This window comes from Pelmatolapia mariae, linkage group LG7 (assembly GCF_036321145.2).
Source record: "Pelmatolapia mariae isolate MD_Pm_ZW linkage group LG7, Pm_UMD_F_2, whole genome shotgun sequence".
NCBI classification, from domain to species: domain Eukaryota; kingdom Metazoa; phylum Chordata; class Actinopteri; order Cichliformes; family Cichlidae; genus Pelmatolapia; species Pelmatolapia mariae.
Genome location: NC_086233.1, coordinates 60,384,556 through 60,528,734, shown reverse-complemented (window position 1 = coordinate 60,528,734; position 144,179 = coordinate 60,384,556). Strand labels below are relative to the sequence as shown.

The 144,179-nt window shown below is 40.6% G+C and overlaps 7 protein-coding genes and 1 long non-coding RNA gene across 15 annotated transcripts in view; 1 reads left to right on the top strand and 7 right to left on the bottom strand.

The window, feature by feature from the left end:
* mtss1la (MTSS I-BAR domain containing 2a) overlaps positions 1-13,701 on the bottom strand; it is a 23,862-nt gene extending 10,161 nt beyond the window's left edge. For all 3 annotated transcript variants that reach the window (XM_063480065.1, XM_063480066.1, XM_063480068.1), the window contains exons 1-3: positions 13,104-13,701; positions 9,647-9,708; positions 9,469-9,542 (exon numbers count right to left, since the gene is read on the bottom strand). In XM_063480065.1, coding sequence (XP_063336135.1) covers positions 9,469-9,542; positions 9,647-9,708; positions 13,104-13,172 — 205 coding nt within the window. In that variant the 5' untranslated portion in view covers positions 13,173-13,701. The remainder of the gene's footprint in view (positions 1-9,468; positions 9,543-9,646; positions 9,709-13,103) is intronic.
* Positions 13,702-22,568: 8,867 nt separating this feature from the next.
* Positions 22,569-31,827, bottom strand: mapk12a (mitogen-activated protein kinase 12a). Its single transcript, XM_063480064.1, has 12 exons — positions 31,605-31,827; positions 29,394-29,523; positions 29,230-29,288; positions 29,010-29,121; positions 28,899-28,928; positions 28,715-28,762; positions 28,407-28,521; positions 25,043-25,114; positions 24,844-24,923; positions 24,560-24,638; positions 24,296-24,469; positions 22,569-24,153 (listed from the first exon to the last, which is right to left on the bottom strand). Exons 1-12 carry the CDS (start codon positions 31,721-31,723, stop codon positions 24,074-24,076), a joined length of 1,098 nt encoding a protein of 365 aa, XP_063336134.1. The 5' UTR covers positions 31,724-31,827; the 3' UTR covers positions 22,569-24,073.
* A 629-nt stretch (positions 31,828-32,456) lies between these two features.
* On the bottom strand, positions 32,457-38,801 carry selenoo1 (selenoprotein O1). Its single transcript, XM_063480060.1, has 9 exons — positions 38,143-38,801; positions 37,696-37,899; positions 37,431-37,608; positions 37,071-37,201; positions 36,632-36,909; positions 36,290-36,458; positions 34,438-34,623; positions 34,058-34,214; positions 32,457-33,856 (listed from the first exon to the last, which is right to left on the bottom strand). The coding sequence occupies exons 1-9, from the start codon at positions 38,694-38,696 to the stop codon at positions 33,635-33,637; spliced, it is 2,079 nt and encodes a 692-aa protein (XP_063336130.1). The 5' UTR covers positions 38,697-38,801; the 3' UTR covers positions 32,457-33,634.
* A 1,999-nt stretch (positions 38,802-40,800) lies between these two features.
* Positions 40,801-46,421, bottom strand: trabd (TraB domain containing). The gene is made up of 10 exons (XM_063480063.2): positions 46,363-46,421; positions 45,773-45,813; positions 45,463-45,517; positions 44,810-44,976; positions 44,309-44,449; positions 43,813-43,923; positions 43,574-43,713; positions 42,483-42,655; positions 41,102-41,198; positions 40,801-40,987 (listed from the first exon to the last, which is right to left on the bottom strand). The coding sequence occupies exons 2-10, from the start codon at positions 45,794-45,796 to the stop codon at positions 40,816-40,818; spliced, it is 1,080 nt and encodes a 359-aa protein (XP_063336133.1). The 5' UTR covers positions 45,797-45,813; positions 46,363-46,421; the 3' UTR covers positions 40,801-40,815.
* A 77-nt stretch (positions 46,422-46,498) lies between these two features.
* On the bottom strand, positions 46,499-54,528 carry panx2 (pannexin 2). Of its 2 annotated transcripts, none has more exons than XM_063480061.1 (6): positions 54,445-54,528; positions 51,727-52,377; positions 49,454-50,568; positions 49,042-49,177; positions 48,620-48,805; positions 46,499-48,393 (listed from the first exon to the last, which is right to left on the bottom strand). In XM_063480061.1, exons 2-6 carry the CDS (start codon positions 51,953-51,955, stop codon positions 48,077-48,079), a joined length of 1,983 nt encoding a protein of 660 aa, XP_063336131.1. In that variant the 5' UTR covers positions 51,956-52,377; positions 54,445-54,528; the 3' UTR covers positions 46,499-48,076. The 2 variants fall into 2 exon arrangements, with proteins under 2 accessions (XP_063336131.1, XP_063336132.1); XM_063480062.1 differs by having other exon boundaries at positions 51,727-52,274; positions 54,445-54,514.
* Positions 54,529-55,619: 1,091 nt separating this feature from the next.
* On the bottom strand, positions 55,620-61,306 carry mlc1 (modulator of VRAC current 1). 4 transcript variants are annotated; one of them, XM_063481223.1, is made up of 12 exons: positions 60,996-61,306; positions 60,343-60,663; positions 58,948-59,037; positions 58,729-58,782; positions 58,514-58,615; positions 58,272-58,373; positions 58,072-58,143; positions 57,866-57,982; positions 57,686-57,742; positions 57,262-57,384; positions 56,916-57,086; positions 55,620-56,706 (listed from the first exon to the last, which is right to left on the bottom strand). In XM_063481223.1, exons 2-12 carry the CDS (start codon positions 60,598-60,600, stop codon positions 56,629-56,631), a joined length of 1,224 nt encoding a protein of 407 aa, XP_063337293.1. In that variant the 5' UTR covers positions 60,601-60,663; positions 60,996-61,306; the 3' UTR covers positions 55,620-56,628. The 4 variants fall into 4 exon arrangements, with proteins under 4 accessions (XP_063337293.1, XP_063337295.1, XP_063337292.1 ...); XM_063481225.2 differs by having other exon boundaries at positions 56,925-57,086; XM_063481222.2 differs by having other exon boundaries at positions 55,621-56,709.
* Positions 61,307-67,309: 6,003 nt separating this feature from the next.
* Positions 67,310-143,470, bottom strand: btbd11b (BTB (POZ) domain containing 11b). 2 transcript variants are annotated; one of them, XM_063480057.1, is made up of 17 exons: positions 142,418-143,470; positions 98,777-98,935; positions 89,632-89,836; positions 78,803-78,955; positions 78,389-78,554; positions 77,569-77,658; positions 75,475-75,576; positions 73,703-73,796; positions 73,249-73,384; positions 71,974-72,194; positions 71,695-71,873; positions 70,120-70,225; positions 69,707-69,809; positions 69,155-69,236; positions 68,961-69,029; positions 68,724-68,837; positions 67,310-68,611 (listed from the first exon to the last, which is right to left on the bottom strand). In XM_063480057.1, the coding sequence occupies exons 1-17, from the start codon at positions 143,268-143,270 to the stop codon at positions 68,402-68,404; spliced, it is 3,042 nt and encodes a 1,013-aa protein (XP_063336127.1). In that variant the 5' UTR covers positions 143,271-143,470; the 3' UTR covers positions 67,310-68,401. The 2 variants fall into 2 exon arrangements, with proteins under 2 accessions (XP_063336127.1, XP_063336128.1); XM_063480058.1 differs by lacking the exon at positions 75,475-75,576 and having other exon boundaries at positions 67,312-68,611.
* LOC134631583 (uncharacterized) lies at positions 83,984-84,723 on the top strand. Its single transcript, XR_010094415.1, has 3 exons — positions 83,984-84,104; positions 84,201-84,291; positions 84,458-84,723. It is a non-coding gene; the product is annotated as an uncharacterized LOC134631583 (long non-coding RNA).
* Positions 143,471-144,179: the final 709 nt, after the last annotated feature.

Sequence of the window (144,179 nt, the reverse complement as noted above, 5' to 3'; positions counted from 1 at the left end):
TGTGTTTGTGAATGATTGCTGGAGCGTATGTGCGGAGGTTTGTTTGTGTGAACGTATGGACAGGTGGTGTATTTTACCAACCCCCACACCCTTTCCGAAGTTCTCACCCCTTTCATCCTGGAGGAAAAAGGAGGGAACCATGTAAGGGGATATCCCTCTATTCTTCCCTGTCTGCTCTGCCTTTCCTGTTCTCTCTGTTTCCTAAACACCATTCATGCAGGGCAGGCAGAGTTAGGGAGAAACCAGCTCTAACCTTCACTACAAAGCCTGAAGGAAAGAGAAAATGAAACACACGACTAATATAACTGGCCTAAAATGAGACTCTGTGTAAGAAATGCTCCAGATTGTTGTCCAGTGAGATCTGTGCTCTTTTCCAGATATCACATAAAGAAACTAGGTTACTGTCTCCTGCTGATAACATGTCAAACTGTCAGACAAAGACCAGCTCACTCCAACATTTGGCTGTCAACTTCACTAACTGCTGTACTAGTTCAAAGAAACTCAGCAACAGATCTGGGCCCTGTATGCATTGCTCCTCTGAGTGAGAGGAGAGGTGAAAGGTCATCCAGCTGTAACACACAGAGGTATTCAACATCAGCAGGAAGTGATTTAGAAAAGACATGTGGAATCTATACGCTTTGCTCTTGATATAAGCAGAAAGTGGGGTGTCCAACCTATGTAGAGGATTCAGTCAGGTAAGGAACTCTGTTTACACCAGTTCATGATAACCTACGAGAAACTCAGACATGCACGTGGTACACACACGCACTGATTTTGCCTTTCTCCTGCTAAAGCCATTACAGAAAGCACCCACAGCTGCATATGACTTCCCAGATGGAAGAAGACTGGGCGATAGATGAAGGAGGCACAAGAGAGTAATGTGGGCCCTGGTATCTCTAAAACAGACCGTCCCAATGTCACTATCAGCTGGAGTGAACTTCCAGCCCCCCACTCCTGTCCCATTCACACCTGCCAATTTCCCTCCTGCTCCCCACCTCTTCCCTCCTGTCTCCTCCCCTCCTTCTTCCCTTCCCAAAAGGGGATCAGCTGACAGCTACATCCTGGGGAGGTTCAGGGCTTCCTGACCATGTCCAAGAGCCGTGCTGGCCTCTGGCCTTGACCGGATGGATAGTGACATGGTGATTCACTCCCGTAGCCCCCCTACAAAAGCTCACAGGCATGTGACAAATATATACAAACTTAAGCCTGACTCGAAAGACAATTATTATGCAACACTTAGACTTCTGTCCTTCTTTCTATTTTCCTCCACAGCCGAATACCTCTATGTGTTGTTTCATCCTTTTTCTTCCCCTGTTCATTTTGAGATTTGTGACATTTAAACTTCACTAAACTACCCCCACAGTCCAGATTCAGCATTTTCAACATGTGGTCCATAACAGTTTATGTAGCGAGAAAAAAAGACCTTCAGTGAAACTGATTCATCCACCCTCAAAATAATATTTCAACAAAAATGCTGACTTTAAATAATTTGATTACATGTTACAATACTTGATTTGCATATTGTTTATATCACACATATTTGATGATTATTTGAATGTATAAAACTTTTATTTTATATATTTCAGTTTGAATTAAACTTAAAAACATTGCTTCATGTTTATGTGGGCAAAGAATGATGTTTTGTCATTTCATGATATAATGTGGCAGCAGAGTAAAACAAAGCAAGAACTTCCACTCTCTTTCAACTCTTCAGTCTGATTCATTCAACCTTTCCTGTTAAGAAATCCAACAGCCACCTCACTCATTTAAAAAAACTAAAAAGTCAACCAGCACAAAAATGATGATTACCAAACTAAACCACTGTTTTAATTTTTAAGTCATATCATGATTCTTTGATATAGATATATCAATACTTGATGTTCTATCAACATGATAGCTGATTTGTGCAAGAACTGGAAAAGTGATTATTGAGCAGACCCCTGTGGCTTTAGGATCTGGGCCGACCTCATAGCAGACAGCCACACGTGCATGAATGAAGCAAAACACAGACCACTACGGGGGAAAACTGTTATGCAACAGAACCATATATCTTACAGCTTGGAGCAAACAACTGGGAGTAACTGAACAGTGGACAAATCTGTGGTTCATTACAGAAGCGCTGCCGTGTGTGCATCTGAAGCTCACGGCGCCTGGTTTAATATACAGGCTGAGCATAAACATAAACTGCCTCGAGATCTGCTACGTATGTTGAAAGAAACATGGAGCTGTTGGTGGGAAGGTCATGCCCCCATTGGTGGCTTTAAGCGCTGGTATCTGAGGCCAGCACAGAGTAGTCTAAGCATTTACTGAGTGGTTCCATCCAGAGCTCTGGTTCTGATTAACTCCCCTGATTCCTTGGGGAAGGAGGAGCATTTTAATAGGCCTGCTTTATAGAGAGTTCTCCTGCCAGGAGTCGGGAGCCAGAGGCTAAACTGCCACAGGCCTAACTCCATGATGTCTTCAACATGGGAGCTAAACTTAAATATCTCTCTTATTCACCATCTAAACCCTGGCGTTCAGCTCAGATTTCATTAGTGCTCAGACAAGCGAGCCTGAATGTCATTCTGCTGGAATTAAGGCTGGATACGTTGACGCCGGCTTTCAAGCTGAACGCAGCTCACTTCTTCTCCATCTTGATTTCTGCCTTTTGTGTCAATAAAACACGTTTGTGTGGAATTTTTTCTAGACTCTCAAACAGCCACTGCCAAGGCAAGGAAATTCCATCATCCATGAGACAACTGTTATTCTTTGCATTGGCACCTTGGCCACTGTGCTGGCTGTGCCTCTCAGAGACAGTTAAGCCTCCTGCTTTTACCCTCCCTCACCCCTTTTAAGTGAGGCAGAGTGTGAACTGGCAGGGACACAGAGAAGGCCACTGATGGATGAAAGGCAGTGTGGGGTGAGACGGGAGGAGGTTGAAAGAGGGCACACACGGCGGAGGTGCCGGGCGGGTTTGGCCTGTCAGAAGGCAACGGAAGTGCTATAGTGTGGCAGGTGCAACAGGCCCTGACAGGACAACATCGTCCACAATAAGCCGAGAAATTAAAAAATGTAATGTTTGCATTACTGTCAAATATTTTTGTAATTTGTATAGTCATCTCCACTAGAACACTATAATATATATATATATATATATATATATATATATATAGATAGATAGATAGATAGATAGATAGATAGATAGATAGATAGATAGATAGATAGATATATCTTTGAAGAAGAAAATGAGGAGGACCTGCTTTGATTTTGACAGCTTCACTTGTCTTCTTTAGTTGGTAGTTGAGCAAACATGAAACTGAGATTTCTGAAATCATAACCTGATTAAACATCAAACATTCACATCGTCAAGAGATTACTTCAAAGCACAGCTTGAGCTCTTTTGGTGCAGCACAGTAGGAGCTGTCTGTATTATAAATAAAGCAGCATCTATTGCATATGCTGGTGAGGGAGCCATAAGTTGTGAAGGAGGTAAGAGTGGCAGATAAAACAGCTGTATCTGTATGGATTATGAAATGAGAGTAGCGTACTGTACGCCTGCAGCAAGAAAGCTACAGATCTGTGTAATTTATGTTGCTTAAATATTGGATGATAGATACACATGCAGTATCTGTTTTCCCCAAACCTCTCTCATTTAAAATGTGAGTTTATTCAAGAATAAAGATGGTATTTGTCCACTGTATTCACAGTTAGAAGAGGGAAAAAACATAACAGCAAGTCCTGGGTACAGATCCAAATGTTTTAGGATTAACACAGTGTGTTCTATGTCTGTAGCAAAAGTCAAAACGTCATTCCAAGCCTTTGTGTCACTTCCTTATACGTGGAATGCTTTTTATTAGTACAATACAACTAAAAGGCAGAGGAAACAGCCCCGGGATCAATTGTTTTAGTCTCTCACACACAGTCGAGCGCACACTCATCCCATTGTTGCCTGTCCAGACAGCACGCACAGCAAGTTTCACCTCTCAGACAGACCCCAGTGTTTCCTGATGTGGCGTAAACATGTTCTGGTGTGCATTAGAACAAGACTTTAAAGAGGAGGAGGAGGAAGTGATATTCCTCTGCTGGAGGAGCTTCCTGTTCAGGGGCATAAATGTTTCTAAAAATAATCACCACCCCTTGTCCAGATGCGCTTTTCATTAGAGATGGAAAAAAGGACACAGGGAGAGAAAACAAGAAAAAGTACAGCAAAGGGAAGCAATCCACAAATGGCTGTCTTTGTCTAATGCCAGACAGGGATGTTTAAAGCTGAAGAAGATAGATGTGATGTCCCTTTATGCAAGAACAAATAAGCCATGATAGCCAAAGTTTGACAAATTTACTAAGCAGCACTCTTTCAACAAATCTGCAGCGATTCAATCAGACGACTCAAGCGCTCCTGTTTTACAGACTCAGCAATTTTCTTTATCTTAGCTCACCCGAGTCTGTCCGGTCTTTTGCCCCACCTATGTAAATGCTACTCTGCTCATTTGCAAACAGTCCTGCAAACAATGCAGACAATACTGCTGGTCCTTCTGCTGCTGCTACGTCCATCTGAGTCTCTGAGCCTGAAGTTATCTTGAGCAGCAGTTTATTATATTAGCCACTCTGCTCTGCACCGATCATCAGAACCTACGTGTCAAATATAAAAGCTTGAATAGAATAACAGTTTAGCATAACAGTAAATAAGATATCCATCTAAATCATTGGGGTTCATTATGTTAGCCTTGTGAACGTCTTGATCTGGTGTAAACGTGTTCACAACACATCACCCAGTAATTTTTGGACACTTCAATCTTGGCCGATGTGTTTAATGGACCAATAATAGCGATCATGTGATCTGATCTGTCATTCTGCATTTTCATTTCTTTGAAATTGTATTCCTTTTAATCTCCTCTCTTGCATTCCTCCAGCAGCCTCTCTCATGCATTTTCCCGCTCCTCTCCAGCTCCCTTTCAAAGCGGAGCTCATGTTCAGGATGTAGCCGAACAGAGTGTTCCCCTCGTGTTTGTCTTCTTAGTTCGGTATTCGACCTCAGAATTAAAGCTACGCTGAACCCAAAGATTTGTTTTCTCTCTTGTTTTTATTTCCCCTTTTCATCTGTTTCTCACATTATTGCTGCACCCACTTCACCCTTTACTCTGTGGATGTAGTTATTACAATAGCTGGAAAACATTCATCTGCAGGATGACCGCATTGAGTTTAAGCCCATAAACTCCGTAGTGACTCATGAAGAACTCTGCTGGAAATTGTCTGACAAACAAGGTAGGAAGCTGAGGGGGAAATGAGAGGCTCTTGTCGATACTTAGTGTGACCTTGTGGTTGAAGGTCGTGAAATAACCAAAGAGCCTTGCATACAATTAGCAGAATGCAACAACAGTTTGTAATTTACCAGCTACTGTATTTATCTATGTGAATAACTGAACATGTAGGTCCAATCTAAATCACTTGAAATCTATAAGCTAATTAACTGTGAGCTGCAGATTCTAACCTCTTGGTTCTGGTACACAGAATGCAGAACAGGCTTGTCTCAGGCTTGTACATGGAATGCAAATGTTGATGCATGTCAGCTTTGGTCTGATGGGTGCACTTATTATTTGACATGTCTGCAAAAATAGCTGCACTGCTGGGATAGCACGGAATACATTAATCCCCTGATCTCGCTCTGCGCTAGGCCACGGCCACATCTCGTCCATGCCAGGCTGTCCAGATGGCGGGTAGGGATATCCGTCCCATCTGCCAACCCAGAGAAGTACAGCGGCCAAGCAGATTAGTGCTTCGCTGACACACTGATCTACTAGCATACCTCCACAGAGTATGGACTGAGTGAGTAAGAAAGAAAAGACACAGAGCCAAACAGAGAGGACTTGCAGTGACCGACAGAAACATTATTTCCATGGGTGTACGTGTAATGGAGTATGGACGGTGCTAGCTTTGATAATCACACGTAGAAGGAGAAATGTTCATCCGTGCTTAATAAAAACATGCAGTGTATGGTTGTCTGGCCGGTGATCCCACAGTGTAAATTTTTAAAGCTGGGGGTGGCTGATCAGGAAGAGAAGAGAAGGCAGTCTGTGTCTGTGTGTTATAGAGTGGGGCTAAGAGGATTAGCTAAACGCCTCTGCCTAGCCTGGATACCCAGAGCTGTGGAAATCCCACTCCAATCACAACCCCCACCCAGGTCAACTAACCCCCGACTACATCCAACTCACTTTCTGCAAAACATGGAGACTGTGTCATACTTTCATGGACCATTACCCATGTCTCTTTGACGTCTATCAAACTCAACTACGATCAAAAACTGGAAAAAAAACAACTTTTGTTTAAAGAACACATCATGCATCCAAGCAACAACTAAATAAGTAACACAGTCTCCAATTTTCTCAACTCGAGTCTGATCCTTTTAAATGTCCTCACATAACATTTTAATATGAACGACAAAAAAGGTCCAGACGACACACCAAAATCCATTAGACTGGCCAATCCAACAATAAAAGAATCCAAAGAGCTACACGGCCTTAGGTTAAGCTGCACAAAAGCTTGGTGTTGAAACGTATATCCTTAAAAAACCAAAATTCTCCACATATACCATCTAATATAGACTTTGTGGCTTGAAGACCTTTATTGAACTCAGATGCAAGCTATGAGTTCACTGAGACAGACGTGCCTTCAGACATAGATCCATCAGCACAGCTTAGAGAAACAGTGCTGTTAGACACAGTGCCAGAACGCCTGGAAGCCAACTCCTCCAGCTGCTTCATAGAAAACAGATGCTAATACCATGACAGCTACCATAAACTCTAAAAATGGACAACACAAGCAAGAAGTCTGAACATGGACACACACCGAAGTAGTGTGGCAGACACCGATTCAAACAGAGAGCTGAGTAAGGTTAGTTGAGCAAAGTCAAAATACAATTATGATTAAAAAGATACCCTTTGAGAAAAGTGCAGAAGAACAGTTAAGACAAGAATTCATAAAATTCATTTCAGTCACTGTCCTCTCTCCCTGGGACTATCAGGGAGCTATCAGTGAGGAGAAATGCTGCTTTTCTTGGCAGGGAAGTGTTTACAGTCTGAAGAGAGAGTATGGAAGTAAGAGGGGCGAATGGGTGAGTGTGTCAAAGTTAGATTAAAGGAGGTAAAAGAGGAACGCGATGAAACCTCCAGCTGTGCCAGCAGCTGCAGCTCGTCCCCAAACACAAGCGTAGCTCGGAGTGACAGCGATTGGGGCCAGCAGTTCATAGGCAAGGGCCTGCCCCCTATAGTGCAAATCAGCCCTATAAGGCTGTGCAGACGCCGAGACAAACATCATCACTGCAGGCAGGCAGACACACACACACACAAGAAGGATACAGACAGAAAAAGAATGAAGAGAAACAGCAAGAGAAACAGAAATAAAAGCTTACTATATACTGACCATCTAATCTCTGAATTCTTTTTATCTTTATGGTCCTAAATAAGTTTGAGTTAGCAAGAGTACAACCATGTGGAAAACAGAGAACATCTGGATGCCAGTATAGTTTAAATAAATTGACAATGCAGCTGCTAGAGAGGCAAAGTTGCCTAAATAGGTTTAAAGGTTACCCCTGTGCACTGAGAGCTAGCGCCAGTAAATATCGACATTACTCCTACCTAATTAATTACTGGGTTTGGTTTGGAGCACGCAAAGACTAACACAGCTCACACAGGAGAAACAGAAATGAGATGGCATGCTTGCTAAAAGCACATAAAAGCTGCACAAGATGTTTTAGTTTTCTTTCTTTAGATGTTTTTTTTACAATGACTGCTATTTGTAAAACCAGTTGTCCCACAGCAGAGCTTTGAGCTAAATGCTAACACTACCAAAGAACATGCGTGCAATGACAAAAAAGCATTGCTGCTACAGCAGGTTTGATAATTATGTCCACTATGTGCAAAATGTGTTACTGGCTATCACTTAGTAAGTAACTGTATTAGCTACAGGCCTGATGGGAATTGCAGGTTTAGCCATGTAGCGCTGTACCACTTGGTTAAATGCCCACAGATCTGTCACAGATATTTCATTACGGAAAAGAATCAAAAGATTATTGAAAAGTAAAGAAACAGTGACCATTGTTGTTACTCCCTTGATTATATTGACGACAGCATGTAAGGGAAAAGAGCAGTGTTTTATAGGTCATGATAATTTGTCAAATGGAAGAATAATCCTGTCAATCAATCAACACTGAGCACCAATGAAAATGATTAAAGTAGAATAATACTAATATAAGACTTTAGATTTTAGTAAGAAAAAAACATTATCTTATACGTTTCTGTCTAATCCAAGTACACTGATTCCCCTTTAATTGCTAGTCTCTCATCACCCATGCAGTCTGTGTCCTGAGAAGGATGGCACTAATCCCAAACTTAATGTGCCTGGGAGAGAAGCAGAAGCAGAAGTGGGCGTATGAGTGACACACTTACAGATTTTATACAGCTATCTGCAAACTCTCGTTGCCCTTCTCTCTCTTCTCATCTCTCTCCGGAATATCAATCATTTTGCTATTTTCCCTTTTTACAGCAATTTTCCTTTGAAGTCTTGCCCTTTATTCCTACCATGGCCTACCCCCCTTTATTGTAGCAGGCTGCCAGCTGCTCGAAGCCAGCAGGCTGACCCCAGTCTACTTTGCATCATCTTACAGAGCTCATGTGCACTCACACCAGGAATCATTTAAAGTAGCCTTTAGTATTGTAATAGCGATAAACTGTTGCTGTAAAGTGCAAGGAAGTAAAACTGGCAATAATAAGTGAACACTGAGGCTGCTCTGTTATTTTTCCCAGAGGTAAGTGGTCAATAAGGGGCGGTGCCAGTGCAAATAGTTTGAAAAACATCTTGGAATGTGGCCTGTAAGGTCAGGTGACCAGCTACCAGCTGTCACTCTTTGAATACAGTGCATCAGTGTGTGCTTATGTGTGTGTGCGTGTATGTTTCTGCATCTATGTGATTGAGTGTGTCGAGAGCCTCGTCGGGGTTTGCAGGGTTTTTCTGACCTACATACTGCTCTCGACGATCAACTCCAAAGAAATCTGTGTTAATCAGCGGCCTCTCCAGCCAGCCAGTCTGCTGCCACTAGCGCAGTGACAAAGCAGATCAGCAGACCTCATTAAGACCAAAGAAACAATAAGCTTAGATTTTCATTTCTCTGAGCCTCCACCACCCAACCTCGCTCACAGCTGGCCCCACTCGGGCCATCTTAGTGAACAGAATGGTGCCGTGAGAGACAATACACTTACTTAAGGATGTGAAAAATCTAAGTCTGTTTATTTTGTTTATGTAACCTTTACGACTTAGAAAGGGAAAAACATACCAACTGCCTGTCTACCAACACTCTTAGCTTCTACTTTTTAACAACTCCCTACTAAAACAACAAACGTATTTGTTCAACAAAGCTGATCGTTATCATGACACTATTTTTCCACCAGTTCATACAGAGGCTCGACTCCACACCATGTGAGGCTAAATTTCCCTTACCTCTAGAATTGGTCGCCATGTCCGCCACCTTCTGAAAGGCATCTAAAAAGGCCACTGCTGCCAGAATTGTGGTCCTGTAAGTACATTGGTTCATTGCACTCTCACTGCACAGAGTCTGTAAACACTGCACAAGAATTTTCCTCACTGAGGTTTACTGTTCACAGGAACTGCTTCTCACCTGAGTTGAGAGTGTAGCTTTGTGGCCTTGGCACTGAAGTCTTCCCACACAGGGTAAGAGCTCTGATAAGAGAAAGGAAAAGTGTTAAACCAAATAAATATCCCACCAAGGATATTCAGGTCCTTGGTGCTTCAACAAAAACAACAGGCACACCGGATTCACAGAAACAGCTGGATAAAAATTTCAGTGTTAGATTTAGTCACACAAAATGCATTTTCTCATTAATTTTGGTGGAAAATACCAGGTTGAAATCCAAATAAGGAAAATAAATGTATATACCCTACCCCCCAAAAACATTTGCTTTATTCTGGGAAAAATCAGTCAATCACATAACGCCTGACAGACCCGGTTTTATTTTTACTAACTAGTAATTAATTTACACTGAGATCACTGAGCAGATCACTCTCGACTTGTTCAAAGCTGTTTTTCTTTTTTTCCCTTATTTTTTTTTCTTATTCCATTATCCCCTTTGGTGTGTGTGTATATCAGTTATGTATATATATATATATATATATATATATATAGTGCTAATAATAATTAGTGAAGTAAAAAAGAAAAACAGAAAAAAGAAGAAGAAGAAAGCTACGGAGAGGCTGGCTTCTTACCCTAGGATTAGAAAAAGGGTGTTGTATAAGTCCATGCTCTGACTTGTCTTTAGAAAGGCCAGTGTGATTTTTGCTGTGCACACTTGCAGTGTATTATATTTACAGTGTATAATACTAGGGCAGATTGTGAAATCACAGTGATGTTTAAAATTGGCATACAACATTTTTTTTTATGCTTTGTCTTTATTATTATCGATTCCCTTGTTTTGCCCTGAAAAAAATGAATTTCATGATAAAACAAAAACTTGAACTTGCAGCTCTTTGTCTCAGTGTATTTGAATATTTAACTTGTTTAAAACTTGTTTGATACAACGGGTAAACATTGGCCACCTACACTGATAAATCTCTTTTGCAAAGAGGTAGATAATTTGTCCCAGGTGACAAAAGAACTACATACTTTTCGATTTGTATATAGATATTTGCATGTCTGGTGTGCAGGCACGTGCCGTGTACAAGGCCTAATATCATTACTATTTATGCACGCAAGCCAGGTAGTAAGACTTTCCTTTGAAAAACCTGGATTAGATTTAGCCCAGGATCGTCACATGCTGCCGTGAGCTATAAGAGCCGACCATTAGAGTGGGACCTTGAGCCCTGGAGTAAGAAGAGGAAGGGCACAACCTCTATGTGACTCTTTGATGGAGAGGAGCTAAAAGGGGTTACACATCTTGATTATATATAGCTAGCATGCAATCACAAAAGAGTCTTGTGCTGCATCACTTATAACCTCCATTCTGGCAATGACATGATTTAACTCCCAGGTTACCTTAGATAAAGTCTTTGCCTTGGAAAGTGATTTAGGAGCCATTCCCTCTTTTTAAAAAAATTGTTTTTCATGAACCTCCCGGCTTGGCTGTTCCCACTTGACTTCAACAGGTGTCTAATTAGCCTGTGGGCTCTGTGGCTCTGAGGGGCTGGAGGGATGTGCTGCCAAGACAGCTGAGGGTAGAGGGCAAAGAATTGGGTAAAGAGGGCTATGTGCAGTGCAGCTGGGAGGGGGGCACACTTTTTTTTCTTTAAAGTTCATTTACACCCAACAACATCCAGGGATGAAAAGGATGGATAAAAGAGAGAAGCAAGCAGAGAAAGTCTCTTCCTCCCACAGCTCGTCATTCAGGTTAAAAGCATTATCCTTGGACCTGGTAGGAAGTGTTGCTCAAGGACATTTGGTTACTTTTTCACACAAAGAGGCTTGAAATCACTTTCCCTATCACTCTCATCAGATCAAATCTAATTCCTGATGTAATTCTTGACTCCGGATCTAATCTTGCAGAACATTTTTTTCTCATTTCATCCTGTACCTACTGTTCTGACACCTCCCACGCTTTCAGTTCTTTTCCTGTTGCCTCATCAGACAGTTACATAACCAACAGGTGCAGCTATTATCCACACATTTTCTCTATGCAGTACAATATAGCACACAGGAGGCTGTGGAAGTGCTCAATGCACTACATCTATGTCATGCAGCTACATTCTAACATTATTCAGAGTTAGGTTAGGAAAGCAGTGCCATTGGATCGCTCCCTGGGGGTAAAGCTGGTTCGATTGGCTTGCATGGCACAACCAGCCGGCAGGAATGAGGTCAGATGTCTGTCTCGGGCAGTGGACATCGATACTGTGCTGACTAAGGGATTCAGCCTCATTCATCTGTGCTGCTTATCAATACACAGACTGCCTCTTTCTGTGAGCCCCTGTCGCTCTCTGGCCCCGGCGTGATTGCAACACAAAAAGGAAATTTATGAAACCAAACCAGCACTGCCAATAGAGCTGATTTCACTGGAACCTGACTAATGAGAGGTCCATAAATAGTCTGTCCTAAGGCGCCATGATCCTGTGCGCTAGTAATCAATAAGAAATCTGCTGGACTGAAAGAAGTGCTTGACGCTTGACTTATTCGCTGTTGTAACCACTTTGCTGCATCATGGGTTTCCCGGACAATGAGAAGACTGGGTGCTGCCTCCAGGCCCAATGAATGCGTTCACACTTTCCATCTGTTGTCATGAACAGCAGACCACCCTGGTTCAACTTCCTTCACTTGACCCCTCCCCCAACATACACAAATACACACACTGACATGTAATCAATACACACACAATAACATACGTGTGATTCTGGCTTAAGAAATTGTTTTTAACTAAAAGACAGAGAGCACTTGCTTCGTACAAATACAGCGCAAGGTCACACAGTTCAATTGTTAAAAGATTAAATGTACATTTAATACCAAGTTGAAAAAATTTAGATATTTCAGTCCAAATAACAGGAAGCATGATGAATAGCATTTCAAGTCTATTTCTGCTCAGAAGCTGAGGTTATGGAGCTCTCATTTTCTTCCAGAGCATCCTCTTAGAGCTGACACTTAATTCAGAAATCACTTGAGGCTGGGATAGAGAAGGAACAGTTGTTTAGGGTTAAATGGCACCCATCATATGTGTAGTATGACTTTTATTAACTGTGTAGTATAACTTCTTCTTTAGTCCTGATAGTTTTACTGTAACACAAAAAAGAGGAATGAAAGCTGGAATTTTTTTTTACTTTGATTATGATCTAACCCGTGGACCATACACCCACAAATAGTGGTTTTGTGTTAAAAGACAAATGTTGTTCTGCAAATGTTTCCATGCAAGTACACTGGCACACTTGCTAAAGTGTGAGCACTGTTTGACCTGCAGTACATTATAACGACAACACAAAGGGAAACACGTTTCATCTCCCAGTTTGTCCTACAGTGGTGTTTCAAGTGGGGGAGGACCCGGTGAAAGAGACAAAGGCAGTAAAAAAATTGCATCTGATCAGCCACTGTGCAATCACAAAGGTCACATAATTCCCTATCTACTTTAAATTATGTGTGATACCTTCATGTCGTTCACAATGGCCTGGAATAATCCACCCAGCGCTCCACACTCCTTTTCCACCGACTCCATGGTGTCAAAAACAAACAAAAAAAGCTCGCGGAAAGACAAGTATCAGACAAAATATTCCACTGTTGCTGCTTTAAACATCGGACGTGTAGACCTTTGTTTTCTTCATCCGTCCTTCGAGGTGCTGCCCTACAACAACGTAGCCTGCAGCGAGGAGGATGCGAGGACGCACAGCCCACAGCCAGCAGCGGAGCGCACAGACAAAAAGAAATGTGCTGCTCGGTGTCACCGGGTGCTCCTGCTCGCTCTGCCGCCGGTACTCGCCTTTCGGTGGCACAGGAGGGATGGAGCAGGGGCGCTCTCTTCTGCCAGGTTGGACTACAACTATGCAACGTGGAGGGCACATGCACGGTGGCTTCTCATGATCACCGTTTAAACACAAACAACGGAGAGAGCGCTACTCTAGGGAAGAGGGCAAGAGGAGGTGGAGGCGAGCAGGAGGAGGGGGTACGACCGGATCAGTCGCAACAGACGCGGGGACGCGCTCCGTTGTTAATAGCGGAGCAGATGTCTTGGAGCTGGAGGATCCCGTAATAAGATCCATGGGAATGGAAAGGGGGCTGGTCAAGTGCGTTTTTTCTGTCTTAATAGGAGGAGGGGACAAGGAGGAACACCCATTCCTCCTTCCACCCCCCACGCAAACAAAAGTGAAGCCCTGCCTTCTCAGCGAACAATTGCCAAACACGCAAAGCAGGATTTCCTCGGGTTTCAATGTGTATTCACACACGTGTCTGTTCATGATCGTTGAGCCACTCTCAGTAGGTCTTAGCCGTTTCAGGAAACAGTAACATGTGGGCCATTATCGCCTCATTAAGCATTAGCATTTAGAATCAACATAACAAATGCTAATTCAAGCCACAGTTATTTTTGACTTTACATGTTTTCTTTGCGGGTCCATGAGAAGACTGCTGGCTGGAGCACATCAACTTTTGCTTACCAGAGCAACTCAGTGCTATTATAGTTGACTAAAACTAGAGGAAAGGTGTGAAAACACGTTTTAGACTGGACTGTAATAAAAACAAAATATAGACTTTAGCTTAAAAAAGTTGCAAAGATATGACAATTGCCCCTCCACGACGCAAAGCTCTTGTTCCAGCACATCCCAAAGGTGCTTTATTGGTTTGAGATCTGGTGACTGTGGATGCCATTTCAGCACAGTGAACTCACTGTCATATTCCAGAAACCAGTTTGATCTTATCTTTGTGACGTGGCATGCGATCCTGTTGGAAGAAGCCATCAGAAGATTTGTACACTGTGGTTATAAAGGGATGGGCAGGATCAGCAGCAATGCTCAGGTAGGTTACTAAAGGGCCCAGACTGTGCCAAGAGAATATTACAGCATTACACTATTACACGACCACCAGGCTGAACCGATCCTGTCTACTGATACAAACTAGAATGGACACCATGCCATACCATACCAGCTTTATTTATAGAACACATTAAAACAACAATAATGGACCAAAGTGTTGCACAGAAGAATAAATAAAAGACAAAATAAATACGGTGCATATGATGCATAATGAGGCACAGAATAAACATAAAATACAAATGAAATAAATAAAAGACATAAAACAAGAGAAGAGCATTAGCCATACAATAAAAAATACAATAAAGATCTAAATAAATACAATACAATAGTAAACATTGCACAAAGGACAGGGAGGAGAAATGGGTTTTAGTAAGATTTAGAAAAAGATTGAGAAGGTCCATGATTTCATGTTGTGTACAGCAAATTCTCTTTTGACCAGAAAACATTTCACTTCATTGTTCTTAGCTGACACGGATGGTAAGGTGTGGTCAAATGCTGCTGTAGCCCATCTGCTTCAAGGTTGTGCAATTAGAGATGCTTTCTGCATACCTTTGTTGAGTTACTGTTTCCTTCCTAGCTGGAAGCAGCCTGGCCATTCTCCTTTGATCTCTGACATCAGCAAGGCATTTTAACCCAGATAACTGCAGCTCACTACATATTTTCTCTTTGGGATGATTCTCTGTAACCCCCAGAGATGGTTATATGGAAAAATCCAAGTAGAACATCATTTTCTGATGTACTCGGATCAGCCTGTCTTGCACCAACAACTATGAACCATCACTTCACCTTTCCTCTCCATTCTCATGCTCAGTCTGAACTTCAGCTGGTCATCATGTCTAAATGCCAAAATGCATTGATTTGCTGATGGGCTGAGTGGATCAGATGCTCTAAGGTACTACTGATTTTGTACACAAGGCAGGATTTTCTCGCAGGTTTAAATAAGCAAGCTTATACTTTGTATTAAGCTGAGCTGACCAAGATATAGGACTCAAAATTCACAACGATGACATGGTCATTTTATTTTGTGTTAAAATGGATTAAAATCCAACAAGAAATATTGAGACAATACCTCTATATTTAACTGAGCTCCTGAGACCTTTACAAACCAACATTGGGGCATGAGTTTGATACTCAGGAGATAACTTGTTTTTTCAACATCATTACCAGCTTGTAGACACAAAATAGAAAATGTTACCTCATGAATGTTCAGGGACTAGTTATTATTTGGTTAGGCAGATATTTGGCTACATACAACCTGACAGTCAGAGACAGGTCATGTGAAAAAGAAAGTATAAACATGGCATGCAATCTTGTGAACAGCTAAGTTTACTAAGTGTTGTAGTCGTTTGTAGAACCACCTTTAACAGCAATGACTTGAAGTAATTGTTTTCTGTAAAACTCTATGACCATATTAGTCTCACAAATCATTGTGGAGGACTTCTGGCCTTCTCTTCTTTACGGTGCTGATTCAGTTTGTTGATGTTTGCATTAGCAGTCCATTACATGACAGCACTCTTAGGGTTCAGTCACATTATTTCAGGTGTACTGAGGTCTGGACTTTGACTGTGCCATTGTCACATCTTGACTCTTCTCTTTTTCAGTCATTCTGTTGAAAATTTGATGGCGTGCTTGAGATCACTGTCCAGTTGGATAATTTGGGCCATGCTTTAGCTGTCGGATTGATGACCTCGTTGTTGACTCACTGACTGCAAGGTGCCCAGGTCCTGTGGTTGTAAAACAAACCCAAATCATCATACATCCACGACTTGATATTTTGTATGAAGTATTTGTGGTGACATGTTATATATATTTTTTTGCAAAACATGGCGCTGTGCATTATGGCCAAAAATCTCCACTTTGGCAGTGTCTGTTCAAAGGACATTCTTCCAGAAGTCTTGTGGTTTTTCAAATGCAGCTTTGCAAACCTAAGCCGTGCTGCTATGTTCTTTGTAGAAAGAAAAGGCTTTGTCTTAGCAACAATTCCAGAACCCATTCTTGTTCAATCTTTTTTAAATTTTGCTGTCATGAACTTTAACATTTAACATGCAAGCTGAGGCCTGTACAGCTCTTGGTTATTTTGCCTTTTCTCTGAGCATTGCATGGTCTGATCTTTGGATGAATTTGCTCTGACATTCACTCCCCTGAATGCTCCAGACTAGCAAATGGTCAAAACTTTTGCTCATATTGAGGTGGTCACAGTGCTGATCAGCTTCTCAAGTACACTTGATTAGCAGCATCTGGCTGCTATTTAGCTTCTTTTTATTACTATGGAAGCATTAAGGGTGTACTTATTTTTCCACAGTACTGCATAGAGTTGTGTGAAAACTTTGTTTTTCAGATGGCTGTATGTCACTGGTCTTCTATGAAGTGACAATGAGGGACTGGGGTCACCCCACATGATTCGTGCTAAACATCCTGTCAATCTATAACGCTGCACATGTGCCACACACACAACTTCCTCTCTCGTTTGTCTATTGTTGTTATTCATTTTTAAACAGAGGAGATCCACTCCACCTTACTGTCAAACATGGCCACGTCAAGCCAAAAACTGCAGCCCATGTCAGCAGACAGTCTGACCCTGGAGAGGAAAATTTAGACTTTGCCAATATAATGTGAGCAGCTTATTTTGATCAGTTGTGCCTCTTTTTTTTAACCACTGCCACTCCCTTGAGGTCATGTCAGTAAAGTTTGGTTACAAAGCAATTACATGATCACTGTTGTGTCTTGTAATAATATCCTCAATACTTGTTATACAGTAGGAAAACATGTGGGTATTTATAGAGCAACCAGATACTCCGCATTATGTCATAAGAGCAGAGAGCCAAGTCATAAACATGAATGTAGGAACAGAAAGAAACCAATGGTAACAAAAAGAAAACAAAGTCATACTGTCTTTTTATTAACTTGCGGTGACTAGATTTAAAAACTATGTCTGGTTTGGTATCTCCTGCCCACGTGGACAGACATGAGGCAGAGAGACTGGGGTTGTAGCCCAGTCCCAGGGCTCTCACCACAGCACTCGCTGGCATCTCCCAGAAAACAGCCATAAAACAGAAAATATCCTCAACACAGATGCTGACATTCCTCACCACTACCATCAGTCCCCCATTTGGAAAAAAGGAGGGTTGTTTTGTTCTCTGCCATACCACCGGTGCATGTGTTTTGGAGAGAGTTTCCTTTATTCAGCATGGATGGGTTTTAGTAAGGAAAAAATGTGAAGTTTTAGCTCTTCCAGTAAGGACATACAACTGAAAGCAATCATCAGCTCTAAGCGCATCAAGCTGGGCAGATTGAGAAGATTTTGATGGTTAATATAACAAAGTTTAAGGGATTTGACTTCTGTGGTTACATTTTTATCCACTACTGTCAATAACGCCCGTTTATTTTTCAACCTTCACATTCATACGAGAGACAAACAATTTGCCTTTTTTACATCAGAGGAAACAGTATAGAAGCCATCTGGCATTAAAACAAGTACTTACAATATGTCGTTATACTGGGTTTTATATTATGAAACCCACTTATATAAGCTTAAGAAGTAAGAACTTTGACTGTTTTTATTTTCTGCCTCTGGATATTTCACGTTCCATCAAACACTCACCCTGTCACAGATGCAGCTCCCTTAAAATCACAGGTCATGTGATATACTGTGACCTCTCACACCTGAGCTTTTATCCAAATTGTTGTCTTGACCCCTAAAAAAGTGATTGTTAAGGTCACTTCTGACTCCTCGTGTACACTTGGCCATAAAATCTATCTGGTTTTACTATCCAAAGTTGACTTCTGTTAAACTTACATAGACGTAGCCCTTATTTTGAATGTTATAGCATCCTCACCTTCAGGGCATCATAAGCATATAAATGCACACACATACAAACGTGAACAAGGATTCTGGTTTTCCTTAAGATATGATAAACTTTATTGATTCCACAAACTGAGCATATGGATCGACAGAAGAGTGGAACATGTTCTGGGAATTCCTGTGGGCCTTTTGATTCCTTTTTTTTTCCCACCGTGAAAACTTGTCACCATAGGAATCCATTTTAACAGAATGACTTCAAGCTGGAGCGAGGAAACTACAAACTTTTAACAACTGCCTTTCAAGCCTGCAGGGGGGATGGCAAGAGTTTGATAGTGAAAAGAACAGTGGATTTTAGAGGCTTGCTTAAACTCAGTCTGTTACATTGTATATTTCTAATAAAAGTGAAACATATCGCATGAAAGTGAATGACAAGCACTAAATGAAACAATGTAGCAGATAAGAAAATGTTTTGAATATAACTTCATTTTCAGTATATGATTACAACGTAATACTGTCAGCTGTTGTGTTGCTGTGATTACTGTAAAGTGTAGCGCACGTCCTCAGCTGTACTCTGAATTCAAAAACAGCTTTGTCACAATTCCTGTACTCCTTGCACCACACAGGTTCAGGAATGCTGTTATTTTTAGAATTTTAATGTTTACCCTAACAGAGACCAATGGCCAGACATAATTAATGAATATGGCAATCTTAAGAGCAGCAGCTAAGGCTTATACATAAACTGGAAACCACATTACACGTCCACAACAATCAAAGTCTAAAGAAGAAATAACTGAATTATGGCGCTTCTAAGTGAATAATTTTAGTTTCAACATCGACATTTCCCTTTACAGTCTTTACACTTGCTAAAGTAAATCATTGTACTATGGTACTACAGCTGTACTACCTCTGTTAATTTGAACACCCGCATTTACATCATTTAACTGTATTCACAAAGAACAGTACATTACAATTTACATTCCATTTCCTGTATTTTTACAGCTATTTGTTTCAGTGCCTGACTTTCACCTTTTAGAAACTATCATATTATTTATTGTATATAATTGAGAGAGTTGTTAAAGTGAGGCAGTTTAGTTAAGTGCATAGACAGTGCTCACAAAGAACTTGTTGACAGAAAATCTAATCCAGGAGACAAGCAAAAGCTTCCTAACAGCATCCACTGCAGAAACACTTGTACCTTTAATTACATAACATCACAACTCCTGTCAATAAGATAGAGACGGTTCTATATTTACTTGTTACACATATTGCAAGTCTCAAAAGCAAGCTGTGGTCAACACATTGTCCTCTATTTAAAACTACAATGATTCCTCCTACTCAGTGGCTGACTCCCATCAGTTTTAAACGTGACACACCACAGCCCATACGTCAACACATCACATATGGAAACTGAGTTATCCTCGGAGAGAGAATGCAATCTGTTGCAGACGCTCTTAACATTGTGTATATTCCACAGAAGTCTTCAAACAAGCTGTGGATGGCTAATGAATGAGCTAATGTAAACTAAAGTGCCCTTTCCCTCAGGCCCTCTGTATCTCTTGCAGTCTTTTTCTTCATCTCCTCTTCCTTGACTTTCATCCAGAGTGGCCTATCTTTCTTTTCTAATTTCACATCTCTTTACTCTTCCCTTTGTTCCAATCCTTTCCTCTTCCCTATGTCCTTTTTCAACCCACCCACATCCTGGTGGGTTCAGTGAGTTGGAGTATCTCCCCAAAGTATTAACAGTGGTTCCATGTGAGCCTCTGGAATTTCCTTTATACTGTGTGCAGCAGGTCCTGCTCTCCTCCTGAAGGATCCCATGGACTTGTTTGCTTCTGTATACATCTTACAATGATCAGGGCAACATTAATGAAAAGGGAAAGATTGGAGAAGGTCTGAGACGATGTGAGTGACATAGTTAGACAAAAAACTCTGATGTCGGCCAATTGTGTGGCTCACTATTATCAGGGTTCAGTGAGCTTGACCTCCACTCATAAACACTGAGATGTGGACACACACAGAAACACTGGGATATATACACAAACGAAATAACACTGAAGCTAGAAAGTTATAAACACGAGTATTAATTTGCTAAAGCAAACAAACAGGAAACATATTAACGTGCAAAGTTTCGGAAATAATTGCAGATAATTTCCTCCCCCTTTCAAATTTGGAAAAAAATATTGCATCCACTTCAATATGAGCAAGCTTACTAAAAAATTCACCTGTTTCTTGCCGGTAGTTGCAGGGATATGCGCTAAATATATTCATACTGTCATAAAGAATATTTGAATTTTCACAATGTCCTTGATGCACTCAGCCATTTATAAGAAAATACATGCATAAGAAAATGTTTTATTGCTTCTCTCTTTATGTCAGTGAATAGCCACAGCCACACAGATCCAAAATGACACATGGAACCAAGAAAATAGCTGCATGGTGAACATCATGTACACAAATACCCTGCTATTTAAAAATAAAATTTCGGTGTAAAAGCCCTCAAACAGACAATGACAAGGACATTCAGCAAGCTGGCAGACTTTCGCTTCAGCTCCTGGTAAAACGCCAATCAATTTATCGCTGCTGAGCCCTTGAATCTGTTTATTTTATCTCCAGCAAGGACATGACAACTCAGATTATCTGGAGAATAAACACTGTCACTGATGGTATTCTGTCACTGTGGTTCATTTCAATAAAACCTGATGAACTTGGATGGCTATAAAGAACTGATTTCATTCTCGTGGTGACAGCACTGGTTCTTATTTATTAAATCTTTAGCTGTCTGAGTTTCTGCTCCAAGACAAATGATACAAACTGTAGAATTCCTACACTCAAAGGACAATTTTTCACGCAGACAAACTAAAATGAACCCTAGGGATGCATGAACTACAAAGTACCCCAGCAAAGACAATGTTAATCCTCTCACCATGCTGAGATTCATGGTGATGTACCTCCCCCAGACGCATGAAATAAACAGAGTTATAATTTATGACATTCCCCTTCAAGAAAGGAGAGTGACCTGGGTCAGATCAGTGTTTGGGCATTGCTGTCATTCCACACATGCTCCCTCTTGAGTCACTGGCACTCTGACGTGAATAAATGAGTGTGTGAGATGTGCATCCAACTGTGCATGCCGTTTGTATCCATCTGTACGCGTGCACACATATGAACTCTATACACATGCGTCTTTGGAAATATGGTGCTGAAATCCAGCACGCTGAAAATAAACTACAGGATTAACAAACAAGAGAGGTAATCTATCCATGTGCTGCTGTGTTGGAGAGTACTCTCCCCTCTGCTTTCCTGTCTGCAGCGGGAACAGAACTCTGTGACTTCTCTGTGAACTATTCAGCATCACCCCAACCTCGTGTGTGAGGACACAACATCCAGGGTTTGGTTTGGAGAAGCTCAGGCCCAGGAAGGAAGCTTGTCCTCTGGAGAGTCACCCTTTGGAGTCAAGGATCTGGAGTTCACTAGCCTGTTAAATTCAACACTATCCAGCAGAAGGTTGAGGAATGAGCAGAATCTAAAGGCAAAGATGCATTCTGCAAGAATGTTAAAACATTTGTTTCTTGAGCTCATGAATCATATTCAGTACAACGTTGTTAGTGTTAACTAAAGTACAATAAATCACTGTAATACTACCATGACAACTTATCTTTGACCGTTTTGATCATTAAAAATAAAATAACAAGTCTGGCCTCCGAGAATAAAAGGCTAAAAACAGTTTGCTCTCATGCTCACTATGACAATGTTAACATGCTGATGTTTGCCAGATGGACTATTTAGTTTATCAGTGTTGAGCATAATAACATTTACTTATTGCCATTAAACATGGTGTATGTAGGCTGATGGAAATGCCAACAGTTTTCAACTATTTGTCCAAAAATCAAAAGTTTGACCTGTTGGTAGAGCTAATGGGAAAAAAAAGAAAAGAACTTACTCTTTTGTAAAACTATTTCAGTCTAGACCTACAAGGTGGCTCAACCCACGTCACAGTTTTTAGTACAGCCTTGTTGTTGCTTGTTTACATGCTGCCCCCTAGTGTTAAATTGTATGTTTGTTAAGGACATGGATATGTTGCTTTTAGAAGTATATACCGAACTCGTAACAACAGAAGTGGAATCCAGCCTTATATTGATTATTTCTTCCATTTTGTTCATTATAAGTTGTTTTCATTGTTTGGCCTAAAAGTGAAGATACTAAGGTCAAATGTAACTTAAGGTTCTGTACATGATGAACCGTTTAAACAGAACATCTGCTCGGGAAAAAAACAACAAAAAAAAGACATTTTTAAAGAGAACCTTTAATATAAAAACTGCACAAGTGTCGCTGGAAACGTTTGTTCACATATAACTAGAGAAGGTGTGTTTTGCAACCTTTACAAAGTTGAAACAATCAGAAACCTTTGGTTTTGAAATTAAAACGTGAATGTTTGTGCATACCCTGCTGAGGGATTTCACATGAACCACAGTGCACATACACACATACACACCCACACGCACACACTTCAAGACAAGTTGCAAATAATGCGGAAGTTGCAAAATAGCATATTAACATAAATTACAAGCATTTGTTAATAATCGTACTTTTAAATACAATACAATTAACTCAACAACCTCCTATTAACAATGATTTTCTTCAAAGATTCTTAATGAATTTCAGTATTTCTATTTCTAAAATACTAAAGTTCTTCATTAAAGGTGGGAATACTTAAATTGTACCAGGTGATAGATAGTCATGGATTCAGTAGAACTATTAGAAAACAAATATCTGTACCCCTTTGACAGAAATTTAACTGAAACTGAAATTGGGACAGTTCTATGTGTAGTTTTTACTTTTCAGGTTCTGTGATTGAAGCACAAATCCAAAATAAATTAACAAATGCAACATTAAAATGCCAAGTCTCTGCTTTAAGTCACGATGAGTTTGTGAATGGCTTTGCATCAGTAGTGAACGTGTTTTTTGGGAGATAGAGAGACGTGAATCCTTCCACAGCCAAAGCTCTGGTTGGAGAGACACACAAAATAGATGGACAAGCAAATGGTCACATGTGACCTTTTAGATTAAGGTAAAGTTTTCTGTCAGTACAAGGAATAAAATGATAAAAGAGATACTAAAGGTGGTTGATTTGCCAAAGTCAAAGGTTAGGTAACACAGGTGAATAAATCTTTGTGATGACTGGAAAATCATTTGCACTTCAAAGCTCCACTTCATGGCAATACTCTCAAGGAAGCATGTGGACATGTTTCCTTGTCAGTGTTCAAAGTATTTCTCTAGGCTGTCCTTGATTTGATAATCCTGCTGAGCTCTATTCCTCTTACTGAATATTAGACTAAAGGCAGGAGGACCCATGACAATTAACAGCTTATAGGGCAGGGCTGTAGCCAAGGAGAGCACCAACAGGGATGACACAAGTGTCGACTGATGTTTATAGGTTAATGGCTTCATTAACTTCTCCACAGATGTTTAATATTCATGCATATCTGTCCAAAGAATTCTGAACCTATAAACTTTGGGTAAGATGTACTCAAATCTTGCACACAGTCCTTTAACGTGTTACTATAAAGCCACTTGATTTGCAGCTGAGACTTTGTATTCTAATGAAACATTTATTATTTTAGAACAAATAAAGTGTCTACTTAACTGTCATGAAAAATCCCACAGCAGCTTGCACTTATGAGAACAGGGCCAGTTTACATTCATTAAGTTGAGTTTTCATAGTTGAGATTGTCATTAAAAAAATGTGTTTGTTTGTTCTGGTTCCAGGTTGCAGCGTCAGCTCTGTGCATGTTACAGTGAGGTTTCCTTGGAAGGTTCCTTGGTTTCCAGCACAACAGGCTTGAAAGACAAGATCTCTGTGAAGGTGTGACCTAAAGAAAGCAGCACAGCAGGATATTAAACAATAGCACGTAGCTTACACTTTCCACCTCCTTTTGCCTCTGTCCATCTGAAATTAGATATCCATTAGTCCATCAGCCCCCCCAACCGCCTCCCACGCCCCTTCAATCTTACGTTTCCACTGGTCCAAAGTCAGCTCTGCATTGTCTAGTGAGTGATCATATGGCTGTGCTTCCGTCTCCTCGTCTGGGTCTCTAAACTCAGTGAAGTAAGGCAGCGTGAGAGCTTCTGCAGCAGTTACCCGTTTTTCTGGATCTAGCAATAACATTCGCTCCAGCACTGACACGGCTGAGTGAGAATGATGACAACAGAAAATCCATTTGGAGTTTGTTTACCAAAATGAAAACACATCAAATTAAAGGCCTGAGTATGTAATACCTTGTGGATTACTTGTGGAAAACACCTTCTGAAAGTCTTTCTTTTCCACTTTTCCAAGGCTTTTGAGGTAGCATTTTGCCTAAGAAGAGACAGAGAGGACAACGAATAGGCATAAAATATGATAATTCCATTTTAGGTATTTGTTTATTAATTTAATACTGTACCAATAAAGTCCAACAAAGCACTCAAATCTGCCTCCAGTTCCTAAAATGTCATTGTTTCAAGCACAACTGAGCACCACAACAATCTTTAGGACCACAAAGTTACACATTTTTGGAACTCACATCCTCAGAGTCTAGTTTTGATATAAATTCCTGTGACGGTGTTCCTATGAGCTTCATGATCTCAGTCAGCTGATCTAGGTCTGAAGAAGAGGTGTTAAGGCTCAAATAAGAATAAAAAAGTACAATAAAAAAGATATTAGGTTAGACAAAAGCAACATCTTTGTTTTATAACTTGTGGGTCAACAAGGTGAAAGGATACGGTCACTGCCTTTAAAAAGAGGTTTTCCTTGCAGCATCTCCGCCATGATGCAGCCCACTGACCAAATGTCCACTGAGAAAGAAGAAATAAAAAGCAGAGTTGATAAAACACCACACATTCTAAAACAAAGTGTTACAACAGCCCCACCTAGTGGATAATAACTAAGACAACACCGGGCTCAACAGTAAAACTCACAAGATAATTTTCATTTTAAAAAGATATTCTTAGTAGTTTTGACCACTTTCTTACCTCACCTTACTGACATCTTCTTTTCATACAATAACTTTAGCATATTTTAATTCATTCTTCTCAATTTAATTTAATTTTATTTATTGTGTGAATTCATAACAACAGTCACCTCAAGACACTTTAAATTTTAAGATAAAGATGCTACAACATTAGAGGGAAAACCACCACAATCAGACGATCCCCTGAGAGCGAGCACTTAGCAACAGTGGGACAGACATCTGCTGTGACGTTTAGGATGTGGGGAAAATCGTCCAAGTTACAGGCCCTTCAAAAATATAGATTAATATCAGGCACTGTTTAAGTGCCTTATTTTCCAGCATTTTTAATCCCTAATAATTTAAGTAGTAAATAAAAATTAATTCTTCAGGACTGGACACATTTAAACTCTGTGACAAAACAGCAAAAACATTCCAAACTAAAAAAAACCCTACAAATTAAAGCCAAAATCTTTATTTTGTTCACTAAGATTTATTCTATAGCCAGCTGAGCATCAATTATCACAGGATATATCACATTTTTGCAAATTGTAATGTGTAAGTGTTTAACTTGGATGTTTAGTCTGCTTTCTGATAATTAACCACAGAAAACTTAAATAGTTCTACTTTCTGTAAACATTCATGGCTTATGTCGTGATATGAAAGTACTTGTACTCTTTTTGGATCCTTCTGTGTTTGTTTGAGAACCCCAACATCTATTTCTCAAATACATCACTATATCCATCCGCTGTCATAGACAGCAATCACAAAGGGACCAGTGTTAACTGCTAATACTGCTCATGTTGTCGCAGTTATATTGCTATTCTTGACGACCGTCTCGACAACTTGAACATTTTCAGCTGGGCCTCATGAGAGCTCTGGAGAATAGCTCTCATTTCTGCAGGACTGTCTTACTGGATCCTTAAACCTTGCCCTTTTCTTTTTTGTTATGAACATCATTGGGTCAAACACTGAACTGAGAGGAGATGTGCTGTGCTCAAAGGGTTGCCGTAGGGTCAGGATGTGATTGCTGTTGTAAACGTTAGTTATAAACTGGGTCTGGCTGCAAGTTTTTAATCATTGCTCCAAGTCTGTCACATAATTCACATTCAACAGCAGGCCATCTTGTGACACTTGTCATTTGTGAAAGTAACAGATCACAAAGCTTGCTGAGATGTTGACTCTTTATTACGGGTGCAACGATACTCGTATCGATATTGAACCTTTCGATACAGTGCTTTCGGTTCGGTACGCATGTGTATCGAACAATAAATTTTTTAAAATTTATTTTATCAACTTTTCTTCTGACGATGCTGTCTGTGTTGAGAGCTCAGCGGATCTGCGTTCGACTACTCCGCCTAGGCTGCACTGTCGAGCGCAGATCCACTGAGCGCAGCGCAAGCTAGCAAGACAGAAGCTAAGCTCGTTGCAACATGGCAAATTGAGCCTCCCCCACCCTCATTCAGATCTGGCCTTTGGAACTATTTTGGTCTTCATGTGAAGTATGACCCTGATGGTAAGCGCATCATGGACAAAAGTAAAACAGTATGTCGGATGTGCCACGCAATGCTCAATTACATGGGTGGGAACTACTGCGTTAGCGCAGTTTGCTCGTTAACGTGTTGACGCCGTCCAGCCCCACGGACGGGGCGATCCGCGGTAGCTCGTTAACGGAGATTTGCCGTGTTGTGGCATTAATGTCATTTCAGATTAACGCTGGCAGCACTAGTGGGAACACAACGAATATGACTGCACATTTACGCCGACATCATCCTAGTGCAAAGACAAGTGGAAGCAGACAAAAACAACAAGCACGCATGCTACAAACTTTACCCGAGTCATTTAGACAGCCGTTAGCACATGATTCTCCTTATGGGGACCTGATATGTTTAATATGCTGCTGAGAGTATACCCCAGAAGAAGCGTATAGTATAGCTTTTATTTTGGAAAGAGCCATTTCTCTGTAATAAACTCTCTTTTCCAAAGATGAGGGATTTCTCCATGAGATATTTATGTTTTTATTACTTTGTCGTTTCAGCAACATTAAATTTAAAAACTGTACTTTTGAGTTAAAATATATATTTATAATTTTAATAAATGACAAATTAAAAAAGCATGAACATTTTTTGTATCGAAAAAATATCGAACCGTGACACCAAAGTATCGAACCGAACCGAACCGTGAATTTTGTGTATCGTTGCACCCCTACTCTTTATATTATATTCCCATCTGGACTAAGCTTTACACTCTCATGATGATCAGACAGAAAAGTCCTTTTTTCACAAGATTTTGATGTATGGAGACTGGGCGTGTTGCTTATGACCAATTGCAGATAGTTGCACAGTTGCAAAACACACATTTTAGAATATTGCATACATGAATAGTGCTTGTTTGGTCAGTGTAATATTGGTTTAATTTCCCTAAAAAGTATATAAAATAAAAAATTGGTAAGTATGAAAAAAAAGATTACATTAAAAAAATATTTTGAGGCAGAAGGAATCACAGGTCAGAAGATGAGCCTGGCATCAGAATGGAGGCATAAAGGAGACCTTAACTTGATTTGACCACCCACCTATCCCATATGGTCCCTGAAAATTTACCCAAAATTGGCTTTGTGAAGTTTCACCTAACAAATTAGCAGAAAACAGATCAAACATTTAGGGTACAAAGACTCGGTGTTCTCTATGTCCTGCCAATTGAATTGTTGCACTTTTTCCTTTGAACATTTAATGGGACTATCTTCTGTCAGGGAGTTAAAAGAGCTCAAAAAATACTGGAAAAATAAGAGAACATAAAAAGCCCCACATTTCAACACACCCCACGTACTCTGAAAAGAAGGGATTCATTGATTTTTAATGGAATGGCCCAGCAGCAAAAATCCCACACTTTAGGGTTAATTTAACATTAAAGCTAGACAAACTCTTTGCCATGTTTTCCCTACAGCTAATATTCTCCACCTACAAGCATCGGGCACTGTTCAAAGGAACATCTAGGAAATGGAGTTAAGCACACAGTGAGTAGAACAACCACTTTGTGCTATTAATGATTTGGTGCTAATGGGGAGCGCTGAACTTGACACACAGATAGAAAGATCACACTAAGAGTGCTTTTTTTCCGCCCCTGAATGAGCTCTACATTACCCGTCTGAGTGTAGTGCATCCAGTTCAGGATCACCTCTGGGGCTCTGTACCAGCGAGTTACTACGTACCCCGTCATCTCACTGTCTGCCTGCCTGGCTAAGCCAAAGTCCAAGATCTGCAAACAAACATTAAAGTAAAATTAACATTAAAGTCTTAGTAGGGACTTAATATAAAAATATACAAACGTCAATGAAATTCTGTCTCGTGCAGTTATCAGTGTTATTACAGAACTCAGTTTTGACAGTGCACGCAAATAAAACAAAAACTGAGACATGATTGTTTTTTTATCAGGGTGTGTTCGTGTGTACCTTGAGCTCGCAGTCTTGGTTGATAGCGAGATTTCCTGGTTTGAGGTCCTGCAAATGTTGACATGAAAAGACAAGCAACGCCGCACCATAGTAGGAAGAGAAACACCAACAACCATTTATCTTAATACTTTTCACATATTTCACATATACGTATGGTGAAAAATACATATTAAAGAGAGCCTACCCTGTGAATGATACCAGCAGAATGGATATACTGTAATAAAGGAATGCAACGAGCTGAATATTTTAACATAGTAATAATGGATTGGCAGCTGATCAAAGCAGAGCTCCTTACCTTGAGCCCTTTAAGCATCTGATAAACCAAATATTGAATTTTTTCTTCTGAGAGCTTCTGCATCTTCATCAGCTTCCCCAGATCTGTCCCCATGAAGGGCATCACCAGATAACTTGGAAAATAACAAAAAATCATATTTAAAACTTTACAAATGCCCTTGAGGATTTGCACAGAACACTTATCTCCATGCTTCTGTCAGAGTGGCAGAAAAGGTACTTACAAATCACGAAATCTGTCCAGAGAGAGGTCAGCTGTAAACACATCTAACAGGCCAATCACCTGCATCAGGAGGAAATGCCATCAAATCAAAGTTTCATATGAGGCATGTGTCTATAAAGAAATTAGTTTGCTCATTTTAACAAGTTTGGACTTTTTTATGCTCACATTTTCATGTTTCATGTGTTTGAGAAGCCTCAGCTCCCTGTAGGCCCGTTTTGCAAAGATGTCAGACTGAAACGGTCTGTAGAGCTTCTTGATTGCCACCTTTGCTCCTGTTCTTGAGTCTACTGCAGAGCTGAAGGAGATATGAACACAATATTGTGAAAGGTTTCGAGACAACTCACATTTTTTGAATACTTTGCTAGGAAAATTGGAAACAGATGATTTATTGAAACGTACAAACATAAATGAAAATATGAGAATGTGTGAAATTCTAACAAGCATAAAAGTCAGTATTTTGTATGACCACTTTTATTCTTCAACACAGCCTAAAGTTTCTTAGGCAAGCTTTCTTTTCATTTCTTTAAGCTTCAGGAATAGTTCTGCTTCTTCAAGGACATTCAAAACTCTTCTTTGTTGGTTCTTTGTCAAGATGATCCCTCACGGCTTCAATAATGTTAAGGATCAGACCCTGCAGAGGACAATCCATGACTGATAGTTTTCCATTGTCTGTTGGGTGTTTTTCTATCCAGGTATACTTTTACTACATTAGCAGTGTTTTTGGACTCACTGACATGCTGAAAAATGAAGCCACTGGCAATCCGATGCTTTCCAGACGCTTTTCCATGGTGGATCAAAAATCATTTTTGCATTGACATGAGATGACAGAGTATCCACTGTGTTTTACAGTTGGTTGTAGACACTTACTGTTGTATTTGTCTTTCAACCTCCTTCTTATATATCGAAGATTTAAACCAAAACTTTAAACATTCTTATTCATCGCTCCGTAGGACCTGTTACCACTGATTTTCAGTGTAGTTTGACATACCTTGGCCTTTCTCCCTGTTTTCTTTCCTTAAGAATGACTTCCTGACAGCCATCCTTTCACTGAGACCATTTCTGATGAGGCTTCAGCAAGTATTAATGGATTAACTGAAGTGCCAGATGCATCTCTCGCGTCCTGTGTCAGGGATTTGCTGGATTTTTTCGAGTTTCTTAAGGACATGACTTTCAGATACTGCTCATGTGTTATAGACAGTTTTTTAAGCTGGCCACTTATTCTTGTCCAGTTTGTTTATTTTTAAAGCAAACACTGTTCACCAAACCAACATGGGCCAAGTTTCTATCTAATAGCTTTTTGGGAATTACCTTGTTGGTGCAAAAATATTTATTTCATTCTTGTTATATTTGGGATTTTACTTAGATTCAGCTAAATAGAAACAGAAATAGAAACAAATTATTTGTTTTTGTGATGGGCCACTAGTATCAAAGCACCTAAAGATAGTGTCTAAAACCAGTTCTTGGTTAAGTTGTTTGTTACACAACAGTGGTTAATCACTCGACATTGGTGCCTCCTTTTATGCTTGAATGATTCATAGGTCAACATTCCTCTGAAAATGGTCAGATTCAAGGAATAGACTTACAATTAGTGAAAAAGCAGCCAATTAATTTTGAAAGACCTTCAGAAAGCCTGGATAACTGATGCCAGAGAGCATTTAAAAACATTAAAGAAAGTCTGGTTTCTTGGAAGCAAAGATATCAAGATATCTGCACAGCAATATACATATGCCATGGCGTGAGACAAATTTTAAAAATAGCCCATTATTATTTCCTGTATGAGGAAATCTAGACAAGGAACATTCCTGGTTAGGCTGTGTAACTGAAAAGTTGTTTCCTTATCTCCGGTTGAGGAATTGTGTTTTTTAGTCCAAATCTGTGTTTACAGGCAAACACCTACTTGCTCTGACGTGGCTCGGCAGTGATCTCTGGCTGGAACGGAGTTGTTCATGTGTTATTAAGTTGTATTCAGTCGGTCAGTGTCCGCCCAAGACGTTAATCATTGATAACAAAGGGTCCGCATGCTGCGAGACGCACAAAGGTGCCTGAAAAGCAGCTTTTTACTATCGTGCTTTTCTTAGACTTGGCTCAGCTTTGCCATTTCACACGCAAATGTGCTGCTCATAATCAAGCTCTGTTGCTGTCAGGGTGATTATGTAGAACGCAAGTAGTGTTGCTGCAAGTGTCTCCATCATATCAGGAAGTGAAGCAGCATGTGTTCAGCGGACCGCAGATACTTTTTCTTTTGTTTGACTGTGGCACAGTGCAGCCGTCAGTATGGCACCATCTGTTCCGTCGCTCTCTTTGTTTCACCGCTCCACATCAACCAGCAGTTCTGTCGGCTAATAGTTTCTTCCAATTTCTTAAGGTTTCACTTACCATACCGTCCCGTACGCTCCGGTCCCCACCTGCTTCAGATCCCGGTACCGCTCCGGTACTTCCCATGATGTTTTGTTAATTTCCAGGCGGTGATAGCCCGGTCTGATTCGCGTATTCATCTTATCTATTATAAACTCGATAGGCAGTACAGCACAAGCCCCTTTTTAAACTTGTTTTGGCTCTTCCGGCGTTACGATCTCATTGTCCCAGATCCCACCTATGCGCTCACCCGCGATCATTGCGCAGCTGTACTCAGGGCGCACCCTGAGGTCGCTAAAAGCCACTCCCGAGTCCTGCTGTAGTAGGCCTACAATTAAAGGTGAAGAAGAGAAGGCAACGTGAGAGAAACGAGCACATACCAAAGAAAGAAGCGCTTTAAGTGCGTAAAACCTGTTTAGCAACCTAAGGATATGATTTCATTTTATAAATACACAAACGAGTGACAAATTAAAGAAAAAACTACAACCTCGACAGAAAACTAAATAAAAATTGTTCAGAGTAAACATCTTCATGATGAGGTATTTCTGTTTAAATAGGGGTAGACAATGCCTCAACTGATAGGACAGATGGAGTCACTCAATGGTTTAACGAGTAAGAAATTGGCGTGAAACGTGCTTTGGCTTTCGCAATTCGGTTGTCTTTGTAACTTGCGTGTTTGGAACACAATTACTGTAGTCTACATTCAATTGTGCTATTTAGGAGTAGCCTACAAAGAGCAAATGTTTCAGGCCTGTTGGAACAGGAACATTACTCAAGCCTGGAGGCACCAGCTGTGCTTTTAGAAATCCTTGAATGTGTCACCCAGGTAACAGAACAAGGAAACAAGCCTATCAAAAAACCAAACTGGAAATGTTACATGGTCACGTGTTCTCTGTGACATTTATACAGGAGGACATTTATTATTTGAGAGATTAAGAAACAGTGACAACATTAAAATGTTACACAGACATGGACGTGGAGTTTCCTTCTGTAACTGAACTGCAGGTATGCCACAAAGTAAAATAAAAAAACAAAGACTCTTGAGCACTCAGTTTACTGATTCGGTTAGAAGAGCTCAAACGGACATTTCACATAATGCATATTCACCAAAAAGGCGCAACATGTGATGAGTAGTGCTGCTGGGTATGCAGTACAGTTAATACAAATCTATGAATGGCTGTGACTCTCTTTTACTCTTTGCACAAAAAAAGTTTTTTTGTGGCACATTCTACAAATAACTTCCTCTTTCTGTGTAGCCACAACCTGAAAAAAGTAAATCGCAACATCCTGTTCTCGTTTGTCCTTCACTAAACTTAGTTACTAGACAACAAAAAAAAAGTAAATTACATCCGTGGCTCTATGAATGTCTTGACAGCTGCAAAAGAAAATGCTTTCTAATATAGGAAAACATACTGTGCGTGCTTATCTGCTTTATACTGTGCGTGTTTGTTGGCTGCGGCATCCTAATCATGTACAGTAACACAGTTTTAGCCACAGATATAAAATCATCATAACACATTCACTCTCTCACACACATATTTTTGGTATATGTCGAGGTGACACCTCACAGTTTGTCAGAGCCAGACAGGCCACTGTAAGACTTGTTGCCTGACTCATCATTAATAGCTTATTAAACACAAAACAGACAGGAAAAAGAAATCTGACCCGAGTTTCTGTAAATATACTGCTTAAACTGCACAATATCATATATAAATTTTATATAAAATCTCATCCACTTATTTAAGGATGACTCAAATGTTAAACAAGGATACAAAAAACTGATATTACAGCTTTAAAACGTATATATTGCTAAATTTTATATAGAATTTGTATTTTTTGTGGAAACAAACTCAACACGCTGTCTGTCTGTTTTGTGCCATCCAGCTTGCCTGTGAGGTGCTGTGCCTCATGCCGACTTTCCTGAAACTGCCTGCTAAAATAACAAAGTTGTCCAGTAGCTGTAGAGTTATAAAAATGTGAAAAAAATATTTTTCAACACTTTGAAACTCTCTTGTTATTTTAGGCAGGAGAGATTACAGTCAAGGAAGTTACTACGAAGATCATGTGACACAGATTTCATTGGCCCAAGCTGGGGGCTTGCTGTCATAAGGCACAGGATTTCTGGGCATAGAGGTAGTTGCTTCTTGCTGTTGCTCCTCTCCTTCATCCCTTTCTCCTTCTGCACTGGTCCCACCTCCACTGACCCACGCAGGGAGCTCCAGACCTGGCTGTGAAGAGAAAGGCTTCTCCAGAACCTTGAGGACACGCTGGACCTGCAGCAAAGAGCAGAAGTGAAACCGGGTCACCACACTGAAAATGAAAAACTTAAAAGGGAATTAAGGGTAAATGAAGTACAGTCTGATCTCCAGTGAATGCTTCTGGGGAAGTTGTCCGTATTTCTCTACCAAAATGTACAGCAGACAAACGTAGTTATGTTTCTATCTAGTAAAAATTAGAATCGACTAGAACCTGACCTCAGAGAAGTCCCCATTCTCAGCAGCCTCTATGGCATTCTGGGCAATGTAGTTTCTGAGTATCACGCGAGGGTTGGTGCTGTCCATCACCCTCACTCTCTCCTCTTGCACAGCCTGCACATCACTCTGGCCTTCCAGCTCACGAGCCAGACGTTTCCTGTGGCAGTGATAACACAAAACATTCCCTCAGAGAACTGCAGCAAAGGAACAATAATCACCTCGACACACATTTCCTCTTTTTTCTGTCTGTTTGCACATTTTAAAAAAAACCCCAAAAAGCTAATCCGGTCTATGCAGTTCCTCCTCTGCTCTCATTTTCCATGCTTTTCTTTCTCGTCCCTTGCTAATAAAACTTATTCATTTTTTTGCCCCTGTCTCACCTATACTGAGTGATCCAGGATGTCCAATCCTCTGCCTGTTTGGTTTTCAGCTCCTCCTGGGTGGTCTCCATCAGATCCTTTAGTTTGCTGAGTCGCTCTAACTGCCTCGCAATTGTTGCTCTGTCTGAGATCATCTGGAACAGTGTTGGGTTGCTCTGAGCCATAGAAAGCAGCATTGCCAGTTCACTGTGGATACAAAACATCACTGCTATAATTCTTATAGGCCAATAAATAAATACGTTGGAAAAGAAAACACAGAAATAGTGCAGGCAATCTAAGAGTTTAGAGAGAAAGTAAGGTACTGAGATAAAGAGTCCAGTGACTGTTTGCATCCATAGAAAGACTGGGTTACGCAAAACTCACTCCAAAGTCCATCTTTATATCTAGATTAGTCAGGGATCCACTTTCCACATAATTTGGGGCATCATAAAAGGCAGAATTAAATATTTTCTTTATAATTGTTTCACTTGCTAAATAATGAGCTCAGCTATTTCTGTCTGTATTTGAGCTCCAGATTCTTTCCATCGAATGTTCTCTCCAGTCTGCAGACACTCGTTGCCATTCAGGAAAAATGCATCACAGGTACCATTACCCTTCTAAAATAATTTGATAAGAATTGGGTTTCAGAAATTTTAATCAAATTTAATACTTTCGAATCCCATTTTAACAGAAAAATATCAGATTACAGGTTCCCATAAAAAACCAAACAAATAATAAAAAAAAACCCAACACTTCAAATAAGCATTTAGGACCATCTTGAAAGCTATGCTGGGTAGGCAGCAGAAGGATAATAAAATTATGGCACAACAGCTGCTAACAAAGGCAAACAAGGTCAGTGATGGCAGTAATTTATTGTCCATGTTGAATTTGTTGAAGCATTTGTCTACTTCTAGGAAAATGGACATGTGATATGGGTGTGAAGGATCCGGGAAGGGCATATGGTTTCTGATAACATCCAACAGACAGCAAATATGGGTATCATTTCCAAAAGTCTCAGTTCCTGAGATCCCAAACAAAAAAAGAAAAGAAAAAACAGTCCCACTGGGTGCAAACCAAAACAAGGTCCGAAGTGCTTCCAAAAACTATGTTAAAGTGTTACAGTATCCCTGCTTGCCTGTTTATTTACTGCGATTCTTACTGCTTTCCTCTTGATACTGGACAGATTTTAGAGTTAAAAATGCTAGATGGATAGGCATGTGACCTAAAATGAGTGATAATTTTACTTTGTTTTCAGTGGTTAGTATTATCGCCTCACAGGAAAAAGATTCTGTGACTGCATACCGGCTACTTTGGCTTCCTTCCACGGTACAAAGAGGTGCAGTTAGGTGAACTAGTGACTCCAAACTGGCTGTACGTAAGAATATGAGGATGAATAGTTGACTGTCACTCTGTGTTAGCCCTGAGATAGACTGCCAACCTGCTCAGGTGCACTCTGCCTCTCGTCATATTACATAGTCTAGAACGACTCCTTTGACCCTTAAATGGATAACCAATTTTAAAAAATGAATGAATGGATTGACCAATGGGTGAATAAATGGAAATAATATCAATGTTTGCATAATTTTCTGCTGCCTTCAAGTCACCAAAAATGTCAACAGATGCTGCTTTAAGAAACCTCAGACTGATAAACTGTAAAAGACATGATGTATATGAAGCCTCACTAGTGACACCCAGAGGCTGCAGTATGAACTACACTGAATAAAAAGCAAAACATTTGACATTATCACCACAGGCACGGTCATTATTTTTATTCTGATAGTTTTAAGTAAAAATATTAATAAGTGAATTTGGCCATGATGCGTAACACTCTGGGCTTGTGTGTGTGTAGCGGTATAACTATTAGCTAGCTCACCGTGGATCCATCGTGGGCTTGTTAGCAGCCTTGAGCTCCTCTAGGGAGGCGCACTGCTCAATCAAGAGGTCTGTGGCTTTCTTGACAGAGTCCTCTTCTCCCTCACTATTTTCCTCAGTGGGACAAGAAATCAAACTCAAGCTACGGAAAGTGTTGGTGAAGTCAGCACCTGCAGAAGAGAGGCAGAAAAATGTTATTACAATGTTGCATCCATCATTAAATATTTTTCCTGTTTCATATGCAGTGCCGTATGCACGCATTCTTAGACTCTCAGTCTGTCACTAGATTAAATGTTTCGTCACATCAAACTCTCTTTCTAAGCAGTACACAAAATAGTCCCACCTGTGTTGTGCATTGTCTGAAGCAGTTTGGTGATCAGGATCTCGTCCTCAGGGTCCTCCTTCTTCAGCAAACCCAGCTTCTTCCTCATGTTCTCCAAGTAGAAACGGTTATAAAGATCCAGGTACTCCTCCAGTACAGCCTCAGCCCGGTCTGGTGGCAACTCTGGAGCAAGAGCCTCTGCTAGCTTTACGAGGTTCCACCTACAGATAGCTGGCTGGGCTTGGTAGGAGTATCGTCCAGAGTTGTCCGAGGCATTACAAATAAAATCTGGATCAAATCTGAGAGAAATAAGAAGCGCGCAAACCTAATGTGTTATAATTAATGTATTATAATTATGGTTTCACTCCGACTCCGTGACTCTAACCTAATGAGTATGATGGTAACATGTGTGACAGGAATATTTTAAAATGCATACAGTTAAACACTCCAAGTGTCTGACCTGTCCATGAAGCCGTATGGACCATAGTCCAGCGTGAGTCCCAGGATGCTCATGTTGTCCGTGTTCAGGACACCATGGCAGAATCCCACGCACTGCCACTGAGCCACAAGTCGAGCTGTACGAAGCACCACCTACATACAGGAAGAGATGACAGAAATCCCATCAGGTCTCTAAAATCTGAGAACAGCCCTGAGCATATTACATCATAACTTCTTTCTATGGATCAGATAAAAAATGTTATCAAAGTTATTCCAGGAATACAGTGCTAAGAAAATCTTGAATACATAACAATTTTTGATTTGCTGCAACATTTCACTGTCTCTACACGCTGACAGGTGAGAGTGTAACTCATGCTCTGACCTCTCGAAAGAAAGCTACGTTCCTCTCCACCCGATCTGGGTAGTTCTGTTGGATCTCAGGGTAGAACATCTCAATGACATAATCCATCATCTGACCTCGGATCTCATCGCGCCCATAACTGGGACCCTGGCGACCTGTGAACTCATCGGCGGGCTTAAAGATCTCAAAAGATCCAAACCTGCTCAGGCCGTGAACACAAACAAATCCCATTTAAACACAAATAGAAACTCAATATGAGTAAGTAGGTCAGGTAATGTGCACCCACCTGATGAAGGTAGGAGCAATGCGGAGGACCACAGAACATCTTTCGCGGCGAGCGTGCCCGTTGTAGTACACATCACGTATGACCCTGCTGTCAGAAGTGACTACAGAGCCTGCTCTGGTGGTGGGCACGCCCAGGAAGAACATCGCCTCGCTGCACAGGAACTCTCTTATACTGGAACGCAGGACCTTACGGCCATCAGCTTGTCTGTGGAAGAGAAAAGGACTTTTTTCAATACTCAGAAAAAAGGTGTATCTGATTGTCAAATATTGCCTTTCTTCAATCACATATGCTCTATTAAAACAGAGAATCAAAGTATTTTTCATGTTTTAATCTCTCTGGTGGAGTTATTAAAATGGAATAAGCCACATTTATTCTTAACCTAATAAATAAATTAAACATAATCTTGCAAAGCCCACTCAAACTGATAATGAAAGCAACACCTTGTACCTGGAGTAGGGGGTCAGCCCAGCTCCTTTCACCTGAATCTCCCACCGACCACTCGGGTTTTCTCGGAGAAGTTCGGGATCTTGGCCAGACGGAACCTTCACCTCTCCCAGGTAACAGGCCGCCCCATCGCCCAGCTGTCCGGCGAATTGTCCGAACTGATGTCCGCAGTAGCAGTGAGCGGCGGGTTCAGATCCTGGCATGACTTTGGATCCGCTGAGATATTCTGGCCCGAGAGGATCGTTCACGACCTCCTCTCCGTCCAGCCCCAGCAGTGCCAGAGTTTGGTGGGACACGGCCACGAACCGAGGCTTGGTCAGCGGTTGTGGTGTCACCCGGGAGAAACACGCTCCTTTCACCTGCCGCACCCCCTGCTCCTCGGATGGATCCAGGGGAAGTTTCTTGAGGGCGACGTTGTCAAATTCGAGCCGCTCCAGCGAAGAACGACTCATGGCCAGACCCATGTCGTCCATCCCGGCAGAGGAGACGAGTCTTAAGGCGGACACACCGGAAAGAAAGACGCGTGACGGTACCAGCCTAGGTCCTAAATAAGCCATCCAAACCAGGCCATCTGTCTGCGTCTATCCGCTGGCGCAGTTAAAAAGTATTCACTAATCACGCTTTCATAATCCTGCAAGCTACAGCGGATGTTTGTGAGATACGGTGTAACGACAGTATTCGTCCGATCGGAAACAAACAGAAAATACGGAACTGCATTGACCGAATAGAGTTATTTAGGTTTAAAATATTTTTTCTCATAAATTATCAAAATAAATTAAATTAAAAAAAAATCATTTGGATAAAATTAAAACGACAGGACTACAACAGTTTGAGACAAATATATTTTTCCTTTACTTAAAATGTTTATAAATTCCATTTCTAAATCTCACTGTTTGGTGTGTTTATGTGTTTACATCAATGACAGTACAACAGGCTGAGGAAGAAAATCTTACAAGAAATACAAGGATTCCTACAGGAAATGGAAGACACACAGAGGAGATGCTGCAGAGGTTGGACTTTATATGAATTATCCAAAATATGGAAAGCTTGCAAGTTGTCCAGTTATGATTTCAAGTTCAAGTTAATCTTTCATATTAGTTTATTGGGATTATAAAAGGAAATTAACTTGTCTAACTTTACCTTGAAATTAATGTCTGTACAGTTTAGACTACTCGATTATTATTAATGGGACATCTCGTATGTCATATTTCAAGGGAAGGTCATGTAGCCAGTGATTACAAACTCAGTAAGAAGCTCTACAAGGGATACAGCTCAGTGTTGGGCAATGTAAGACTCAAAGGCAGCAGTGATAACAGAATAAGGCTTTATCTCCCAAATCTGACCAGCTCAGTTTCCTTCATAGAAGATAAAAAACAACAGTCATTAAAAACATGATGGTTCATTTGAGAGAAAGAAACATGTTTTGTAATTTTCAGCATTTCGGTCCATTAATTTATCTCAGACTGTGAAATAATAATGCATATATTCCAAAAGTACAGTTGGCACACTGAATATTAGGATGTTTCCTTGTGATGGTTTTTAGAGACAACTTTCTGTATATAATGCATATATTTGTGTGAGAGGGCCCCAAACTGGAGGTATAAACAACTCTAGAAGTTGATAGATGATGCACTGCTCTTCCTGAGGCATATATAAACCTGTTCTGTATGCATGGGTAATGACATAAATGGGTGTATGGTATCGTTTCAACTGCAACCAAGTCAACACAAACTTTTTAGTATTTAGAAAATAGGCATATCATGTAATATCATAAAGACATCCTCTTTAATCTTGCATTGAACTTTTGCACGTGTAAGATAACAACACACATTTCTGCGGCTCCAATATGAGGCACTTGTCTTGTTGATGTTGGCAGGACGGTGCACAGGAGAAATCAGTGAAGTTTGTCTAATGCTTTAAAAACGTATTGAGAATTAGGAGAATGACGCTCAGTCTGATTCACATAATTTTCATGTATTCCTTACATACATATGTGGGCCAGTCTATGCACTAACTATATATTGTATTTTTCCACTTTTTTAACATAGTTGTATTTTTTTTTCCCTCTTCCAGACTGCATGTACAGAACAAAAGTGTTATCAGTCTCTAATAAAGTGCTGAACTTGCTGAACTTGAAACAGGCCAATTACCAACAATACTGGTCGGCACTATATGAAGAAGGACTAAAGAAACAGCATGCTCCCAGAAAAATAACCCACTATATCAGGGCCCGTGAGTAACAGTGAACCTGATGATCAGGATGCTAATCAAATAATAATAATGAAAAAGAAAACATGTGTGCATGAGTCCTTTGAAGGAATGGTGTGGAAAATATAAATGTACTCAAAATGAACTATTGGCCTTTGTGAATCTTACTATAAAACAAACAAACAAAAATATATATATATATGCATGAATTTGCACAAAATATGCAAGGTACTCAAGAGTACTGTCATGGTTTCTTTGGCAGTACAGCCCTGTTGTGTCTACAGAGACATCATTATAAAGTGGGGAGCTCTGAACCCCATTAGGTCCTTGTTAGTTCACAATATGGGCTGGTGAACCCTCTTCCTCCAGCCTCACCTGACACCTGATTTTAAGGCCATTGGTGATGGATGCATTGTTTTAATAGATCATAATTCTGTTCCACAGATGGCTTAGAGAAGACCAGTTGGGTCAAGCAGGAAGAGGCCGCAGTGTCTCCAGTAAAGATCGGACTGGAGGTAAAGACAGCAGGGCTCTACCTAAACTTCCACCGACACGATAACAGGCATATCCCAGCATTCCCATCATGACGCCCTTTATGACAGCGCACAACACCCAGCCAACGCGTGAGGGAGGTGCGACACTAGGGAAGAGAGACACACACAGTTACGGTTGTAATGCCAAATCAAACACAAAAGGATTATGTTTATGGATTTATGGTGTAATTTACTGCGTACAAACAATATGCGAAACATACCTCATGATTTCATTAATATTAAGCTGCTTGTCCCAGTTTCGTTCTATGCCAGGGACGTGACCCATCCCTACGACTCCCACCACCACAGCAGGCACTTCTACAAAAAGAAAAATGATAGCATAAACAATGTCTACACTCGGAAATGTTGATGCATTTGGTTATTTGGGGGAACTGAGTACATCTCCACTTTTACATTTAAAAATACCACAATTATTCCAGGGAAATGATCTCCGAATTTGCAAAGTTCTCTCTAGTTTAACTATTCAGAAACTTCTCACTACTGCAAAACATAGGCGTTACTGTCAAACTACAACATCCATAACCACTTTTGTAGTTTCACAATGAATACAGATTTAGTTTCTAAGTTTATTCAGCAAAAACGGAAGAGAATGACTTACTGTTACAAAAAATGACTAAGCATTTCCATTAAATGTCTGCACCACATTAAAACCACACCGTCATTACTGGTCAGCTGATTTCACAACAATTGAGCCACATATCTGATGACAGATATGTGCACAGTACTTAACAGCTAAAATAAAGTTTTGACTCTTTAGTTTCAATTATATTCAGGAATGTTTTTTAAACCACAAACTAAACGCACAAAAAAGTATTTTATAAGTAACTGGAAAAAAGGAATTAACACCCATATAAGAATGAAAGAGAGACTTAAAAAAAACTATACAGTGAAATTCACTGGCCAATTCATTAGTTAAACACAGTTGAACCCTCTTTTGACTTCAGAACTGCCTTAATTCTTCATGGCACAGACTTTCTAGGGTGCTGGAAACATTCCTCTGAGATTTGGGCCCATATTGACATGACAGCTACAGTTGCATTTTGGTATAATGCTGCAGTAGCACATCTGCTTGGAGGTTTGATATGTGTCCTACAATGATCTTTTACATAATTTGATTATAACAAATATCTATTTGAGTTAGTGTTTCCTTCCCAATCAGCTGAAAGCAGTCCGGCCAGTCTCCTCTGACCTCTGTCATCAACAAGACACAATATTTTCACCCAGAGAACTGGCACTCACTGAATATTTTCTGTTTTTTTGGCCCTTTGTAAACACTAGATATTTCCATGTGGGAAAATCCCAGTAGTTCCACAGTTTCTGAAACACTTAGAATCCACAGTTACACTTAGACCTTATGGCAAGTCCTTTCTTGCCTATTCTGATGCCTAGTTTAGACTTCAGCAGATTGCTTTGCCCATGTCTACATGCCTACATACAGTTGCTATCATCTGATTGACAGATTAGAGTTTTGTGTAAACAAGCATTTGAACAGGGGTACCTAATGAACTGGCCAACGAATATATAATAACATAAGATGAAACCAATTTATTGTCCTAGCTTTTTGAGGATTGTAATACGCACTCTGGGCATTAGGGGGGGACTCCACACAGCGTGTAGCCTGTCGGAGAGTGTGTGTGAGGTAGATGTCTCTTTCAGCCACAATGGTTTTGTGAAGAGCAGGAAACTCTCCAATCATCTCTGACATAGTTTGCTCAAGCAGGTCCTTCTGTTTGCACTTCTCCACATCCTCTTTACTGAAACATGACACAGCAGTCAATTTAACAGTGAAAAGGAAGTGGCACAGGACAGAGAATATAGTTTTGTTCTATAACTGCATTTTATTATGGCACAGTGAGTTTTTTTTATATGAGGTGTTTTAGAAACAATTTAACACTTCCTACTTTACGTCTTTATATAGGATGCAACACAACCTTAGAAGCATTTAATTTTCTTAATTATATTTAGTGCAATACTAGCAGAGTCTGGATTAACATTGACATTTAAGGTTTTCAGTATAGAGACCAACATTCCAGTTCCCGAACTTTGACACAGTAGTAAGCATGAAGCTTAAATAAACTTTATCAGACTGCCTGGTTGGTCTCCAACATAAGCTTTAAAAACATACTTGTATTCCTTTAAGTCTCCATAACCAACACCATTTTATAATTCTGAGGTTCAATCTCAGAGTTGCTGAAAGCCACAATGGTTTTATAGATTTACAGACATCATCATTTAGAAAGAAATGGTAGAGTTGCTGTTACTCTGAAAATGTGAGTGCTCACTGCGTGGTTGTACACAAAACACAAACCCAGCAAGTCATGATTCTCACACATATACACTGTAGTTGCATTTTTCCCCAGGCAAAGACTCCTGAAAACAATACGGTATTATCGCTTTACCAATTTCCACAAATTTCACCATTAACATTTAAACTTCTGTTTCACGACTTTGCTTTTGTACGTTTCCACAAAACTGAACCATCCTGAACCAATTTAGCGAGCAATATAATCCTTCTTGCCAAAATTTCTGAATGATGACTCTTCTCTAACGTCAGCATTATTCATGTATTTGAGCAAGCTGTGCAATGATGCACACTGTCCGCTGAATATTTGGTACTAAAACAGCGTCGTGTTGACGCTGTGTGACAGAAAGCGATCAAGATGAATTTATACCTGATTGGGTCTGACAGAAAGCACAGACCCCAGGCCAGACGGGCCTTCTGCCAGAGACTGAGAGCAGCAATGGCTCTCTTGAACGTCACAGGAATTGGCCGATCCCCGAGATGAAATTTACAAAAAGGTACCCGGCCAGCCTAAAAGAGAAAGGTAAAAGTTTTTGAACAAACAAAACAAAAACAACAACACATAATCAAATTATTCTCCACTATGTTGCATTTGTGTGCATGGGTTACCTCTTTGAAGGCCTCCCTAAACTCTCCTCCAGGCGCCATGCCCAATTGCTCTGTGATGTGAGCTGAAACTTTGAGCAGCAGAATCTGCATCAGACCCGACATCAGCCCATTCTGACAAACAGAGCAAATAAATTAACACCCACTTCCAGTGGTCAAGGTCATTCTTTAAGTACATAGTAATCTGACAGTAATACAAGCCTAAAGAAAGTATACAATAATACAAGAAACTAAAGAAGTTAGTTCAGAAGTTTTATCCCAAATATCAAAAAAGTAGGAAACAAACCCAAAACTCTTAAGTGACACTCAACGCTATATTTACACCATACTTCAATGATTTCATAGATGAAACAAAGTTTAAAATATCAGAACTTGACCATCATTGCCTTATTTGGAATAAATGTACTTTCACTGTCTTTGTTTCATTATGACCTTTTCCACCTCTCTTCATCTACCACTGCTGTTTTTCACACAACCAACACCTTTCATAAATCCTGACCTGTTTGATAGCCTGCTGAACCTTATCCAGATTGATGTCTTTGGCTTCCTTTAACAGCGTATTCTCGTCCATCTTCAACATCGATACCCTATACTGGCACAGCTCCACCACGACCACGTCTGGCTGCACAGCTCGGATCGTCTGCACCAGGAGAAGGAGCACAGCGGGTATGAAAAATCAAGAGACAAATACAGAATAAGAAAGCAGAAGACTGGAATGTCAAAGCAAATGAACAGTTATGAAAGAAGCGAGCACAAGAGAAATCAATGTGAAAGAACAAAAGAGACAAGATTATGCTTGCCAAAACAAGAAAATAAAAAGAAATGACATTTAAATATGTGAGCCTACTCATTATCAGTTTTCCTATGTTAAAGTGCTTCTCCACACTCACAGAATTACATATAAAATTTCACCTACCATTAACAGTATATCACATTTTAAAAGAGTTTAAGTGGCTTCCTGCTCTGTAACAGTCCTGTTTTTCCCCCCTCATTGGCTCACCGTGGCTACGTCCTTTTTGCTGCTATCACTGAAATGGGCAGTGCCCACCAGGTATAAGATGCTTCCATCAGGTGCAGTAAGACGAGACACTGTCTCTGGGAGTTCAGGAGACGACTGGCGGCGCTGGGCTCGCAACTGCCAAAGCAACTCCATTGCTTCACCATCCGCTATACAGGAGAGGGATAAAAGTTTATTAAACTGACAGAAAAATTAAAGTTATGTCTTACTATAACCATTATATTATGTGAGGGAAGGTACATAATGCACTATGCCAAATTGTAGAAATTTACATTTAAAAAGTACCTTACTGAGGAATACACTAATAAAATCCTTAGCATGTGCATTTAAATGACAAAAAATAGAGTTCTTACTATTTTACCAATAGAAAGCTACTTGAAGTTATTACTATTATTATTTTAGATTTACTTCAATAATAATAACATGCCTGTTGCAATGCCCCCCGTAATACCGATGCATTCATTGGTCTCAGATTACATTCAGTTTTATTCATCCAAATATTCGTAATAAAAAGTTATGAATGTGAGACAATATTTCACAACAAGTCGTCCCTTAAAAATAAGGAACTACATACATTGTCTCATGAAATACTGTTCTCACAATATGTTTAGAAGGAAAAAAAAGAAACAACTCACAAAGATCTGGAGGTAGACACTGCATTCCGTCCCCCGAAGGGCCGACTGAATCGTCCTGTGAGACATTGAAACAACAAAGTTAAATATAGTGGGCTTATTTACATCAGCAGCAGATTAAAATGTTATTCTTATTGCTCAAGTCAAGTCAGTTTAAGAAAGGTGGGGCAGCTTCACATAAGTGGCAATTGAGAAACAACAGAGACTATGTTACATCACTCTAAAAACTCAAAGGCTGACGCAGGGTTATCTCCCACCTGATAAAACACCCTATTTTTCAGCCAGACCAATACAAACGTGTTTCTTTACCAACCTCCGAGTTGTTTTCTTGGTCCATGCTTGCAGCCCTGGGAGCTGTATGTGACAGAGAGCAGATGGAAGTCATTGGCGCACACAGAGAGCGGTGATGCGTTCACTGACAGTAACGTAGACACAGCACAGCCTCACTGACTGCTGACGTTGCTTTATGTGTAACGACAACAGCTGTCGACTTCTCTGAACGCAGTTTAAACGCGATCAACGCTGGCTAAAGTAGTTGCTGCCGCTGATTTCTGAGAATCAAATCAAAGAGGCACTGTTATCTAAAACGAGAGCATTATCAGTAAGGTTAGGACAACTGCGCAGTAAAGGGAGAAGCGCCTAGTCGGTGGAAGGTCTAACGAGCAATACCTTACTTCCAGGTGTAGAGCTGCTAAATACTGAACGTGTAGTTACTGAGGGCTGTTCGTTTTGGCTAGCTACCCTTACTCAAGCTAATGTGAGCTAACAAGTCCGCCAGGAATCTGGTCTAATTAGAGGAATTTAAAGAAGAGGATTTTTTTTTAAATAAATGCGAATCTGAAATACGAGATATAAGACACTATACGCGATAGTTGTCTATAAAAAGAAAGACCTGTTACTTACTAAGTCGGCCCTTCTGCCAGAGTGCTCTCCGCTAGTACAGCAGCACAGTGTCCGGCTGCATCTGACAGCCGCGGTGCATTCTGGTACATGTAGTCATTGATTGTTGAGACGCATTTTGGGGGATTTAATTATAAAGATAACGCTTTTAATCCTTTTTATGAACATTTCACACGTTACAACCAAAGCCATATTATCCATGTGATTACTCGCATTAGGACTGCTAAAGGTTTTCGCAGGGCAACAGTCCTAATGTGTAAATCAACACAGTAAAATCATATTAAAGCAGAGCTCTGATACAATGTGCTCTCACACACTAGTACTACTCGTCCTAAAGTGCTTTTGGATGCATTTAGTGTGCTTAAGTAGTCTCTAACAAGGGGATTTTGAGCTAGCCTATGGAGATGAAGTATCACCAAGACAAAAGATTTCATTTAATTTTAATGCCCCAGAAAAAAAGGTATGCATAGGTCTACCCATTCTTTAGGCAGGCCCTGAAAATGAGACTAATGTCTTCTACAGTTGATGTCCTGTTGGTTTCTGAGTCAGTGCAGGCAGTTCCTTTATTCTAGTCTCTGTGCCCTAATGTATGCAGCTGCAAGAAATGCAAAAAAAAAAAAATAGACTGTGTGTTTATAGCAGATAATGAAAACCTTAGTCATTCTTATAAAACCCTTATCCTGCTCATCTATACATTCACTTCACATTAGACACTTCCTCAAGAAGCCAACAGAACACAAAAGGTCATATTTTACCAGTGAGTCCAGCTCCCTTCATCTCAGAGCTGCTATTAAAGTCTTCAAAAAGAACACATCACTGTAACTGCCTTTTTTACAGCATCAAAACATATCTGGCATTAGTTTCACTAAGCAGTATTACAGTTCTACTTTGTTTTACAAAGTCACGCTTTCAATGGGGAGTCTGCTGTCTGCCGTACTTTCAAATGGCGTGCAAGTATAGTTAAGAATCATGTTCTTATGCAATTGTGAAATGGCAGTAATTAGCCATGAAACATGTCATATTTAAACACCCCACAAGCAGTGAGTCATATACAGTGTCTATACATGTACAGCGTGTGGAATAAGATGTTCTAAGCGCATACATTATTGCCACAATTATACTGTGATCTTTTGCATATTAATTGTGCAGATCTCAACAACTGTATTGCATGAGCTACCTTTCTACTTGGCTAGTGGGATAAAGGGACTAAGCGTTATCATGTGATTAAAATACATTTTGTTTGATGTTGCAGATTTGCATTTCTAAAGTGTCTGCCTTTTTTTAAAATTATTATTAGGAAAGTCACTCCTCGCTCTTTACCCTGTCTATATACTTTTTCAATATAACTGTGTGACCCTGCACTGTAGCACCCTGTTGAATTATGTCACTGCTGGTTTCATTGGTGGGTGATTAGCTATACACAGTCATCCTGAGACATGAGTGTGACATCATTTCCTACAGTAATAAGCTGGTCAACACAGGTAACGAAACATATATCTCTCAGTTTATCCTTTCTGAAAGCTCAGCTTTGCCACAAGAGTCTTCCCAAGTCACATCTATTCCATTTCTGCTCCAACAATCCTGGAAGTATAGAAGTTAATTGAAAGATCAGAGGTGGCAGCTGATAGAAGGTGACTGGCATGGAGGTTATGTGTGTAGAGTGCAGTGTCAGGGAAAATAATCTCAGTCACGGTTCCTCTTCTGCTTCTCCTCTTCCTCAACATTCTCCTGCAGCGATGAGCTCCCCAGGCCTCTCTGCCAGCCTGTCCCTCCCGCTTTCATCCTCTTCTTCCTCAAAGAGAGTATGATGCATACTCAGTAGCTGGTGTGTGGGTGCTCTTGTTAGTGGAGGTGGTTGAGACTCAGCATTTTCCTTCTGAGTGGAAGGCCCCAATTGTTGAGGTGAGGACTTGGGACTGAGCGCATCTTCACTGGAGGGAGGGTTGGGGCTAACTCCATTTACATATGTAGTGGTGGACAGGGTCCCTGCAGAGAAGGCAGCGTTGGTTGATTCTGGAGAGCGAATCTTATTCTCTGTAATCAAATAAATATATAGAATAAAAATGGGAGATAAAGAGAAAGAAAGTAAAAATATTAGCTGGCCAAAGGTGATTGGCCATGCAGCACAAGCATCGTATGCAAGTAGAATTTGTATGTTGTAAATAGCTATGCCCAATGTCCTGCTGTAGAAATGCACTATGAAAGACACATTCAAATGAAGTGATATCTCTGTCTCAGGCATAAGCACAATGAGAGCTACCTGTAATTGCACTGGACACATGAACCACAGTGTGTGTGCCTTCAAGGTACACTGTATCCATGTTGTGCTCTGAGGGTAGAGGTTCTGTGGTTGTGGTCTCCACCTTGGGCTTGCGAGTTGTCAACATATACGGGTGGACATCCAAAGAGAAGTTGCGTGTATGCTTTTTCTCCATTCCACTTACATCTACAATCAGAAAATAAGTAGATGATTAGAGCAGATGGGGAGACCACCCATCAAGAGTGTTGTTTAAACTGTCTCAGTTAATTTTATGGTCACAGAATTCGCCTACATAATACATAAGATACTAGATACATAAGAACATATGTTTCATACTGGTCGGATAGTGCGCCTAACTTATTTAAACTAATTATAAAAGCTTTAAAATGTCTTTCTTACTACATATTCAAACTACCCGATACCTTTTGTTGAAGGATGCTGTGTGCTCTTGTTATCCAGAAGAGGTGCAATAATGCTGTCTGCCACTATTTTACGTCTGAGAGGTTTGGGTTTTTCCTGCTTTGTGTTATTTTCCAGCCGTGTCAGGGTGAGAGGTTCCTTCACATTGGGCAGAAAATAAAAAGAGGTCAGTTCAAGTCTTCAACAGCAACAGATGAAGTCTTCTTCTTACTATTTTGCATATATTTTAAGTCCTAAAAGAAAGCTGCTTCTTATGCCTCTTCAGTGAAAAAGGCCCTTATCAAGAGTTACTATTACACCATTTGAAGGATTATGGCCTAGAGTATGTGCGCTCCACTGAGTCAATATTTAAAGTAAGGGTCATTCTGCTTCTAGAGGATAGTACATTTTGCATTCAGAAACATGTTTCCTTACCTTAAATGGTTGAGGAAGAGGATTTGAGGTTGGGATCCATTTAATCTTCTTACGAGGTCGTTTGACGACCAGCGGCTCACCACCCATCTCTCGAACCCCGAGGTCAGAAGGATCCATATTGGGATCAATTGTTTGGATCCCAGATTCCCTCACAGTGGGTGTGGCATCATGGTTGGACTGTGCAAGTGCAGCCAGCAGCTGCCTGACTACATTGTCGTACATGAGGTCACTCTCATTGGTGATGAAGTCCAGTCGGTTGAGCGACTTAATGTGATCCCTGTTCTCATTGCAGAACATGGCCAGGATGTTGATATCGCAGAACTGAGACTTCTGCCAGCGTCGCCGCGTTTTAATTCCAACCTTATGGAGTTTGTCGAATACAAAGTTGGACTTGCGTACCACAAAAAGATGCAGCAAATTAACCAGAATGATGAGGTTCATGGTGCAGAGTAGAGCGATATCTACTGCTGCCATGATGCGCTGCAGCTGCACAGCAGGCAGCTTACAGTTGACCCTGAGCTTCAGCTCTGGATAGCTGCTAATGTCTGGGTGCTCACCTAGTGCACAGGTGAACTCATTTTGCCTTTGGCGGGCATAGTAGGTGCTCAGGTAGGAAATGGGTATTGAACTGAGGCAGATAATAGAAAGATGGCGAGCCAGGTAAATCTTGGCCAAAAAGTTGCTTTGGCCTCGTCTCTCCAAATATTTCTCAAAAAGGTTCTGCTCAGGGCTCTTCTCTTTCTCTGCATTCTCTATGATCTCCCTCCTCTCCCGCTCAGTTATGCCCGGCCCTTTGGACTGGATCTGCTTCTCGATCTTTGGGGCCCGGCCCTCAGCAGCTCGATGATAGCAGTTATCAATCTCTTGAAGCAGGAAATTGAGCTCTGAAGTGAGCCTTGTAGAGGCGAGGAACTCCCAGCCCAAAGCAGGAATGTACATGATTCCCGCAAAGGCCAGCAGGGCATAGGGGAGGAACTTGTGCTCAAATAGCGAAGGCCACTCAGCTGGCTCCATACCAGGTTTAGCATCACGAAGCTCTGTCCAGCAGTAGCCTCTTGCATACAGTGCCTGGTCTCGAGTGAAGTTGTGTGGTGTATAACAGTATATGGACTCCTCTGAGAAAAGTACAAGTATAAAGAATCAGTCCAAACTTTTCTTTAAATTATATCTCATAATAAATTGTGCTGCAAACTGTTCTCCTTATTTCTGTTAGTAACAACATGTTAGTAAGTAAATGACATGTAAGATCAGGCAGAAATACTTTTAATAATATCAGCTCTAAGTAACAATGATATCTATGCTACTTATTTAAAAGTGATATCTGGAAATGGATGCATGTGCAACATTCAGTATCAGGAGTCAAAACTGAACCATAACATGGCTCTGCAAAACACTGCAGATCCTTACAAACAGTTAAAGCTAAACCTATGACTTGTGAATCAGTAGACACATGTTTCAGTGATTCATTACATTCTCTAGGAAATATCTTGCACCTTTCTCATCGTTCATTTTTAATCAGTACTCTCATCTCATCTTTTAGAACCCATTCAACACAAAGCATTGTGTGTCTCTGATCATACTCAAGCCACATTTTGAAACGAAAGAAGCACCTTTCAGGCTCTCACAGAGGAAATGAGAACACCCAGATCAGTTCACTGTCCATTATGTACAAGACTAAAAGGTTTGAGGTATCACCAGTTCCATTTAATCTTTCAAACTAAGCACTGTCACCTCTGTTATTATCGGTGGTTATTAGATTTTCTCTTTTAAATAAACACGCATTCTATTGTTATTAGGGATAAGGATAATATGTGCAATGACAACACTTGTTTCATTCACAGAATGCTAGGCACCATCTTTGTGCTGAGTTTCCTCAAAAATAATAAACTCTTCTGCACATCCACTGACTTGCTGTTTAAACACATAGTCCCAGCTGGTTACATGCTACACAGAACCTGACTCAGCAATGAACCGACATTCCTCTCTGGGTTTTCACTCTGCCTTCTACCCAAACCCACCCTTGTCTCCAAAATCTGCAATCACTTTCACTCCCTCAGTTCTCCAATCTGTTTTCTTCTCTTTCTGGCATCTAGTATTTCAGCTTTCCTTTTCTGCTCTTCACCATACTGCTCCCTTCTCTTTTATGCCTTGTTTCCAGCTTACACTTCTTACTACTGTATGTATGCAGCCAAAACCTTTCTCTGATCAAAAGCGGTCAGAGGGCAAACAGCTGCAGGTGTGGCTTTAGCAATGAACCCCCTCTAGCAGCTCACCTGCAAAGTTCCTTGTGAAGACCAGGGTGACTAGCAGGATGGGGATGATGACCGTCCCTATAGTAACAACGCGATCAAAAGGAAGCTCCAGTTTGAGTTGCACCATGAGGCCAGCCAGTGCCCCGCCCTTCTCATCCTGAGAGGAACCCGGCAGGATCAGCTCCTTCAGCTTCTCGCCTGCAAGTAGAGCTGTAGCCATGTCCAAGTTTTGATCGAGGATGTTCTGCATCCGGAACAAAAATTATGCACACCACAACCCCCCTCTGGGCCAGAGGGGAGACTAGACACTCCCTGATGAAGTTAGATACTCGTCAAAACAATGCCACACGTGCGCAGGAATGTGTGGCCAGCTTCAGCCCCTGTCACCTTGTGTGGAAAAGTAGTGGGTCATACTGTGTTCTTCAGGTTTCAGACTCTTCTACCGTTTCATGCAGCTCTTCTGTTGCAGACAAACAGACATAATGTGCACTGCTCACTCAGCCTCTCCGTTGTGCATCCCCATGTTTGTGTGTCTCTACAGCGTCTGGCCTCAGTCTGCAGACCCTGTGCTGCAGGTTGAGAAATGAGCTGAGTTTAGGGATGTGTTCTTGCAAACCCCAGGGAGAGTTGTTACATGAGCTTGGGAAAGGAGAATCTGTGACCAGTCCTTTCCTGAAAGACAAACAACAAGTTAAGGGCAGTGTAGTGTGTTCATTTCTATAAAGGTACACCGAGGTGCAAGTTGTCATTGAATGTACAATAGCATATTAGTGTAATTTAAAAGAGCAACAGTCTGATTGATACTGCTTCACACCTTCTTCCAGAAGGCTCTCTGTTCCCATCCATCGTCCTCTTTAATGCAGTCATGTGGCCAGGGATTTCTAATCCTCCCTCTCTGACCAGTGAAGTGTGAGGAGGATTTTTGTCTTTGATCAAGCAAGGACACTAAAGGGCAAGTTTATACTCAGAGGACTATTTTAATTTTAAACTGTTTAAAGCATACTTTGATGAAGCGTCTATTTGTGTTAATACATTAAAGGCCTGATATCTTGGGGACTGACTCTGTTTCAAATTTCACCCCGCTCCTCTCTGGACTCTCTGGAACAACATGTTCACACAAGGATGTCAGATGAACCCCGACACTTGTCAGTGACATCAGGGGGTTATCATGTGTGGCTTATCGTGTGCGTCTGAGAGTGGCTATTTGAGATTGAATGCATGCATGGTCAGGGCTGTAACTATGGAAATGCTTTAAACTTGCTTGGTCATTTCACAGGAAGCTCTTACAAATTCCCTTCATGCGGAGTTTGAATACATCACCACTTTCCATCAACAATCCCTCTTGCTCCTGCATTTTTCCCCCTTGCCTTTACTCCCACTGGCCTCCTTTCCAATCTGTCTTTATGTAAAAACACAGTTCATATATGAAATCTTTTTTTAAAGCGCTCAATTTGAGGCTCAAAATGTAACCTAATATCATATATGAGGACAACCTTGAGAATGTGGTTTCATGGGTAAAAGGGACAATTAGCTGCCAGCTTTAAAGCACATGCTTAGCAGTGAGAAGGATCATAAGAAGATGATTCTTTTGAAATTACAGCAGAGTATAATATTCAAGGCTGCACAGGTTAATGCTGAGATCACTGGTTCTATATCTGAAATAGAGAAGAAGATGTCTCTCGTGAGGTATGAAACATTTACTTTAAACTATTTTTTCAACTGCCTCATGACAGTCAAGATCATTTTTATTTTTAACCTCAAAGACTATCTCATGGAAGATCAGAGAAGAGGTAAAGTTTGCATAATTTAAATTTAAAGGGGTAGAACACCCATTTCGGGGGCTCAGCTGGAAGCTGCACTGCCGTCTGCGAGCCACTGGCACTGGTCCAGTCAGACAGATTATACCCCTCAGTTGGGCAATGCTACCAGTGTTTAGAGAGGGAATCCCAGATTTCTTGGCTACTACAACATCCAGCTAGAGTTTGGCCAGTTCAGTCAGCTACAAAGACACAGAGCCAGGCTCCGGGACAAGAGCTGAAGGAGAGAAGCTCCATTCATTCATTATTAATTAATGATAGCTGAGGAAGGAAGAACTTTCAGGACTGATGTGATGTCTTCTCACAAATGTGATCAGATAACAGTCCAGTGAACAGAGTTTAGACAACGTTCTCTATATGCCCTAAACAGTGCACAGGAGACGATGTCATCACCCTTACGGTTTCCTCAGTTGTGTCAGTCTCTGACGGAAACACCTGCAGGAAGATTTATTTGGGTTGAGAAGATCACCATGCCCTTAGTCGGTGTTCTGCTAGGATGTTTTTAAGTGCTGTTTCTTGACTATCAGTTCCAAGACACTAGAAAAACCAGGAGGACACTTTCACCACAGACATGGCATTGCAGTGAATTGCAGCTGCCTGCAAATGACGACCCTTTTCAGCACCCGCGCGGTGGATAGTTCCCGAATAGCCAGCCAGAGACGAGCCGCTAAACAACATCAAGTGTAGCGATTCAATGTGTGTGTCAGAGGAAGCGAAAGTATGTGTGAGTGTGTGTGCTGCTCCGTGTGTGAGAGAGACAGAAGAGGAGATGCTCAGGATGCTGAATACCTGTATGAACTGTGTACCTGTCCGCACCAGATGAACCACCGCTACATTTCTTGCTCTGGTGCAAAAAACGGAACAATGTGCAAGCTTTCAGGAAAAACAAACAAACAAACAAACAAAAACAAAATTCACTCACCGTCTCTCGTTGCATCTCCCGGCACGGTAAGAGTTAATCTGCAGTGCGGGCGAGCAGCTACAGCATGTATCCGAGGCACACCGGTTTGTTCCGCCTTTTCCCCCCCAGCTCCAACCCTCTCCTCTTCCCTCCCCTCCCCGCCCTGCTTCTTCCTCAGAAACAAGAGATGAGAAACACATTAAGATTCTGTAGTTCAACACATCCCTTCTCTTTGAATCGCAGGATTAAGTGCGCATTTCAGAAAGAAAGGCGAGCTAAGATGCTAAAAACATATCCCAATCCATATCCGGATTATATTTATTTTGAAAGGTTTACCTGTGAAACTGCCTCTTATAGACACAGCTCTATGGATTTTAGGATTCTTGGATATGACAGGCTCTAAAAGATAACCTTCTATTAAATATAAATAAGCAGTCCTTCGAAATGTTATTAGTATTACTATATTTAAAGGCTAAGACTTGTCACTGAAGCCTTTAGTATAGGCTAAGTGAAACAAACACCGGCTATTAGTCTACTCAAAGCCCACATTAGCTTAGTCTACAACCAAACCACAAGGCACTGACAGGCTTTTGTTTCCCACTGATATTGGTTTATCCAACCTGCCCATCATCTGTGACTGTGGGACTGCCACAGAGACACGCAAACAGGGAATGGGAAAGATGTCTGTCATTCAAACTCACTGGGTGTGGCGAGCATTTTTGCTTTTTTTGGATGGTCCAAGACATCAACTAGTCATCTATTACTAAATTATGTAGGCCATAATTTCAAGAAGTACTTAAAGGAAAACGACAAAATGCTTAGTGCACTGAAATATATTGCTTTTGAACACGCTGAATGTCACGGATGAACTTTCTGCTGCAGAGCACAACACTCCTGTACAAGGACAGTTTCATCGATGCTCTCTCTTCTTTGTCTCAGACACTTTTAACTCAGGCCGGTTTCCACCGGTTAGGGTATCCTTACCTCACCGTCTGCCATCTCTCACTCTCTTCTTGGTCATGTTGCAGTATGATAAAGCGTCTTGTTGTGGCGGTTTAAGCAATAATAATAATAATAATAATGACCTGATGTGATGAGAATTATATTCATATTTGACAAGCCAAAACTGACCAGACATCATTATAGTGACCACCCCATTTCCTCCTCCTTTATAGTTTTAATATGAGTAAGAGATGTGCGGTGTCTAGCTCAGAGACAGACACAGGAGCAGAGGGATGCGGGAAAATTAATAAAGGAAAGAAATGAAGTTAATAAATATAACAATATGAGAAGGCAATTTTCATGTCCAAATGCAAACACAGGGGTGCTGAAGTTATTGCAATTAAATCGATACACACATAAATTCCACCTCACAGCTTGGTATCAAATTATAAGATAATATCTGAACAACATTTCCATGAAAGTTATTTTCAGATGAAGACTTTTTTCTTGTTCTTGTTTTTCCCAGCACAGAAAAAAAACATTTCCCATTCATAAAAAACATTCAACACGTACACAAATTTACTCTTTACATACTTAGTGCTGATGGCATTTTATTTTGCACAAGGCATACTTTCAGTTAGTATCATTTACATCAGTTGATACTGCTGCACATCGGCTATATTAAAGCAGTTCTCCTGTAAAAACTACCACACAAGCAACCTGGCTACTGAGTTAGACTTTGCCATGGATTTAAATACACTTCATTAGTTTTTGCATCTGTTGCATCTTCCACCATGATTAGTCACCAACATGTGAACGGGCAGAAAACTGTTTCAAATTAGGATATATAATGAACTGTTTCAATTTTGTGCTAGGGACATTTTCTATTACTTGCAATTGACTCGCATATTTTCAATACAACTAGCATACAGTGTAAAAATATATTAAATCTCCTGACCAAAAAAATACCACAGTGGTACCAGTATGGAAAACACACATAAAAGCATTATCTATGTAAGAAAAGAAACACTAACAAAAGCAAAACAAAGTACACGGTTTAAATTTTTTTCTCCTATCTTTGCTTCATTTTTGTGTATTTTGTTCTTTATTCCAGTCTCCAGTTTCCCGTGTCTCTCCAATACTGCTTTTCCCTCTTGTTCTAATATTCTCTGTCTTCTGATTATACTCTTGTATTTGCAGCTTACGGCGCTTGTTTTACCCTTCTTCTATCACCAGGTCTCTCCAAATTCCTGGATGTTCTCTTCATTGAGCCATTTGGACCACAACTGCCTTCCAAGCTCTGTCTTTGTCAAAATCCTGCAACGCTCCATTTGATGTTTGCTGCTGTGGAGGATGAAAAGGAAAGAAAATATTCAGAGGAATCAGGTGTTGAGCATGAGTGGTACTGTGCTATTTTTGCATGTAGTTCATTAATTGATACATATGCATTTACATGTGGTATACCTTGATGCTATACTCATCAGTAAATGTCTGTTGTTGTAAGTAGTGATATAGACAAGAGCAGGATTTGCACATACGGGTGTGTTTACCTGGCATACCTCACAGTAATGCATCTGGGTCTGAATGTTGTCATCACACTCTGGAGCCCCCATGCGAAGCTGACTTTTGTAGGTGGCACAGTGCACCACAGTGGCTGAAGTAAGAATTGCCTGCACCAGCAGCAGCACCATCAGAATCAGCAGCAATATGTCATAGGATTGCTGGGATACAAAGAGAGACAAGCACATATATGTGAAATTGGTGGAGTTTTAAAAGTAATTTCTCATGATTTACTTCCCCAGCTCCTGTATTTGTTTTTTAATGACGCCAGTGCTAAGTGGATAACTCTTGAAAATACAAACACAACCATATATTTTCACTTCACTTTAGACTCACTTTGGCTGTAGGCACATCATGCAGGAATATTTCAATAAAGCTGATCACACTGCAAGAGAGGAAGCCAGAGGCTGAAAAGAGCAGAGGAGACGTCACGCTGCTGATGGCAATCAACACCTCCACCTGAGAGATACAGGGTTGAGAGCAGAAAGAAGAAAGGCGGAAAAAAAGAACACAAAAAGCCAGTAGAAAGAAGAAATAGATGTGGTATTTAGATAGATGAAATTATACCTGCTCCAATGACATTTTGCACCCACACGATAGCAAATAGCAGGAGGAAAAAGTTTAGATTGAAAACAAAGTCATAAAACACTGAAGTATATGAATTTCAAGTTTAAAACCAACTCCATGGTATAACAGCTTTACATTCACACTGTACTAATCCATCTTACAGATCCTGCAGATATCAGATTATTGTACTCACCAGGCATTTGTTAGGGTATTCTGACACAACATGACTGGCAATAGCACTGGGGAAACACTGCAAAGAATAACAGGTAATGTTATGCGATTGAGTTGCTCGTCAGTTATTTTAAACATACCTTATCATTCTGAGTGGCCACAAGTGCCTTAAAAAACAGTAAGCTTTATTAAGCCAACTTACAGCCACAAGGATCCAGAAAAATGTAACAGACAAGTAGGGACCAGGCAACAAAGCGTCCATGTTGAGCGCAATAATGCCTCCAAATACAGCCGAGATTCCTACAATCACTTCAATCACCTGTTGCAGACATCAGTTATGGATAAAAAAAAAACCATATACATATATAGTTTATATAGTTATACTTATTTATATGCAAGTTTACTCACAGAATATGCTTTAAGGAGTCGAGTGGGGAAGACTGCAGGTTTGATAATCACAGGCCTGTCGTATGACCCCGACTGGAGGATGGATAGAAAAATGAAAAGTGTTTAGGATGAAAGAATGAAAGGGAACAAAAACAAAAAAACAAAACAAACAAACAAACAAAAAAAAAATCACTCATGTAGACATGCATACACTCACACACCTTCCTGTGGCAGCAGCAGTCCTCTGCAGAGCGGGCTGACAGGATGACAGTGCTGGCCATCAACACCTCCAACAAGATCATCAGGATAAGGTTGAAGTTAATCTGAGAACAGACAGAACATGTTAGGGGGCGAGAACAGAGACACAACCGCTAAAAGAGAAAACAATTATAAAAGAATAACTCAAAATGTTTGTGTTTGTGCATCCAAAAGGACATGTAGTTTTCGATACAGATGGATTTACATTGACAGCTGAGGGGTTCAAGACCAGCTTACAACCAAACCAAACCAGGCATGTGGTTGTCACAGCAAATGTTGACACATAGACCACTTGAAAATCTGACACCTTGAAGGAAACATGAGAGTCTAATTAGTATCGTGCTTCGGTAAAAGCTTCAATTAAAAACCATTAAGACATAATTATCTGTTTAGCCTTTGGTGAGTTCATTGTTTACTCACTGCAACGTGTCTGTTCTTGGCAATAGCAAAACTAGCTATTGCTGCAGGGATGCCCTGTGAAGAATACCCACAACAAGCAGCTGCTGAATTTATCTATGAAGACAATTACTGCCATTTTTGACATGACTCCTGTAGAAACAGTGTGAAAGATGCAGCAAGGTATGCTAGCTTTCAAAGCAATATCAGCATGTGATTAAAGTAACTGTGATGGTCACTTACAGAGCCCGCAGCACAGCGCAGGTAGTCCATGGCAACAGGAAACACATTTCCCAAGTACAGAGAGAAACCAGATGTGATGAGCAGACTGCCCTGAGGACACACCGACGCACACACACATACAGCCATGTATACACAATTAAAAGGGTCATAAATGCATTCAGCAGGTAAAACTGTGCAAGAATTCCTCTCTCATACACACGTGCCATTTGAGAAGTAACTAAGCCAACTGCATAATCCTGCCTGGTGCAACAGCCCCACCAAGACTCTTGCGTCTAGTGGGCGGGTGTCTGACTGATAAACACTAAGTAATCACAACTGATATACCTGCAATTTACCAGAAATACATAGGTATGTTTCTAGTATGATCTGTGACAAAGTGGGTACTTTTTTTTGCAATAAACACAATTTGGTTTTAGTTTGAGCAACATTTTATCATATACATTTGTGTAGTCAGCATGATCTTTTTCATTTTACAAAGTATTGGAGACTGCTTTTAGTTAACCAAACTTCATTTCTATCTAGAGTAGTGTCTGTATAGTTCAGCTTCTTCCAATGTGCAGCAATTTAAACACTGCAAAACTTTCAAAATTTCCCCGCGTTGATCCTTGCATTGAGCTGGGTGTGTCTGCTCACACTTACACTATGTGCACAAGAGTATTGGGCCACATCTCTTAATCACTGAACTCAATAATAATATGGGGTTGGCCTTTGGCTCCCTTCCAGTTCCAGTGCAGAGAAGTCTTGATGCTTACCATGACAATTATGTGCATCTAACTTCATGGGAAAGACCCTTTTATGTTTCAGCATGACTGTGCTTCAGTGCACAAAGTAAGGACTGGCTAGGTGAGCTTGCTGTGGAAGAACGTGACTGGCCTTACCTCAGCCCCACAGAGTACCTTTGGGATGAACTATAAGGGAGATTTTCAGCTAGGTCATCTATTCCAGCATTAGTGTCCAACCTAAATGATCTTTTGGATGAATGAGCAAAAATTTCCACAGCCAGACTTTCTATATAAAAGGCTTCTCAGAAGAGTGGAAGGTATTATAGTTGCTAAAGGAGGGGCACAAAGTCCTTAAAATGCCTACAGATTTAGAATGGGATGTCCTAAAAGAGCTTTTAGGCGGTCCAATATTTTTGTCTACATAGTGTAACACAATACGCATGCCCAAAATCAATCTGCTAACATTTTAATTATTGAAGCAACCCCATCATGGTGTTCTTTCCTTGTGGAAGCACAAGACAAGATTTCTTGTTGCCACTTCTCACTCAAAATTTAAAGATTGGGGCTACTCAAAAAAGGAATCACCCCAAAATTTAAATCTGTGTGTTACGGACTAAATAGAAAAATCCTGTAGTGTGCTTCCGTTGCTTCCCCTGACTGTCTTTCCTCTCACCCCTATGAGGACACTGTAGAGCCAGGCCCTGTAGCTGAAGCAGGGGTGCTTTAGGGGCTCCGGCTGGGCCAGCTGCAGGTCACTGGCCCTCACGTCCACTGTGTAGCTGTCCCGTTCAGACCTATCCCGCTCCCCTCTGTCTGGCCTTCTCTCAGCTCCCCGGTCACCCCGTCGTCCCAGTGTCCCATTTCCTCTCTCCAGAGTGGGCATGTGGGTGTAGGTGAACTCCTCTCTGGCCGACAGCTCCTCGCGCTGCATTGTTAAAGTGGCTGGTGGCTTGTTTCAGTAGCAGGATGAAAAGTATGGAGTGAAGAAAACACCCTGTGGGAAAGAATGAAAAAACAAAAAACAATATCACATTCCAAACAAGGACAAGCTCTTTGTCTTCTCATCATGTTTCTCTTTACGATCGTTCCTTTCAGCAAGAGGTCCAGTAATTGTAAAAAATGAAGATGGCAATCGGAGCTCTCAGATCAGGGCTTTCAGGGGAAAATCAATTAAAATCACATTAAACAAAGAGAAAGTATGCCATTAGGCTACTAATCATGCAGTGTAACAAAAACACCCCACACCCCTCCCCTTGTTTCTGTCGGTTCAAGCCAAGAGAACTTACTCTACATTCCACTGCTTCTTTTTTGCTTGTCTGAACTCACCTATTGTTGTTTGTCTCGCAAAAATCTTCCCAGTTATTTTCCAGGAAATGTATCCTTCAACAACTGGAATCATATAACCACAAAGAACACAGTTTGTCTTTGCTCGAAGCTCCTTCTGCTCCCCATCTCTCTCCCTCGCAACTTGCAGCCTCTTGCACCCCCACTCTCCTCCTCTTTTCCTCTTCCTCTCTTTCTTTCCCGTTACACGGTGTTACTCAGAAACAGTTCTGAAAAGTTTTTTGAGCCCATCAAAGCGTGGAGCTAAAACACATGGCTCTTGTGCTGCCAGCCTACTTTGTGCCAAAGAGAGAGCGGCTGTGCATGACAACAAGGGGAGGATGAAGGGGCTCGCACTAGGGGCAGAGTTAGAAGGGCAAACACCCTCTTTACCCTCCTTTTTGCCCATGCAGCCACACATGCACATCAAGGCACTCACAAAACTGAACAATAGGCCTTCAGAATTGAGCACATAAGAAATTTAGAAAGTCACATTCATAGCAAGTAGAAATTCGCATAAAAGTGCAGAATCAAACTGTTGTTTTTTGCCTACAGTTGAGTGCGTCCCCCTGTTGTGTTCCTCCTCACAACTTCCCTCTGTGTTACTTAGTGTTTCACTGCAGTTCACAGCCCACTAAATTAAGATGCCCAGCAGTGCTTTAGAAAAGAGGCGACAGAGACATTTCCATGGCCTAATCACATGGTCCCTTGTGTGACACGGCTAATCTGATGATGGATCATTTCTGCTCCATATAAGAATCTCTTAATGACTCATTAAGGACTAAATCCAATTGGATAACAACATTTTGTGGGTGTGTGTTAATTGTGTCCATGTTTAAATGTCTACATATGTGAGCACCTCGGGATTCCTTTCAGTCTTTAACACAGCCAAGCATTCTCAGTTCAACATTGTTCCTTGGCGGTGGTAACCATGGCGACTCCTTAACAACTGCTGTCACCACAGCCCTTGCCATTCTCCACACACACACACACACACACACACACACACACACACACACACACACACACACACACACACACACACACACACACACACACCAAATACCATGACCGCTCAGAGAGCATTTTGAAACTGCCCTTGGAGAAGGCAGAGGGTCGGGAAAACACTGATTGAATGAGACACAAATCAATATCCAAATATTAATATAACAAATCAAAACAGAGTATTATGCTACTCGTGATATTTATGTCCAATGAAGACAAATTAATGTCAGTATTAAGTTTGGAGGGTGGCATGAAAAAGCAGCTACTCTAATGGCACTGCTATTGTCTTGACAGTTATTTTAAATGGATGCATGTCTGCAACAAACGCTTTTAGCCTTTTTTGTAGAAGTGTAAACTTTAAAAGAACAAACTATCTGTTCACTCTAAAAGCCTTTGTTTCTCTTGTTCCTCTTAACTTTTAGGGATATACTTAAGTCTAACTAATTTTTCCACTCTGATTAGCATCTGTCTGCTTCCCACTCTAACTCCATTCTACACCACAAACCACTTTGACATTTCAAGCACAACTGGCCAGTGCTTAAATTCGCACATAACAATCATTCCCAAACCTCAGACCGCCACTGCCTGAGTTTGAAATGCAAATATCTTCTGCAGACCACCCAAATCTTTACTCGTGACTGATGCTGAACTTGATTCTCCATCAACAGCTTTAGATTAAGATTCAGGTTAAGATCCAAGAGGATTAAGGATTACAAAAGTTTACTTGTTAAATTATCCCATACGGAAAAGAAATAGTAAAAACTTATAAAAGACTTGCATAAGATGTGGCCTACTTCATATAGTGATGGTAAATGTGATTCTTTTTACTGAATCGAGTTTGAATGAGTCACTCACCAAAGTGAATCGGGTTTTTTGAGTCATTTGAGTCACTGAGTCAGTTGACCAGAGAGTGCAAAAAATGTACATTTTCACTCAAACTTAATTTGTTTCTCTTTTCATGTAAATCCTACTGCTAAGATGAGTGATTGAAAAAGAAAAACTACTATTTTTATAGAGCAAAAAAAGAGCAAAAAAAAAAAAAAGATTTCTAAAGGGAAAATTTATTTTATTTATTTTTATTTTATTTTATTAGTATTTTCCCCAAACGTGTCAAATATATGTTTTCTCATCTAAATGTCCACTGAGCTGTTCCTTAACATTGGTTGCCAACCAAGAAGAAGAAGAAGAAGAAGCTGTGAGCCATGAGGGAGGGGGTGAGTGAGTGAGTGAGTGAGTGAGTGATGCGTTTATGCTACGATTCAGCACAGGGAGGGAGGGGGTGAGTGACTCAAATGTGCTGTTAGCATGTTAGCAGAGCGATGCTACTGTGAACCGAGGAGCTATTGTCTTGATGTGAGCTTTCTACTCAGGGTTTTTTCTTCCAGTTCAGAGCAGAAATGTTTTTGTTAAGAAACTGGCTGTTGCTTTTTTCCACACAATTTGAATTATAATCTAGATATATTTCTACTAATAAAATTAGTTTGCTAACAGCAACAGGGATGAGTCAGCTGGGCTTGTGAATCATGATTCACGAGTCAGTAAAGTGATTCTCGAGTATTGAACGATTCGTTCATGATTCGCACATCACTAGTTGGATGGGTCCCTCCTAAGGAGGCCAGGTCTCTTCTTCTGTCATTGCAAAATTTGCACATTGCCACAGCTGTAATTTAGCCACTTAAGCCCCACGCCCCCAGGTACCGGAAAAAAAAAGGAGGAGATCACGTTTAATCGGTTATAACACGGGGTCAGAAATATAAGTCCTGACATGTGTGGTATTAGGGCTGCCACGATTAGTCGACTAGTCACGATTACGTCGACTATCAAAATCGTCGACGACTAATTTAATAGTCGATGCATCGTTTGAAGCTTTGTAAGATCCCAAAAGACGCAGGAATAAGTAGTAGGATTTAAGAGTGTAATAACGGAATGAAACCGAAGATGGCAGCACTGCATGTACAAGGATGCCAGCTGCCGTTAAACCCAGAAGAAGAAGAAACTGTGTCCCAGAATTCATAGTGCGGCCCTGCTCAGTTTCCAACAATGGCGGCAGCTAGTTAGTTTTAATATCTTATTATTCTTTCTGGGTCACAAAATAAACGTTTAACATATTTTCAGGCGAGAATGTAGCTGTGTAAACTTCAAATATCTGCTCAGTTTATCAAGACACCACATATTTTCAAAAGCGCTCCGACGTTTTCGGAGAGGTCTGTTACCCACTAGCTCGATAGCTAGCCGGGGGAAAGGCTCACTAGAGCCCGTGAGAACAGCGGACTCCCGGCAAATTGTTTTCAAACCCACCGCTGTCTTTCACTACTCAGGTTAAACATGATATATGAGTCACTTAGATAACTTAAAATGTTCTGTTTGGCTTTTTTCAGTATTTTATTTGTTCCTGAGTAAATCGGTTTGGCTGAGATTAAAGTTATAGTTTTTACACAGCTGAATAAACGTCAAGCAGACAACTGATTATCAGAAGTGTGAGATGCTCGAGAATATACTCCGATGTCCCGTTATATTTTAGATAACAAGGAGTTTATTAAACTTAACCGAAACAGTCTGCAAATTTCATTTAAATTTAATAAACTATCATCTTGTTTTTATTTTTAGTTAGCACATACCTTAAACACTTAAAGCTGTAAGCTAATGATAGTTATATAAGAGCAGATGCTGCTGGTGCAATAAGCTGTACGTTTTACGTTCAATGGATGCATAATCTGATTAGTCGACTAATCGCAAAAATAATCGGTGACTAGTCGACTATCAAAATAATCGTTTGTGGCAGCCCTATGTGGTATCCACAGAAACCTCCGAATCTCAGCTAAAATCTCATATAAACCATTTCTACAACCACCAAACACAACGAAAACAAGCCACGATTAAACGAGCAGTTACGTGAAACGTGACAAGTCCGCTAAGCAAACAAAACCAAACCAGAAATTCTTCAGACTTCATGTAACCGGCTAAAGAAAGGCTAGTTATCTTCCAGAGCTATCACCAATTCCAAACACCAAGTTTCACCACGCTGTGACCAGTGAAAGAGCCACAAAAGAAGACCACAAAAACACATAGCGGCGCAAATGTGCTAAGACAGAAATTGGCTTACCATCTGATTTCCTTCATTATTTTTGCGGGTAGCCGGTAGCCTCGTGATTATCAGCAGTTACCACGGTGAAATAGCCCTTCGCCTTCTTCTTCTTTTACGTATTATTGGCGGTTGGCAAACAACTGAATGGTGCATTACGCCACCACTGGTATGGAGTGTGGACAGAAATCACGCTAAAAAAACCCAAAAACAAACAAACAAAAAAAAACACTTCATATCCTCCCAAACAACCTTCCTTCTCTCAAAAACTGAAACAATGCTTGATAACATTTATCCCCCGACTCCTTCTGTAGCAACCCTACAAGATCAAGTTTCATAGCAATGCTACTGAGATTTTGGACCAACCGTCTCCTCTCTACCGTATAATTCCGACACTGCAAAATAACATGCCCCAAGGTTTCATCCGCTCCACAATAATCACATTTCCCTGAGGCATGTTTCCCTATCAAGAACAGTGAGGAATTCAAACCCGTATGCCCAAATCTCAGTCTTGACACCACCACCTCTCTCGCCTACTCCTTCTTGTGGCTCTCCTTACTCCCACCCCCCTTGTCTTCTTCCCACTGTTTCTGCATCTACTCCTCATTTCTAGCTTACAGGGCTATTTCCGTCAACAACCTCCATTTTAGACCCACCTACAGACACGTGACAGGACAGGCGCCAAATTCCGTAAATTTGGTCCCACATGGGTTTTGGCCTTGCAACTTCTGATTGGTTGAAGTGAGTGAACATGGCATTGTTACTGTGATCCTATTGGCTCAAACAATTAAAAAGCAGTGTCAATCATGCAAATTGGCCAAAAGAAACCAAAGTTACAGCCCCTCAGATTTTAAAGGGCCAGAGGCCAATTAAACTCTCCATGCACACGGCAGAAAAGGCCCTTTGCCATGTAAATGTGTGGTTAATTCTTCAAAAATATATATTGAAAAAACAAGCATTTTTAGGCCTCTTAATAAAATTAATTAATTTCTGCTCTTTAATACCTAAAGAATTCAACTGACATAGTGTCCAATGTGTGCCAAAATTTGACATTTTTATACAACGTCTGGATATTCATGTATTGACAGTGCTGTAATTTTTCACTGTTTCACTTTAGAAACATAAATCTTTGCACAGATGATGTTTATATGTTGGTTACTGAATTTCTGGAATTAAATGTGAACTGAGGCATATTTTTAAAAGGGTTATATGCTAAAAAAATAAAAAAAATTAGGCGAGGATAAGATCTACTTACTTTTTCTGTGTTCAGTCCCAGTAACTTTGACACAGTAATATCTGCTGCAATATTTACACCTCTGATGAAATTTCACAAGTGTTAGCTTTATTTTGATACCAAGATTGTATACACAGAGTTTGTAATTGCAGAGAAATAATCAATTAATTTTGGGCATTTCATTTTCGAGCAGGAAGCTCAGAAACCCCTTTGGGGCATAAGAGGTTTTAAAGTTTTTTGGCCCTCAGGGATACCACTGACCTGGGGGTGACTCAAATATGTACAGCCAACATTTAAAGTGCTGTTAAAACAGAAGCATAGTGCTTATAAACCTCACATTAGCAAATTAATTGCATGGGTTCCAATAGGTTGGCAGCTGGTGGTGTAATGGTTAGCACTGTTGTATTGAAGTCCTGTGGCCTTTCCTGCGTGCAGTTTGCATGTTCTCCCTGTGACTTTATGATTTTCAATGCTTCCTCCCATAATCCAAAGACAAGTATATTAGGTTGATTGGAATGTGACCCTGAAATGTTGTCTTTTTTTTAAGTTACAAATTTTCCAAGGTGTAGTCTGCTTTTTCCCCTATGACAGCCTACAGGCTCCAGATACCCTGAACTGACAAGCGGTTAAGAAAACGTATGGATGCTACAATTATGAAGCTTTAGTTAATAAAGTAATGATACAGCTATTTTAAATATAGTGATGGTTAACATGACTGATGCAGTGTATGAACATTAATTTACGTTTTACAGTCAGCTGAGAGACTCCATGAACTAAGCGTGTTGTGAGGAATTAACATGTTTTGTGTGTGTCTTTTCATTTATTTGCACATGTGTCTGTGATGCCACATTAAACTGCCTACCAGCTGTGATCTAACCTTCTAGGCGTGGAGAACAAAATACTAACAGGGGAACCTTTAAATTTTACATCTGACAGAATTATAGATGTCCCCATGCTCAGATTTTTAGGCCAGAGACTACATCAAATAAATCTGAAAGCAAATACATAGTATTCTTTATATTAATCTTTATAGAGGAAAGATCACACACATACAAGTAATGTGGTTTCACAATCCTTGGAGAACATTTGATATTGTAACGTTCTCAGTTTTAGGACTAAACAGACCCAACGCCTCTTGCACACACAATGATGACACCATTTGACCGCAACACATTTATAGTGACCCATGCTGAGGACGAAGATAGTGTGGAAACAGGTCCTCAATGTAATCGTCCAACAGTTCAAACATAAAAACAAGTCACTCCTCTGACATGCAACATTTAAGCATAGATATTTAAAAGATGAGCTTTTTGTTTTTACAGCAATACAGTAACAGTAAGACACATGAGAAAACATCTGTGGATATATACATTAACTTACATTATCAATAGCTCTGTTTTTATGAACAATATTTACAGAGTTACGGTAAAAGAACAAGTCCTTTTTCCCTCCAAGTTGCCTAAAGTCACCTGCTTCAGTCACATTACAGCTGGTTGTCTTGTTTGGCTTTAGGGATTAATCATCTCAGGTCTACAGTAAGTGACTGACAAATATACAAATGAACTTGTCTGTACAGGGGCCACATGTGTAGGCAAATAAAAACGTGAGGCCGAACTTCCTTCCTCATATCCAGGGATAAACTGATGGCTTATCACATTATGCTGATGTTGTTTATTACCTCATTACATCGGTTGAATGTTCTCCTCTGAGTTTCTGTAGCCTCAGCTGATCCTGATCAGTTTGACATGTAACAGAGTGTAACACTACTTAGCTGATAGATTTTTGCTGAATAAGGGACACCGTTACAGTCATATATGTTATTGGCAAGTTGTGGCATAATACTGTACAGCTATCGTATGAATGTCATGTTAGTAGACATATATCAACAAGGCAGACAGACAGACGTGTTAACTATCTGTGCTAACAAGAAGCATTTTAGCAACTGATGAGCGTCATGGAGAGCAAGATCACGACACCTGATTTCACCTTGAAATCATTCATCGCTCTGATGCATATAAATATAGTGTCACAGCTCTGATTGCTCTCTGCTAAATCTTCTTAGTTTCTGGGTTTAGGAAACTCAGAAGTTCAGACAATTGATCCCTTGGAGGAGGACAGGTGGATGGACTGGATGCGAATAGCCAAGGTTTTCTCCAAGTCTCGCAGGATGTCACAGCCAGGGCTGTCGGGAGGTGCGTCATACAGCAGCTGTTTGAAGGGCTCCAACTCAATCAGGATTACCATATTCTTCAGAAAGTAGCCCTCTATATAGGATGCTAGATCTGGAGCATCGAGAAACTGAAGGACAGGGAGAATATATATCAACTTTTTCAAGATATCACTGATTTTATGTCACTTGAGCACCACTGCAACACCTCAAAATGGCTCACAGCACAGTATTAATTTTTACCTTGGTGTGATTGTAGATCTCAACACAAGTGTCTGTGTTGATGTTCTTAGAGCAGATAATCTCACAATGCCTTTGCAGCGCCTCCAACTGGAAAAACTTTGCTGCTGACAGAAGCTGAAAACAACAACAACAAAACAACTCAAAATTCAAGTTCAAATTGTAGTTTTTTTATTTAACTAAAAAGAAATGATGATAGACATGTTTATGATTCGTTACTCAAGACACTAATGATCTAACCTCCATGACATCAGTGTTCCTGATGTGCAGAGCTTCTGTCCCTCCACAGTACAGATACTGCATGACAAGCTGATAAGATAAGATCCATAATTTACAGAGTGCACATAGAAAAAAAACACAACACATATATTTAAAGGAACATGTGGCTAACATTTACTTAAAACGTCTGCCTTGTCAAAACATAATAACACTACCTGAAATATCTGAAATTTGACATTGCTGATTTCAATGCACGTGTTTTCACCACATGGTCTGTTAGCTAGAAGAGTTTTGAATCTGTAGAGAATGATAAAGAGACAAAAGGAGAGAAATATCACAGGTTGGTTAACTTGGTCATGTTTTAAGAACTCACTGAATGGAAATAAACACTACTAACATACAACAGCAGGGAGAATACACAAGAGTGGAGACCAAATTAACTGGCATTCTATTACTTCTTTCTATAATATTGTAATTTGCCTTATGAGCCTTTACTTATACCCTACTTTGGTATAAATAAATAAAATAAAATAAAAATAAAATAGAGTTAAAAATCCCTTCAAGATTACAGAAGAAGAAAAAAAGACTAGAGATTCACCTGATAAAGTTCAAAACATCAGAACTCACAAACACATTAAATCAAAAGTATTTTGCTATATTAAAAACAATTCAGAGTTGGGGTAATCGTATTTAGCAGGACCTTAGGGTTACAAAATATACTGTGTAAACATCCTACAAGTGCATTTTAAAGGCAGAGGTTTAAATACCTGTTGGAAGCTGTGAAAAGCAGAACTTTGTGGGCGTAAAAAGGTTTCCCCTCCACCAAAAAGGTCACATCAGACATTTCTTTATTGTTCAGGAAGTGGGGATCTGAAAGACACATGACCAGAAAAACATTATGTTTTTCTGATTTTCATAAAAAGAGCAAATGGAGTGTTCAACCTAGCCTTGTTACTCGTTCTAGACCCATTTCAGCTTCATGCAGTTGATTGTATTGACCTGAAAAGTTCTATTCCAGTTCTGAACACTAGATGGTGTCATGCACACTTTCTAATCTGCATTTACTAGTAAGGGCAGACTAAAAAAGATAAGACAAATGATTCTGATGCTTCTGCTGCGTGCCTGTATGTATGTGAATACACTTTAATAATTAAATGAAATGATGAAGAAATATGCTCACCCAAACGTGATGACTGCTTCTTCTTGATCTCTGCCAGTTTGGGGATGGGGTAAGGGCCGTAACACTGAGTGAAGATCGCAGCCAGCTGCTGGCTGATCACTTCATTCTGACAAAACACAGACAGAGTGACAGAAGAGGGTAAGCAGAGCTCACCTTGGATGCATCATGCTAAGCCAGCATCCAGGAGTCTATGTTATGTAAGAGCATAAGCACATACTGCACGGCGCGCCTCTCCCACACAAACAGCCCCGACGCAAATACCAAGAGAGGTTAAACTTCTGCAGCCTTACCAGGCTTAGCATCCACTTCATTCAAGCAGTTGTTCCAGTAAAACTTGTATTTATGGATATTTCACACATTACAAAGGGGATCAGATAGATATCAGACTTATTTTTCACACCCACACGTCCTTAGAGGTTGCTGTGGTGGGAAATACAGCGACAGGCTGAGCTACTGTAGGAGTGAGATTAAAAGGAAAAGACAGGAGATTTTCTTACCCTTCTTCTAAACTTTTCACTTGTGTGTGTGCAGAAGCAAAGTGAAGGTAAGGAGGGGTAGAGGCATGCTACAGCACAAGCCTTATGTGTGCAGTCATCCTGCTTGAATGCAACAAACTTCTAACAAATATGTATTTCTGCATTGTCTTCAAAATTTTCTATGCTGACAAGAGAGATAGGGAAGCAGTGAGGTAGAGATATACAGATATACATTTAATCAACGTCCTCTAAAATGAACTAAACACTAAGAGGCTGAATGAATGCTTCAGAGGAACACGGCAGCAGAGTGTCTGGTACAGAAAAGACAAACCTTGATGTCTGCGGACCTCAAGGTGATGCAAGCAGAGCCTCTCTCAGAGATGAGGGTCAGTGGCCCGAGCCATACATCAACCAAGACAGAAACAAGGACTGACACTGCAGCAATCCAGCGAAGCATAGCATGTTTGGAGTGTACGAGTATATGAGTATGTGCGTGTGTGCATGTGAGAGAGGTATGCTGCTGGTATCAGACCCATGCACGTGACTCTCTGTGGCTCTGCTTGTGTATTTCATTTATATGAGTGTATGCACACTCACAATCTGAAACTGTGCAGTGTTTTTTTTCTCATATCAGCAATGGCAGCTAACCTATCATGCCATCAGGGCATTATCAAGCTTAAGTCACAGTAGACAAAGCTAAGACGAGTGCCAGGACAAGGACAACAATGAGCTGGGTGAACTCTAACATTGCCTACCAAGGGAGCCTAAGCTGAAGTAATGAGACGAGGGCCTAATATGATAAACTGCAACAGAGAGGAACGGGCGTCTATCAGAAATCGTTATCATTTTACGTAATAGATATTGAGTAAGCCACTGGGGCTCTGTCGGTCACTGTGAAGCTGATGACCTGACTATGTAATAGCATTACTACAAAAAAAGAGGAGGACATGGCTGTGGTTTAGTGAAGAGCAGACACTTAAGAGGATGGAGACTAAAGTGTAGCTCTGAAGAAAATGTTCTTACTTTTACGGTAATGATCCAATGTGTCGTGACACTTGTCTGTGTTTTATGTTAACAGGAAACACACACAGGGCAGTACCTTGCTGGCTCTGAGGATCTGGAACATAAGAGGCAGGCCATGCGTAATGAGCTCCTCAGTGTACTCCTCTTCCTCAATGCAGCTGAACTCTTTCAGAAGACCCTGGATCAGAGGTCGGCGGTGCTGATGGAAACATGTGCGCAGAGACTCCAGCCAAGTGTGCAAAGTCCATGGGACTCCTAAGTTTCACAAGTACACCAACATGAAATAAAGAATGTGCCATTTCATACAAAATGAGATACTGTAGAAGTCACATGCACGCATTTCCAGAAAACCCACCAAGACTCCGTATATCTATGGTGATGTCTACATGCCCATGTTCAGCACTGTGGTACATGGCTTCCTTCAGAGCTTTAAGTTTGGCTTTTCCAGTTCTGATCAGATCCATCTGAGACATGCTTCTGCCTTCCAGCTCTGAGCCTTCTGCAAGAATCTCTTCCAATGACAAGACATCTCCTTTCCCTTTCTCTGTGTGGGACAACAGCTTGCGAAACACATTTCTACAAATCAAAAAAGGCAAAAGAACAAAAGCAGAGAAAAAAACTGTGATTAGACTGAATGGATTTCAGGACTCTATTTGACTGATTTTTTACCAAAAATAAGTTTGCATCTCCAGCCCTGAATCAGAAGTGGGCTAGATTTTTAAAAAATGGAAGGACTTGAACATGATATGATAGTAATTGGGGTCGTTACTGTTGTAGTCTGCTGGCAAGTTAAAATAAATCGGCTCAATGGAAATAGCTGCATTTTGATGAATGGGTGTGGCTGGATAAAAAAAGAGAATGAGCCCATAAGAAACAAAAACTCAGAGGGTTTATACAAAGAGCTTTATATTTGTGGCATGTAAAATATACTATATTCAGTGGTAAACAGCAATTACACACATGGGCTTTTATACAATTTCATGCAAAACCCACCTGAATAAAGATGCTTTTAGCTTAAAAATTCAAAAATACAGTTTTCTAGCCTGAAAAATAACTAGCAAAAACCAAAAACAAACAAAAAAACTACTGGTTTGATATAATGCTATATTTTACAGGTCTATATTTCAGAATGATTTCCACCTAATTTGCAAGAACAACCACATAATTTGACACAAAATGAAGTGGAAACATGTAATTCAAATGGAAAATTCTCTGCTAATTACAATTTTTGCTTACTGGCAGCAAGAAAGGCAAAGACACAAAAATAGAGACCGTTTATACAGATAAGCTTGTAAAGCAAAGCATTAACAGAAACTATTCTGGATCGATTATTAAAAGATAGTACAGTATTGTACAGAGTACACTGTTTGCAGTGTAACCCTGTCAGTTTTGCCATTTTATTAAGCCAAACTTTTAAAATATTTTTGCAGAGTTTTAAGTCTTAACAATACTTTGAAAACAACAGAAAGACAACAGGAGGTTACTCATGCAGGAAACTGAAGACCTGTGGTGCTAATTTTACAGGCGTCCTCTAAGGAAGTTGTGTTTGTACATAAATAAGATTATACGCCGAGTACACAGTGCTTGTATGTTTGCTGTTGAAGGGAACATGAATGCATTCATCACCTACCTGTGCCCATGTGCTGCTGCCAGGCTATAGGAGTTCATATCGCCTTGTGGTGCAGTAGAAATTCCATTGCGGTACATAGTTCCCACCATGGGGTCAGCGCCTCGCTCCAGCAGCAAACTCACCAGCTCAAAGTTACCTGCACATGAAAAATGACTGGCTCAGTTTAAACACGCACACACACACGGAAATAATAAGATTAAATGAAAATGAGACCAAGAGAAAGATGAAAGAGAAGCACACATTTCATCATTTGTTCCACATTCATGGCTCTATTTGTCTTTATTCTTCCAGCCCCCAGGAGAAGCAAGCTTCTAAACTTGTAATTCAGCCACTGTTCATGCTGACACTCAGGTGTTGTTATCAGCTGAGTATAGATGGCCAGCTGCTGCTGACAGCATGGTGCGATACAGTTGGGCAGGAGGTGGAAGATGGGAGTCGTGCTGTGTCTTAGTACCTGCAGCAGCAGCCAGCTGCAGCGGTGTCTCCGTGTAGTTCTCCATCCCATCCTGCAGGGAGCCTTCCACGTTGGCTTTGGCATCCAGCAGCAGCTGCAGGTGAGGATGCAGGTGAGCATGATTGACAAAGAGAGAGAGACAAAGAAGAAGACAAAGAGAGCAGAGTGAGGGGAAGAGGAAGAGTCATTTGCTAATGAGTCTAATTTGATGTCAGGATGGTAGGTTTAACCTAACTGGCTAGTTTAAAACACTGCCTATTATTTTATCTCTTTAAAACAGAAGTGCTACTTTTGGAGAAATAAACTAAATAGATGAAAGTCAAATGTATGAATGTCAATTTTGGCCAACTTTAAGTTTAGTTTTCTTTTTGTCTGTTTTGTTTTTTTAAAATGCATTTTACAAGTCCCATATACAGTAGTGTTGTTTGCTATTAAATGTTAAAGGTTGCTAATTTTCCATTAGTTTCTTTATTTTCACATTACAAAATTGTACAAAAATATATAATAAGAATAAATGTAATAAGAAGCGAAACCACAACCAAAAAAGCTGGAAAAACTCGATTACAGACAATCCAGGAACTGAATCCTTTTTTCTTGAATATTTTAAATATATACAGACAATGTTTCCACACCTAAAGACATGTTCTTAACTTTACCGTATGTAGGCTCTTTCAGTGATATAAAAGAAACCTGGCTGCTGCAGCAAAATCTGTTACTGTCGGCCCAAATTCTGCTTTAGCAAGCTCTAAAGGCATGAAAGATTTAGCGCCTGGCACATACACTTATGGGATGCTGTTATAGGTTCTTTGAGGCACTCTTCAAGTGTCTTTCAGTACCTCTTCCCCAAAAACCAGAGAACACACAGAAATGTGCAAGTTGTCTGTTATATTTCTAGCCATTTTAAGATGTGTATGATTATGATAAGAATTGAACCAGCCTACATTCAGGGCCCTTTCAGGCCAGTCCAGTTTAACTTTACTTTATCAACGTTCAGATAATTCAGCTGTACTATACTTCTAGGAAGACTTATTTTCAGCGAAAGTAAACTGCTCTTCAAGTTCTTCATATAAACAGATCCTATCAGAAATAAACAGAAGACTTAAAATGACACTGACTGCAGGATATTTGATAATAATAAATCAATTTTATTAAAATTATTCATTTATTTATTTATTTTTAATGAGATAATGATCTAGACCATCTCCTTAATGAAAGATATTTCGTGAATTTGTTACATTTTAATGGTAATACTTTCTATGACTTTACACCAAATTGACTCTTTTTTTAACTTCAGGGTTTCAGTTTTCTGATGCCCTCAAAGACCAAACTGTAGCACTACCAAAACATTTTCCACTGGACTTTAATGATTCAAAATCAGATCCCTCAGAGGGCAAACAGAAATAGTTAAATGAGTTCGATAACAATTAGGCTGCTGTGTTTCCATTTTCCACTTGCTAAACTCAGTTTGATCCATTTGCTCAAAAGTGCAAATTGACTGGAGGTAGCCATGTGCTGACCTAAAGCATGGCTGCACAATCGCCCTCTTTAAATGTATAAAGCTCATGTTGTATATATTTAGCAACTAGGTCATTTTCACAAACGGAAAATAAAGAGAGAAAGAGAGAGAGAGAGGAGAAAACTCTTAGTGGAGAGCCGTCATCATCACCACTGAGAAGCTTTGATGACAGAAATGGCAATGATGACCAACCATGAGCTGAAGCACAACAAAAGGTCACGATGAGAGAATCACAGGTGAGAAAGAATGTCACTACCTGCACCACAGGCACATGTCCGTGTAACACAGCGAAAGTGAGGGGCGTCGCCTGCCGTGTTTCGGGAAAGACTGAGGGGTGCTTGTGCACTGAGTTTGGCACCTGGGGAAGGGACACAGGTAGGTGGGTTGGGTAGGTAGGAGGGACAAAGGTGAGGGAGAGAGATACGAAGCCATTAAATCTACTACATGGCCTACGAGGCACAAGACAAGCAGCTGAAGGGAGGGGAGAAGGGGAGAGAGCAAGCTCTACAGGAGAAACTAGAGTAATTAACCAGGAATCATGGGGCTGCAGAGGACATCCTGCCACTGTGTTTGCCTCCTAATGAACACGATGAATTGATCTGTCTAGTTAGGCCTTGTCCTAATGGTTTCACCCTCATTTTTCACCCTCTGCTTTGGCTTTTTCTGACAGCGCTCTGAATTGACCTCTCCAAGGCTCAGCTCGTTGGCCAGGTTTAAAAACTAAAAATGTGACATACACGAGACACAGGAGCATGAACAAAGCACAAAGGGACATGTTTTTACTTAAACTGCTCTGGGAGAAAACGAGGCTGGGATGTCCATTAGATTTTATGAATTGGTACTTAATAGTGTCATGTTGTTGTATGAATCAGGTACCAGCTGAATACAGAAGAGTATACAGGGGAAATACACATGAGGGGGGCATGTGAAGTGCAATGAAACAATAATAGTATTTTTTATTACTTACTGTAGTTACTGTATATTGTGTAAGCTGGCCAAGGTTTTCCTCTGCAAGAGCTACAGTCTATACTATCAGACTGAGAAGAGATTCTCTGTTGGAGCACTCTTACATAATAAGTGTCAAGAGCACAAGGTAATAGCACTTGAACCAACACTGAAGTCAATGTAGACTATATAGGCAAGCATTATGGAAATTCCCCTTAAGTATGACAGGTCCTTCATCCTTACATGATTTATAAATCTAATATTGGCGAGTCCACCTGTCAGCACTTTGGGGACATAACCCTTATCTTCTACATGTCCCTCGAGAACACCATCCTCTGAGTTTGGGGAGATAATCCCAAAGTTCCACTTTGCTATTTTGGCTTATTCAGTATTCCATAATTAGTAAGTAATTATGGATCATTTTGGATAGGAAAATTATTAGTTCACTTAAACTTTTCCCATTACTGGAACCTGTAGTATTAGTCCGCAGGGTCTTTTTTTTTTCTTATGTCCTTTGATTTAGAAACCAGTAGGAACTATTTATCATTGGTACCCGATTCATGCAATGAAAGTACACGATAAATTTTAGTCTGCTGAAACAAAATTCATACATAATACATTTCAAAAAATGGAAATACACATGCCTGAAATGAATTTTAAAGTGGGTCTTTAGGTTTTAGTTGTTGACAGTGCTTTGTGCTTTGGCCAGCTGTCATGAATGCAGTGGGCTGCAAATCAACTCTGACACAATAGCTGATGGGACATGTTGTTGCTGAAGTGACTAACGGAGATCAGGATCATGAGACCTCAACTGAATGACCTCGCTCATGTCTGCGCAGAGTCAAAGGATGCCGTCACGATTCTCCGCGGACTCTGTGAGGAATCCTGTTTGCTTTAAGTCAGCCGATCTCTATTTTTTCCCGGACATAAAAAAGAATGAGTCAGCAGGAAACCTCTGTGTCACGTTTCACACTCTAACTGCTGAAATGCAAATAGATATCAGCGTATAAGAGCACAGCAGTGAGTGTCTCATGATCTTCACCTCTTATACATTTAGCAGCACGACACATGGGAGAAAACGAGAGGAAATGACGGATGACATGTTTGGTTTTCTCCAATTTAAAGGAAAAATAAGTATACAAATACATTTGTTACATTAATGTGTACCGTTATTTCAGTACTATTAATTTAAATTGTCTACATATAAAATGGGCATAAAGAGTGCTAATGTCTGACAAAGAGACTTCAATTATACTCAGCAGCTCAATCTTATAATAGAAAAAAGGTAAACGATATTTCTATTCTCTAATCAAAGCAGCCTGGTTCAGTTCTGCTGACTTCTGCTCAATGCCAAAAGCAGAACAGCAGACATAAACTTTTTCTTTCTTTCTTTTTAACCACTGACCTCGCTGTTAATATCTGCTCCTGCATCCAGCAGCATCTGCACCATGGCTTCGTCTCCACGGACACAAGCGTACATCAGCGGGGTCATACCCTACACAAGTAGATGCACAGAGAATGAAAGCAGCTGCGATTTAATCTTTCATTTTCTTGAAACACTCAGTGACATCACCAAATCCTAAAAATTCGCTCCAGGACATGATTTTCAAGCACTTTTCTCGGGGAATGTCATGTTTCTTATTTGCCCACTGAGTAATGTGAACTTGAGTTATACCATTTGTTTTTAGCTACAGAACAAGGGTTAATGCTTGGTCTGCTTGTCTTCTTGACAGCTCAAATTCAGGGTTGAGTTCGATGGCAGCAATATTCTGCTTCTGATGAACATTTTAAAGGATACCACATGAATTAAGATCTCCTCTGGGCCATCTGGGACACTACCCGAGGCTGTCTGACGGACACATGCAGCACAGCGCTCTGTATGTGAAAGCTTCTGCTAAGCTCAGCCCTGAACTGAATGTTGATTTTCCCAAGGAAAATCAGGAGCTACACTTGCAGTATTCCCCTGATGATTTATTGTACTTGAGGTGGAAGTCATGATATAGTGCAGAGCTCTAATGCAGGAAAATATATGTCAAAATAAGATTTAATATGCATAACTGCCTTTTAGCTCAAGAGTCAGCACTGTGCTCAGAAGCGGAGGAACCTCAGTTTACCAAACAAACAAAATAAACACTTCCACAGGCTGTGTATGTGTGTGTTGATGTGTTCATGAGAACAAATGTGCCGGTATATGCATTATTAAATATGTTGACTGTGTTTCTAACCTGCTCACTCATGCTGTTGATACCATCCGGCCCTAGCAGGTTGACAGCCTGCTTTACCAGGTCTGTGCGTCCACAGCTGAGCATGCGGAAGCCCAAATCCTGCAGGAACTTTGCCTCAGTAGAGGCAGCATCCAGTTTCCTTGAGGCACAGAAGCAGTCATCCGTTCTGAAAGGCATAGCACACAAAGTGAGTGCAAGCTGACAAGTATTACTGTTTGCTACGTGCAGTGTTTTCTCTAAACACCTTGCAGGCTTTATTTCTTGACACTACAGGGAGGACGTGAAACACGCACATCTTTCCCTGCATGTATAATTGACATGTATGCGTGTATGCTTTTTGTGGGTTCAGATGAAGAAGTTGACTGCACACATGTTCTGCAGCTCAAGCGCAAGCCCACTCACTCCCGGGCCTACCGGAGCTGGCGGGGCTCACAGTCCACTCCAGGCAGCAGCAGCCTGGCAGCCTGCCGCACATCATCGCTGTCCACAGTGAAGCTGCGTCTGTGCTCGGTGTGAACCACAGCTACACGCACCCACTCCATCAGAGGCGGCAACACCAGAAATGGCCTATAGAGGGAGGTAGAAGCACACGTAGTTGCCACAATAAACACAGTGAAGTCACACTTGGTGTGCGCAGGCATTTCGCTAAAACAGAATTTGCATGTTATTTTTTTGCCACTGTTAATTATTGAGAAAAAGATTAACTCACTTTGAAGACCCTAAATCAGAACATAAAAGAGGTGTTTAGATGTAGAGAGGTTGTAGACCATATATAAATGAAAAAAAATTATCATTTTAATCTGCTCTGCTCTTGTTTAATGATCTAAAGTCTGTCATAATACCATAAAATACTGCCCTGCTGTTGCTTATTGTTTAATAGAACATAAACCCATATGCCACAATGTACCATATAAACCAACACAATGCACTGCAAATTGGGGATAATGCATTATAAGACTTATATGCCTTTAAAAGAATTGTGATGTCATAATGCTGCCAGGAATTACATGTGTCATCATTTTCACTTCACAAGATCAAGTACTGCAGTTCCTCCTCACGTTTTCCTATAATGTATTTCAGTAATTATAAAAGATCATTATCAGTTAAGGTAAACTGATTGTGTGTTTGCTTCCTTGGAAATGTACAGTACTGCGGCGTTCAGACGGCAGCAGGTAACAACCATTATACATCATACATCCTGTTCTCTGACAGAGAAGACTGAGAGAGCACACAGGCGTTTAAAGCCGTATTTGCACAGAGCAAACAATCTAGGTTGCATTACCAACCAGGCAAAACCCCCATGGGCTCTCAAACAAGCTATGTTTACTACATATCATCTGGGCTTATGTAATTAGATTCATTTCAAATGAGTCTAGCTCCTTCATGCTCCATGTTGACCACAGCTGAGAAAAGAGAATCAAAACCCAGCGCCAGGACCACAAATGCTTCAGTTTATATTGAGCTCACCTTTATTAAAGTTGTCCTCTTTGCATGTAATCAGTAAACAGCACAGAGAAAACCTCAGGCGAGGTCGTATTATTATTCCACCATCACCCAAAGCCTGTAACTTTTTTTTATTATCAATACATGTGGCAATCATTTTCATTTATAACAGCCTGATTGCTCAGCGTATAAAATGTCAGTAATAACAAGAGATGCCCATCATTAATCCCTGAAGCCGTGTTCTGGCTTTAATTATGTAAAATAGAATAGCTATGAGAATAAAAGAATTCAAAACCTCTACCTCTGGCCTTCTCTCCTCCACTCATCCTGCATCAGTGTTTACAACAGCCATATGGAATCCATATGAATGGAAATACAAATACAATATGTGTGTTCACTTTTGTGACTGACTGATACAAAAGCAATCTTAAGTGAGTTGGTAATGCAAAACATAATGACACACCCCCATGCTTTATAACTACAGAAGAACAATGACTTTTGAAGACCTTATTATGTAATATAATAGGACAAAAGTCTGACACACGCTATTGTAATGCAAACAAAAATGTTTTTAAACAAACTGATATTTACTTTTTAAACCAGTTATCATTTTAATTATATAACAGCATTTGGACGACAGTAGTAGCAATTTGTTTAGTTTCTTTTAAAAAACTCTGACAGATGATTTGACTGTTGCCAAATCCAGAAGCTGGTTATGTGTTTGTGTTTGTGTGTTCTTCGCGGATTTATTAATCAGTATGTCGCTTTACAAAGGATGTCTTAATGGCCGGGCTGCCCTTGACACACGCTGAGTGCACAACTCTCTCATCTCTGCTACTTTAAGCTGACAGGAGGGTTACTCAATATTAGTTTGATATGCTAAGAAATGCAAACCCTTGTGTTTGTGTTTTACTCTCTTCAAAGGAGCCTGACCTACATCCACGTGACATTATTACTTCTGCAGACTTCATTAAAGCTCTGCACAACACCTAATCAAGAGTCAGGGAACGTATAATGCCAATGCATTCCTTCACAAGCCCAGTGGAAACTTTGGTTCACAAGCAGTTCAAGGTCGCCCTGTTTCCATGCAGTGCTCTTTAAAAGTGCGGACATTCTGTAAGGAAACAGTTGAAATCAGAGGGATTTCCTTAATGTTGGGTCCAGAATTGGATTTAAAATGACCTAAAAAAAAATATAATAACATGCGCTAAACGTGATGTTGGTTACAAACGGTGGAGCTAAAGCAGACAGAAGTTGGATATCTGGGACACACATTAAGAGATAAATTGCTCCACGACAGGTGATAAAAGTCTGGACTGCTCAGGCTCAACTGTCAGCTCTGTATTCCACAGAGGTTTCTACCAAAGCAGAGGAAATACTGAACATACAGCGAATAAATGTTTCATGAGTAGAAGTGGCAAAGAAAGTGAACACTGTGGGAACATGTATCCAAACACTATGGAAACACTGCCTAATTTTCATGTCACATGTGTCACCGTCAGAGTCCCACAGCTTCCTGAATATAAATTCCCAATAGGGCAGTGGTGGTAATTCTCAATGCAAGTCTGTTCACGGCTGCTCCAACTGCCCCTTCCTTCCACGACTCAGGTCACCCAGAGGGCTCGCTCAAGTAGCCAAGACGTTGACAATTCACTGTACTTTCCTTCCAGAGGAAAACATCTGGTCTGCCATTTCACGGCTTAGCACAGAGAGCCAGAAATACAATAATAAAGAAAAAATCAGTCAGCAGAGGTGTACAGTTGCAGCAGAATGATCTCTGCAGAAGCAGCATCACCACTGGACTGTGTTATAAGGTGAGGAGGAGGAGGAAGAGACATGCAGAAGCTTTGATTGTGTATAACCAAAGGCAGTTTCCACTTTTTGTCCCAGTGACTTGTGGTGTGCCTTTATTATTACTACTAAACTAATAAATTGTAATATTTATGAGCTTTCCTGTTTCCTGTTTTACCTCCATAATGTAGTGCTTTATTTTTTTGTAGACAAATAAAGGCTTAACATTGTGCTGCTCACCTGACTTGCTTTTCAGGTCTTGATGCAGGATGACTGAAACTGAATCTCAGTTCCATAGTTTGTTATAGCACATAGATTTCTTCAAATTAAGCTGACAACCTTTACAGGTATCAAGGAGATTGGGAATTTTGTATATGTCCTTCTGATGAAGGTAAGATAAACATTCACTCAGTTTTCATCTTAATAAAGCGTCGATCGCAGGGGCTCAAAAATAAATCTAATGTCAAGTGTAAAAAACTGCAGTCCCTTAAACAGCCACGGACAGAAATGAACAAAAGCAGAAGAAAGTTTCCCCTTCATGACTCAATGAAGTGGAGGAATTTCCTATAATTTACCAATATTGTGATGCTTTGGGTGACAGGTGGGGGAACTCAGCATTTCTGGTGCTCTGTACTCTGGCAGGAGCTCTCAACCATCTGTGTGGTGTTGGTTTCTTTTTTTGCCAGTTATCATACAAATAATATGACTTTGAAATGGTAGCCCACAAACCAATAGGTGAAATAACTTCAGTTATAACCCTCTTGTTCTATAAAATCTATGCTGTCTGCTAATTCTTGAGGTAAAAATCTGTTTTTCAGCTTGTAAACCTTCCCATAGCTAAAGGCTTTGTGTGTTTTGACGCTGTACACTGTAACAAAAGTCAGTAAAATATACAGCAAAACACCGTCAAATTCCAACGGTAATGGAGCGTAAAACCAAAAACTTCCTTTTACTGTATTAAATAGATTGAATAACCGTTAATTGTGAGACTGGAAAAAACTTTGTTTTTTACTGTAATAAAATGTTGAAATTATAAATATTGTCTGTGAAAACAAAAAAATATGCATACATTTTACAATTAAATATTGTAATGTTGAAAATGTCTGAAAATCTTAGATTTTACGGTATTATTTGAGTAAAACTACATATTTTGGGGTTGTGCACATTGGAATTCACAGTATAAAGCTGTAGATTTTTAAGCAAACAAAAACATTCATTTTTACAGAAGCAAGATGTTAAAAAAAATAGGGTCCACCGTAATAATACAACCAGTAAATACCATTTAAAAAAAAAGGAAATATCAGCAGTGAAAGACAATAAAATTAATAGTATTTTTTTTTATTTTAAAATTCAGATACTGATATACAGATTAAAAGTTAGGCCTGCAGTATATCATTGTTAACCTTCTGATAAAAAAAAATCAACAGCAAAAGAAGATGTTAAAAATAAAGTTCATGGTTGTGAATAAAATTGATTTCAATAATCTTTTTTAATTATTATTTTAAAACAACTTTGTGTTGTGTTTCACGCCATATTATCAGACCACCTTAAGTGGGTCCGCCTTAAATTTTGAGTTTGTGTGATCGCTGTTGATTGGTAGCTAAACTGCTGGTAAACTGTGTACAGACGTTTCGAATTGCAGAGAAAAAAAAATTCTGGTAGCAACATTGTGCAGTATGAGCGAACCATTTCACCAAAAAAAAGGGGAAGCAAGGCAAGACGTGGCTGCAGCGGTCTGCAGAAGTGACTTCTGATCAAATTCGAACCTCCTCCTAAAGAAACAAAGAGCGACATTACATTGCGGGATGACGTCACCTGAAAATGACCAATAGCGCAGCGCGCTGCTGAGCTGTGAGCCAACCGCTCTTTTTTTCATGCAGGAGACTCAAGTTGGCTAACGGACACAGTTTTGAACTCGTATATTAGCGCCATTTATTGCTGCTTGGACCACAGCATCTTCGGAATTTGTAGACATCCTGGCAGCTTACAATTAGTTCGAGGTGAGGTGAGTACATGCAACTTCAAGTTATCTCTGTTATAAAAATCCACCAGCCCAGCGTTTATAGATAATTTTAGCAGTTCGTTTTTTATGAGTGAGGTTGTGAATTTAGTTAGCATTTGTGAGTTGAGTTAGCATTACTGTCGCCAGGAAAGCATTGCTCTGGATTAGTTTCTGTGTTTGGCGTGCTTAATTTGCTAGGGAGGAATTACCAAAGTACATGGAGTTATGTTAACCTGTAATTTCTGTGGTAAGGTAGTTCAGTCATCAAGGGGCTACGTGCTTCATTGTAAACTGCATCGGAATGAGCCACGTTGTTTCTTTCGGTGTACATATTTTACACATTTTTTTTTTGTCTGTCTCTAAGTCTTATTTTGTCTTTATTATGATTAAAAAGGTTTGTTTTGTTCCTGCCCTTTTCAGACACTGAAGTTGAGCAGAAACCATAAGGATACTCAAAGGACCTGTGACTCTCAGGAAATGGTGAGATTTCAGGTCATAATCTTTTTTCTTTTTTTTTCCATTAAATTCATTTTCCTTTTTCCCTTTACAATATTGCTGTTTTGTTTTTGTAAACAGCATCAAATGAGAGGGACAGATGAAACAGTTTCAAGACAATGGCAGGAAAAACATGCTGAAGATTGAAACAAACCTTGGCTGGAAATATTTGGTATGTGTTTTACCGTAAATCAAATTGTTGAAAAACATTCAGCTACACTGCAACACAGGGAAACTTGATTTGCACTTATTTTGTTACTTTAATTTCTTGTCTCATTATTTTTGTCAGTTATTATTGTTTATGGTGTATGCCCTTCTTGTTTTCTTTCTGAATGCAGAAGGTATCTAGCCAGTCCACAATGAAAGCTTCGGTGCACCCCATGAGTCTTCTGGCAGAAATGATGGCGCCTGTATTCTTTGGTTTCCCTAAACATCACACCCTGCCTGTTTATACGAGGCTCTTCAATTAAGTCTGCACCCAAAGATTCAATAAGAGGTAAGCAGTGGTATTATTCAAGTGAGCAGTGAGGTGAGCAGTTTCATACGCTATAAAATGTAGATTGAATGATAGGTCTCATCACCATGCATTCAGCCATTAACTTCAAGTTCTATGATTAGGGCTGTTCGATATAACGATATATATTGGATGATTTACGCTATCGTTTGTTTCGTGCTGTCACAAAATAAACTGTTTACGGCAGTATTTTTTCATTGTTTTGACGGTCACTGTAGTGGATATATTAATTTCTTAAAGTTCTCTCTTTCTCTTATATTTAATATAACCACACTACAGACGGACAAGCCCCTGTTTTTATGCGTTGTGGTTAGCAACAACGACAGTAACAGCATCGCGTGTCCGCTTGTTTATGTTCCACATAAACCTTTCACAATAAAGCTCAAGATCCTGTTGAGACTTTTCAAAATAAACTGAATCACGTGAAAGAGCAGATTATTTACGGATGAGAAGTAAAAAAGAGCCGCCAGGTGTTTAAAAAATAAACCTTAGACTAAAAGGTTAGAACAGGCTTTTCCCCGCAGCACGCCGTGTAATAAATACAAAGAAAACGGCGGCCATTACAACTTATATCTAAAAATGTATAGTTTCATGCATCGGTTAAAACACTCGACTCCAAGTACATGACGCGCAGCTGGAAACACTTCCCGCAAGACGAGCTGCCCGAGATTCACAGAATTTACAGAAAATGTTACATTTTTGTGATTTATATCATTATCGGGACAATAGAATTCTTATATCGGGATATGAGATTTTGCTCATATCGCACAGCCCTATCTATGATAAATCAATAGGAAACTTAAATACGTTTTCCAACAAATTATGATTGTGATTAGGGCTGGGTTGTCTATGTATCACTTTTACATACAGTGGGCAAAAAAGTATTTAGTCAGCCACCGATTGTGCAAGTGCCCCCACCTAAAATGATGACAGAGGCCAGTAATTTGCACCAGAGGTACACGTCAACTGTGAGAGACAGAATGTGAAAAAAAAAAATCCATGAATACACATGGTAGGATTTGTAAAGAATTTATTCGTAAATCAGGGTGGCAAATAAGTATTTGGTCACCTCAAACATGGACAATCCCTGGCTTCCACAGACCTGTAACGCCTTCTGTAAGACGCTTTTCTGTCCCCCACTCGTTACCTGTATGAATGGCACCTGTGCGAACTCATCATCTGTATAAAAGACACCTGTCCACAGCCTCAAACAGTCAGACTCCAAACTCCGCCATGGCCAAGACCAAAGAGCTCTCGAAGGACACCAGGAAAAGTATTGTAGACCTGCACCAGGCTGGGAAGAGTGAATCTACAATAGGCAAGCAGCTTGGTGTGAAAAAATCAACTGTGGGAGCAATCATAAGGAAATGGAAGACTTACAAGACCACTGATAATCTCCCACGATCTGGGGCTCCACGCAAGATCTCATCCCGTGGGGTCAAAATGATCATGAGAACTAGTGCTGGGCGATATGGAAAAAATATTTATCACGATATGAATTATTTTATATCACGATATACCACCTGACCTGTGGTCATCTGGAAAGTATGCAGTCTGTAAACAGCGAGTGGAGAGGGTGCAGTCTTTGTTTTGAATTACTGTAAAGCATGTTGCAAATCCGGGTGCACGTATATATTTGCACAGGCTATTTAACCCTTTAAGACCTACCATAGAACCAAGTCCGCCAGAGCTTATCTTTACATTTATTTATTTTGAGTGTCTTCTTAGTTTTATTTTTGAGACACACAATTTTTTATATACTACAGGAAAAATAAAAATAAATAAATGCAAATTTGCAAAAACACAGCATGTGCATCAAAATAAACTATTTACAACAGTGTAATTTGACTTCTAAGCATCCCAGAAACGATACAGAAGAACATAAAGTCAAACATGAATTTTAAAAATACCAACATAGGCTTTGAAGCTTAAAAAACTACATTTTCCGCGAAAATGACGTCACTTCCGGTTTCGGGCAGGTAATGGCGGACATGCGAGAGTTCGGGCTGACTTATATACAAACTAGGAAGTGTAATGAACAGCTGATTGGATCGGCAAAGCCTGTTTCTGGAATATTATGTTTTTGTTGCTGCAAGTCTGGAATATTATGTTTTTGTTGCTGGAAGTGCTTTTTATGCAATTTTTGCAAAGCTATATGTGGAAGAAAACCGTGACCTAGGGCAAGCTAATGGAATAAGATGTAAGTACAACCCCTACGGTTTCATATGCAAAAAACCCCATTATTGCACTACCTTACGTGGTTACAGTTCTACAGGGATTTAAAAATAGTTAGGCAAAACGGAGTGTGCCTGCTCCGACCGGTTGTAAAGGGTTAATGATATATTTTATGTAATAATTTGTAAAATTCGGGCTAGAAACGATAGAAACGATAGAAGACAAATGGCACGATAGACACTTTTCTATCGTCCACACGATATATATCGTCATATCGCCCAGCACTAATGAGAACGGTGAGCAAAGATCCCAGAACCACACGGGGGGATCTGGTGAATGACCTGCAGAGAGCTGGGACCAAAGTAACAAAGGTCACCATCAGTAACACACTAAAACGGCAGGGAATCAGATCCCGCAGTGCCAGACGTGTTCCGCTGCTGAAGCCAGTGCATGTCCAGGCCCGTCTGAAGTTTGCCAGAGAGCACATGGATGATACAGCAGAGGATTGGGAGAATGTCATGTGGTCAGATGAAACCAAAGTAGAACTTTTTGGTATAAACTCAACTCGTCGTGTTTGGAGGACGAAGAATACTGAGTTGCATCCCAAGAACACCATACCTACTGTGAAGCATGGGGGTGGAAACATCATGCTATGGGGCTGTTTTTCTGCCAAGGGGACAGGACGACTGATCCGTGTTAAGGACAGAATGAATGGGGCCATGTATCGTGAGATTTTGAGCCAAAACCTCCTTCCATCAGTGAGAACTTTGAAGATGAAACGCGGCTGGGTCTTCCAACATGACAATGATTCAAAACACACCGTCCGGGCAACAAAGGAGTGGCTCCGTAAGAAGCATTTGAAAGTCCTGGAGTGGCCTAGCCAGTCTCCAGACCTCAACCCCATAGAAAATCTGTGGCGGGAGTTGAAAGTCCGTGTTGCTCGGCGACAGCCCCAAAACATCACTGCTCTGGAGAAGATCTGCATGGAGGAATGGGCCAAAATACCAGCTACTGTGTGTGCAAACCTGATAAAGACCTATAGTAAACGTTTGACCTCTGTTATTGCCAACAAAGGTTATGTTACAAAGTATTGAGTTGTATTTTTGTTATTGACCAAATACTTATTTGCCACCCTGATTTACGAATAAATTCTTTACAAATCCTACCATGTGTATTCATGGATTTTTTTTCACATTCTGTCTCTCACAGTTGACGTGTACCTCTGGTGCGAATTACTGACCTCTGTCATCATTTTAGGTGGGGGCACTTGCACAATCGGTGGCTGACTAAATACTTTTTTGCCCCACTGTAAGTAGATTTAAAGGATAACTATTGCCAAAACACAACCTGGGCTGTTTTTTTCTTTACTGTATTGATTTTGATGCGCTCAAATTTATGACCTGGCCCCCTAGTATTCCCATTCACTGGCTATTGACCACAAAACAAAATCAAGGTCAATCTCAAAAACGGCTCATTTGTCGTAATTATGCTTTTAGATATATGTTTGTCTCGTTTACAGTAAAAAAAAAACAGCCCAGGTTGCATTTTGACAATAGCTATCCTTTAAGAACTGTATATTTTACACTTAAGAAATCATTTATCATTAGATCTGTTTTTGGCAGCACGTTTTGTTCATTTCTGTGCATTTTGCTCAAGCACTGATCAAACTTTGTCCATTTTTTGCTGCAGAGGGGATCCTGCCAGTCCAAAGTGAACTCCTGATGGACATTGAAGTACTCCTGCAGAGCTTGTATCTTCGACACCATGCGCATTAGAAACTCCACTGAGTCCTTTCCTTCACCAAGGCAGGACCCAGTGACTCATTACTGTTGATAGGTCAGGGGCAGGTAATATTTTGTTTCATGTTTATTCATTCCTCCATGGATTACCAGCCATATATATGGACACATGCTGTATTCTCAAGATCTATGCTGTTTTGTAGGAATAGAGAAAATGATATGTTTAGTCTGTTTTCAAATGGTATGTCAAATTTTCTCATTGTTTATCAGTAATATTCACTACCTTGGTTATATATGAGCATCTTTAGGTTTTTCTATATTTAGCGGTTGCAAATGTAAAATGTACGGTAAACCATTTATGTTCCTCATATTGTACTGTATTTTTAGCGGTAAAATACCGGCAGCTGTGGTTGCCAGGAATTTACCGTAAAATGTATCTGGTCAAAATAAAATGCTGTAATTTGTTATACAATTTCACAGTGTTTTTTACTGTCAAAGGTTTTAATAAGGTTTAACATATTTCTGTTATTTTTACAGTTATTTACAATAATAGGGTCTATCCTATTACTGTTAAATTAACAACAAATTACTGTAAATATTATTATATTATAACTTTTTTTTTTTACTGCAAATATCCGTAAAAAGCTATGGAAAGTTGCATTTTTTACATTAAATTGCTGTATAATTGACAAATATATTTGTTTTTTTCTATCATGATTTTGGTAAAATAATACGTTGTCTACCTTAAAATTTACGGTTACAAAACCAGTATACCGTATTGTCTTTTACAGATTCCACATTTTTTTCACGGTATATTCCTGGCTACCACAGCTGCCGGTATTTTACCGTAAATTTGACAGGTTTTTTTTTACAGTGTAAAGACATGTTTAGACATTTCTTTTCTTTTTTTAAAAAATATAGGAAAACAAGTGCGAATAAGAAAAGCAGACTAACTGTTTTGGTTCACTGGCTCTGTGAGCCACCAGATGCAGTGACACTCTGTTACTCTGACTTTTTTCTTTTACTGCTGAGTGTTGCTGATGAGAAATGTGGACGTGCATTTATTTGCGTGTTTGCTTCTAACCTCTCGGTTTGTAAGGTAACCTTGGAGGGTTCAACGTTGGGGTTTTCCCACTCCATCTGAGGGCAGTGCATGAAGTAGCACAGCGTGTAGATAGCTTCAGGCGCCCAGTGTATCACGCCGCTTTTCTGGTGCATTGGTGTCCCATTGTTGTGGTTCTTCATATACAGTGGCTGTAGGTGGTGCATAGCCCGTGACACCAAGTCACCTACACACATACACAGACAATACAAACAGGAAAACACAAAAGGAACACAGGCAGTGAGAAACGAATTCACGGGTTCACTCAGTAGATGAGAGAGATGAGACCGAAATATTTTAAGCACATGGCCTTTAAAAAGACATCTGGGAATTATCTTTATTCCTCCCAGCCCCCTTGGAGCTCACCCTGTCAGGGGAAATCGAGAGTTTCCATGCACCACAATGAGGAAAAAGACAGGGTTCATCCCAGTTCTTTCTGTACAGCTCACAGGAGGAGAGCGAGAGAAAAAGCATGCCCAGGACTGCAATGGATGAAGAATGAATATTTATGGATAAACATAGCTACTCCAAGCTATTTCCCCTGCATAATTTGTCAGTACTTTAAGGTCATCCAGTTGGGCTTCAAAACTCCAAACTCGAGAGGGTTTTGCTAATAAAAATTTGAACATTCTCCTAGCTGGTTTAGAAAAAAAGTAAATAGTTCTTGGAAAAGTATGTTCAAGCCAGCTTTTTATGCCGTGGGGACAAGACAGATGGCCTTTTTGTAGAGCAAATTCAGTTAATCAGAAATCAAGAGCTGGCCTAGAAGTTTCTTTAACAGACAGCCCAATTCTTTCATATGACTGTGGTTGGTTAGTTATTGAATGCTTACTTGAAAAACAACCCTGTTTTATTACAGCTGGACTCAAATCCCATTTTGCTGAATGCTGTCAGGTTACCGTCGCTTCTCCCTTCCTGTCTAGACCCACCGCGTGATGAGAAAATGTGATGAAATTGTGAAGCAGGGTCGCTCTTAAAAAAAAAGAAGGAAAGAAAGACACACTGTGACATATTGTCCTGGCCAGTTTGATACTGTTGAAGGCACAAAAGCAATAGAGCATGATGACACTTGGTTCCCTGTTTCCAATGGACTATATTGTATGTGTGACTATTCGATACAGAGAGGGAACAAACAGCCATTCTCATATACAAAAGGGTTTGTTTAGCATCAAAATTGTGCTATTTGGCGCTTGCCAAGACTCCATTTAGCCTTGACAATGTGAGAGGCAAGTGTGAAAAGGATGCCTGAATGAGGGAGGAGCATTCATGCAATAAAACAGTCAACTGTCCTTTGGGAAAAGTGGCGCTGCACTGATAGAGAAATCATGTTGTGAAGCAATGAGCAGGGAAAATTATGCCAGGAATGACCACCTCTTGTAGACTTTTAGCTTAAGCTTTGCTGTTCCAGTTACTCTCTGTTACTCCTTCTTTCTCTTAATTGTACCAATGGGAATACAGATAAGCTGGTAACAGTTCCCTTTGAAGTTCAGTAAGGGAGCCAAGGTGGTCAGCAGCAGGCAGTTTTCATGTCTTATTTATGCTGCTCTGTGACATTTCCTTTCCTGGCTGAGAAGGCTCACGAGGTTACGAATGTAGATTATTTCTAACGCTGAAAAAGTCCAACAGTAGTGCAGCTTCATGTGAGATCACTGTAGCAGGTGTAGGTGCAGCACAAAGTGGTAAGATTTCTCTTTGGAAGGTCATTCAGAAGTGCGACAGTTTAATAAGCTAAAATGTCAATAGCCTTTTCATTACAAGATCCAAGCTTTTAATCAATACCTCATCCTTGGTGATTAATTCTTTATACCAACAAGAAGAGGAGAGGTGGAGGACACACACAGCAGATCCTGCTACTCAGGTATCTCAGTGATTACCTTTTAGCAGTGGGGTCATGCTCTCCATGTTTCCAGAGCTTTATAACCATCCTCGAATAGCAAAATCACACAAATCGACCAGTTTACAGAGTATAATGGCACTGCTTTAAATTAGAAGCGGTTGTCTGAGAGCTGGCTTAAGGTCAGTAAACAGCAATGTAGGACCCACAAAACAAGCACCCTGCTCATTACTGCAGAGTCTGAAGGCAGTTTAATGTTCAACAGTGAGCGAGATAAATGTAGAAATTCTCGCTTTCTATTGTCATCACACGTTCTCTGTTTCAGTTATTTGCCACTACGTCGTGATTATTTATATAACGTGATTATTTATTATTATAACAGCTGCCTGTGGCCGTCCTGACTCAACAAGATGCTAAGCTATTCTTTTGCTATTAGTTTTGTCCATTTCACAACATCCAGAACTGTCAGGCACTCTCTGCCACACATAGCGGATAGCATGGAGGGCAGAAACTGTCTGTTAGTGTAGCCGTGAGTGGAACTTCTACTCTTTAACTACCTCTGCTTTACTTTTGAGCGGCCATCACAGCACACAGCGTCCCTGCAGTAATCTGTGTGAGTCCGAACTCTGCCTTCTTTCAATCTAATCAGGTTAGTTTGGACAAATTCCAAAAGTAACATTTCTTGCTGTTAGAGGACTTGAGAATTTTTAGTAAAGAAGGAAATATATATGCAGAGGATTGACATACGTAGATATAGAATAGCTTTGAGAGAAATGGTGAACAAGAGCTGAACCATCACACAGACACTTATTAACCTCATTTGATATCATTTAGCATCGAGGCTGTAAAGACATAATTCCAGGTGTGGAGCTGACCACAGAGCAAAACACTTTTAACACTTTGTGCAAAGAAACACACAAAAAAATAATTAATTTGCTGTTTTATTTGAAATGTGGTAAAAAAAACAAAACAAAAAAACACAACCTCAGAGGAGATAAATGAAAAAATCAAGACATTTTCACAGCTACAGTAATAAAATGATCTTTAAACATCAGTGGCTGATTAGCAGCATCTGCTGTAAGTTCTTGGTGGAGAACAGAAAAACAATCACACTCGACTTAGAGTAAAGATATAAATTTTATGATGAACAGAAAGAGATGAGACAAAAGTCTAATAATAATAATGAATAATGACATTTGAAGCATGTTTTTTTAATCAGCGACATTAACTAATAATAAAGGACTGAGTACCGACAAAGGAAATTAAGGCTAGCTTTGAATCATGAATGGATAATACAGGCATTATTATTTTAGTGACATATAAAACTAGAGACAGAATAGAGGTAATCTGTGACTGCTTCATGTTTCTCTGTTTCTAAATTGTGTTTAGTATATATAAAATTGATGGTATGGTTCTACCATACCATCGGAGGGTGTGTTCCAACTACAGGGGGATCATACTCCTTAGCCTCCCTGGGAAAGTCTATGCCAGGGTGCTGGAAAGGAGAGTTCGTCCGCTAGTCGAACCTCAGATACAGGAGGAACAATGGTTTTCGTCCTGGTCATGGAACACTGGACCAGCTCTTTATCCTCTCAAGGATACTTGAGGGCACATGGGAGTTTGCCCAACCAGTCTACATGTGTTTTGTGGACTTGGCGAAGGCATTCGACCGCAGTGCTGCAGACGCTGCACCGGTCCATTGTGGTGAAGAGAGAGCTGAGTGTAAAAGCGAAGCTCTCAATTTACCGGTCGATCTTCGTCCCTACCCTCACCTATGGCCACGAGCTGTGGGTAGTGACCGAAAGAACGAGATTGCGGATACAAGCGGCGGAAATGAGCTTCCTCCGAAGGGTGGCTGGCCTCTCCCTTAGAGATAGGGTGAGAAGTTCGGCCATCCGGGAGGGGCTCAGAGTAGAGCCGCTGCTCCTCCACATCGAAAGGAGCCAGCTGAGGTGGTTCGGGCATCTGACAAGGATGCCTCCTGGGCGCCTCCTGGGTGAGGTGTTCCGGGCATGGCTCACCGGGAGGAGGCCCCGGGGCAGACCCAGGACACCCAGGAGAGATTATATCGCTCAGCTGGCCTGAGAACGCCTTGGTGTTCCCCCTGATAAGCTGGAGGAGGTGGCTGGGGAGAGGGAGGTCTGGGCTTCTCTGCTTAGGCTGCTGCCCCCACGACCTGGCCCCGGATAAAGCGGAAGAAGATGGATGGATGGATGGATGGATGGTACGGTTCTATATAGTCATTTTTAAACACCCCTGAAGGATACTATTGAAATTGCTTGAGTTAGTGAATTTTGGAAAACTGTAAGACAGCTTCACCTTTACACGAGTTACAAAATAAATTAAAATAAAACAGCTTGGTGCTGGAGAGATTTCACGTTTGCGTTTCACACTGTGTGGTCTAATAAGGCAAAGTATTTGCTAAAATACTGATTGGATAACTCTTTTCTACACAGCATCATATTAGTTAGCATTCTGGAAACAACTCCAACAGTTTGTTAATTGGTCCGGCTGTCAGTCTCATTATTTCCAAATTAACAGCGTGCAGCAAAAAGATAGAAAAGATGGAGAGATTCAGGCTGACTTCTTAAAAAATGGGGAACTCACTTAGAGAGAATTTGAGAACCTTGAGGCTTTAAGATTGATTCAGTTTATTATTAAAACTGATTTATGGAAGGAAGTGTAATGTTTCATATAGTAAAATTCAAAGAGAAAAAAATAGTCTATGAAGCAACAGACAGCACACTGTTACCTTAATTTAGCTTAAATACCACGGACAAGCTTGGCTCACGTAACTCTTGTATATTTCCCAGTATATTAAACTAATTCTTTCAAATTTATGTTTAAGCAGTTTGCACAGAAAACATACGTCTGCTGTGGTGTAAAGAGTAAAGAGTTTCCACGGACACATATCCTTCATCCATTGCCACTTCTGTGAAAAGACTAGTTCAGATTTAGCAACACACACAGCAATATGTGGAAAATATCTGAAGCAGGACAGCATGACTGAGTGATCGTGACACACCCATAGTTTTAATAACTGCAGCATTTGTGGAGCCATCATTTCAGATATGCTAATATGGCCTTTTGCTAGAAGAGATGAGGAAATACAAAGAGGTAAATCAGCGAGAAACCTCTTAAATTGAGTCTAAATGCCAGTGTGAAAAACTCACACTGGAGGATTTATATTTTTACTGTGCTGGAAGAGCCAAGGTTGGTTTATTCCAGGAAATTTGTTTCAGAAACTCTTACTGTTCTTTTCCCCTAACCTTTTAATCTTTTACTCCTTCATTCATATCTTAGTCTCTTTCAAAAAAATTGACTTTGTGACAGCCTGACAGTGCAATCACTGCTGCTTTTCACAGTTATTCATTTTGTTTCAGCTTGAGCTGAGCGACTGGCTGCAAATCCTCTAGTTATTTACAGAATTGCTCTCCAGAGCTGATAACATTACCACTGGACTAAGCTGTCCTATTAGACATGAGCGGCTCTGTTGTCTCACAGTGTGTTTGCAGTGTCAACATAACAGAACAAGTCCTTGCTTGACCTCATCAATACAACACGGACAGAGGCCCTGCGATGTGGCTCATCACTGAAGCTGCCCTGCAGTGCTGGGAAAAGCATACAGTGAAGAGAACTGTCTCAGTTTTTATTGTGATGATAAATATTTACGCTGGATATACAGAAAATACTTTCTGAGTCTTTTCTTAGTACGCTGATGCTATAACAACAGAAACCGACCCTTCCCACATTATTTGGCTTGGGGATTTATTTATTTTTAAATTTTTTGTCATGCACATTAGGACACAATCTGTGCTTTTTTCGGCGTATGCACCATTATTCTTCTTGACACTGCTGTCCTTTCTTTCTTGCAGAGCTGCAACTAAAGACGCAACTGTTCAGCACTTGAAAATGGATTCTGTGATTATATCTGATCAAATCAAATGGGAATATGTGCCGCTGTGTATTCAGTGGTTCGCAGCACAGCTTGCAGATGTCTTCAAGCGCCATTATCGTTTGTTGTAAAGTTTCCCCTTAAAACAGAACCCAAAGTAGAAACTGTTATGAAAGCTTTATACTGGACCTCGTTTGAGTACTATAGCATATTGTCCAATTTTTGTGAGCAAAGACAAAAATGTAAAATACAACCAGTATGTAATGCTGAAAATCTATTACAATTAGAGAAAACTGACAACTAAGGCTTATGTAAATGACTTCATGTTGTATAAGCGTAAGCAGACAGCATTATGACGCCCATTATTCTTTGAATAATGAGTACATTGTAAGTGGACATGCATTCAATTAACTTTTGGAGGACTTGTCAAACTTATAAGCTAAAATCATTTATTTTAATGAATGGCTGTGGTTCATTAGAATTGCTCCCATTGACAGTGTAACTCCCACACATTCACATTTATTTAAATAAGCACACTTGCGGTCAGATTATGAAATAGTGATTTACTGATAGAGCGGGACGATATTCGTGCTCTATCAAACATCAGATTATCACATTAGATGATAATGTCATCTAGCTGGAATGTGAAGATTTTCCAGTTGACCAGAGCTGAACACCTTCACTAAAAAGAATAAGAGTAAGATACAGTAGTGTGTAAAAAACACCCCTCATTTCTTTGGGCAAGTAGGGAAGTTGGCGCAGTGATTATTGAAAAGTGTGCAAACATACATGGAAATACATATATAATGCAGTTTGTGTAATTCTAACAACCTTGAAAACCGTTATTCCTTAACACAGTCTGAACTCTCTCAGGCAAGCTTTCTTGTCTGTCTGTGAAGGTTCTCAGTCATCCAGGTCATCGTAGCTGCTTTTCAAGCAACTTCTTTAAGCAACTTAAAGAAGTCCAGACGCTTTTCTTTGCAAGCTCCTTTGACCAAGCTTTCTTATCATTTCTTTAGGCAGTCTTCAGGAATGTTTCTCCAGGATTCTTAAAGGACATTCAAAGCTCTTCATAGAATGTTGGCTGCTTTTTTGTTCCATTCTCAAGATAATCCCACGCTGCTTCACTAGTGTTACAGTGTGTTTTTCTATCCAGGCATGTTTTTAATGCATTGGTACTATGTTTGGGATCATTGCCATGCTGAGAAATAAGGCTGCTGCCAATCAGATGCTTTCCATATAGTATTGCATGGTGGATCAAAATCTTATGGTATTTTATAATTCCATCAGTTTAGACAAGATTGAAAACTTTACTGGTTGTAATGCAACCTAAACCATGACAGAAATACCATGTTTTACAGATGGCTGTAGACACTCACTGTTGTACCTCTCTCCTGACACCTTCCATACCAACAATGCTTTAAACCAAAAATGGCAAATTTGGATTCATCACTTAATTAGACCTGTTGCCACCTATTTTCAGTCCAGTTTGGCATACCTCAGCCTTTCCTCCCTGTTTCCCTTCCTTAAGAATGGCTTCCTGACAGCTACCCTTCTACTCAGACCATTTCTGATGAGGCTTCAGTGAACAGTAGAAGAATCAACTGAAATGATCAGATGCGTCCTGCAGGTACAGAGTCAGGTCTTTGCTGGATTTCTTATTTTTTTCAATGGCATGCCTTTCAGATACTGTTCATCTGTTTTTAGGCCTGACACTTCTGTTTGGCTTATAGTTTTGGCTAATAGCTCTTTGTGCAAAAGTACTGTTTTATACCTGTGTTACCATTGGCATATGATGTTTGAGGGGGTTTTTGGAACAGACAGCAAGTAAAAAGTGCCTAAAGATACAATTTATTTTCTCCAAAGAAAAAAAACTTTGATCCTGGAGAACTATTGCTCAACACTGCTTTTAAAAAATACAATAAAGCCTGGCTCCTTGTAAGCAAAATATAAAGAAATGAGGACCAGCTTAAGCCTTTTGCACAGTACTGTTTGTATGAAGCAAAGGTGGGTTGGATCTACACATGATAATTGAATCAAAGATGGATAATATGGTTAAAGGTCTACTAATATAAAGGTCATGTCTTGGGCCTGCCATATTCTTTTGTTTGTTTGTTTGTTTGTTTTTAAATTCCCTTCATGATTTTTGATTTTTTTTTTATTTTTTTAAGTTGGCTACGCAGATTTGAGTTTTGATGTTATGACATAAATTTGATCATGTCATGATTAACCCATTAGAGCCCAGCACCATTTTTATTGTCAGCAAAACTATGGGAGGGTCAAAGTTGAAACTTTAACAGCAACTTTTCTCAGTGTGCAAAGGGGCGGTGGGTCACCATGGGATCTTAGGGGTTGAAGTGGGAACTTCTGCTGTAGGAAGGAACCAGTTCTTGATCCCCATCCTTAAGTTGCTGCTAGATAAAATGTCATAAGTAAAAGCAGCAGGAATCACAAAGATCAAACTTGAATTTTGACATGCCCATCACCTCAAGGATGGAGATTTTTCTACAATAACTGTAAGTGATAAGAGAATTTCCTTTTTCTCCCCCTGTTTTTTGGAATCGTTTTGAAAGATCGTTTCGCCTGCAAGATTTCTGTAGGCTTTCAAACCTCAGTGATTAAAGACTGATGCACACACTGTATTTTTAAAGTTCAGGCCTCTAAAAAGAACTAAAGTACTCATCAACAGCAATGTCCTATCCTGTTATATGAAGCAGGTATCCAAAACTGTGTGAACATACAATGTGCAGACATATAAATATCACAGCTGCAGTTGTGACTTTTGAACACGAATGTGATGCTATAAAAGCCGTACTGTTCTGCAAAGTCTTTTGACAAGATATTGAAATGCAGCTGCCCTGCTTCGCTCCAACATAATTTTATTAATAACAGCTGAATTCAAGCAGTAAGAGTTTTGGGTATGCTGTCTCACGGTCACATTTGCATGGCTTACTGGGACATTTGCGTAGAACAGAGTCATCAGTAAGGTTTATGCTGTAACAAGTCAAAATGTCTGCTGTGGAAAATGTTCACTGTTGGGAAAGTCGGATGATAAGACCTCACTTGCAAATTTATCCCACACGCGTTGGTGGAGACTGAACTTTTTTACTTGAGGTTTTTTTTTTTTCATTTTTAAAAAACATCTCAGTTAATTGTTAAAACCAAAGCTGGGAAACAACTTGGCTCTCTGCACAGAAACAGAAAAGCATGTTGAATAAGCATCACAAGTCCAGTAACATTTTTATGGGACACAAACGGCTCCAAAGAAAGAGCTGAATAACTAAATGCCTTGCTCAAATGTATAGTGACTCTGGAGGGGAGGGGCATATAATAGTTTTCTCACCTCTCCACCTCCACTTTTCCACATGCATGCACTCACACATACATATACGACTCACTCAGTTCAGAGATGCTGCCCACTCTCGTGGCCAGTAAGCACTGTTCAATGGAGCGCAGTTCGGACTGACTGTAGGTGTTTCCCTCTCCACTCTTCCCCGCTCGCTGCTGCTGTTGATGGTCCCTTTGAAGCGTTAGACCCTCGGGTAGGCTGAGCACGCCTAAGAGCGAGAGAAAAACAGATGAACATCACATGTACATGTGGGACTCATGCTATAGCACAGGCAGGCGTGCACGCTCTAAAAAGGGATCCTTTAAACTATGTATCGGACACAGTTTTTGTGTTTTTATCGTGGCCGCATTTTTAATGTTTACAGGTTTGATTTTTTTCACCAATCTTCTATCTCTATAATCTGTGCTTGGAAAACTGCTTTTTAGCAATTGTATATCCAGTACTATTCGTTTATGGAGAAATGTCCCTGCTAAATACAATAAATATGCTGTGTTGTTTTCTCATATTCTTGAAGGAATAAAACTGGTAGATTCATTCTAAAATGTCATTAATATCTCATTATCTCCTCTTATCATATAAATGGAAAGAACACAAAGGTTCAGGATATTAGAAACTGCGCGCATAATTATTTATATCCAGAGTGAGAGTTTGATTGTGAAAACAATGGAAGCAATACAATGTAGTATTTCTGCCTCCTAGCTACACCTGTCAGACCCTTCTCCCAAAGGTAATAACGTGTAATATTTAAAATGTGGTTTCATTATTCACAGCTCTTCCTCGCTCTGTGAGTGATGAGGCAGATTCTCCATTTCGCTCTGCTGACAGTTTCCGATTCCTCTGCAGCTTTGTGCTGCAGCCTTCTCAATGTTCACAGGGTGTCAACTTATGAAATGACTAAAGGCTGTGACTCTCTACTTAGCCCTCTAATCACTGATGGAAAATTAGCTTTGGTTTTAATGTCTATTAGAATATTCTTCCAAGTTAACTGCACATGTACATGTGGCACTCATTATTCTGTTGTGCAGGAAGCAGGCAGTTACTTATAAAGTGATTCCTTTTATTTTCACAAGGCAGAAAAAAATGCATGCATAAATAGTTTTTGTAATAGTTTTTTTACACACTGATTGGACAATCTAAATGATTATCACATTAATGCACTGTTCATGGAATATTACTTTTTACAAACTTTTTTTAACATATGAGCACATGTTCACTTACATTTGCAAATAGAAAGATCAAGTGTAGCACTACTAACACCTAGAGATTAAAAAGAAAAAAAAACAGCCATAATAATCAACTCAAAGAAGATGTTTCTTCAAGGTGTTTCACCTCTCATCTGAGTTAATACCTGTAATTATACATTATTTATGTTTGCTGTTCACGATGCATTATACAAGGAATAAAAAATTCTGGTGCAAAAACAGTCAATAAGTCACAGTTACTTATCCTGTAAACCTAGAGAGCAGCAGACTTGGCACTATCTAATCTATATCTTTGTAAAACCAGAGAGCTACTGTCAGCCTGTGGTACTTGAAACAAAGAGCGCGCGATGTCATCATCTGCTGCACCAGTGTCAGGTGTTCTTACTCGCTTCCATTTTCAGTCAGAGTCCAACGTGAACCAGCAAGACAGAGTATAAAGAAAAGAAACTTACTTTCTGTTTCTGCATAAGGAACCTGTCTACAGGGATTTCTTTAAAACACCTCTGTTATTGCTTTTATTGCTCACAATGTGCCTTCTTTGACACGCGGTTGTGCAAACTGCTGGAAATCCATCTTAAACCATTTAAACCAGCAGGAGGGATACCCTGGCACCTTCCAGCCTCTTACTTTCCTTTCAAACAATTATACATCAGAGTAAATAGCCCATTCAGTGTGCCTACAGGACTCATGACCTACTTCCTTTGATGTGCCCAGACTAAAGGCATCCAGGTGCGATCTAGCAGAATAATGCACTACACATACAATAATTATAATAAAAGGATTTCAAAAAAGCCTAATTCATTTTAAACCAGTAAATCTTTCATTATTAATTTTATTTAATTATTTGTTCATCTTGTGTAGATGAATAGAAAAGACTAAAGAATTCAATTTGATACTTTTTGTCAAAAAGGTTATGATAATGATACACATACATAACATATTATTTATATATCTTTTTTCTCTAAAAAAGAATACAGCTGTTTAAAGGCAAGTTACATAACACCTACTTACCATCAATATTAGGTTTACTACAGCAAAAATAGTTTGTAGTAATAAATAAATCTGGTATTACAGAAATATTACAACTACATTTTCTTCTTGAAATTCACCATCTCTAACAAGCTACAAGTCCACAACTTTGGATGGCTGTAAATTAGTCTTCACAGTAAGGTTATACAAAAGTTCTGAAATAAACTGCAAGTGATGCAGCCAATTTATCATCAAGCCAGCAAAAATAACAGGAACTGTACAATATTTGTACAAAATATTACAGCAACCTGTTTATTATACCAAAGTGGTCACCATATCATCCGTATAGCATAGTGATGGAAAGATATATGTTATGGATGCAATAGGCTTTGGTCCATTGACAGTCTTTCATTTACTTGTAAATAAATAAATCTTCTCAGCTCATAAATAACCCTTTATGGCATAACTTCCTATTATTCTTTTCCATCCATCTGTCCGTCTGTCCATCCATCCATCCATCTTCTGAAACATATATGCTATTCAGTGTTGCAGCAAGGGCAGAGCCTATTCCAGTTGTCGTTGGCCAAGAGGTGCGGTACACCCTGGACTGGTTGCAGTATTACTGGCTATATCACACATATCTATTGTTAGATATTCACCAACAAAAGAAACAACAAAATTTTAGTGAATGTCACGCAGAAAACTCTGAAATTGTATTATCATGGCTGCTCTGACTGTGTGGTTTACAGTACATTCATCACAGTAGAACAAGTGTTTGTCAGACTTTGTCTCCATGACAAGTTGCCAACTAGTTTGTAAAAGTAAATAAGCAATGAGATCCATCATTCTGGCTTTTTTAACTTGTGTATAAACATAGAAGTAAAATAAATCTACCTCTTCAAAAACGAACAAACATACATTACATTTGATCTTTCAACTGTCATGCTCCTTAATCTTGTTCAGGGAAATAGCAGAACCAGCTGACAGTGATGGTGGTTGCTCTGAGTATAGACTGAGGCAAGGTGACTCACTGGCTCTCTGCCTCCTAATGCAAGGCACTGTCTAACCTCAGGCAGGCACTGATGGAGCTCTTACATGCCAGGCAGCCACTGCGGCTGCTCTCTCTGTGTCTATGTTTGCGTGAGTATCTTCCTCCAGATGTCACTCTGTCAATACACTTTGAATCTCCTGGGAAATGCAATGCTCTCACGTTTTTCAATTACCTCACATAATGTTTTAAGTTTATTATTGGGCATAATCATAAAGAAATAATAGTTGGCAACCACGCTAGGTTATATAATACTGAGATATCCTATCGGGCACCTGCCTCTCTTTAAGTGGGCCGGTTGCGTTTGCCATATGGCAGCTATTCAGTGTTGCTGAAGAGATGAGGCTGGAAGATCCTCCAGGCAAGACAGTGTCAACGAAGAAGAAGTAACGCATGAAGGAGTTCCCATTAGGATGTCACAGAATGCACCTTAGTCATATTCAGTGATAGACAGCTGCATAGATCGGACCCACTGCATGGTCCAATGTATTTCATGTTTGCCACTTAAATATATTGAGATGTGACGTGTGTTACAAACTCTTCAATCACAGTTTTTTTGTGGTTTCTTTTAGATCTCACAAGACTAACTTTTGGATAGATGTGTATAGGGATGGGTACCGGTTTCCAGTGCCATCACGGCACCGGTTCTGACATAAACGGTAGTAACCAGACCGAAAAGCAGCGCACATTTCGGTGCTTTATTTCGGTGCTTTTTTTTCCTGAGATGTGATACACTTTAGATTCTAGCCAATCATTTTACGTTTTCGAGGATAGTAGGCGGGCCCAGGTACGTACGTTCTTTTAGAGCAGAGCTACAGATTAAAAATGCCCAAGGCGAAACGGTCAAAGTCTGGCTGTACTTCACAGCAAAAGATGCAAACCCAGCAGCCTGCAACAAGTGCTTTAAGCTGATACTGTGATACTGTGCAAAGGAGGTAACACCTCGAATCTGATGAAACACCTGGCGACGCATAGCATTTTTTTAAAAGCCGAGAAATGCGCCATATTTGATTGCTTGCTGCGAGACCTCACACCAAGCACATCTACTGCGGGTGTGGTGCCTGTTATCCGACCCGGAGTTAGCAACATCCCCCAAAAACCCGAAGAGTAGAGTCCTGGCCCCTAGCCCTGCCAGTGTAGCAGAAATGATGACGGATGATGATGGCAGCAGCAGCCGTTCTTCTCTGCGTGAGTAGCTTAATGTTGTTCGTGTGTAATTTACGTTGAGTACGCTAACCACATTATTACATTAATGCATGTAAGGTGAACTAGCAAACACCATTGTAGTTAAATGCGGCTGTCTTCTTGTTTGATGGCAGATACTCCCTTCACCCTGGCCAAAAAGGCTAAAATGACCAAAGAAAAATTGGAAAACAGCTAAACATGAGAGGTTTTTGGACAAAGTTTGTGTTTTTTCCATTGTTCAAGCACTGCTTCCAGCCAAGAGTGATACCATATATGCCCTATAGCTGCAGAAAAGGCTAACATTGTTATCTTTTTACAAAAAAACAGCTGAACATGAGAGGTTTTTGGACCAATTTTGTGTTCTCCATTCTTTAAGCACCGGTTTGAGCACCGTTTAACCACCGGCACCGTTTCAAAAGTACCGGTTTGGTACTGGTATCAGATAAAACCTAAACGATACCCATCCCTAGATGTGTACTATTGCAGTCCTGCCTGGTGTACTTGTTCACTTTAACTGAAACTAAATGTAAATGTTGAATTCATATTTTTTCATAGTCTGGGTTAAAATAAAGCTTTATACAATAATAAACACATATTAATCTTCCCAGTGAATTGGACTGGCAACCTGCACTTCTCACCCAGTGACAACTTGGATGCGCTCCAACCACAAATCCTTTAAATTCACAGAAATGTACAAGCATGACACTTTAGTCTTCTTTTCGTAACGTTTCAGCTAGAAGGATTTCCCCAAAATATCACTAAACGTTACCTAAACTGTGAGTCTGTATATGAATTTTAAAAAACTGCAATGTTTGTTGATTTGATTAGCAGTAGTGGAAGGAGTAGTAGTAGTAGTAGTAGTAGTAGTAGTAGTAGTAGTAGTAGTAGTATGGATCTGCTGACTCTTCTCAGGGTTGACTAGAGCAGTGGGGCAGGAATGCTGACCTCGATGTGGCTCCTACCCTGCATTTAAAATCTATTTTGGAGGGACGCACAGGGAAGTGCACTTCTCTAAACATACTTTAGCTCTGCAGGAACACTGGCTTCAGTTTTTTACATGCAGATAAGGTACAGAGAAAGCAGAGTGAGGCTTTGTTTTAGAAAAAAGCCGCTTTAAGCAATGCAAATGTACAAGATGATCTGACCTATTATTTAAATAGCAGAGTGAGAAAAAGAAAGCAGAAGGGGAGACAGTCAAAAAAGTCATACAGGCCTGACATAAACACTCTTTTTGGCTGTAAAGGGTTAATCATGTTGTTACTGTACATGGATCACAGTAGTGCTGCCCCACGCTAGGCTCCATGACTGTTCTGCCAGGCCAGATGGCCACCATATGTATACTGAGCAAGTGATCATAGAGGGGGACATAGCACGACAGAAAGCAGAAAACAGAGCGGTAAAATGTGTTAAAATTCCTTTCTTACTCCTGAAGGCTGCCATCAAGAGTAATTGAACTGCAGAAAGAAAAGGCGTAAATATAAAACTAGTATTTTTTTTTTTATTACAGGCCAGGTATGCATGGGTAGACTGTAAATCTCCAGAGGTATGGTTTTGGCTTGGGTTCTCAGGTAACCACAGTATGGTCTGAGGTAGCCACAAGCTTTCAATTTTTTAGACCTGTGCTCACCACACGGGTGTGAAGGAGTTCTGCGAAAAAGTAAATGTACCCTTCAAAATGTCTGGTAAAATTAGGAAACTGGCAGAGGGACCCACACACACACACATACATTCACACAAATGCTCATTTACAGTCAGGAACTGCAAACAAGTTAATAACAAGTCACGTTGTATGCAACGCTGAAGAGCGTGCACACAAAAGCAGACACACACACATAATTATCAGTAATTAAAAAGTCTTAATCCCAGACACTTCATGGGATGTGATCTGCTGGTAGAACAATGTGTTCAGCTAAACCCAAACTGAATATTTCCTCTTCTGTAGTCACGTTCAAGATACAGTCTGCTGATGATCCTTTTTGCAGAATGGAAAAGGCTTCCGAGTTTACACGATGTGTTGTTCCGAAGGAAACACACAAGCCTCCTGATGTGTTCTTATACAAGTATGAGTAAACCGCCAAAGGAAACACGTTCCAACTGTGGGTTTAGGTTTGTTTTTGTTTGCACATGATCAGAGGAGAGAGCCCACTGAAAACAAATCCTGCTCCTGTTTCATATAATGAATCTAAAAATGAATACAGTATTATATTGATTCTTTATTGACACCCCTCCTCCACACAGAGGTCATGGGTGTGTTAGAAATACAACAAAAAAGCTGATAGAGTCACTGTCTCACACCTTCAGGGACACAATTAGCTCCTGCTTTCTGAAGCTTCGACAACATGGCAACCATTTTTTCACCTTGCCCTTTACAGTGTTTCTGCTTCAGTTGTTAGCGCGATTCGCTCTTGTCTTAGATTAGATTCTTTTGATTGAGGTCACACCTTATCATGACCTTGTTTGAAGCAAGTCCATTACACACTGACAAATCAGGAAGCAAATAGACAGATTACAATCAATACAGTGCATTCTGCCTTTAATATGTAGACTAGTATCTGAGGGCAGCACTTAAATTGGTCTTAATCTACTCTGCACTATATATATTTTTTACTCTTTTGAGAATCTTTGTTGCTAATTGTTTTGGTTTTACATGTCACAGTTTTAATGGTTCATTCGCTCCCCACAACTGTTTTCATTCCCAATGAATAACCACCACACGTTTGCATGCTTCCCTTAAACGAATGGTGATATCTATATCCATCACTCCTTCTCTTCCAAGATTATGGCAATTGTTCACAATTAGCAAATGAATCTTTAAGTCACTTAAGTTAGATCAAATCAAATTTTAATCAGTTTTGAAGAAATGTTCTCAAGGGAACAATTTGGGGCGATCGTGGCTCAAGAGTTGGCAGTTCGCCTTGTAATCGGAAGGTTGCCGGTTCGAGCCCCGGCTTGGACAGTCTCGGTTGTTATGTCCTTGGGCAAGACACTTCACCCGTCGCTTACTGGTGGTGGTCAGAGGGCCCGATGGCGCCAGTGTCCGGCAGCCTCGCCTCCGTGCCCCAGGGCAGCTGTGGTTACAATGTAGCTTACCATCACCAGTGTGTGAATGAATGGGTGACTGACTGAATGTAGAATGTAGCTTTGGGGTCCTTAGGGACTAAGTAAAGCGCTATACAAATGCAGGCCATTTACCATATTGCATTCACAATAAAGGAACATTTGGCCTATAGGCCAACCTGAAAACCTCTAGCCTAGGCTGCTGCAGGTACACTCTGATAAACTTGTTGGATGCTTTCTGTAAATCTCTAAAAGAAAATGTTTGCCAGCTAAAAAGGGAGATTTTTGAAGGTAAAGGCCTAGATATTTTCCTCAGGAGCTAAAGGACAGAAAAATAGACCCCAAAAATCAACTCTAATGGAGACAGAATAGTGAACTTCAGTTTGCAAGTGGTCAAAATAAACCAGGTCTTTTAAAAGTACAAATGGGCAACCATTTGCTAAAACTTTTAATTGTAAATGCAATATCTTTTAAGTTTATAGCTATAAATATAAAGTGTTTTTCTCAGCTGTAGTGTATTTTTCCACTATAATTACATATCATTTAATGAAGAAATTGCACATTAATGCAAATTAATTCAAAACTATCTCTCATGTTGGGTGCCATTAAAAGAAATACTGGAAAAACATGGACATCAAATTTTTAATATAAATTCACTTAAACACAGATAATCTGAATTTCAAATTTCTCACTAATATTTTCCACATTTATTTCCCACAGCTCGTTAAGCTCTTATACTGACTATTCAGCTATTAACTGGGCTAGCTTTTGTAAGACTCTGCTTTATTAGCAGGTTCACGTTTAGTGGTAGTATCTGGTAGTAAGTATCTTCTTTTTGCTTTTTGTTTTTACAATTTAGACATCAAAATTGTAGAAATCTCACATCTCTTGTAAACAGTAAACTTAATTGAGCAGCATAACAAAAGCTGAATGAACTATGGATAATAAATCTGCAATTTTTAAGGAATAAATGCCAGCTTTCTCAAGATAGTGCCTGCAAAATTGCTGCAAATAGCAACACACAGGAACTAAGAGCTAAAAAAGGAAACAGAGTGTAACATACCATAGAAGTAAACAAAAAAATCACAAACCCTACACCCAAAGTCACACACACACACACACACACACACACACACACACACACACACACACACACACACACACACACACAGAGGACTTGTGACGGGTGACCGACACACAACAAGGGCACAACTAGAATTATGCAATCTTCTCCAATCAAAGAGAAACCAGCACTGCCTGCTGGCTGTGTGTTATTCCACCCTGAGGTAGTGGTGCTTTCACTATTATTTCTCTCTTTTCATCTCATTTCTTCTGTCAAGGGTAATAAGTCTGTGTGTAATATCCGTGAGTCGCACGCTTCCCGCAGGATGCTTTCCAGACAACACTGGCAATCAGCAGCAGGGAAAAATCTGAAGTCACTGAGCCGTAATCTCTCCGCTCGTCCTGCACTGCTTCTCCACAAGCATTTGGGAGAGTCCTAAAAATAAGTGCAATGGTATTTTCCTTCTTGCCGTTACCTCACATAATCTGATGTAGGTAGGAATTTAAGGGGAAAAAAATGAAATCTCCTGCATGCAGTCAAAATCAAAAAAGAGAGCACATGTGAATTATGCAGAAAAAAACGAGAAGACTCTGAATTTTCAACAAAATCATGCTAAATGCAACAGTGTTCTGAAGTAATTGCTCATTTAGCACCGAGGGCACTGGAGTAATTAAAGGATATGACTAATGTCATAAAATGAGATTTGCTGCGAGGGGATCTTTCCCTTTGGGTCATTTTTAAATGGGATGACATCATATGGAGCTGCTTGTAAACATTTGGAGCTTTTAAGTGAAAAAGGCTCTTGGACATTAAAACTCCATAAATGTGAAGCAAAGCCCAAAGTAGATAAGACAGTAAGTGCTTCAGGCAGCAAAGGTGCAGTCACTGCCTGTGTGCAATATATGCACGGTTCAATGTTTATTTCTGTCCGTGAGTGTCTGCATCACATGTGTGTGTCTCAGTCTGACTGCATGTGTCTGTTTTGTGCGTGTACCTATGAGATGAAGGTTTCCCAGGAAGTGCTTGGCACATATTTAGATTACTGGTCAGGATAGAAAGAACTCAACTCTGTTTGCAGCTCTGAATCTACACTTAATCCCAGTAACACGCCACAAACATGGCATTTCCAATAAGGAGGCAGAGAGGATGATTCAACGTATTCTAGGCAATACATTACACACGGCGATGGATGTAAGGACAAGTGACGAATGATGACATCAGGATTTGTAATCCACAGGGACGCTGTATACATCAGTGGATGATGTATAGGAGAAATTATATTTGAAATGTCATCACGGAGACACGGGGCAGCTGTGGTAATATTTTTACTGTTAACAAATTCCATAAAGAGACCAAAGTCAACAATCATCCCCCTGAAAATGAGCACTTTATTTTGACTCAACACAGAGGTCCAGCTGCTATAAAATAGAACTTGAACATTTCAAATGTGAAAACATTCCCCCTCCAATGCACTTATACACCTGCCTGAGTAACACTTGATGACAACTACAGTTCCCAGTGGTTAAAAGGAAAATATTAAGCCTCATTTTAAACTATATGTTTGTGAGTTTTTTAGCCCCACAGCCTGTCATGGTTTTTGCATTGTTGTCATGTTTTACTTTAAAATATTTCCTTTCCTATTTTGTCATTTTTGGTTTGTCTATTTGTCAGTTTCATTTCCTTTAGTAATCTTCCACCGTTGTTTGTTTTGCCTGACATGAATAGCATCACCTGTGTTCTCCACCTGCTTCCTCTTCCCAATCCCACTTTGGCAGTTTGTTATGCTCAGTTATTTCCCCAAGACTTTTACTGCCCCTTGCATTCCCACTGTTTTCTTTTGGACTTTCTAGCATTACTGTTGATCTCTTTGTGTTAGATCTTTTGGATTGTTTCACAGCCTGTTCCTTTTTTGGAATCATGTTCCTCGCTGGTAGCTTCATGATTTTGACCTCTCAAAATAAAGATTTGGATTTTGCATTTTTAGCTTTGCCTTTGAGTGTCTTTCATTTGGGTCATTTTCCTTTGAAATGTTTTTGGGGGGCTTTCTACAAAGTTATAGTTGTCACAATTGTGAGAGTTATGCACAGTACTTTTATTGTTTGACTCCTCATTACACTATCACAGGGTTTCCTGTGATTGTAACTAGCCCACCTTCAGCAGAGATGAAGTGATTTTATGAAAAAAGCAGCATCATATGACAGCAGGATTGTTGATCATCTCCAAAGTGAGTTGTTTATACAACTAGAGCCACTTCATCAATTCCCTCATTATCAATAGTGTCCAATAGTGAGATGAGGCTTGTCAAGATATAATGGTGACTGATGTCTCCTTACTTTCTTAGTCAGCATTACAGACAGAAGACAGGAGCACTGTACTACAAAGTGACTTCAGTATACCTGGGGTATCTTTCCATGGTCTGGATTCACTTAGTCTAACATCAGCAATCAGACGAAGACTAGTCAGACTAAACTGGTTATCATTTTGCTAGTTAAAAGACTTAAAAAATTATTTCAGCTTCAGCCTTTGTGCTCTTTAATGGTTCAAAAAACAGAATTCAAATGTAGCGCTCAATTCCAGAAAACTGATTGGTCAATAGGCAGTGATTTTATGCCTGTTGATCTCTAATAGATAACCTGCTCCACAGTTAGATTCGCAGCAAGTTACCGTGCCAATAAATCCAGGTAAGACAGCATTAGTACTACTGAAGTCACAGGGTGAACCCTGAAGTTACCTGGGTAAGATGAAATCTTGCTTTGCAGTACAGTCCTCTCGTTTGATAACATGTGGAACACATGGCGTCACTTCATAATGAGTAATTATAGTTTAGGTGTGTAGGCACCCACTTAGTTTTTCCACCTGTAATGCACCCTGTACCCTGTAGATCAGCAAGGAAGATAACACTGGGGTGTCCCCTTCAACGTCTATAATATTATTTTCACACAATCCTTGGCTCTCAAAGTGCAGAGAATACCATATAACATTCCCTGTGCAATTGTCATATTTTTTAATCATAAAAATTTCATATTTCTTACTTGTTGTGAGGCAGGGGTGCTGCCATTGCAGAGGTTTTTGAAGGTATATTTTACAGGCCACTGTTGAAACAAATAAGCTTGAAGCTGAGGGCCACAGTCTGGTGAAGTCAGAACATATTTTGAGGCTGAATAATATATTGTCAGTTTTGGCCTTTTCTGGGTTTTATTAACAATGTGAATAATACAGAATAACACCTGCGTTATGCTTCCTCTACTTCTCCTGTGGAGCACAGTTTGCTTTATGCTTCCAACACAGACCACTTGGTCATCTGAATCCAGTGATTGGTTAGGTTTATTTTGTTGTTGTTTGTGTCGACAGCTTAAATGTTAAGACACAAATTTACACCTAAAGGATACTCTATGTGTAATGTCCAATCATTACCAACACGGAACTGCTGGCCACAAAATTTATCTCTATTTTTATCCCTTGCTCCTCCCAGGAGTCTCATGTCTGAAAACTGGCGGAAATAATCTGATAACTGCTGCCATCCCAGCAGACAAGCTAGACCCCTGCCATCTTGTGCGTCACTACAGAGTCACATCTATGGCATGTCCTGTTCTCTCATTCCCGATTTACTTTCTAAATGCCAGTTTATTATATTTACGGTCGACAGATGAGTCAGTTATCAGCCACCTGCATGATAACACCCTGCACAGTGTACACTACGGCGGTCTTCTTACTCTGCTCTTATTCTTCTGAGGATAAAAATGCAATGTCACAGTGGTGTCTGTGTGTGTGTTTAACTTTATCTCTTGGCACAAGTGTGTAAGTTTGAATGTTTATGGTTTTGCAAGCCTTCTTTTAAAACCTTCCAACACAGCAGATATGGCAAAACAGCACAGGAGTCCCTGACACGCCCCAAATGCTGTAATTATTAGCATCAAAGATTAGCTTGAGTGACTAATCTGACTTTCTTTTGAGAATACTGAATCATTACTCTTGCAAGACTTGTTTCAGGGTGGGGGACTAACAATTTATGAGGCACTGAGTTCCAAATTACTCCATAATTGTTTAACTCACCTAGCGTAATCTATCACTCTGACTCTGCAAAGTGGCTGCTTGTAGCACAGGCACAGCATGGAAGTGGGCCATGCCTGGCAGAGAATGATGAGGCCTGGGGCTGTGTGTCGCTTCCTGCTGCTTCTACACTTCCCTCTGACCCTCCATCGAGGGATGACCCTCACAAGGCTTCAAATATTCCTGTCAATTTTATAATGGGGAAAGCACTCGTGTCTGACATGTAATCATTCAATTTTCAGCAATATTAGAACCTCAGGGGAAGAGCCCTGGTTGCCTCAGCTGTATTGGTTATTATGGAAAATGTGGAAAGTCCGACAGGAAAACAGTGGGCTTTTTGTACTCATACGTATGGATGAACATCGGCCAAACTATAATTGAGCAATTTGCAATATCGCCCACTAAATCGGCGATCTTTCAAAAGCACACTAAACACAAAAGAGCTACAAACTATGCTGCTATTTTGTGCATCCCATGCAGGCCTTAGCAGGAAAGGTAAAGTTTCAACCAAGGATGTGCTCCCTAAGTAGAATTGTTATTGCAGGTTAAAACTGTCACAGCCCATGCCAACAGTCCATATTTTACCAAAACAGGGAAACCAGGCCAAAGCAAATATTGAGCCTATCGTATTTTGGGTGACTCCCCTGCATCAACTGACTCCAGTCAGCTGCAGGCAGTTGGTAGGCTGGGTCTCCCGCCTGCTCCATCAAGTTCTCCCCCACAAGTTTTCTCATCCTCTCTCTCCCAGGTACACTAGCTCTGCTGTGAGAAGGGAAAAAAAGGGTGGGGAAAAACGGCTGGCAGAGAGCACCCGCTTCAAATCCAAACACATGGACATGGAGCTGGAATGTGCACGCCACACTCACATACAAACACACCCCTGCCTACATACACATCTGTAGCATGCGCACATGCAAATGCACACTTTTCCTCTGTTCCAGCTTCACCCTGTAGATTCATACCCATTGCGTGCCAGGAATATAAATGCAAAAAAGGGAGTCATTGTTGAAATGGCCAAGTGCAGCATTTAACTCTCCACTTAGTTTATGAGGTGGGGTTCACTCAAAAGTTTAAAACAGCAAAACAAGGATACTGGAGTCTTTCAAAGACATAAACAGGAGTGCACTGTGTAGTTCAAAGATTTCAAAGTGTGTATTAAAGTTCTTTAAAGGTCTATGTTTTTTTTGAGAAATAAAATATACAGCACCAGAAACCAGCACTTGTGGAAGCTATGGACTGGTTCCCCTTTCTCTTCATCAGTGCAAAACTCTTCTTCCCTCAGTAATTATTTATACATCATCAAAATGCATATCTGCTGCTACACCCCTCTAACCAGTGCAGCCACATTTCCCCACATGTCCCATCAAAGCACTGATTCCCATATCATTCCCTTTTCTGTGAGGAAGATATATAGTCCATCATCATCAGGTCACTCACGCTCAACTCATCAGTGGCAATTAACAGTCTTCAGGTCCCAGCCGCCCCAGGCTCTAGAGAGTCCAAAGCTGACCCGGACCGACCCCGCCCTAGCTAACAGAGGCAAGCACAAGTTATTTTTCTGCTTGGTTGACTGTGGCACTTCATCTGTGCAGCTTAATACACTTGGCTGCGTAGCCAGAAATGGAAAGGGGCAAACCCCAAGAGCTTGATAATTTTTTTTTCTTAAACTGACCTTTTAAAAGTGAAATTAAATCTGCATATGTGTGGGTTTCTTCACGGAGAATGATAGTGTGACTTTGAAGTGAATCGGCCTGAGAAGGGCTGCACACTGGACACGTTTTGAAAATTGCAGCTACTTGCATTAACCCCCCTTAAAGGCATTAACAGAAAGTATCCATGTCAAGGTATATTGGAGAAGTTACACATGAAGAAGAACAACGAATGATCCCAAATGGGTGTCGTGTTAGCTTGCTTTTCAAATGTTCTCCACAGATGCCAATAAGTGTTTGACTTCTAATGCACAAAAATCTTGTTGGACAGTTAATTGCACAAAGGACAAAATAATTCTAGGACTTATAAGCTTTGTAGAATGCTAATGAGTCCTATATCTTCTTCAGCAAAAATAAGAGTAGAAACACCCAAGGGCCTGTCACAGTTTAATCATGCTGTCAACAGTCTTGTGGCAAAAGTCTGAGCACTGGTATTAATAGACTTTTGATTTTCCCATCCATTCTTCGGTCATGTTGCACTGCTTGAAAAGTAATGAGTTTTGTAAATGATTTTCTCTGTTTGCATTACTTACTGCCATTAAGCTAATAAGAGCAGTCTCCTGTGTTTTCACAGTACACACTCTCATATGCATTATATAATGCTGACTTGGCAGCCAGGGGTATTACAGCCAAGGAGTTGATGGAGAGTGTAAGCATGAAGGACCAACGCCTTGAACTGAAATCCGCCTTTTAGAGTTTTCCAAAATACTCAGCTGCCTGTTCCAATTAGAGAGAAGATCAAACTTAAACCTCTGCTCGATCAGTCACACTTGTGGTCTTCAATTATTCTGTGTAGATTTGGTATTAGTACGTGTATTTGCACAGGGACAAAAAACATGCCGTGTCAACGAAGCGTGTGAGCACCTTAAAAAAGGTAGGGGTGGGGTTTCTAGAGATTAACATGTCTGATTGCACACAGTCTGCTAACATGACTTCTTTCATGTAAGGTGTTTTGTAAGGGTAGTAATAGTTTATATTAACCACTTCATGCATTTCCACATTTTCTAATTTATGTTCTCTATGTGGTTCTCTCACTCGCCCAGTCACCTCAAAGTAAAAGGATGATTGACAACTAAACAACATTTCAATACGTCAGGTGCCATCAACAGAGAAACGTGTCTTTAGCAGCTGTGTGTGTAAATGTAGTAATACAGCTGGTTTAGATGGGGATCTATTCTACAACATGGCATTTAGATAGAAATTTGTCTGTCTCATGACACCAAGCAACAACAGTGTAACAAGCTAGAACTGAGAGGAAATGAAACAAATTTGTTAGCTCTCAGAAAGAAAACCATCACTTTGACGAGGACACTAATGAAACATAAACGTGTGCAGGTAGATTGCAAGGGAAAGGGTAATTTGTTTTGGTGAGACCTGTCGATCGTGGTGGGTGTGAATTCTGAGGAGCTCACTTTGGGATGGGCGCATACACAGAGGGGGTGTGTGAAAAGAAAATACTTAGGTGTACTGAATGAGTTGAAAGTTGAGATGAAGCAGCAAGGCTTGAAAGATTAAGTCGCAGTTGAATAACAACACTTTGTTGTAAAATCAAGCTCAAGAGCACCAGCCGATGACTTAGAAACTCTTGAGAGGACGTTAAAGCATATGGTGTGCCTGAGGGAGCAGCAGGAGTGTTTGAGCAGTTTGCTGGAGTGAAAAGGGCACTAGAGACACTTCCTTAAGAGATAATGGTGTGAGATTGCTTCTTTGGCAGTTATATGTTTGCATATGCATTGCTGGCATGCACAATATGTAGTGATTTATGCTGCGATATGTAGATTGCATTGAGGTGTTCGATGGTTGCACAATGTGGCAGATTGGGTGGAGACCACAATTACTCACAGGTAAGTGGATCAGTCTTTAAAGGAATTTCTTGGGAAAAGCACTCCCTCCCAAGAGTTAGATGACAACACTAATACTGTTTTTTTTATCTCAAGGTGTGTTTTGATATCAGCTTCTCTTTTATAGACTAATAATAATAGTGATTATAAAGTAGGTATATGTTATCAAACCAAAACCCGGATGTCTAAATCAAGTGTTAACTGGTAAAACAAAACAGCTGGTGTGTCCCTGAAGGTAACACAACTACCTCTAAAATCCTGCACAATATATTTAGTGTGAAATTCCCATTTGCTATGACTAAACTCTGGTTTTTCACAGAACAAAGTCTGTGTCCTGCACCTCCTTCACTAAATTCAGCTAATATAATAAACACATCCAACACAACCAAAAAGAATACTTAGAAGCTGAGGTACCACTTCTCATCAGGCAAGGCAAACAACTGATTGAGGCCCCAGGCATGACTGGGACCCCTAACTCCTGACAAACCTAAAAGTATAGAGTGGCAGTGTGCAAGGTTTGCAAAGACAGTAGGAACCTTAACCTAATAAAGCACGGTGCCATTTGACTCTGCTCAGTCCAGTTGCAAGTGGTGTGCATGATCCTGTTTAAGCATAAAAGAAACAGGAGTGGTGTTTTCTCCAAATCCTTATTATCACAGAAAGCCTGAATACCTGTGTATGCAGTCACTAATACCTCTGTCTCCAAATATGAAGCAGGCTGCTGAAATATATAGCTATTGTTTGTTGAATTAAGTCATTCATTGATCCTTTATTTCCAGTCTCACAGTCCCTTCCACACACCCACTGCGAATAAAAAATGCCTCAGTGCGAGAAGGACAAACAGCCAGTCACCATTACAAAGGGAACAAATTGAAACGTATTGATTTACACCACATACACTGTCATCTCAGACAAGAAGAAGCACACAGGATTAAGGCTGAGGGATTGAAGTAATGCATTACTTCTTTGTTACAATTTTCCCCTTAAGATGAGTGACAAGCTTCATTTTTTACCAAGAAACTAATGAAGTTACTTAACAAATCCTCTCAATCCAGGAAATGCTTGGACAGAAAACAAATAATGCTCAGGTTTGTTTAAATTTTAAATAATACGAGTGACATTTAAATAATTCCACACTGACTCATTACCTTTTAATGTTGAAGCTAAAACTAAATATGTGCAAATAAAACATTGCATGCACATTCAAAGGCTACATTTTCACATTTAAAGGAGTTGCAGAATGCTCATAATGTAGAATCATTTCCATGCATTTGTACTGAATCTCATATAATTAATGGGAGCTATTCAAGATGTATGCTTGGCAGCCTATTGCTTTCCATTTAACTAATAAAAGAGAAAAAAAACTGAGCAAAGCCTAAGTACCTTAAGTACCTGTTTTTAATTAAGTTTCGATTTTGGAGAAATTATAATGAAAACTACCTACACAGAAAGTTCAATATCCACAGACACAGCAAAACAAGGACAACAAATTACAAGAAAATGCTGCACAACAATTACACTGCCAATCATCCATCTGTGATTTTAAATGGAACAGAAGCATCAAGGGCACTGGTGATGTGTAAGCATGCTTAACTAATATTGCTTTATTTTCTGTTGTGCTCAAATGAGCAATAAAGTTCATTTAGATGAAGAAAGACAGTGCCATTCACTGCTACGCTAATGTAATGAGAGAATAAAGAGCCTGATCTTTAAAGCACTATAGTTTAATGGCCTAAATACTGAGTTTAGTAAATAAAAGAAGTGGAATTTATTACAGGAAGTAGTTCACTGACTATAAGAAGAAAATGATGGGATTCATTTGACTCTACTGTCAGCTTGTGAATGGAAAAAGAGCCAGTGGACTTTGGACTGTCAGAATAGCAGCTTGGGTCACACCGGTGCTTCTTCACCCCTGCAGCGAATTTATATTTGCCAGAGAATGTTTATTTGCCAATGAATGACTGGCAAGTCATTCATATCCTCCCTGAGGGGATGGAGCCGGTGATCCAGTTATTTACTCTAGGTCAAGACAGAGAAAAGTCTGTGATACAGTCGCCATAGCACTGGGAGATGAGAGGATATCAGTCGCAGATGCAAGAAGCACCTTGGGTCCATGAGTAGAAAATAACAAGCAGACAAGGTGTTGTGTTAGCTAGAGAAGCAGGATTCAGCTCATCAAACAACAATCTCCTGAATGACAGGTAATCTGACTCCACAGACACGCCTTCACACCAGACGGCTTCCACACTTCAGGAGTGGATTTGTGCATGCGTGCATGTGAGTGTGCACGCATGCATAAACACGCAAGGGATAAGTGTTTGTTTTCTCTACTTTAGCTGTGTTGAAACGACTGTACTGAATAACACACTCTGACTAAATGAACAAGACTCTGTTGTCCTATATTAAAACAGGAACGAAGAGGATAATAAAGCATTAATAACACAGGAAGTGTGATGCATGTAATCCAAAATTGCATGAATTACATGTGGAACATGTGATGACATTCAGGGCCTTCAATTACACATTCAGGTCAGCAGTAATTAGAAAAGCCTGTTTCCTCTTTTGACAAAAAGGTGTTTGAAATGAGGCCATTACCCTCCTGCTCACTCTAGACACTGACTCATATTTAAACCAGTAAAGAGCTAGATCACAATGTGAGGAGTGATGGGTTGGCTATAGGAAGAGTGGAGAGGAAATCAATGAAAACAGGGAGACAGTGATTGACAGTCAATAGACCTGAGAGGATCTGGAGACAGTACAGCCAGCTACTGACAGTCACTTCCCCTGACGTATCGTGGAGATACAACCTGCCAAGATGTGACTATCAATCACCCGTAAAAAGGCTTCTGCTGTCTCTTGCAATGACCTTGTGATGTCCAAGTCCACATGCAGAAGTGACAAAAATACATCCTGAAGGTTGGGGCTCAGTAGCCAGTGCTCTTTGGTTGGAAAAAGCGATAGTGTGTCTGCCCCCGGCCTGTGTGAGCAGGGCAGAACAGCCTGCAGGAGAATGTGAAACACAATCGTTCCCCGTCAGCTCCAGGTCAGCAAGTTTTACAGCACCAAAATAGGTCTTTGTTGTCAACCCCTGTAATCAGTGTTTTAAAGTCCACAGTCCACATTTGACTTCATGTAGCTTTTTTTCTCCCATCTAGCTTTGCATGTGTTTAGAAAACAGCGGCTACATGTGGGATAAAATAAGAAGACAGGGACAAAGGAAGCCTCGAAAAAATGCTCGGATGGTGTTGCTACTTTCTGTTGCCCTGCAGAAACAAACTACCGTGGCTGAGCATACATCCAGAGGGCGTTGATACCAGAAAAGCCACGATGACATCAATTGCTGGAGGTTATCCTAGCCACTGGCCTGCAGCCATCCAGTTAAGAACTCCACCCGCCCTCATGTTGCCTCGAGGAATTGCGCAGCCTCGGCCGGAGGGCTGACAGACCACTGGGTCACCCATCCAGAACATTACACTGATTGACCAGAAATGTCCACAGAAGAAAGACTTGTACATGAAATTGACAGGGGAAAGGGAATGAGTGCAGCAGAGTAAATTGTTGGATTGACTTGACAAAAGTGGGAAGCAATAAAACTTCCCACCACACCAACTAATGACTACAGCATGCAAACTGCTGGGCACAGTCCCTCCCTCCCCCTTTTTTCTCTCTCCCTCTTTCTGCAAAGGCCTTGGGAAAAACCACATCTCTCGACAAAAAAACAAAGGACAAAGCTGTCATTTATGGAAGTTACAGTGAACACAAAGTTATTCTGTTTGCACTTTTTGGAACCTGATCCAACCTTTACAAAAGTCACAATGTTAATGTCCTTGTCACGCCAAAGTCAACAGTATTATGCTAATGCAGATTTAACAGCTACAGCGGTTAATGAGCAGGGATGACTTTTCTCTGGTTCACTTTTCATCTCAAAAATTAATTGAGTGGTTTGTCTGAGGTCCTCAGCAGGGAGAGTTATATCCGATACCACCCATAACACCTGCCAACCCGCACTTGCCATGTGACCAGGTGAAGACAACAAGAAACAACACCGCCAGAGCAGCAATGAAGAATGAAGTATAGTTCAAAAGGTCACACGCTGATTTTCTCTGCAGGTGTGTACAGTTTCTAACCTGCAGGTGTTCAGGTGTGAAAAGCCTGTTTGTCCTTGTCCAAATATAAAAGGGAGAATGTCCCACAGGCCTCGGCTGTTGAAGAGAGGCTATGATACTGCAGAAAGTGTTTGAAGCAGGTGGGAGACTTCTCTCTTAAAAATCATACTTCAGCATCACTGCAGGAATGATTTTGGATATTTAGTGAAAAAGTACTTCTTGCTACTTCTGTTTTATGTGGCACGAATGTAAATTTTTACATCATATAATAGTCATGTTTCAACAGAGATAGTCACTCAAAGTATAAAGTTAAACTGTAATTACCATATGGGCACTTATTGGAAACATATAGTATATTTCTGTGTTCTCATATTTTGGAAGCATTACACAAAAATAGGCATGGAAAAAAAATTATTTATATTGCTCCAGCTAACATTGGTTTTTCAATACACTATCTAATATAATGCAAAATACAATACGGGTTTTAGTTTAAAAAATGGAACCGTGCAATTAATGGAAATGTTTGAGGGAAATATTCTTCCGCCTTTTCTCTTTTGGGATTCGATGCCATTATTGTTACATATGTAGGATAAATAGCCAGTAGACATTCAGCTTAGCACAAAGGCAGAGCATGGAAATCTCTCTCAGCCCTTTCTCTGTTCCATATATCTGTAATGACACTTGCCACAAATAAACAGCTGCCTCCATGGGGAGTCAACCCAAAAACAAAACAAATACAATATGAGGCAATGCAATAAAATAGCTCTACAATAAATACTGCCTCTATTGAAGGTTCTTGTGGCTATGTTTAGTGACAGATTCTGTGTGTGAACATATGCCAATTTTGGTGTCTGCACGTTGCCAAAATGAAATTGCACTGGACTTTTGTGTTCCCGATATTGTGTTCCTGTGTGTTGAATCTGTGTAGCCCCAATAATGAGTCAGTCTGACATACATAGCCAGTACGCTGTCATCATTTTGCAAATCCGCACACAGCTGAATACTCACAGGACGATTCTTCATTGATCCCACACATGCTGATCAAACACCACTGTGTAGCTACTTGAAGGGTTGGAGGATTGACTTTACTGATCGTGGACTGATTTTTTTTTCTTTGTTTTTTAATGTAGTCACATTATTATTTTAGGATGATTAAAGTTCACAATAAGAAAAGAAAAGAACAGAAACGGATTAGCTGTCTGTATTTTGTGCAAAGGTCATACAAACATGGACTATTCCATTATGTTAAGGCACGTGCGAGTGTCTCATAAGGCCTCTCTTTCTCCCTTTTCTCTAGGAACATGTGCCGTGGGACACAACAAAGAAGATTCTATCAGTGTGAGGATGGCGCTAACAGAACATCTTTCTTTTTTTGTGGAAAAGGAGTGATGAAGCTTTTTTGTACTCTTACTTCAGTGCAATTTTGCACTTGTTAAGTTCAGTTAAAAGCTGGATCAAATTGAGGATATGGGGATAGGTAACACAGCATAGACTTTTAAAAAGTGCACACGGGGAGAAGGATCAGAGACACAGTATGACATATTAATCTCCTTCCCCCTCGAGGAACCTGACACTAGCAGAACACAACAGGTAAGACAGAAAATTCACTTTGCGGTCATCAGCACAGGCCTTGTTGCCAAATCTCAGATCTTTTCCTTTCCCCATCTACCATTATTATTTTTGGGGCGCTTGTTGGAGAGCTGGGAGAGAGAGCAGGGAAGACACTCAGGGAATGGCATAAGGGAAGATTCAAACCAGGCTCTGCAACAGGCTTATGATTCACCTGCTCAACCAGGTGACCTATATCAGCTCCCCTTCTATCATCAGTGTAAGCCAGGCAAGCAATTTAGTCCCTGACCTCATTGTTGTAGTAAATGTTCCAATTTCTTATTTGGAATAGGTCTCGACATATTCTTAGATTTGCTTTTTTTTAACAGCTCTGAAGCAGATGTATGTCAGTTTTGTGTCTGAGTGTTAATATGACCCTAAATAATCTCACATGAAACATGAGGGGAGGCAATTAATCTAAGAGTGCCTATAATGCTAAATAATACAGTGTCAGAAATCATCTCTCTCTCAAACAGAACTATTAAAAATAAGTGATGGGTCTGTGCAGTTTCTTGTTGTCCTATGTTGCCACAATATTCCTCTTAGAAACTTTAACAACAGATCAGGAGGGTCATGAGTCTCTCTTGATCTCACAAAGGGCATGATCAAGGACAGGAAATTCATCTTACTTTCCTATAAGATGCATTTCTTAAATAACTCACTAAAGAAAGAAATAAAAGACCTCCGTATGAGCAAATTGAATGTTGTCATCACAAAGCGTGCTTGGGGGGCTTCTTGCTTGTGGATCATTGAATGTTGTTCTCATGACAAATCTTTCTTCATGTGGATCTTTGCCATTTTTCCCTCATTACACCATGGGCCCAAAAACCCCAAAACCAACACGACCACAACTCAAGCATGTGGGTCCTTTCTGTTCGGTATGCTGTCTCATCCAAATGGATCCGGAGAGGCGCACTGTGCTGTGATGTCATGGGGCAATTTTTTATTAGCAAAGCTCCAAGTGAACATGTGAAACCCATACGAGTGCAGACGCAGATGAGCAATTAATGATTAGAAATGAGAAAATGTCCCCTGCAGGCAGCACTGATACTGTGATGGAGCAGCTTGTGTTTACTTACAAGGACAGAATCAACTAATTAAGTGGAGTTAATTTCATAAACACAGAACAGATAATATGATGTGGCTTGCTTTTATTTAAAAAAAAAGATGTTTTTTAAAGCTTCCTTCATCCTGAGCTGCAACATAGTGCACCACTGCAGTGGTTTTGGGCCCCCAGAGTTCAGCTGTTGTACGCTGTTAAAGACACATCATTATGGGCTTCGGGGCTATTGACTACAAATCAAAAGCACATTTGATGATCCAGACAAAGTCCTCATATAGAACAGCTAACATTTCTAGCAAATACAAAGTAACAGTACAGAACACAGGCAGTGTAATAGTGGCCTTTGTGAGTGTGTTTGTTTGGTTAAAACTGCTTTTTTAGGATATTAACTGCAGAATTTCTGGCTTGTACACAGACTGAGGATGTTTTTTACCACTGAATTCGACTGTTGAAGTCAGCCGCCCTGGTCCAGAGTAAGTATTATTGCCACCTCATAATTTTTCTCAGAGTAGCTCCAATGCGCCTGCAATACATGAGAAGAGCTCAGCAAAGCAGAGTGCTAGCTGTGTTATGCAGTTTCCATGTGTACAGAAATATAGTAGGGTTGATTTTCAAAGTAAAGCATATTTTCATGGTTTCTTAATGAGGTTTAAATTCCACTGAGACCCTGCCAGCGGTGCAGAGTGAATCCACTAGATGTATCTAGAGTTACTTCTCCTCTGGTCATGATTTGTACTTATGATGTGTGAATTTTATAGGGTTTGGAGGGAAGCTGCATCAAATCCATACATCCAACATCACTCAGAAATTCAAAAATGGTGGACACTTAAAAAAACAAAAGCATTTTGCTTCAAATATGAGATGCATAAATGGTTTGCCTTAGATTTAAAGTCTTTTCTGACAGTTTCAAGGAGTCATACTAGAGCTCTTACACTTCTGAATCTGAAGTCAAATATGACATGACAGGCTGAACTCTCATTTCCCAGTAAATCTAAAAATTATGACTGGTCTGTTTAGACAAATAAAAACTTTGAGGCAGAGAGCAATGTGAAGCTGTGACTCTATATACTATGTAAACCTGTTATATACCGAGATATCCAAATTCTGCTTTAAGTCATAACTGTTTGACCTTTAACTCCTAGGAGGAGACATTTTAATAGGACTTTCAATCATTTCAAACCATTAGCTGCTCTATATAAGTGCTTATCACGAAGCTTATCACACCCATCTACTTGATCCCAAATGTCAACATTTCTGGTAAGAAATAAAAAATCTTGAAAATGTGACTTTGTCATCTGGAAGTAACTGAAAGATTTATCTGTCCCAGGTCTCTGAGCAGATCAAACTCATCCTTGCAATGCTCTCATTTTTCTCCTGCTGACAATCAGGCCTTGAGAGGCAGACCTCATGTGATAAGTTAGACATGATTTATTTGCATGAGTCTGCATCACAAAGGGGACACATTTCAAATCTCTGCACACAAATTATACACTCATGGTTACCTGACTTCCATTATACATAAAATAACCCTTTCTGTCAAGCATCCATCTGCTCGTAACCTTCACAATATCTGTGCTTAACATGAATCTGGGTACAAGCAAGTCAGTTATCCCTCAAACCTAAAATCCAGTATGCCTTTTGAAAGAAATAGACTGACTCTCATCCTGTCAGAATTAATATGCAAATAACTCGTATCTCTTTTGAATCTTCAGCAGTAATCCTTGTCCATGGAGAAAATCATATCATAGTATACACTTAGATCCTTGACTGATCCAAGTACACGCTCTGACATTAGAGCAGCGGCGAGAATGTTCTTCTTCAGAACAATATGCTGTGCTCTCACTCAAATCAGTCACTGTAAGGCATGGATAAGCCCACAAGGCTAAATCTAAATATGTAGGTCTACAGTGGTATATAGCATTAAACTCTCTCAATGTCACTGCAATTTCCAAAAGTTGACAAGAAGAATGCTCCCACTCTTTTTGATCAGCGTGAATCCGGCTTCATTTTATCCATTAAAGCCACAATCAGTCTGAAAATCTTATATACAGTGTGCTTAGCACGAAGAAGCAGAGTATTCGGTTTCTGATGTTCGAGATAAAGCATGGCCTCCTCAGCTGCACCAGTTAAAACAGACACTATGATGTCTATCTGATCATCTCTTTGCCCCCACAGAGGGTCACACTGGGGTCGACATCACTCGTCAACCCCGAGGAGCTTTTTTCTCTCTGCCTTTGTTTTTGTTATCAAACAGCCAGAAGTGGCAGCAGAGGCCAAAGGGCAGGGTCTTTATCTCCAGTGCCTGCAACCCATGTTTTACAGAGGAATTTGCCTTACAACTTAAAACTGTGCTGAGCGTTTGGGTGTGAGAGCGCATCATCAAGATAAAAAAGGCCAAGACAACACTGGTGCTTAAAGAAATTATTTGGCAGTGCTGTTAAGTTTATCTCACTTCTGCACAGAAATGCAATGTAATTATGTAAGGCACTCAATGTATACACCAGGCCATTTGTAAAGTGCAAAGGAGCAGCACAGATTAGGGGTGTAACAATTTTCCAAAACCATGGTTTAGTTCATCCCTCATTTTTTTCTTTAGAAGGAATGGATTACAAATTTTACCACAGGCCTGATCGCTCCGTTATGATTGGATCATGAACAAAAAATTATCTCTATTACTTTAGAGCAATTCCAGTTCACTTGCTGCCAGAGAGATTATTACCATTTCACCATCCCAAAGCATTAACAGCTCTACATGGGTATCATGGTACAGAAAATGGAGCCAAGATACGATACTGTGGACATCTGTATCACAGTTTTGATCTCGGTTTCGTAATGTTGTGAGGCAGAAGCACGGACTGATAGAATATGAAGCCTACTAATTAGGGGTCATTATCAGTAGGAGCATGTTTGAGATTAAAAACATAAAAATCAAATCTTTGCTGTGTTGTTATTACAGCTGGTACGTAAAAGGACATCCTCTTATACGTCCAGCTGTCTCCTTTTGAATAACTCCATTCATCAGTAGTTCATTGTACTGCTGCAGCTCCTGCCTCCCTCTCTGAGAAGTTGTCATGCATCTTTTTCGAGTGCTGGACTATACTGTCACTGTGGCTGCGCTGTTTTCGATGGCGCTTAGACTGCTTGGTTCAAGCCACTGACAGGGAAGCAAGGAGACAAAATTGGATGGATGCAGCTTTCCCTGCCAGCGGTGTCAGCCCTAATAGTTCACTTCAGATCTCGACTCAGCCCTCTGTCATCTGACATACAAAATGTGCAGTCTTCTGTTTTCGAGCCCTCGGTCCCAGTGTTTTTATACCCTGCCCTCTATCTGCTACTCTTCTTTCCCCCCTCTCTTTTTCAGTAACGCTGTATGATCTCACGAAGTACACAGCACACGCTTGAAAATTATGCTTGGGGTCTTTGTGCTAGTGCAGCCAGCTGAAGTTATCACTTCATTCACAATATGTTCTGCAGGTGTGCAAAAGGTTACACCAGCAGAAATCGGTTTTGCAGTCATCATCGCCTGGAGACCATCAATAATTTATATCCTGGAAGAAGAAGGAGTCTGATTTTGAAATTTTCTGAGGTGGGCCTTTGTATGCCAGTAAGCCTTATTTCAAAACTCTTTGGGGCTACATTCCTCCGTTCGTGTACACCATGTATTGAATACTTATGTTTGGAACGGTATATGGGGATCTAACTAATGGTGCAACTGGTGCATGAATCTCCTTCAACCCCAATGACAAAGGTCTTATCTTCGTAATCAGATACAGGATGAACCACGTCATATTTCTTCCAGCGGAGGATGAAAAAATGTTTGAATTATCACATTCGAGATATTTCCCATAAGAAAACAGAGGCCTCGAGCTACAAAATGAGATAAGTAAGAAAGTGTAGATACTTTAACTCTGAGGCATCAAAGATGATTCAGTTCCAGATGCTCAAATACAAAATAGTCATGTGATTCTTGGAAATCGTGAAAATTCCCCAATCCATGCATTTTTCATTAGGTTTGGAGATAATCTGAAAGTGAACAGCCTTCTAGTCAGTAAAAGTAAAACAGACTTCTAGTCATATGTGTGAATGTGTGCATCAGAGCTGGTACAACATCATGCTAGGTATAAAACTGACAGACACACCTGTCTCAGCAGCATCATGTCATCCTCTTAACTCCTTTCTATCCCGTGAGTCAAATACTGCACCCAACCTCTGTCTGTCCAACAAGCGACAACAGCTAAGCTAAAACAACAGAGTATAATAATGAGGTTGACTCATTTTAGAGGCTTTTTATCACTATTGTACTGTGGTAGCAGTGTGGGTGTTTCCCAGAAATTAGCTTTAATTATTAAAGGCACCCTGTGGTCAAAAACCCTCTTAACAAAAATGTCTGTTTACTTTAAATGTTTCAGTATTTTGCACTGAAACAAATTATATGACTTGCAAGTTTAAAGCTTCATGCCAAGACATTGTGTTTGAAAAGCAGCAACAGCTGATTGTAGCAGCACCTCAGAAGTGCCATTGTTGTTATTATGGTGTTTAAGTACGTTCAGCTCATTCCTGACCATCAGATTATTAGAACAGTGCTAACCTACAGTATTTACAGTATTATTAAAACTTAAACACTATCCTTTATACAGCTTGTTACTAAAACAAGACATCAACTGTGTCAGACACTTTGTCTTCACTATTGCTGACACTGAGTCATTTTCTAGTGTAGTACAGTGGTTGTCATTATACCTTTTAATTTTTATTAATTTGTGTAGAGATTTAACTGCTCAAAGCTGCTCGCCTTACTTGAACTGACTGCATGCCCCGTGGATAGTGGAGTCAAAGTATCCCACAATGCTTGATGAAAACTACTGGATGCTAACCAAATACATTATTCTGACAAAAGTAGTGGGCCACCTACACATTACACATGAAGGAGCTGTTCAGACATAGAAACCATGAAGCTCCTGGTGCACAGTTTTGGCGCTAATGTTAATGCCAGAGGAAGCTTGTAACTCTGTAGTTATTGACTTAGCCATGCTGGCAACTTTTACGCACTACTTGCCCATGCTCTGTGATTTTAGATGGTCTGCCACTTTGTGGCTGAGTTGCTGTGGTTTCTAAACACTTTGCAATAATACCAGGAGGAAATACATTTCACAGACTGACTTGTGCATGCGTCCTTTTAGAGCACCACACTTGAATTAAATGAGCTCTTTAGAACGACTCATTCTTTCCCAAATGTTTGTAAAGTGCATAGCCAGGTGCTTGATTTTATACAACTTTGGCAATGGGACCAAAAACAACTGAAGTGAGAGATTAAGAGATGTGGTCCAATACTTTTTGTCCAAATAATAAATGTTAATACATACCATCATGTATTCCAACAATGGATAAAACACAGCGGAATGAGGAATGAGATGAGCATATCATAACATGAACTATTCTAAGATCATTTTAAGAATTAATCGAGAAAACACACTCAGTATAATAAAAAAAAGCATGCCACATTAATTTTTTTTAGCAGATGTTCTGTCAGGTTTTAGCTTTGAGCAATGACGTAATTAGTGGTGCAGGGAAAATGAGCTGAGTATCGTCTGAAAGTGTTTCTACACTTTGTCGATAAGTTCACAATAAATTCTATTACACTGAACTCCTTAATTGGGAAGTAGGCAGTATTAAACGACACAATCAACAGCTGCTTTAAACTGACTCTAACCCAAAGACATATTTATAGTTTCTCACGTGAGTGCGTATTGTAAAAGATAATAATTTGGTGAGTGTATAAACACAAGCTGTCTTATGTTGCACTGTTTTATATGGCTAAGAAGACATAAAGCTGAACTGCAAAGAGGCTGTCAAAAAGGGGTTAAAAAAAGGATATTTAACCCTTTCGCAGTATTTTACTTTAAGTCTTTGTCTAAATCCATTTGCCACAGAGATTTCTGAAAGATCTTCTTCATGTGTAGCCATCACATAAGTGTGTCATTAATTACCAATTTCTCTAAAGTTTTTGAAAATGGGACAAAGTGGGTTTAGCGGAGCATAACATGGGAATGAAAATAATTTATCCACAGGAAAGTTAGAGGAATGATGATTACAATACGCAGAACTCTGACTTAGACACATTAGAGCCCGGCTATATTTATCATATGGGTTTAGGTACTATTCACCGCTAATGCCGGCAATAACAAAAGGTACAGTGTGGTGTTTCAGTGTTTCTTTCTCTCTTTTTTTCAGAAAAAAGTAGACATTACAGTCACTGTTGGCATCTGTCTTTTCACTGCGGTTGTTCTGCCAGTCTCTGATCCGCTTTGACAATGCTGTGGGAGTAAAGCAGGAACCAGCATATGTTAGTAATAAAAAATGTCATGAGCAAAATCGACATGTACCTTCTCCCGTGGTAATCTGTACCACATGTTGCTGGTTCAGTCGGGGGTTGAGCAAACTCATTCAGCTGGACTGAAGGACTAAAAAGATGTTCAACACATTTCGAGCAAAAACCAACTGTTTGGTGTTGTATGTGTGGAGCTTATTTTGTTGTTGATGTCTGACACTTTTCCAATTCGCTTACATCACCAACACATGCCACCATCCACTCCACTCCACAGTACAGACTATAGTTACAGACTGCAGTTCAATTTGGAGGAGATCTGTCACGGTTCAGACACATATGTCTGCATGTGTAGCGTGTGCTCACCCCGGGCTCCCCATTGGGGCCTTCCATGTCTACATTGACAGAACTATAAGAGCCCTGCCAGATATGTAGGACGGCACAAGGTTACCTCAGCTCGGCACCAGTTCTCCTTCTAGGCAGTGGCAGAGTTTGTGTGATTTGTTATCACACAAACTCTGCACTGAATGAGAAAGCCGGACTGAAACAGACAGGGGAAATTGAAGAAGCAAAACAGAGAGAATGAGAAATCGGGCAGCAGCATAAATGAGACAAAAGGATAAAAGACAGAGAAATAAGTGAGGACAGACAAGTAGAAGACATCAGTTCATTCACATCTTGATTAGGCCTAGGAAAATCAGCTGGATAAATCGCTTATGCCACATACTATGATTGAGGCAATTTCACAGAGAAAAACAGAATGGGAAACAGTGCATTCACTTTGTGCAAACAGGTATACACTGACGGTATATGCAGTGACACACGCATACTCTGAAGGTCAATGGTATGAGCTCAAATGGGTGGTAATAGGATACTGGTCCTGCAGAAAGAATCGGTACTGTATCAGCAAATCTACTGCCTGTTTGAGGACTACTAAGCCCCAATATGTAGCTCTCTTGTAGTCAATTCATTGTTCAAAGACGAATGTAGACACTTCATTAAAAAATGACTAAAAAGTACAATAGAGTCAGTACATACAAAGAAAAATAACAACAGAAGGGAAATATATCGTCAAGGACAATAAACACCTTGATTAAAGAGTTCTTCAGGCCATTAACTGCATTAAGATCAGATTATTCCACAACATCAAACTATCATTCATTCTGTTGTTGACTTACTTCTGTGCTTTTAATTATTGTCTTGTCATTTTGTTTAACCTCTCCTAAGTACAATTTCTTGATTTGGTTGGAATTCCTAGTTACTCCAATAATTGGAAGGCACTGTTGAACAAACAGAGAGCCACAAAACATTACGCTCCCTCTATCATGCTTCAAAGCTGAGACAATGATTTGTTGCAAACCTATAGTCTAGTGTGTTATTTCCCCAGAAAGTTACATTTCTACCTAATCTGTCCATAGAAGATTAGAACATAGACATCCTTCTTGATTGTTGAGTTTTTCTCTCCATTATTGTAGGTCTCTACCTTATAATATAAACCGCCTTCAGATGACTGTTGTTGTAATTTGGTGCTATATAAATAAAATTGAATTGAACTGAATTAAGACCCATGCAGGTGATTGCAGAGTTTAAGTCTAAGAAATGCTAGAAAAACGGTCACTGATTTTCAAGTACTGCCAGTGAAGCAGGTTGATTGAAAGTGGACATTTTGAGGTTGATGTAATCACGTTTGGTTGTTTTCTCCGATTTTAAGGGTCCCACTGCATTTTGATACCAAACTACTATCAGCATGCAAAGTTAAGTTCTTACACAACAACTGGTGCAAATCAGTGTGGAACCTGTTTACAGTATTTAAAGTGTTTAACCCAGCAGAGTGCGCATGTGACGTACTGAATCAAAACTAATTTTCAGCATCAGTCAATACAGACCCAAGTTACAGAAATGGATATCAAAGGGAAAAAAGTATAATCCAATATGACCCTTTGGCCTCAAATATTACATAACAAATCTTGCAGTTCAGATAAAGGCTTGTTGAGTTGTATCCAGTGCTTTTACATTCAATGTAACTTTGAATGAGTAATTGGTTCTGTCACATCAAAACGTAAGCTAAAAATTCTGTATATGAAAAAGTGTAAATAAAAACAAGCATCAGTGTTGCTAACATGTGGCGTCCTATGTATTTCCTCTTTCACAGGAGTGGAAAATTTCCAACTTTGCAGCTTAGTTTGTTGATCAAAGGTCAGAGTACTGTTAGTATGCTAATTCTGAAATCAAACTCAGTTTCACCCTAATGACTCAGTCACCGCAAAAGTGTGTCCACTATGACTAATCCCTAGTAAATGTTCAGGACACTGAAAACTTTGGGGGCTACAATAAGATAATTATTTCTGAAAGGATACAAGTGGTCTTATGTTTGTTCATTTGTTTGTTTTGCTATCTAGACTGCAACTAAGCAATGTCTAGCATAAGTAAAAACACAGCCAACCTATTTTATTCCATTCAATTCAGTGTTATTTATATACACCAAATCACAACAACAGTGGGCTTAAGGTGCTTTATATAATAAGGTAGACCCTACTTTGTTACTAAGCAAGCTGTAAAATTGCTAATATGTGAATGTGGTTTCCTTAGACAGGCAGGCAAAGCTCCTTTCCTTTTCTATTATTATGTGACGCTTCCAGTCCACAAGCTGTGCCTTTACATTTACCCTGCAAAAGGTATATGAACTTGGACATTTTTCATCTAACTTCCAAGACAAAAGAGAATAAACACAAGTCCCTCCAAAAGTTGATTCTGATCATCTGGACGTAGCGTTTTGCAAGCAAGCAAGCAAGCAATTTATTTATATAGCACTTTCGGATCAGCCCCCAGCTGAACACAAAGTGCTGTACACTTGACATGCCAGAGTGATACATTGAACATGTTAAAAAATAACATGTTTTGTGGGAGGAATGTTTCGTCACTCATCCAAGTGACTTCTTCAGTCTCAGCTGACTGCAGGTTTCCATCCATCCATCCATCCATCCATCCATCCATCCATCTTCTTCTGCTTTATCCGGGGCCAGGTCGTGGGGGCAGCAGCCTAAGCAGAGAAGCCCAGACCTCCCTCTCCCCAGCCACCTCCTCCAGCTTATCCGGGGGAACACCAAGGCGTTCTCAGGCCAGCTGAGCGATATAATCTCTCCAGCGTGTCCTGGGTCTGCCCCGGGGCCTCCTCCCGGTGGGACATGCCCGGAACACCTCACCCAGGAGGCGCCCAGGAGGCATCCTTGTCAGATGCCCGAACCACCTCAGCTGGATCCTTTCGATGTGGAGGAGCAGCGGCTCTACTCTGAGCCCCTCCCGGATGGCTGAACTTCTCACCCTATCTCTAAGGAAGAGGCCAGCCACCCTTCGGAGGAAGCTCATTTCCGCCGCTTGTATCCTCGTTCTTTCGGTCACTATCCACAGCTCGTGGCCATAGGTGAGGGTAGGGACGAAGATCGACCGGTAAATTGAGAGCTTCGCTTTTACACTCAGCTCTCTCTTCACCACAACGGACCGGCGCAGCGTTCGCATCACTGTGGCCGCAGCACCAATCCATCTGTCGATCTCCGGCTCCCTTCTCCCATCACTCGCGAACAAGACCCCGAGATACTTGAACTCCTCCACTTGGGGCAGGAACTCATCCCCGACCCAGAGTGGGCACTCCACCCTTTTCCGGCTGAGAACCATGGCCTCAGATTTGGAGGTGCTGATCCACATTCCATCTGCTTCACACTCAACTGCAAACCGTTCCAGTGCGAGCTGGAGGCCATCACCTGATGAAGCCAACAGAACCACATCCTCCGCGAAAAGCAGAGATGAGATTCTGAGGCCACCGAAGTGAAAGCCCTCCGCCACTTGGCTGCACCTAGAAATCCTGTCCATAAAAATTATGGACAGAATTGGTGACAAAGGGCAGCCCTGGCAGAGCCCATCACCCACCGGGAACGAGTCCGACTTATTGCCGGCAATGCGAACCAAGCTTTTGCAACGGTTGTATAGGGATCGAATGGCCCGTAGCAATGGGCCAGACACCCCATGCTCCGTAGCACCTCCCACAGGACACCCCGAGGGACACGGTCAAATGCCTTCTCCAAGTCCACAAAACACATGTAGACTGGTTGGGCAAACTCCCATGCACCCTCAAGTATCCTTGAGAGGATAAAGAGCTGGTCCAGTGTTCCGCGACCAGGACGAAAACCGCATTGTTCCTCCTGTATCTGAGGTTCGACTAGCGAACGAACTCTCCTTTCCAGCACCCTGGCATAGACTTTCCCAGGGAGGCTAAGGAGTATGATCCCCCTGTAGTTGGAACACACCCTCCGGTCCCCCTTCTTAAAGATGGGGACCACCACCCCGGTCTGCCAGTCCAGGGGTACTGCCCCTGATCTCCACGCAACATTGTAGAGGCGTGTCAACCAGGACAGCCCTACAACGTCCACAGCCTTCAGGAACTCGGGGCGGACCTCATCCACACCAGGGGCTCTGCCACCAAGGAGTTGTTTAACTGCCTCAGTGACCTCGCCCCCGGAACCCCCCTCATTCCCAGACTCTGCTTCCTCCTCAGAAGACGTGTCAGTGGGATTAAGGAGGTCCTCGAAGTATTCCTTCCACCACCCGACAATTTTCTCAGTCGAAGTCAGCAGCACTCCACCAACACTATACACAGTACAGGTAGAGCACCGCTTTCCCCTCCTGAGACGCCTGACGGTTTGCCAGAATCTCTTCGAGGCAGTCCAAAAGTCTTTTTCCATGGCCTCTCCGAACTCCTCCCACACCCGAGTTTTTGCTTCAGCCACTGCCTGAGCCGCATTCTGCTTTGCTTGTCGATACCTGTCAGCTGCCTCCAAAGTCCCACAGGCTAACCAAGCCCGATAGGACTCCTTCTTCAGCCTGGTGGCTCCCTTCACCTCTGGTGTCCACCATTTGGTTCAGGGATTACCACCACAACAGGCACCAACCACCTTGCGGCCGCAGTTCAATGCAGCAGCTTCGGCAATGGAAATGCTGAACATGGTCCATTCGGACTCAATGTCCCCAGTCTCCCTCGGAATGCTGCTGAAGCTCTGCTCAACTCTGATCTCACGGACTGGGGCCTCTGCTAGGCGTTCCCAGCACACCCTCACTACGCGTTTAGGTGCACCGGGTCTGCAGGTTTCACCAATCTTATAAACAGTACATTTGCATAATGACTGAAACCAGCCCACAAAAAGCTACGTCCAGATGAACAGAATCAACTTTTGGAGATTTACTTACCTGGATGATTGAGCATGCATCAAGACATCTTTATTTACAGTTCTGACATTTAGTGGGAAACAACACAAAGTGTCATGAGTGGGGGAGGTAGTAGAAAAACTGGGTGTTTATCTCTAAGTGTATGCGTTTAAATCAAAGGAATCATCTAAGCATTTGTTAAACAGGTGTCACTAGGTCCTCTGAGCAAATAAACTAACTGACTTTTTCTGCATGGGTGAACTGTCTGTAATATTATCAGCTAAACATTAACCACACCCATCTAGAGGAAGCTAACTGTCACTGCAAATGGATTTCTCACATTGAAATGATCTGCAACATTTGCTGCCTCTCATCTTGGTCTTACTGTGATCAAACAACAACAGGTTAGATGATACGGACCTAAATGTATTAGCACAGCGAGGCTCGTTACTGGTACTGCTCACAACATGGGATGGCGCATTATGTTAGCTGAAAGCACGCTCTGCTGATCGCAGCATTTATCTGATGGGAGACGATGGAAGTGTTGTATGTGTGTATTTGTGTGTGTGAGATGCATGCATGAATCTGTTTATGTAAATATCTTGGAATTTGGTTCACAGTTCACCAACTGTGAATCTGGAAATGCCCCGATATGTCCTGACATGCAGCTGTCTTTAACACACAAATCACTTTTTCAACCAGTGACAAGACAATTTCTTCGAGTTCTGCTCGGCTCACATCAAAGAGGGAAAACAAGTTCAAAGCTTGTTTACCAGTATTTTCTTCATATTTTCCAGCCAGACTGGATGTTACTTAAATAGGATCATTTCCCTCTATACAACAAAAGGAATTCAGAGCTGCAAAAAAAATGTAATAGATACTGATGCTTCACCTTAGCTAATCCACTTGCTGGTACTTGTTTGCTCAGACTTTTCTTCCTGCTATAATAAGCAGGAGACATTGCTTGTATAGGTCTCATCTGTCACCCACAGCTTCTCTTATGAATTTTCCTGTTTTGATCCTTGCCATCTGTGCCTCTTCCTCTCTCATTGCTTTTCTTCCAAAGTCGACATCTTGAACAATTCATTCTTAGCCACAGCTTTACTGGATGCAGAGTAATTATCAAACTATTCTTGCGCAGCAGTGGCATATTTTTAGTGTCTACACTGCAAAAGGTAAACTTTCCATCTGTGCTTTGGGAAAACCTACTAAAAAACACTCAGACAATTTGGTCCAGAGGGAAACAAATTTACCCCAAAGACAGAAATAAAATGGCTAAAACTCCCTTGATAATGTCATCCAGGCATGAAAAAATAGCAAAGCTCTTCCACGGGCAGTAAACATGAAACTAAAAACATTATGCTGAGTGAGTTTATAGCAATAAGTGCACACTTTCTGGGTTAACACTGCCAGGGCCGTAATGGAGTAAATCTCTTTTTGGTATGAAAGGTCAAGCATAAAAATGAGCTAAATTAGTCAATGCTGCCGCAGCTCCAGTAGTGTTTTCTTAAATTTCATCACTCAGTGGCTCAGGGGGTTTTACCCTTGAAGTGATTTTTCATAAATATTGATTATTTTGGAGGAGATTGTATTGTTCTGTTCTGCTCTTGTTCTTCAGAAAAAATAACAATAACAAGGCGCAGTTTCATCAATTCATCATTGAAAAGTCATAGGGGACAACATTAACAGTATTACGATTATTTTTTGTGTCTCCTTTTCAGTGTGCAGTGACTGCAGTTTAATGGCGGCTCACTAGCCGAATGTACCGACACACGTATGTACGCACACACACACACACACACATACACACACACATGCACGCATGGGCAATGGAAAGTTTATACAATCCAGTGAAGTGCATAAGAAAAAAGGATGGCTGCTAAAGAACAAAAAGATGCACAGCCCATTGCAAGCACCGCCAGCTGGGTACAGAATTAACTACATTTTATCACTTGTCTCCTCTTAATCAATTGAAGCTAACTTGGCTGAAGCTCCCCCTCATTGTGCCAGACACCATGTCACATCAGCATTCCTCATTCCCTCCCAAAAACTTGCAATTAAAACCAGATCTACCCCTGGCCATGTGTGGCTCTTTGAGCGTGTATTTCAATTCTCGCCAGTGTCTGTTGCTGCCTTACATGACCAAGTCTATGCTGCTGTGTCAGGGCTTCCCTAGTACAGATATATTATAACTTTCTTCCAGACATAATGGGGACTGGTCTCCACCAGTACAGAGTGGTACGGCTGCTAACCGCAGTCATTCCTGTCTCCCTGCCTTCCCCACAGACACATGTGCACCAGGCACCAGCCTCGCACAACAACACCAGCAAGTGAATAAGAAACAAAAAACCTGGAATGTAGCTGGACCAGTGCTCTTGCACTTCAGCGATGAGATCCAACGTAATTAAAACATCTGAACGTACAGCAGTAAAGCATTCTTGTTACAACAGCACACATACTGTAGACTCAGCGACTGGATAGCTGCTTGTCTCGCATGATGACCAAAATTTTGTAAATGTAAATGTTAAATTTTAAGCGAAGGGTCTGCTGTTAAGACTTTAAAAGGAAACCCCCACCTCTGTTATGCACTTCACACTGTAATGGCAGAATGCTCTCCAAGGGGTGTGCTTCAGTGCTGTAATTTACTTTTTTTGTACAACCCTTTTTTCTGTATTTGTCTTTTCAGTTGGTGATTTCACACATTTTTCCAGCATGCCCTAGAAAGTTGTATTATTTTTGGTGTGGTTAAAAACAGTGTGCATTGGTTAGTACAAAGGGTTTTTTTTTCTTTTTTTAATCATGGAAGAAAAAGTAAGGATAAATACAGAACAATACCACAGAGCAGCACGCCTGTTGTTCAAAAGATCTCAAATTACCTCTCAAGAGTGTTGTATTTCCCAAGCACCTGGCAACACTTCCACAAAGATGCAAGGTGTTGCTGCATTGAATTTCTGTTGATAAATCCAATGTTACATCATTTTGCATCTCTGGTTACTCTATATACTAACCATAAGAAGATGTTCTGTCTTTTTCCATCTGTTAAGATCATTAAGTAATCATTAGCTGAATGTATAAAAAGTCTTTTTGTTATTAATCAATTACATAATCATGCTTATAAAGTAGAAGTAGATTCAGCTGTAAGACAACACCCCTAATGTTATCACCTATTAGGGCTGTGCGATATGACCAAAATCTCATATCCCGATATAAGAAAACTATCGCCAATAACGATATAAATTACAAAAATTTTACATTTTCTGTAAATTCTGTGAATCTCGGGCAGCTCGACTTGAAGTGTTTCCAGCTGGACGTCGTGTACCTGGAGTCAGTGTTTTAACCGATGCATGAAGCTATACATTTTTAGACATAAGTTGTAACGGCCGCCGTTTTCTTTGTGAGTATTTATTACACGCCGTGCTGCGGGGAAAAGCCTGTTCTAACGTTTGAGTCTAAGGTTTATTTTTTAGCACCTTACGGCTTTTTTTCTTTTTTTGCTTCTCATCCGTAAACACTCTGCATACTGTTACGTGCCAAGAGATGTGGCTTTGCTTTTGTGTTCTATTTATCTTTCAGGTGTCAAGCCTCCACCTATTGGCCAGTTCGAAGTTGATTGGCATGTGTCTATTGGCTGGTCTGGGCCCAGTTGGCCAATCACACTCTAAAAAAATCACTACAAAGGAGCAGCTCCCTGGCCAGCTGGTGGCTGCTGGCTTCTACTTTATGACAAACATTTGTGAACGGGCTTCTTTGTATTGTGTGTGGTGGAAGGCTGGACAGGTAAGCTGGGGTACCCTATACACTGGTTGCAGGTTTTAAACTGTTAGACACACTAGGGTTATGCGGTTGATGCCACTTTTGTATGTTTTCACTGACCTTTTGTCGAGCAGCTAGGTAGGCCTTTTGTTTTGCATTTTTGTTTTAGTTAGACCCTGGAAGCTATCGACCTCTTTTTGTTTTATTACTTTCTTTGATTTGGCTCAACCGCCCAGTCCTCCTCCCCCCACCCTTTTTCTGTTGTTAAGTTGACTATCAAGGCAAGCAACCAATAAATCCTGCCTGATTCTTAACTGTCCTGTTGTCCTCCTCCTTCATTGATTGTGGTTCTCCAGTGTTGCTGTCTCCTTCCTACCTTTGCCACCACCGTGGTGGGGGGGGGGACGTAACAATACTCTTTCACGTGATTCAGTCTATTTTGAAAAGTCTCAACAGGATGTTGAGCTGTATTCTAAAAACTTTATGTGGAAAATAAACAAGCGGACACGCGATGGATTTACCGTCATTGTTGCTAACGACAAGGCATAAAAACAGGCGCTTGTCCGTCGTAGTGTGGTTATATTAAATATAAGAGAAAGAGAACTTTAAGAAATTAATATAGCCACTACAGTGACCATCAAAACGATGAAAAAATATTGCTGTAAACAGTTTATTTTGCGACACCACGAAACAAACGATAGCGTAAAATAAAACAACAGACGTTTTTGTCGTCATCCGATATATATCGTTATATCGAACAGCCCTATCACCTACTACCGTTTTTGTAGTCGGGCTACTGGAACTCTATAAAATAAGCACAGTACTCTTGCATTGTATTCTGCTTTGCACCAAAATCTGTTTCATTCTCGGCTGTAATTGCTCGACTACTCTATTTCCACAACATTGACAGTTGCCACCCATTAAACCAAAGAAATGATCTTAAAGACATTTATATACACACAGTAAAGAGTAGCCCCTTTCAAACATAAAAAGCTGATTATAGCAGCTGTAAATGGTTGTATGCTATTTAGCCATGAGGTTATGAATACTTGGTCCAATTTGTATGCCATTAATAATTATTTGAGTAAGAGAAATGCCACCAATATACAAATAAAGCAGATCAAGTATATCAAGGTGCACTAACAACAACTGTTTAAATGTCTTTAGGGTGAAACTTTCCTTTGAAAAACCAAATGAGATTTGCCCAGACTTGAAAGTCATCTCACACATAAAGTGTGGTTACAAACTGGTCCCCAGGGTGGAAGATATCCCTGCGCAGTGGATATCACGTTCCACTAGACATTTTCTGACATGCACACGTCATTAAGGTAATCAAAGAATCGCTGTGTCCTAGCTCTAGCGGGAGCCATAAGAAATATCCCACCATATAGAATAGTTTCCTGTTCTGACAGGATACCACAGCTGAAGGAGGGAAACCCAACACCCACCTGCAAATGCAAATAACACACAGTCACACATGGTGAGAGGAGGCCCTGAGATCTCGATGAATATATATGTTTGGGTTCGCTATCAGAGGCCTGGGCCTGGGAGCTTGAGGGTCCCGCTCAGTATCTTAGCTGTTCCTGGAAGTCCCGAGGTCAAAATGGGAGACGCCCCCAAGGGTGGTGAAGAATGACCGAGCTAAGATCATGTGGGACTTCCAGATACAGACGGACAAACTGGTCGTGGCTAACCAACCGGACATAGTGGTGGTAGACAAACAGAAGAAGACGGCCGTAGTGATAGATGTAGTGGTTCAGAATGACAGCAACATCAGAAAGAAGGAACATGAGAAGCTTGAGAAATACCAAGGGCTCAGAGAAGAGCTTAAGAAGATGTGGAGGGTGAAGGTAACAGTGATCCCAGAGCAGTGACTCCCAAGCTAGGCGAGTGGCTCCAACCGATCCCAGGAACAACATCGGAGATCTCTGTCCAGAAGAGCGCAGTCCTAGGAACAGTTAAGATACTGCGCAGGACCCTCAAGCTCCCAGGCCTCTGGTAGAGGACCCGAGCTTGAAGGATAGACCGCCTGGAGGGGCGAGCGGGGAATTTTTTTTTTCATATATATATATATGAGATTTTAGATAAATTTTAAAACTGACTATATAGATGTCAAGCAGGCCTTTCATATATCTGGCTGCAAGAAAGCAAACTGTGTAGCTTTTATAAGCTGCTGTGAAACTGAAGCCCCCTTCTAAAAATGACTTTGCAAATTATTAAGGTATTTGAACCTAAATCTTAAAAAAAGGAAAACACTTTATTGAATTTGTGACAACAAAAAAACAGAAGTAAGCTTTGGCTCAAGAGATGCAATAAAGATATTCATAAAGCCCTCTTCACGAAGCTGGGTCACTAGCTTTAGCATAATATGGATAAATCACCTAAATTACTCCCACTTGGCTGAGTAAGACAGAGAGAATGGATAGAGCGATATAGAAGTTCAGTTTGGCAGGCAGCGACTCTGGTAAGGTCAAACCACCCTCAGACTGGATGGCTGTTTGGTTTTAGTAGGAAGAAAACAAATGATGTTGTGTTTCAGCTTTCTCTGTCTCTGTAGGATGCTTTAAGGTTTAGAGGTCTTGCCATTAGAACAGAAAATGTGGTAAGGGATGAGCTTTTGAACTCTGTTATATTATCACCTCTTAGGCAACTGTTCGCTAGCAAGTTCCTATCTTGTAGATACAGAAATATGTCTTCATTTTGGAGTCAAATTTCCTGCCACCTCCTCATTGTAGGTCTACTCTTACTTTCCTTTTAAGACTGCTTTTGCCTCTAAAGATTCATTAAGCTATAGGTTGTTTTTTCCTCTCTGTAGCTGTTAAATGATTCACTGTGTTCATTAGCTTGCCACTAACATGTATCTGCTGAGGTGCTAGGCTGGTGGAGTGCAATCAAAGTTCTAGAAAGTATCTGAAAACTGACAAAAAAATGCACTAATACAGATAGGTGAACCAATAAGCTCTGTAAAGCTGTAAACCCTTTCAAACATTCATATCTAAAATATTGATTTTTAGTGCTTTGATGTTTATTTTTGTGCTAGTGGTTTAATAATTACTACCTAACCCTTTAACAAAATGCTATATTACACAGTATTGCATGATTTCATTCACTACGTTATTTTCCTAGCCTTGAGCTTTATGTCAATATTCCATATGCTCCAGATATTTTATTTGCATCTTATCCAATTCACTAATCCGATACACCAGTCAGCACTCATCACACCTCTTCCACAGCTGGAGCCTCACCGCATGCCAAGTGGCCTGAGTGTGCCTACTGAGTGAATCCTGATATTTAGTACTGTGCACTGTGTCTTCATACTCTAAGCTCTGACGTTCTATTGTGCTACTTTTAATTGTATGTGGCGATTCTGGCATTGTTGCATGTGTAGGTTCAGTGTGTGTTGCAATCACTACGAATAAATGCACACGCTATACAAAAAAGCTTTTATAAATGAGTAGATAAACACAGCAAAAATGCAGATGCTTCCACACAGGTGCACTACATGGTACAATTAAACAATTATCATCCAATCATGCAATGTAGCATGTATAAAACTGCTGAGCATGCTCAAGTGATTCTGATTCTGTGTCAAGATAGCATAAGAAAAAAAACTAAGAAACTTAAAGAGGGGGCACAGATGGCAGGAGTCACAAAGAATATCCAACTGAGTAGAGTTTCATTAAGAAATTCAGTCTGCATTACAACTATCAGACAGACATCAGTAATCAGTGTTGAACATAGAACATATGTGATAAACATGATGCTTGCGTGAGTGTGATGTGTAGCAGAATGAAAGCAGAAGATCTCTTCCTCAGGTGACTGAGAATATGTTTGCAGGACGTGAACAGACTGTCAGCAAGAACAGCCCGGACAATTACATAGAGAGGGATATTAGATGGGTTGCAGTGTATAAACCCCTCATTACAAAGATGAACGCACATTTGACAGTTCAGTGGTGCAAAAGAAAGCTTAGGCACTGGTCTACAGAGATGTGGCTACATCCAGATGAATTAATCTTCATTGTGTTCTTGACAAGTGAGTGAGAGCGTTTGTGGCAGGCCTGAACGCTTGACCCCTACACCGAAAATTATCTTTAAGGTGAGCGCTCTTTTCCAGGATGATAGCGCCCCATCCATAGATCACATAGGGTCATCAAATGGTTTGATGAGTATGAAAATGTGGATCGTTTGCTATGGCCTTTGCAGTCACCTCATAACCATACAATTGAACATTTATGGAAGATTCTAAACACGTTAGATAATCAAAACACCAAATGAGGGAATGCTGGAAGAATGATGTTTCAGTCCTAAAGCAGAGTTACAAGAAAACTGGAGAACCAGGTACAGTGAAGCTGTACTTGTGGCACATGGTGGCCTTACACCATACTAAGGTACTTTGTTTTTCTAGTAATTTGTCACCTGTCTCTAAACGAGTCTCACTAAATAACTACAATCCTGTACCACTGTGAACAAATAAGCAAGGAAATTGCAAACCAACTGACATGCACTTAAAACAAGAGGCACAGTAAAATGAAGTACTATTCTCTTCTGTGGGTGATTCATCAATACAGTCACAGTCTTTCTAACTTTGTCTCTCTGTCTCTCACTCTCCCTCTCTTTCTATAACTCAGTTTTATTTGCATCACTCTGCATAATGCACAACAGCACATACGTCCCCAGGGCCTTTTTTATTACGTAAACCTGTTGCAAGAGGAGTCACAGCAGCGCTTTTACAACATCCATCAAAACAGGGGCAAGAATGTCTTAAAGTGGTTACGGATGTATTGATGGTTAAAAGGCAGTGAAGTCAGAATACTATTAGACTTGTCCTTTGAATTCAGATATTTTCAAAGACACCAGACATAAAGTATTATTAACACTTGAAAAGTCTGGGTACTCCGTAATAGAATCAGCTGCTATACCCAGAAAATAAAAATCCTCCCTCTGGGTGAAAAGAACAGAAACTCATCTCTGCATAGCATCACTGCAGGCAGAGCCCCCTTTACTGAAAGCCCTCAGAGTGAATAACTCAACCCAGGGATGCTGTGCTCACCCATTTTGAACAAAACAGCCACATACAGTATGAGAAGTATATGAGAGAACAGCAGCTCCAGTCTAACTTTGCACAGAGGACAAACGAGGCAATCTGGACAAAAGGGGATCACAGTTTCACACAAAGACCAACTGGTCAGTGTTCAATTGCTTGCAGTGCCTGCATTCTTGGAAAGCACTATTCTAGCTGCAGGAATCCCTTCCTCCTGTCATTTAAAGTTTCACAGTTCTTTGAAGAGGCAGGAGCTGCAGGAATCCTGCAGAAAGTGAATCTGAGAGAAAGCAGCCTACTTATTTATATAAATCTTCAATGTTCTGACATTTGTGCAGTCTGTTATTGATTTTAAAACCTACTGTGGGGAGAGAGAAGTAACTCTGCAAGTGGCATAATTTAAAATGTGTACATGAATGAATGCAAAGTGGAGAGGGGGTTCTTGTTAAATTGACCTGCTTTATCCTTAACTTACCATTTGCATTCTTCCCGCAGATCAGGTGTTGCCAGGGTTGCAAAGAGCCCCATATCTCTGCATCACTGTTAACGGCCTGCTCCAGGGTCTCCACAGTAAACTTTGGGATCCCGTTATCCCGCTCCAGCAGCGCACTGCGCAGCACCCGCGCGTACACATCGCGGAAGAGGTTTTCCATGCACGCGGCCAGGTAGATCGCCGCGTGCTCATGGATCCTGACTGCTACCCTGCTATCGACCATCCACCTGAAGAACTTCCCCACGTTAAAGATGAGTCCGCATCGCGCCGACTTGCCGCGGGTGAACTTGTCGTCCTCTGTGCTCATATTGTACAGTGACAATGCACTGAGGGCCCCGCTGATGCAGTTCATCGACACGGTCCACGCCAGGACCATCTTTATGGCACTTTGGATCTCATATTTGGTACATTTGGCGTAGCGCAAACTCAAGCGCTGCGCCTCCTTTGCGACCCTGACCAGGGCCCGGCTGACCAGAACCGAGAGCCTGTGCAGGACGTCCTGCTGTGGTGTCGGCAGGCTCATCTCCTCGTCCTTGCTCAGAGCGCTCACCACTTCCCCGAGGCTCCACGGCACATCCTCAAGCTCGGGTAGTTTAGCGCATTGCCCGGTGCACTCCAGGATCTCGGCGTCTTCGACCAGGACCGTGTTAACAGTGTCCAGACTGTTGTGTCGACTGTGCATCGAGTCGGTTAAATGCCAGTAATTCCCTCCATGTGCCTCTGAGCAGCACAGCGACGCACTGGAAGACCTGAAGGAGTCAGCGGCTCCACCATAACCCGAGTCTAGCGTCAAATCCTCCAGGGTCCTTGCTACTGACTTGCTACTCCTTGCCATAACTGCGCTTCATACTGTAAAAAGAGGGCTTGGAAAAAGTGGGGGAAAATACCGACGAAGACACAGTGTGGATACACAAGCGCCTTCCACGAGCTTGTCAACTGAAATGTTTTATTCTTTTCCCTTTTCTTTTGTTTTCTTTTGGAACTGTCCATGCAGGCATAAAGTTAAGAGTAGTATCTCCCTACAGTGCATCAACAGTCACACAGTGCCGTTCAAGCGCAGAGGCTGACAGATGGAGGCGGGACCGGAGAAAACAGAGCGCAGCTGTCAACCAATGGACTCTCGGGAAGAATCAGCAAAGCGTTTTAATTGGATCAATAAAAAAAACCCATCGATATAGCTCCTGATAAAGATTGTTAATAGGAATACAAACAGTAAAGGACACGAGTACTCCGCTCATTTTCCCCTTTCTGTCGTCTACTCCTTATAAAAGTTTGCTTCCTCAAAACTCTTGAACCGCACATCCTGTAAAATGACCAGTCAGACAAAAGACACAAATTGCACTGAATAATATATATTTTAATATAAAAGCAACTGCTTTTATGTAACCGTGTTTAGAGGACAAACCCGCCAGAGGCACAGACTTTTCAGTTATTTTCTGAGGACCCATGTCTGATCGTAACATGACTCAAGACCATTAATAATAGATTGCATGCATAATGTATCCTTCTCTGTTCCTCTGGAGGAGAACTCGTTGAAAAGATCGGAATTACTTTCAAGGTCATTATCTAGGATCTCTCAGGGTCTAACGTTAGTTTCTGCGTTTAGTTTTTTGCCCTTCCCATGGGGCATCACGGCTTTGCAGGATCTGCATGAATACATTAAATAAAGAAACACCGAGCGATACACTGTAGAAGTATTCTTTACTTTGGAGTAACAGCGATGATCGTGCATTTACAATAACAA

Coding starts and splice junctions, on each gene's coding strand:
- trabd (XM_063480063.2), bottom strand. CDS start 45,796: ATGGACCAAGAAAACAACTCGGAG. Junction 42,656..43,573: donor TTTCTGTCAGACCCAATCAG/GTATAAATTCAT, acceptor GTCATGTTTCAG/TAAAGAGGATGTGGAGAAGT. Junction 40,988..41,101: donor AATATTAATGAAATCATGAG/GTATGTTTCGCA, acceptor TCTCTTCCCTAG/TGTCGCACCTCCCTCACGCG.
- mapk12a (XM_063480064.1), bottom strand. CDS start 31,723: ATGAATACGCGAATCAGACCGGGCTATCACCGCCTGGAAATTAACAAA. Junction 29,524..31,604: donor GGAGCGTACGGGACGGTATG/GTAAGTGAAACC, acceptor TATCTCCTTCAG/CTCTGCAGTAGACTCAAGAA. Junction 24,924..25,042: donor TCTTTTTAAAGGCAGTGACC/GTATCCTTTCAC, acceptor CCTCTTCTTCAG/ACCTAGATCAGCTGACTGAG.
- mlc1 (XM_063481222.2), bottom strand. CDS start 60,600: ATGCAGCGCGAGGAGCTGTCGGCCAGAGAGGAGTTCACCTACACCCAC. Junction 59,038..60,342: donor TCTACAGTGTCCTCATAGGG/GTGAGAGGAAAG, acceptor GTGTGTCCTCAG/GGCAGTCTGCTCATCACATC. Junction 58,144..58,271: donor ACTGCTGCTGCCACAGGAAG/GTGTGTGAGTGT, acceptor TCCATCCTCCAG/TCGGGGTCATACGACAGGCC.
- btbd11b (XM_063480057.1), bottom strand. CDS start 143,270: ATGGCAAGGAGTAGCAAGTCAGTAGCAAGGACCCTGGAGGATTTGACG. Junction 89,837..98,776: donor GGGCAGCATCTCTGAACTGA/GTGAGTCGTATA, acceptor GTATGTGTGTAG/GTGACTTGGTGTCACGGGCT. Junction 68,612..68,723: donor AGATCTACAATCACACCAAG/GTAAAAATTAAT, acceptor CCTGTCCTTCAG/TTTCTCGATGCTCCAGATCT.
- panx2 (XM_063480061.1), bottom strand. CDS start 51,955: ATGCAGAACATCCTCGATCAAAACTTGGACATGGCTACAGCTCTACTT. Junction 50,569..51,726: donor CTTCACAAGGAACTTTGCAG/GTGAGCTGCTAG, acceptor TACTTTTCTCAG/AGGAGTCCATATACTGTTAT. Junction 48,806..49,041: donor ACAGCATCCTTCAACAAAAG/GTATCGGGTAGT, acceptor TTCTGATTGTAG/ATGTAAGTGGAATGGAGAAA.